At 52.3% G+C, this 141,322-nt stretch overlaps 1 protein-coding gene across 5 annotated transcripts; it reads right to left on the bottom strand.

The window, feature by feature from the left end:
- Window positions 1–37,430: 37,430 nt before the first annotated feature.
- NECTIN1 (nectin cell adhesion molecule 1) lies at window positions 37,431–135,720 on the bottom strand. Of its 5 annotated transcripts, none has more exons than XM_085560223.1 (10): window positions 135,320–135,720; window positions 88,842–89,192; window positions 87,675–87,977; window positions 87,043–87,160; window positions 85,181–85,332; window positions 52,727–52,874; window positions 50,808–50,895; window positions 50,240–50,350; window positions 42,172–42,216; window positions 37,431–37,771 (listed from the first exon to the last, which is right to left on the bottom strand). In XM_085560223.1, the coding sequence occupies exons 1-10, from the start codon at window positions 135,399–135,401 to the stop codon at window positions 37,553–37,555; spliced, it is 1,617 nt and encodes a 538-aa protein (XP_085416349.1). In that variant the 5' UTR covers window positions 135,402–135,720; the 3' UTR covers window positions 37,431–37,552. The 5 variants fall into 5 exon arrangements, with proteins under 5 accessions (XP_085416349.1, XP_085416350.1, XP_085416351.1 ...); XM_085560225.1 differs by lacking the exon at window positions 42,172–42,216 and adding an exon at window positions 44,234–44,418 and having other exon boundaries at window positions 37,638–37,771; XM_085560226.1 differs by lacking the exon at window positions 37,431–37,771 and adding an exon at window positions 44,234–44,418 and having other exon boundaries at window positions 42,202–42,216.
- Window positions 135,721–141,322: the final 5,602 nt, after the last annotated feature.

Genomic DNA, 141,322 nt, shown 5'->3' with positions numbered 1-141,322 from the left:
CATCTACTGTCTTAATAGACCCTTCAGTGTTGGGGTGGGTTTGGATTTCAATTGCTTTTTTCTTTTCTCCTCCTAGTAATAGGATCTGCCTCACATATGACAGGTTTGTCAGTGGAATTTTAACAAATAATATTAAATGAACTTTAAATGCCATTTGTATCATCAGTTTTTAATTTCAAAAGTGTCATCCCATTGTATTTGGGGAATATGTAAATGAACAGTTCACCTACTAGATTTTATGGCAGCCCAACGTGTCTGGAATACTTTCTGCTGATATTTCTGTTTATTTAATCCTTGCAATATAAGGGAGAGATTAGCTCTGTGTATTTTGTATATTTGTTTTATAATGACTTTTTTTTTTTTCTTCATTAATGAAATGATTCACAGTGATGCAAAACAAGGTGCAAATTATATTGGAAGCTGACTATGAAATAAACAACTCTGGGTGGGGGGGGGGGGAACCACCCAGATTAAGGAAAAAGAAGGATATTCCTGTGCCAGTGAATGTGATGAAAATATTTAAATCCCTGTGTTCACCTGGATTTACAATGAGGTAGGATAGAAAAGAGAAATGTTACACCTGAAGTGGAAGAAGGAGCTAATTTGGATACTCAGATTCTGCTCCACTGCAGAGCTTTAAATCCTGGCCAGCCACTGCTCCTCCTTGAGAAAGAGAAATTTTCACATGGTCAATGCTTAACTCCCTTTTTGTATGTGTTGGAGGACATTAAAATGATGTTGTAGAGATTAAAACCACTTTTTGGTGGGAAACTACATATTTTGCTCAGAATTAGGACAAGGGGATGGGAAGGAAAGTCCTTCCAGGTGCCAGGAATGACACAGGGCTTCATGAGGAGGGAGGTGAAGGGAGGATGGAAGACTCTGTGCTGAAACGTGGCTGAAGTCTGATGCTGAGTGCAGGAGCACAGCCCCTTTACAGCCAGACAAAAACTCCCTCTGGATCCTTTTCCTGCACCATTTCACACCCGTGGCCATGCTGGAACAGGAAACAGGAGCGAGGTGCTGATTGCAATCCCCTCGTTAGGCAAAGCCATCAGCAGCTTAATATCCTGTGCCACCCTGTCGGAACTCAAAATGTCCCTCAGACATTTTTGGATGTTCCAGGCCCAGGTCAGAAGCATTTGAGACCCTGGCAGGCAGCTGGAAACAGCTGTGATTTTGGGTTTGAGCCATGGAATGATTTAACAACATTGCAGGAAGAACAAGAAGTCACAAAAGTTTAGATGTTACAGTAGAAGTAGTCACAAAGTAGAGGGAAGAATTTTTTAGTATTGTACATGGGGGTTTTAACACCTGTACAGGGGAGTTTTTACTTTGTACATGGGGTCAGAGGTTTTAAGATGGATTTGGGATTTGGGCCTGCCCTGTCCTCCCTCTTTCTCCTTCCTCACCTCCATGTTCTTGGTGATGTTGGCACTCACAGATTGGTTTAGAGTAGAAAATCACCATTTAATATAGGTAATAGGCATTGGGGAAAAACTGTAACCATGTAACACGTAATGTACCATATAAAAGATAGAAAAGCACCATTTAATATAGGTAATAGGCATTGGGAAAAACTGTAACCATGTAACATGTAATGTACCATATAAAAGATAGAAAATCACCATTTAATATAGGTAATAGGCATTGGGAAAACTGTAACCATGTAACATGTAATGTACCATATAAAAGATAGAAAATCACCATTTAATATAGGTAATAAGCATTGGGGAAAACTGTAACCATGTAACACGTAATGTACCATATCAAAGACAGCAGCAGCCCTGGGTGGGAGAGAAGAAGCAGTCGGGGTCAGAGAGGATGTCAGGGTGTGTGTGTGCCTCTGCCTGAGCTGGGAGCAAACCACAGCAGCCCCAGGAGAAAATCTTTTAGATAACTTGCAATAAACTGCCTTGAGACCCAACAACAGAGACTGCTGAGTTTTCTTTGGAAGCTCGGGCTGGAGGAGAGACTTTTCCAGCACATGGAGCCACCCCTGACCTAGAGGTGGGCTCCAGCACCACCCCATGCCAGGGGAGCCAGGATGGGGCAGAGGGTGCCTGGGCAAGGCTCAGAGTCGTGTTATTGCTGGGGTTGGTGGCTCTGGCTGGGTCAGTGGTCATGATGAAGGAGAACAAAACATTTTCCTGCAAACCGCCCTTTGCTGCTCTTCACCAAATCTCAGTTTCCTCCTCTCCCACTGGTGTGTCCTGAGCCCATAAATTCCTCATCGTTACCCTGAGGCACTGCCCAGTGCCACCTTTGGAAGTTTTCAGGACCAAACTGGACCAAATGTTAAAATCCCAAGATGGTTTGTGTTGGGAGGAACTGTAAATGCCCCCTCTCCCCCTCCCTGCCAGGGGTAGGGGTGCATCCCCCTATTCCATGCTTCTCCAACCCAGCCTTGGACATTCCCAGGGATCCAGGGGCAGCCACAGCTTCTCTGGGCACCCTGTGCCAGGCCCTCACCACCCTCTCAGGGGAGAATTTATTCCAGATATCCATCCTAAACTCCTCCTCCTGGGTGACCTCCTCTGACCTCACAAAGATTTGAGCAGAAGGTTGAGTATAGTAGCCCTGGGGTCCCTTCCCACTTGAACTCCTCTCAACACAGATACTCCCCGTGGCTGGAGATTATTGAAAAGAGTCAAAGCTGCAGCAAAAATACCCATTTTTGGCTGGGTGTTTATTTTCTGTTGTTGTTTATCTCAAAAGAACCGGAGGGTTTATTGGAGTAGAAACACACGGGTGGGATGAATTACACTTGTCTGTGGTGTTTTCCCGCCCCAGCCCTGGTTTCTGATGGGGGTGGCATTCCCAGGAGGATGATTTGACTCCTGTAGGCAGCTTTCGATGTGCTGTGCTGGAAGAAGGAGGAGGAGGAGGAGGAGGATGGAGCCCAAGCAGCCGCCTGTGACTGAGGGAAGCTCAGGCTCTGCTCTGCACTGCTGAGCTCATTCATTCCGGGGCTCTGGGAGTGACACTGATATTAAGTAAGCAAAGTGCTCTGCTTAATCACAGCCTGTGTGTGCTCCTAAGAGAGATGGAGGCAGCAGAATTCCCCCTCACACTCAGCACAGAATATCCACAGCAAGATAACTCCATCAGGATCCTGGGCAGGGCTTGTCTGAAGAGGACAAGGAGAGGACTTGCTCTGAGAACTGCCCTAAAATGGAGGTAAATTTGGAAGAGAATACTTCTTGTTAACACAGAACAGCCTCTCCCAGCCCCTTGTCCCTCAGTGCCTCAGCTGTGGTACCTGCTGTCACCTCTCAACGAGGAATTGCCACTGCAAGAGCACTCTGAGAGAAAATAATACAGATTATTTGGCCAGAGAGATGCCCCCCTTCCACATATGGGGCAGGATGGTGCTCGGATGAGTTCTCTGCGTTCCAGCCAGAAGCTCTGGCCAAAACACTGCCTGTGGCACAGTGTCAAGTGTCACAATTGCTGGGGAAGTGGCAGGGCCAGCTCAGCAAGGCTCAATTTCAGTGCTCTCTTCCTCTCTCAGCTCTCCAAAACTGGTGGCATCCCAGAGAGATGTAGGAGAGTGTTGCCCTGATTTTTAGAAGTGTTAAGTTTTTTTTAATAGTTCTTTTGAAAGTTTTGAAGTTCTTTTAAAAGTTTTCTATGCCTTCTGATGTTTACATATTTCTGGAGTTCTCACACACTGTTCATGTCAATAATGATTGTTTTGCATCCTTCTTTGTGGGAAGAGAGAATTGATGGGCTGTTGGTTTGACCAGTGTGGTTGGAGAGGTGGCAATTTCACCCTCCAATCCACTGTCACTTTTGGAATTCTATATATGGTGAGGTCAGAAATAAAATTGGCTGTTTTTCTCTCTTGAACTCACCAAGCTTCTGTGTACTCATTTCATGTCCAATAGTGACAGAAGAGAGACAATTCCCTCCCTCCCTTGGTCCTCCCCTCCCCTCCCTGCTCATTTCCACCTGCATTTCTTTGTCTCTCCTTCCCTCTGAACCTCCCTCCTGCTTTGTCTTTAAGCCACCGTGGCAGCAGTTGGGTTGTGGGAGCCTTCAATTCCCTATTCAGTTCATCATGGAGCAGTAATTTTCTGCACTTCCATAATTAGGGGAATTTTAAGCAAACTACCCTGTGGATGATTACAAGCCGGATTTAATCTCGGTTGCTTTGATCACCAAGAGGATGAAGACACCTCTGGAATATTTGGTGCTGTGCTCTGCCTGAAGAACCTCGTGCCAGCTGCTTCCTCCCCGCCTTTCCCTCTCCCTCTCACCTCCCCTCCCTGCCAACCCAGGGATTGTCTTTTCAGCTCAAGTGGAAGAAATAAATGCTCCTTCCTGGAAGATGAAGCTCTGTTAAAATCACTTTTCCCAGTGAAGAAGCAGCATGGCCTGATTGTTGGAGCAGGGCCTAAGGAAGGCAGTCAGGGAATTAAATTTCCAAGCCTGTGCCTTGGTTTTCTCATCTATAAAATGAAGGAATAAGGGACAGGGCATTAATTTGCTGTTTTTCTGTAAAAGCCCCTGTAAGCAGCATTCCAAGGGCAAGTGTCTCATTCCTTGGGTCTCTCAGATGGTTTGGGAAGGTCTGTGACAGAATCACAGGATGGTTTGGGTGGGAAGAACCTTAAAGCTCACCCAGTGTCACCCCAGCCATGGCAGGGACACCTTCCACTGTCCCAGGCTGCTCGGAGGCCCTTCCAAACTGGCCTTGGATGGCACGGTGCCTTTGAAGTGATAATTGGTTTTCCCAGCTTTTATCAGCTTTAACACCCAGCACTGAACACAAGAACTTTGGCCGTCACCTTTTTGCTTCCCTGTGCTTTTGGTGATGATCTCCTTTCTGCTCCAGGGCTGGGAATCCATCCAGCAGGGAATGGCCCATTTAATGCTCCTGGTTCCAGAGAGGGGACAGTGACAGAGTGTCTAGGTTTGGGAAGACAGGTGTCTGCTAAGGAAGGCAGGAGCCTCTCCTGAAATGGAAAAATGTAGAGCCCTTCCCTCTGAATTGTTATAAATTTGAAATTAAGGGGGGCTCTCAGGCTAAAATATGGGAGCAGGAATAGCAGTTCTTTATTAGGGAAGGAAATAAGAAGAGAAAATAAACAATGCAGTGAACCAAAACAACACTGACAGAGTCAGAACAAAACCTGACACCCTGTTGGATGGGGGTTTGGTATCAGTCCAGTTGGGAATTGTGGCTGCAGTTCTCCTGGAGTGGCAGGTGTGGTTCTGTTGGAGCAGGGATCCTGAAAAAAGGGGTGCAATCTTCCTGAAGTGGGAGAGGCAGCTGTTCCTCTGGGAAATCAGTGCAGAAAAAGCTGTTCTGCTGTCCCAAAAGCCAGGTTATATCCAGGTAGGAATTCTTGGCTCCTCCCTCTGGGCGGAGCATCTCCCAGTGGGATGTTACAGCTCTTATCAGTCACCAGTGACATTCAGTAGCCCGTTATCAGCAGATGTCTGCCCTGAGGGAGGATTGGGTGTGGAAGAGATAAGGAAAAACTGCCCAGATACAGTCTGAATTTCCTGACACTTAATCCCAGTTTTCCAAGCCCTTTCAAACTTTTCAACAACATTCACACATCCAGGAAGGGGTGAGAGACAGGGAAATGAAGATAAACGGGCATTTAAGTTCACTCAGACAAAATTCCACTGGAAATGGCAACATCTGATGGAAAGGAGGATAATTTGGTGATTATTTTTATTGTAGGGGAGTTTGTGAGCCCCCAGACAAATGTCAGGGCACTAAGCCTGGAAGCAGCCAAGGAAAAGAGTGGAGCAGCTCAACTCAGGAGGCAGGAGGTGTGATAATACCTGGGGACAAGGAAAAAGAGATAAATAAACACAACACAAGACAAGAATTAAATAATGTTAAATAAATTTAACACAAGACAACTGCCATACAGAAATAGAATTCTTCTTGCCTTTCAACCTGGGACACAGAGGAGGGCTGAAGGGACACCCTGAGCCTGCAGGAATGCCTGCTGAGGGCTGGAGGCAGCAGGAGATGAATTTCAGCACTGAGGAAGAACACAGAACAAAGGTTTGGATGATCAGCAGAAGAGCTGGCCCACAGCAGCGTAATTCCAATTTATACACAAAGACTGTGGCAGGAGCTGTTCCAGCTCAGGGAAAGGGCAGGATTTCCCTGCCACAGGAATCTCTGCTCAATGGGAGGTCACGGGAGGAGGTTCCTGCTCCCAAATGTGAGCATGATGGGCTGTCAGCCCCGGTGTATTAATAGGCTATTAATGCTTCCAAGTTTCCTGAGCCACGTGCATGGGTTTTCGATAGGTTAATTAGGCCATATTTCAGGATAATTACAGCTGTATATTTCTGTACTAATTAAGTGGCTTTAAAACATACCCACAATGTGGCTCAGTGAATCATAATTAAACTTTCTCTGCCTCCTGCTATACACTATGGAACTAATACCCATAAAAGACCCGAGCGCTGCTCCTTGCCAGCAGCAAATTGGAGCTTGCAAAAAAAAAAAAAAAATCTTATGGAATGTCTGCCTTTTTTTTTAATAGAATCATGTACAAACTAATTCAAAATGAATATTACATGAGTCATCAAAATGCTGCAGCTTCCCTCTCTTTATTTATATTTATCCTCCCACGTGAGCTGTCACCTAGAGGAGACGGCGGCGCTCCAGGGTGAGGGGAGAGTGATTCATTCTTGCAAAGTCTCTGACAGAGATGAGCTTTGCTTTTCCCTCCCTTCCAGCTGGGCAAGGCTTAAAATCCATGGAGAATGATGTTGGAATCTCCCACTTCTGATAAATTCTGGCTGGTGGGGAAAAGGAGACAATTCCTGGCTGCCTGCCTGTCACTGCCTCCTCCTTGGTCCTGTCTAGGTGGAGGGATGAAATTCCTTTTTCCTCTCCTTTTTCCTCCTCCTTTTCCCTCCTCCTTTTTCCTTCTCTTTTTTCTTCTCCTTTTCCCTCTTCCTTTTTCCTTCTCCTTTTCCCTCCTCCTTTTTCCTTCTCCTTTTCCCTCCGCCTTTTTCCTTCTCCTTTTCCATCCTCCTTTTTCCTCTGCTCTTTTGGCATCTGATGCCCTTTCAGTCTCCCCTCGACAAAAATACCAATGCCTTGTCCTGTAATTTTGTCATTCCCTGGATGATCCCAGTAATCCTTTCCTTGCACAGGTTCCTTGCATCCTCCTCAAGATTATTTATCTCTTTTTCCTTGTCCCCAGGTATTATCACACCTCCTGCCTCCTGAGTTGAGCTGCTCCACTCTTTTCCTTGGCTGCTTCCAGGCTTAGTGCCCTGACATTTGTCTGGGGGCTCACAAACTCCCCTACAATAAAAATAATCACCAAATTATCCTCCTTTCCATCAGATGTTGCCATTTCCAGTGGAATTTTGTCTGAGTGAACTTAAATGCCCGTTTATCTTCATTTCCCTGTCTCTCACCCCTTCCTGGATGTGTGAATGTTGTTGAAAAGTTGAAAAGGGCTTGGAAAACTGGGATTAAGTGTACGGAAATTCAGACTGTATCTGGGTTTTTGCATTTTTCTACTGATTTACTCCAGTTGTATCTCAAAGCTTTTGATGGGAGCTTTCAGCAAGCATTCCAGTGGAGGAATTAATAATTAGATGAGGAAGATTAGATTAAGGAAGAGTGAGTAGTGATGGGTGATGTGGAAATAAAATGATACAGATGGACACAGAGATAAATCAGCCTGACTGAGAGAAGCGAATTTTAAGCAATGTTTTAGCACATTTATGGAAATGCAGTGTGATATTCACCCAGGAAACTCATTCCAGGGTTGAGTTCAGCTGCTTAGGAGACAGCCAGAGCCATGTGAACAGCATAACCAACAGCAAACAGCTCTCATTTCCCTGCTGGAATTGTCCCAGCTAATTCCTGATGCACAGCAAAGCAAATTCTAAACTTCCACTCGGAGCAGGGCTTCACACCCGGGGTCCCTCTGCCATTTTTATGAGTTACCTCACCTAATGAACAGATTCTGGGAGAGACAGAGCTCCCAGATAGGCAGGGAAGCCAAATTTGAGGATTATTGATGAATTATTCAGCCCTCTCTGCCCTAACACTGACATGTGAGCAGGAGCTTAATGCCCTCAGGCACCATTTCATTGTGGGAGGACAGATCCAGGTTTGTAATCAACATATCGCATAAAAGCCCCTTATTTACATGTGGAAAGCAATTTCTTCTGGGTCTCAGGCCTTAATCTCAAGTGTCTCCTGTTTGGGAACAAAAAATTAAGTTCTGGGAGAGGTTCATTTTCTATGGACCATGTCAAAAGCTCTCATGGAGCAAGGGAGGCAGGAAAACTGCTTGGTTCATCACTTATTTATTTCTAATGAGTGGGAGAGGAAAAATGCAGCAAGACAATCCAGGTGAAGTCGAAGGGAAAGGTTTTTAATGAGAGGAGTGAGGAACGAGTTATCCAGGAGAGTCACTGAATCCCCTCCCTCAGAGGCTTGCAGGAGGTGTTGGGTGTCTGGGATTCTGCTCCAGTGAAAGGCAGAGGGATGCAACTGCACAGGTCTAAGACAGAAAGGAAGAGAATTAAATTACAGGTCAGCTGAGACAGTTATGATGAAGACATTTCAGAAGCATCACTGAGCGTGGGAGCCTTGGCAATGTGCAGATTCCCCAGGATGGATAAAACCTGATTTAATTCCAGCCACAGGCACCTTGTCCTGCCCCAGCCATCAGTGCTGAAGGTGACTTTCTGTTGAAAAGCAGCAGGGAGAGAAGAGGAGGGAGTTCAGCACATCTGGGGAGGCTTTTCCCTCTCTCCCATCCTTGGAGTTCAAGTTGCAGGTCCAACGATTTATTTAGGGACTGCTTCCTCTCTCATCCAAATCAAATCTGCCCCAAGCCTTCCCCAGAGCATCCAGGAATTACAGCAGCAATGCCTTAAAGACACAACAAAACAAAACAAAACAAAAACAACCCAAATAATTTAATTGGTGTCACTTTTAGACCTCCAAGTGAGGATTTTAATGCTGTTTGAAGTGCCCTGTTCCAGCTCAGAAGGAAGGGAGTCAACCTTCCACTCTGCTTGCCCTCCCAAGTCCTGGACAAAGCTTGCCACATGCCACTAACCCAGCTCAGGTTGCCCAGGGGAGTCTTTTCCTGTCTCTGGAGGCACCCAGGGGCTGTGTTTTGCCCTGCACCACTTAGACAGGAAGGCTCTGTATAAAACCTTAACCACTGCCATTAATCGCTCTGCTCGGCTGCTGCTGACTTTTATGTGGCAGGAACTGCAGCCTGGAACAAGATGCTGCCACTGGAAAAACATCCCTGCACAGGGAAAATATCCCTGTTGGGGCTGAGCTGGAGGGCAGAGAGGGAGGAAAATCTGCAGCTGAGAGGGATGAAGGGGATGCTCGAAGGGGAGAGGCAAGGCTGGAGGAATCCTTGGGGCTGGGGTGCACCAGGAAGGGCTGGATTTGCTGCAAAAACTCCATCCCTGAGTGCAAACACAGAAGGGTTGGCTCTGAATACTGATGGGCTTCGTGGCTGTGTGGGCAGGCTGAGGAAAACCAGTCCCACCTTCACCTGCAAAAGCCACCCCAGTCCCCAACAAGCAGCACAGGAGGCACTTGTGGTGACATCCAGCTAAATTCTGGGCAGGAGGGTCAAAGCAGCTGTGGGAGACTTGGGTTTGAGGGCTGAAGGAACAGGAAGGGGAGAGCAGGAGAGAGCTCCTGCCCAATATCCCCCTGTTCTAGGGGAGATACGGGACAGAAGCAGGCTGTGGCAGGCACGTTCTTCTCTCTCTCAGTATTTTTCATAAAGGAGCACAGAGAGAAGAAAGAGAAAACAATTTCTATTTCTGCTCCTTGTTTTTTCCTCATGTAGAAAGTGTTTCAAAAATTGTTTACCTGGGGTGATTTCTTGATTGGATTCTGGTGAGGATTGTTTGAGCCTGGTGGCCAACACAATCCACCTGTGGCTGGACTCTCGAGGGAGGGTCACAAGTTGTGAGTTAGTTAAAAAAAGTAAAAATGTAATTTTTAATATCTCCTTTAAATAATATATTAATATATTATAATATAGCTATAACAAAAAAAAAATGCAACCTTCTAAACTAGAGTCAAACATCATCATTTCTTCCCACCAAATTCACTTACATTTTCAATCCAGGGAAGAGGGGCTGGGGGTGAAAAATGAGGTGCAGGAGCCCTTTGGGGTGCCAAAGGCAGAGGGTCCCTGCCAGGCAGGCTGCAACAGAGAGTTTCAGGCAGTCACTACACACTGCCAAAGAGCTCTTCAGGATGCAGGTGAGCTGAACAAATGGAAATTGAGTGTGTCCAAGGGTGAGGAGAGTGTGGCAGCTACAGCTGCTGCTTTTGGGGACAGCCTTTCCTGGGGACAGCTCCTCTGACGTTGGCTTGGCTGCATCCCTGATGAAAAGGGGGCACGATCCCCCCCAAAAGCCACAGCCACTCGTGTTTCTCTTGCCTACAGAGCTGCAAACAGATTAAAGGATTTGTTTGAGGAGGAACGCTCTCACCCCTGGCAGTTTTAATAAACCAATAATCAAATAAAAGAAGTGACTACAATAAATTAACATCTTTTACCAGAAGCCAGGCAAGACTATCCTTTTAAAGCCATTGTCAGAGCTGTAACCGGTGAGACAAGGGAGGGAGGGGAGAAGAAGGAGCAGCAGAGGGGAAAAGCAGGGAAAAAAGGGAAAAAAAAGCGTTTAACCCCGGTTGTTAGACATGCGAATCCCACGTCTAATTTCCAGCGGCCTTACAGCGTGTGTGAGTGCTGATAAGGCCTGTGTGAAATTGCCAGCTCGGGCCGAGGCGTGGATGTGCCATAAACCATTTCTTCATTGAGCAGATAAAGGAGCGAGGCCGGCTGAGCATGACTGAGCCATTAAACTCTGCAGCCGAGCAGGAGGGGTGAAGAAAGGCACCCATTCCTATTAGGAACGCCATTAGTTAATGAGAATTTGTGTGTGTGTGTGTGTGTGTGTGATCAGAGAGGGTTTTCACACACACACCTGGCCGCAGGTTCTGTGTGGGTGGAGAAGGATCAAGAGGGGTGGGGAGGACACTGTGTGACCCCTCAGAGAGGTGTGCAAGGAACTGAGGGTGAGGGGCAGGTAAATAGGGAGAAATCCAGGTGAAAAGCACATTCCAGGTGAGTCTGTGAGGAGCCAGAAGGCTGGGCCATGCAGTGCTGCTGCTGCTGCCTGCTGGAGTGTCCAGCTCAGCTGGGCTGTGTTTTGGTGCTAACATTTTTTTCAGCTTTGCTGGTTGTTTTTCCAGTGCCTGGTGTGCTTCCTGCGTGTTTTATCCCTGCAGTTTTGATCACAGAATTGTAGAATTGTGGCACAAATTGGATTGGAAGGGACCTTAAAGCCCATCTCCTTCCACCCTCTGGGACAGTTCCACTAGGCCAGGCTGCTCCAAGCCCCATCCAACCTGGCCTTGGACACTTCCAGGGACGCAGCAATGCCTGGCCACCTTCACAATAAAGAATTTTCCTCGAATGTCTCATCTAAACCTCCTCTCTCTCAGTTTGCTGCTGCTTTAATGCAGCTCCACCCCCGGCGGCCTGACTGGCGAGCAGCAGGGCGAGGAAAGGAGAGAGATGCGCAGCCCTGGGGCTCTTCCAGCTGTGGATTCCCATCCTTTCCCCAGCAGGGCAGGTCCATCCCGGCTGCTGCCGGTGTCTGAGGTGGCACCGTGTGGCAGGGAGCTCCTGGCCCTGTGTGGCAGGGAACTCCTGACCCTGTCCTCGCTGTGTGTGGCAGGGAGCTCCTGTCCCTGTCCTCACACATGTGGCAGGGAGCTCCTGTTCCTGTCCTCACGAGTGTGGCAGGGAGCTCCTGACCCTGTCCTCATGCGTGTGGCAGGGAGCTCCTGGTCCTGTCCTCGCTGTGTGTGGCATGGAGCTCCTGGTCCTGTCCTCACACATGTGGCAGGGATCTCCTGTCCCTGTCCTCACACATGTGGCAGGGAGCTCCTGGCCCTGTCCTCACTGTGTGTGGCAGGGAGCTCCTGGTCCTGTCCTCACGAGTATGGCAGGGAACTCCTGGTCCTGTCCTCGCTGTGTGTGGCATGGAGCTCCTGTCCCTGTCTTCACACATGTGGCAGGGAGCTCCTGTCCCTGTCCTCACACATGTGGCAGGGAGCTCCTGGTCCTGTCCTCACACATGTGGCAGGGAGCTCCTGGTCCTGTCCTTGCTGTGTGTGGCATGGAGCTCCTGGCCCTGTCCTCACACATGTGGCATGGAGCTCCTGTCCCTGTCCTCACACATGTGGCATGGAGCTCCTGGCCCTGTCCTCACGCGTGTGGCAGCGGGCAGCGAGCGGCCGCAGGGCTGTGGGAGCGCTGGGGCTGCAGCAGAGCCATAAAAGCAGAGCAGACGGCCACAGCAGCCCCCAAAACCAGCAGCCTCTCACTCTCCCTGCTCACCACTGGCCTCCCATCCAGTCTCAGCCTTCCAATTTTCTCAGCAGAGCCTCTGACGGCCGCTCGGGGGGAAATTGCGCAGCCGGGGCGAGGGGAGAGGAGCGGGGCCCTCGCCTCCTTTCCATTACCCACAGCGCCAGCTCCCTTTGTCTTCCGAAGCAATTTCATAGCCCGTGCACAAACACGGAGCCATCAAAGGAGCCTTTCACAGGGTTGGCACGAGAGACAATGGGAAGCAAATACACCTCCATCAACAAAGGGCTGCATTTCCATTTTGATAACAAACACTGCCGGCTCCCTGTCGAACACACCGGCTTGTTTTCCCTCTGTTTTCCCTCTCCTTCCTGCAGCCAGCCCCACGATGGGGTGTACAATAGCATTTCCCTCCCCTCCCCTCGCCACTTGTGGTGCTGACAGATCTGATAGCCCTGCCACGCTCTGCCTTTCCTTCCAAACAGCAGAGACAGAGAGAAGCAGGCCTTGTTTTCCTCCCTTTCAGCGTTATCTCCCTGTTTCATGTCCTCATCACGCAGTGATGGGACAGCAGAGCTTTAGGATCTGCCAGGAGGGTGTTTTCCTTCTCACTGGAGCATTCCCAGGCTTGCAGCAGAGCTCAGCGTGGCTGCCCAGGGCTGTTTTTTAGCAGGATGCAAGGAGAGGAGCAAGGAGAGGGCTGAGCTGACACAGGGCTCCCAACCAGCTGGCACCTGCCAGGGACAGGGATGTTGCTCCTTTAGGATCCCTAAACACGGCCCTAACGGGACAAGCAGCCTGCTGTCATAATTAGAGCACTTCACCCATTTTTAAATGATTCAGCCATTTTACCTCTTCCCTAAACTGATTATCTCAGCCACGCTGAGAAGATGAACAGTGCTGGTTCCCCTTGCTTTGGCAAGACTGAGAGAACCAGGCACTGATTCCCCACCTCGCCCTGTTGCTGCCCCGTGGTTGGGGTGTTCCCACCAAGACCAGCACCTTGTGCCTGTGTTGGATGTTGTGTCAGAGGGGAATCAGCAGGGACAGCCCCCCTGGTTCACTGCGGGCTCCCAGCCCTGCAATATTCGTGTCCCCAGGGCTGGGGACGTGTGAGCACCTTCCCCTGGGAGCAGCAGAGGAATCCCTCAGAGAGGAGCTCAAAACCAGTGGGGACAGGAGGAGAAGTGGAGAAATTCTGCTCTTGGGCTCCAAAGCAGCCTGCCCTGCCGAGGCTGTGAGCAGCCCAGTGGGTCTCAGCCACTGGGGATGCCAGGAGAGGCAGGGAGGAACACAGAGCTCCAGCTCCTTGTCCTTGGGGGTCCTGAGTGACACAGGCCAGCCCAGCTGGGACAGGATCCTGACACAGCTGTGACACAGGTTCCTCCCCTTGCTGTGGCAATCCAGGGAAGGGCTGCAGTGCCAGGAGCTGTCCAGTTCCCTGGGACTCCCTCTTTTGTCTCAGTCTGCTGTTACAAAACCAAGCAGTTTTGTTAAAAACTCCCTCTTGTGATGGTGAACACCACAGGCACTCGCTGCTGGTCCTCAGACGTGGGTGGGCTTTACTCCCCAGAGGTTTTTAGGGTCATTATTTCATCTGCCACCAGCTGACAAAATTTTCAGCCTCAGCAGAGGAGCAGTTTCGTTTTCAGGCTGATCCTGGGAGGATGAACTGGATTTCAGGACCTCCTGGTGCCACTGCACGGAACAGGAGCTGGGAGAGGAGCAGGGGTGAGAGCTGAGGCTGATCTGGAACAAAAAAAGAGAGGAAGGGTGAAAGACAACCCAAGGAAACACAGAGCAGGGTGTGAAGAGGGTGAAGAAACACACAGAAGACCTTTTGAAAGGAATGGGAAACAGAAAAGGAAGCCTCACGTACAGTGGATTGTTCACCCAGATCAAAATGCCAACTAAATTAGGATATTATAGGTCACTGAACAGGGATTGCACAATGGCCGAGCCTCTAACAAAGGTTAAAACACAGAACAAAGACAAATAATGACAGAACACAGAGCCAGTGACCATAAACTCCAAACAAAAAGGAGGGCGGCGTGCACAGGATGCGAAAGCAGAAGAAATCGTTGTTTGCAATCAGTGCTCAGTGGGTCAGACTGAAAATAAAATGGCTTTGCAGAGCCAGCATCCTAGATGGGGACACAGAGGCAGCTTTGACAAGGTCTTTCAATAAAATTAATACACTTCAAACGCCTGGGAGGAATGAGAAGCTGACATCAGCTCACAGACAGACAGGAACATGTTTAAAATGTGCAATATATGAATGTCAGAATGAAGGAAAGAAACCCTGAGCTGTTCTGTACAGCTGTCTGGGAAATTTTCTGTGAAATCTTTGGTTGGAAAATCACTATTTAGCTAAATTGTAGCTATTTGCATTGAAAAGGGCAGTTTTGCTAAACTTGTGGGTTTGAAAACATTCACAGAAAAGCACTGGAATGGTTGGAGCATGCCAGTTCTTGCCTGATTTTCCAAGGAAATGGAAGTATGGGATCACACCACATATGGCATCAGTGAGAAGAGGCTTTTCTGTCTCCTCCTACAACTCCTGAACCCTTGGAGAGATTTTATTCAACTGTGACAAAGGGACAGGGGCTCTCAGTGTCATTAAACTCTACATAAGAGGGACTCATGAAGGAAAAATGTTGGGGAAGCTGCTGGCTTGTGACAGGACAGCACCCAATTTTCAGAGCTGGTTCCTCTCTCCTGTCCCCCACTGTCCTGCCTTGGTCCCTGGGCTCCCACACCCTCCAGCTGGTCTCAGAATCCCAGAAATCCTGACTTCTCCCTGATCTCATACAGAAACCATCCCTGCTCTCCCAGACAGGCAGCCCTCTAGGTGACTTTTGGGGTTGCTATGGCAGCAAAATTGATAACTCTCATCTAAAAAGGCAATTCAGTGTTGCAGAGGATGATCAGCAGCATCCATCACGCCCATACCCCGTAGCTGCCGGGGTAAATGACCACCACAGCTGCTCAGATGTATTTTTCTCAAGTCCTCGTGGCTCTGTGCTGTCACTTGGGCCATCCCAGCGTGTGGAAAGTGAGTGAAAGACACAACATTCTTGCTTTGCCACAGATGTTTTACTTCCCCTCTGCTCAGTCTCGGGTGGCTGCTGCTCTTTGGGGATGCTTTGGGTGCTGTGTGCTCTGATAGCTGCTCCCTCAGCTCCATATCTTGTTCTGCTGTGAAGCTGAGATAGCAAAGCCTTTGCCAGATTTCTTTAGGATCCTCTCTTTAATGCCTCAGATCTGCCTGGCAGCCGGGGAGGGTGCATGAGGCAGAGGGATGTGGGGATGCAGAGGGTGGAAAAGGCAGAGCCTGTGGTCTGTGACATCAAACCAGTGTTATCTGTGCCTCCAGACTGAGGGCAGAGCTGGGAGCAATCCATCCTGCAGCTGCCTGCAGCAGCTGCCTTCAGATCTGAACCTGGCAGCTCCCCCTGCTCCTGCAGGGACACAGAATTTGTCCCCTCCGGCTGCTCCTTTTCCCTGGCCCTTCCCACAGCCCTGATCTGGGGATGAGCACAGGCAAAGCTGAGAGCACAGCCTGGGTGTGAACCAGGAATTCAGGTGACAACAGCGGGGGCAAGACCCCGTTACTGCTCCAGACATTTCTAGGGTCACCACATCCCACCTTTTTCTTTATTTATTTTTAAACACAGTCATGTCCTTGTGAAATAATGTTCCACTGTTCATTTTTGACAATGAAAAAATGCTCCTTTCCCCTCTGAAATCCCAGGCAAAAGAACAGTGATGAGATCCAGCTGCTTGTACTGCAGCACTTAATAAATGCTGCCATTTTTACAGGCAGCACCAAGTGTGTTGTTGGCGTTAATATGATTTACACAGGGGTAACAGGACCCCCAAAATCGTTCCTTTGCCATGCAAATAAAGGCAGATTTGCTGTTGCATCTTATTTTATTATTGATTGTACCTCTCTTTTCCTTTGACCTGGGGAGCCCCTGTCCCCCTCCCTGGCACCAGGGCAATCACAGCAGTCACTGCTCTCCCTCCATTTCCCTCTTGCCTTGCCTTTTTCTTTTTTTTCCTCATTTTATTTATTTTTTTTTTAGGCTGTTTCTCAGAGCTCTCTGAGCCACCCATTTCCTCAGCTTTGATTGTAGTGGCTGAGGTAGCAATAGCAAGTGCAATTTTCGAGCTGTGTTTCATGGATGGTTTAGAATAAAACCCTGCATTAGCCTGAGCAGGCTCCAGGATTCTCTCAAAGCCACTGCTTGTCACACACACCGTGCCCTGCCTTCTGTCCCCTGCTCAGGGGGTGACACCATCAGCAGAGCTGGCCCAGGGCTGCTGCTTCCCAGCCCCATCCTCTTCCTCCAGAGGGAGAAAACAATTGATTTTTTGCTCCAGTGATGGAGATGAAGGCTCCTGCTCTGTGGTCTCCATCCCCTGTGGGTGTCACACCCCAGGTACTACAGAGTCCCTCCAGCAAGGGAATCATCATTTATCCCTCCTGCAGGATTTTCCAGCCTGCACCTCAGCCCCCCTTTCTGATGGAAGGATAAATAACCAGGACAAGCCCCAGGACTCCTCTGCTTCCCTCACAGGACTCACCCATGCAGACCCTGTCCCCTTGCCTGCATCACTGCCATGGCAGCACTGGGGGATCTCTCCCTGCCTCACAGCTGGGATTTGCAGCTCCATAAAAAAATCTCTGAGCACCCTCACGAAGAACAAACAGCGCTCAGTATGGAAATGATCAGCCTGGGCAGGGAGCAGCCCCCAGGCTGCCACTGCTGTCACCTGGCTGAGGGCACCTCATCCCCCTGGTGTCCCTGTCACCCTCACCAGGGGTTGGGATGGAAAGGCTCCACCAAACCCGCAGGGATGAAGGGCTGTGACATGTCCAGGCACATGACAGGGTGCACAGGGAGGGGACAACACAGCCCCCAGTCCCCACCTTCGCTGCCTGCCCACAGCCAGGCACAGCCCTGAGATATTTCTCTGCCAGCCCTGCTGCTCTCCCGCTGTTCCCAACACGTTCCCAGTGACTCACTACCAAGATATCTGGTAAATACACACACACAAAAAAAGCCCTCTTGTGTCCCCGTGTTACCCTGAGCCTGGGGGAAAAGCTCTGGGAGCCAGAGCAGGTTCCAGTCCATTCCTCCCAACCTGTCCTTGCTTCAGCAGCTCAGGTTTCCTCAGCGTTCCGAGTGGGTGAGCAGGGAAGGGTTTAGCCAGGACCTTATCAAAGCTGGAGTCGGGGAAGCAGTGAGCTCTGCACCTCATTAAATGGATTTAGGAGTTGTGATGGTGCTTCTGGACAGCCCTGGTCTGCAGAAGGAAAAGCCTTGGGAGCAGAGAGAGAAGGGCTTTGTGGTGAGGAGTAGTGACAAAAGGCAGATGAAGAACAAGGCTGGCTCTATCCCTGGCCTCTGGAGATCTCTGTGAAATCGAGACAGCTGGGAGAGCTTGGCCACAAAGCCATGGAGCCATCCCAGAGGGCTGCTCCCAGTACCAGGATGGTTCATCCAGGAACTCTGCCCACCTCCAGACCAGGCAGCTGAGCCTGGGATTCACTGGCCCCAGGGCTCCCCAGCACCCCTGGCACCACACCTGCCTGCCTTGGCACCCGAGCCTGTGCTGCTGCCACCAGGGCACACATTTTGGCACCCAGGCTGTGCAAAAGGAGACCCACCAGCTGGAGAGGGGCTTTGGGCCAGATGGTGGCCAGGATTAGGGGTTTTTCAGGATGCATCAGAAACCTCGATGATCTAATATTGCTCCAGATGTAAAATGCCTTAATCCACAGGGAGGAGGTCTTATTTTTTTGGGGGGAAGGGATAGCCCCTGCCAAATCCCTTCCTGGAAAGGAATTTTCTTGCCTGGCAGGGGGTGGTGGTCTGGGAGTGTATTAAGGAATGACAGAACATAGCTGGCTCACCACTCTTATCTGGCAAGCCACACGCAGAACCTCCCTGCACAGCAGCTCCCATACCCCCTCCACGCAGCCATTCGGGCTAAGGGATTTTTTTAAAAATGCCTTTATTACAGGGATTATTATTGTAAGTAGGTTAAACCATCATTGACAATGCCATCTACCCTGAGGAGAAAAAAAATAGTGACTTGGAGGCTGGTGATTTCAAGCAGCTGCCCACCTCCCCTCCCAACCCCACTCTGACTAATTCAGACCTCAGGCAGATGCCTTTTGGCTATGATCTCCAATGCACAAAAAAAGCCTTATAAATAACCACCTTTGTCCCCAGATTGCCATCTCTGCCTCTCCTTTGTCCCCTCTCCCCGAGGCAGAGTCGGAGGCTCCCATTTGTGCTGAGGAGAAGCAGGGCAGGGAGCCCTGAGCTCTCCTCTCTGAGCTTTTCTCCCTGTGCACTTGGGTTTTTCTGCAGCACAAAGCTCCCAGAGTGAAAGGTGGGGGGGGACTCAGATTTGGGGATCTTCACTTCCCTCCTGCGTGAATTGACCCCTTTAATGTTTCCACGTTGATGTCACACCTTTGTTGGGCTCATCTCTGTGTCCCCAGCTGAAGGAGGATTTTACCATTCAGGATTTTACCATTCAGTAAAACACCTGCCTGAGCAGGGTTTGTAAATAAGGACTGAGAGCCCCAGCTCCACTTCGTGTGCCCAGCTGGACTCACAGAGGTTTTCCTTGTGCCCCCCTGTTCCTGACGTGTCCCTGCAGCTCTTGAGACCTTCACATCCCATTTTAGGACAAAACACCAACCCCAAACGATTGATGTTGAGGGAAAAAGAGTGCAAAATTCTGCACTTGAGCAGATGACAGCCCAACCTCTCCCTCCCAGATTATTTGTGAGAGATTAGGCTGCCTGGTACAGAGGATTTCCTCTCTTAGACAATACACCAAACCAATTAATTATCCCAAATTAACTTCATCCCTTCTGGCCTGAGGGGTTTAACACAGATGGAGACCCTGATTCCCTGCTCCACTCTGGACACCAAGGAGGGAGGATGGAGCTGGATTCTCCCCGTGTGAGGGCAGAGCAGCTCCTCCCAGCCTGATGGGGAAACACCAGTGCCAGGGGGTATTTTCCAAGAATAGATAAGGGAAGCAGAGCATTTCCTGGAGCTGGTTTATGGTACTTTTCACACTTACCAGCTGTTTGCACATGAAATTGTTTCACACGATTAGGCAGGTAACAGCACCTCTAAGCCCTGTGTCAAATATTATTACGCAATAAAATAAAACCCTGAGGGAAATCGTCTTGACACACACCCTGATTTACACCCTGCACCGTGAAGATAATTACATTTCAGTGTGATATATAAAAGGCAGCAGAGGAGGCTGGTGGGGAAGGCGCAGCTCTCCGCAGTACCTGCTCAGTCAGAAGTGTCTTGTTAATCATTGTTTTACAGGAATCAAAAAGCCTGCTGGAACGAAGAGGGACTAACAGGGGCTGATCCCCAGGGTGGCTGTGGGGAGGGCTGGAACTGGGGCTGGCTGGGGAAGAGCTCTGGCTGCGCAGGGAACAGGGAGGGGCAGCAGCAGCACCTTTTCCTGCCTCTTCATCTCCTAAACTGTCGGAACTCAAAACGTCCCTCAGACATTTTGGAGGTTCCAGGCCCAGGTCAGAAGCATTTGAGACCCTGGCAGGCAGCTGGAAACAGCTGTGATTTGGGGTTTGAGCCATGGAATGAGTTACCAACTTTGCAGGAAGAATAAGGAGTCACAAAAGTTTAGATGTTATAGTAGAAGTAGTCACAAAGTAGAGGGAAGAATTTTTGAGTGCTGTACAGGGGGGTTTTGGTTTTGTACATGGGGGTCAGAGGTTTTAAGATGGATTTGGGATTTGGGCCTATCCTGTCCTCCCTCTTTCTCCTTCCTTACCTCCATGTTCTTGGTGATGTTGGCACTCACAGATTGGTTTAGAGTAGAGAATCACCATTTAATATAGGTAATAGGCATTGGGGAAAAACTGCAAACATGTAACACGTAATGTCCCATATAAAAGATAGAAAAGCACCATTTAATATAGGTAATAGGCATTGGGGAAAAACTGTAACCATGTAACACGTAATGTACCATATAAATGATAGAAAAGCACCATTTAATATAGGTAATAGGTATTGGGAAAAACTGTAAACATGTAACACGTAATGTCCCATATCAAAGACAGCAGCAGCCCTGGCGGGGAGAGAAGAAGCAGTCGGGGTCAGAGAGGATGTCAGGGTGTGTGTGTGCCTCTGCCTGAGCTCTGAGCAAACCACAGCAGCCCCAGGAGAAAATCTTTTAGATAACTTGCAATAAACTGCCTTGAGACCCAACAACAGAGACTGCTGAGTTTTCTTTGGAAGCTCGGGCTGGAGGAGAGACTTTTCCACCACACGGAGCCCCTGAACCAGGTCTGGGTTCTGACACAAAACAAAGTGTAGAACTCTTCTTATCACAACCTTCTCAGCCTTGTTCCCAGCAAGAATGAAAACACGGCTGAGGGTGAAACTTTAAATACATTTGGAGATGTAAGAAGCTGGTAGAGGGCCTGGAAGGATGGACTTGGAAGGGAGTTTTATAGCTATGTGTGAGCTTGTGGGCCTTAAGTTGGGCAACTCCCTGGGGCAGGGGAGACCCTCCTGGAGCAGTTTTATGTCAGGAATAAGAGATGCATTGAACTTTTTTTGGTCTTCAGCTTCTGTTTATTGTTGTCTTATCAAAACTTCAGCACGCTGTCTGCAGGAAAAACAGCACAAAAATGGCCAACAATCTCGTGTCACAAGGCCTTTTAAGCCTAATCAAAATCTAAGCTACCCAATTAAGAAGTGACACCTGAATTATTTCCCTTTCTAACCTAATAACTGACCCCTAAAGACCCGCAATGTGGATTTTTCTACCCAATTACAAGATACCATCCAAAACCATGAAGAAAGAGGAAGAAGAAGAAGGGAACTCAAGACAACACCCTGTACCCTCCATCTTGAACCCACCTATAACCTACTAAAAAACCTAAAACTTAAATTTCTCATCCATGTGACAGAATACATGACTCTCTATAATCTATACAATCCATTTCACACTTTTGTGGTTTCTGATTTACCTTGAGGCTTTGGAAATTTTCTCCATGAATGAGGGTCAAAGTCAGTGTTTCCCTGGGGGTCAGGACACCCCAGAGCAGACAGAGAAATATTCCCAGTGGAATATTCCCAGTGCCCTGGGTTTCCACAGCTATGAAAAGCGAATGTATCCTTAGTCCCAATTCATAGGATAAGGGCACTGGGCTGTCTGGAATCTTTGCTCTGTGCATGGAAGAAGATTGGTGGTCACCAGACTTTATCTGCAGTCCATCTTCACCATGCCTGAATGCAGACAGATTTTCCTTCTTTCCCAGTTAAAGGGAAGGCACTTCATGGGAAAATCCCAGGAAGGAGTGAGATTTAACCTGTCTCATTGCCAAAGTGATCATGCTGGGAGCTCAAGAATTTTAACTTCCTATTTCCTTCTCTTTCCTGATGGTTGCTGAGACCAATCCCTTCAAGGGACCTGAAAATCTCAGTCCCCACCACCTTTCCTGGTAAGAGAAATTCTGGCCTGAAAGTGCAGCCCTGAAGGTCTGTGGAATTTCCAGGTGAAGCCTGGGATGGGGACAGTGGACAAGTTGAAGGGAGCAGCTGAAAATTGGGATTTACTGGACTTTGCAGCCTTGAATTGAGTTCTGACCCACCCTCACATCTTTGCCTTTCTGCTTGGCTGAGCATAGGTTAAATCAACACACAGTGTTTAGAAAAGAAGAGAAAGAAATTAATTAAATTACTCCTAACAAACTTTTAAGATCATGGGTTCTGCCTTCTGAAAAGTCTCCAAATCCCCCTGAAAAGCCAGGTCTGTGCAGTGCACTTTGCATGCCAGCAGGGTTTAATTCTCTGCCTGATAAAAGCAGAAGGAAAGATAAAAAAGCCGTTGGGCAAATAGGATTAATTGTGTGTCAGAGGTGCCTAATTAGACAGAATGATGGACTGGAAGGCAACACACAGGAGGCACGAGCCAGCCCAAGCTGCTCTCAGTGGCCTCTTCTGTTTCCTGGAGCAGCAGCTCTGGGCAGTGGAAATGCTCCAGCATCAGCAAGTCCCTTTTTCCCCATCCGTGCCCTCCACCAGGGCTCTGGGAAGCCTCTCCCTGGTACCTCTCATGTGCCAGTGTGACCCTGGGATGATTTCATCCATCCACATGTTGATTTACTCCATCTACCTTTCCCCTGAAAAACCAATGTGTTGTTGGAGAGCCCATGTTCCTCCTCCCCTCTCCATTTCAGGGCCTGTCCTTCTGAGCCTTCTCTCCTCTGAGGATTTTGAGCATCTGGAATGTCTGAGGCAAGTGTTTCTCCTCACTTGCAACCTCAGGGAGCATCACAGTCCCTGAGTTGGCTTCGTTAGGATTTCTCTGTGCCCAGAGTTGGAGCCTGGCTTGCCATCCTAAATGGAAATAAATGGCCAGCAGTGCTGCACTGGAATTTTCCACAAAGAAGAGCAGCTGGAGGGGATCTGGTTATTACACGTGATGGGAGGGTGCCAGTCTCCTCTCCTGCTTGGAGGCTCAGAGAGCATGAGTGGGACTAATTTCATTTCACCTAAAGCATTCAGCGAATCCTTTTCACCATGTAAAATCCATTGCAGTTTTCTCATTAATCCTCCAAAGTACAGACACTTACTCCAGGCCTAATCCCACTCTGCTATTGTGTTTCTCTGCTGCAGCCTTCCCTCATCAGCTTAACAAATTCCCTGATTTCAATAGAAGATCCAAAGCTGAACATGCTGGGCATTAAACTGAAAACTTCTCCCAAGGGCTGCTGCACCTTCCTCATTCCCCAGGAGCAGGGATGAATCCTGCAAGAAGGCAGCAGAGGTGGAGGTCATGAGCTGTGACATTTAAAAATTGCTTCTCCCAGCCCATGTCAGGTGAGACAAAAAAATGGAACGTGTCCCAGGCAAATGAGAATTGATCTGAGGTGGCTTTGGGGGCGAGATTCTGCTCTCCCCTTTGTGTCTCTTCTGGGAATGATCCCAATTCATGCTGGGAAATGGATGGAGAGGCCGTGCTGGTGATAAGGTGCTGGATCTAATTAACAGCTTTGTCAAAGGGCTTTGTTTCAGAGGCTCTGCTCCCCTGCCAGCACCCCCATCCATCAGTGCTGAGCAGCCCTGTCTATGCACAGCCAGTGCTGAGCCTTCTGCTGGACCAGCCACCCTCACACAGAGCTGTTCTTCCTCCTAAGACTGGCATTTCTTCTCACTTTTGGCTTTCTCTCCTCTCTCTTCATTTTGCTTTTGTTCCCTCTCTCCACACAGACTCCGTCCCTCCCTTTGCTGTTGGTTCAGGATCAAGCGATTTCTTTCCCTCTGTTCATTACTCTGCCACCTCTAAAATGGGGAATGCTGACCCTTCCATCTGCTTGGGGTTCCTAAAGGAAAGGCTGGAAGATGGTTATAATAATATTTTCGTCTCCAACTGCTCGGCTTTGCTCACCCGTGTCACTTGAACAGCTGTTTCCTTAATTTACACCATGAAATCCTTTTGTTTTCTCCCAGTCCCTCTCCAGTGTGAGTTGTAGCAGGGCAGTGTTGCTTTATCTCCTGGGTAATTCCCTAACTGGGGTGGGGTTACAAAGGATTTCCAGCCAGGACCAGCTCAAAATCTGCCCGCTTTGGGTGTGCCTGTCAAGTTTTAGGCTGCAAAAAGTCTTCTCATGGCTGTTTATCTACAAACAAGTGACTGCAGATAAATGCCTGCCATTCCCACAAACCTGACCTTTCCCAGCTATTCACCCACTCACACCCCTTTGCCCTTCCCTGGGCACCTCAGTGACCTCCACAGCTCCGTTTTCCTCCTCCTCCTGGCCCTGATTTTGCTCTGAGGATGCACCAAGCACCTGAAAAGGTTCCTGAGACACATCTGCCCTTAGACCCCCTTGACACGAATCCAGGCTGATACCATTTGCTCTCTTCCCATTTATAAGGTCTGATTCCCATGTAAATGTTTCATTTGCTTCCGAAATTACTTTGATCTCTTCTGAATTTTTTATCTCTTTTTATTGCATCCTGGGATCGTAATCCTGCTTTATGTCCTGCTATCTTTTGGAGAGGCCAAATGCCTGCGCTGCATTTGTTTTTCAGTCTGGCATTTTCACTGTGCAATTGGCTACATGAGCACACTTCTGAGGGGCAGATTCACAGTGGAAATTAAGCATAAAAGACTAAATGCTCCTGTTGAGCTGTGAGCTGTTGTGCTGCTTTGTTAAATTTTTAAGAGTATTTGGATGGAAATGGTCCTTCTTTCTGGTTTTTTAGTTTTTACAAATCTCCTCTGAGAAACCATAGCAGCCTTCTGGAATATGCAGGGAAGACTTGTCTGTTTTAATAAAAGTGAGAAGGGGAATCAAAATAAACCCAGAAACAGTGATAGATCCTCTAAAATTAGCAGCCTCACAGGCATCCTTGGAAAACTAACTTGGGAACGATGGTGTGACATGCACAGAAATGGGGGAGAGGCTTTTTGATCTCCTCAGCCAAGCTCCAAGCACGATGTTGGGTGGGGAAGCAATGTTCTGGCTCCAGTCAAAGGTGGGGTTTCCTGGGAGCAGGACCTGCAGCATCCCCGGGAAGGAGCTCCTGCAGTCTGGGGGAAATGGGCACTGCTGGCACAGAGCTTTAGCCAGAGAACAAACACAAGGAGCCAGAGGGGTGGGAGGGGGAGTGTGGGTGAAGAGCAGGCTTGGAGGAGATGAGCAGGGTGCAGAAGGGAGGTTTTGTTGTGGGAGAGCAAAGTTCTCCATCTTCACCACATTCTGCTTTGTAAAGTGAGCTCACCCTGCTTCTGAACAAAAAGAAAACGACCAGACCTGTCCACAAAGTCTGAATTTCCCAGCATTAATTGGTTGGTGCCCCACATTCCCATTCAGGGTCTCCTGGGGTTTATTCTGTGCCATTAGTGAGCCCCTTCTGCTGCCTGGGACTCAGGAGGGGGTTGCCCTGCGATGATGCTGATGAGGTGGTGCCAGTTCCATCTGCACACATCCTGCTGTGAGCTGAATTTCCACATCCAGCCTCTGATCAGATGGCCCCGAGGCACTCCTGCAACACAAAGCACAGGCCGGGCCTGGGGAATCCTAAAAGCAAAAGCCTGGCTTGATCAAACCCTGTTCCACATCAATGCTGGCTGCCTGCAGATCTCCCAAAACAAAGTGCAGCCAAGGAGACAATCCTGGCCTGAGACCCGCGAGGCTGTCCCTGAACAAAGGGTTGGATGCTGATGCAACACTTAAAGAGAAATCACTTTTTTCATCAGCCCCAGCTGGATAAAAACCCACTGGGCAGATGGGGCTTGGGCCAACTCCCTTTTTTCCCTTTATCACTGCAGCAAGTGAGGTGTTTTCATGTGAGTCCCAGAGTTATGGCTGTTATTAAGTTGGAATATTTTTATAGACTTCTCCACTTAGAATATAGAGGCGTGTTTACACACACAGCCCTTTTGCTTTAATTTAGTCCTCTCCTTCCCTGCACCCCATCAAGGAACTTCTAATAAATGACTGAATAAATGCATTCAGATAGTGCTGTAATAGAGAAAAATTCAGTGTCTAATGAAGAGATTGTTCCTACCCCAGGACTGTAAAGACGAATGATGGTGACTGTGGTTTGAAAACTCCTTTTAGCTTAAAATATTACTCCTTTGTCAGGCAAAAAAAGAAAGCACAAAGGGGAAAAAAAAAACAAAACAAAACCCACACCAATTCCGTATAGTTTTTACCAGTCAGGATCTGCTTGCACACAAAACAGAAACTGTCGCAGCCAAAATTGCTTCATATATCATAGCCCAGCACCAGGCAGATAATGGCAAAGCCAGTTCTGATCAGGGAGTGATTATTGCTCCATGCTCTGAGCACTGACGTGCAGACAACTGACTGCAGCTTGATTTCCTGCAACTGGATTGATCTCTCCGGGCTGAAATTAAGAATGTGATCACCCTGATGAGGTGTTGACCTGAAGGAAAATTCCTAAAAGGAGCCAGTCCTTCCTCTCTCTCGCACTTAAATTTTCTGTTTGCAATAGGATTGTCTCTTCTCTGTAGCTCTGGGTGCTTAAAGGGAGGAAAAAAAGGCTTTTTGTCTTCCTGACGTGTTACTGACAGACATCAAATTATCTCAAGATCATCTTGGACATGATAGAAATCTGTGGTCAGACCAGTTAGCAGATTGCAGAAATAAGAAGCGGAGCAGAGGGAGTTGTGATGAGATCATTTAGTGTGGTGTCATTTTCCTCTCCCCCAGCTCATCCAGCGTGATTCTGGAGCACCCACACTTGCCCAGGCTGTTTGTGTGTTTGCTGATCCCACGGAATGTCCCTTTCCCCAGCATTTTTTGTCATGATGAGTTGCAGAACAGGGACATTTCCCACTGGTGCCAGCACCAGCCAGACAGAATCTGCAGGGAAAAAACCACAGCACAAACAGTGATAAGAGCAACAAATAAATCCTGTCCGCTACAAGAACTGTGGCCACCTCTCCCCCTTTTTATTTCAGACTCTCAGAAAGGACAGAAAGCTGGGAGAACCCCAGGTTTGCCCACATTTGGCAATTCCCATGTGTCTGTTTTTAACATTTCGCTGCTGCAGAACAAGCCCCAAGCTGGGAAAGGCACCCAGTGGCCAAAGGATCAGAGGAGACAGCAAATAACACGAGGAGAAAAGTCATGCACTGATGAATCCCCTGCTGCTAAGACAACAACAAGTCAAACTCACACCTTTCATGGCTAAAGCAGCACATTAAAATTAATTGAATGAGCCCCAACTTCCATGAAAAGGATGTTCTGTGTCTGTTCATCTGAATCCTCGCTTCCTTCAGAGATGCTTTTTTTTTTTTGTGCCAGGAATCCAAATTCAGGCTGTAAATCCTTCTTGTTGCAAAGCACAGCGAGGCACAGACCTGGGATCCGCCAGAGTTTGTTGTTGAGTTTGTAATGTGCAATTGTGGCAGTGATTATAATATCAGCAACTGGATTTCATCTGTCCCCACACATTGAAACAGGCGAGCTGAAATGAGCAGTGACAGGAAAATGGTCTTGTTTGCACATAAATCCTTTAATAACCAGCAATTTCAGAAAGAGAATAGTCGGAGAAAGAAGAAGTTGAAGGACAAAGAACTCACATATTAAATCCTACATTGAATTTAAATCTTAAAAACCGTATCATTAAGGCCTTCAACGGGCCTTGAAGAGTGGTAAAAGCAACCAAAAAGGGTTAATTCTCCCCTAAATCTCTCATCCACCAACCACTATTTGCATGCCTTTTAAGGCAGCCAGGAAATTACATTAATTTCTCTAATGTGTGCAGTGCCATAAGTTCTTTTTTTAATTACAATGATCAAAATATTGCTTAAAATTAAAGGCAGCTGCATTTGTTTCTGACGGATATCATAATTGCGATTGTAAATTGGGAAATGTAATGTTTCCTGGTGCTGCTGTGAGTAATGGCTCTGAAATCATTATAGATAGGTAGATATAAATAAACCAGGAGATCTGTGAAAATAGAGCAAAAGCAAGCTGAAAGGGTAATTAGCTGAGCGAATGGGAACAGAGGAATCCGGTGCTCAAACAACAAAAAAAATCTAAATATTCAGAGGAGCTCTGTGACTGTATTCATAGCATGCTGGGGAAAAAAAAATCCAAAAAGGAAAAAAAAAAAAAAGAATGAAATTTAACTCTGAAGGTTGTTTTTTTTTTTTATTGCTGTCTTTCTAAATTCCTCCCCATGAGTGAGAATGGCACAGAGGCTGATTCCTGGGGGGTTTTTTTATCCTTGGGCTTGACTCGGAGCGTTGCTGATCCCTGAGGGTCAGCAGGTGGAAAAGAGGATGGTGCTGGGGCTCTGAGGCTGCTGGGGATGAAAAGCCAAGTCACATCTTTAAACCAGCCCAGGGGAGCATCAGCTCCCACTTTTCAGGGAATGTGGAGCCATTTTTGGCCTCCTTGCCCCAGGGTTATCCCAAGAGTAGGAGAAAGAAGTTGAAGGACAAAGAACTAACATAGTAAATCCTACACTGAATTTAAGTCTTAAAAACCGTATCATTAAGGCTTTCAACGTGCCTTCAAGAGTGGTAAAAGCAACCAAAAAGGGTTAATTCTGGTGTTTTTTTGCTGTCTTTATATGTCAGGATGCTGCTGCCCTCCGGAAGAGCTGAAATTACTCAGAAAAAGCCTTGGAGCAGGCAGCAAGGTGCAGCTGAGCCCTTTTTGTGTGCCTAAAAGCCCTTCCAGAACAGGAGGCAATTCGGGATGGGTGTAAATCCAGAGGAATGCCCTATCCATCCCTTTAGGTTTTTTAGGGAAAAGGAAAATGAAGATTTCTGGATCTGAGGCCTGGGCAGCTGGGAAATGGCCAACTCAGCAGCAACATTTATCAGCAGGCCCTGAGATATAAGAAGCAATCACACTCCAGCTGGTTTCCCATCAATAAGGAGGGATGGAATATTAGTAACTATTCCGTGGGATTCGGAAGGAAAACACTGGGGAAAAAAAAAAAGAAATTGAAAAAAAAAAAAGCAAAAAAAAAAAAAGAGCAGTTGCAAACTGCAGAGCTCAGCCTTGGGTTCCCTGCTCTGCTAAACTCCCTTCTCCAACAGCTCCAGGTGGTGCTGCCATGCTGGGAATGGTGGAGTGGACAGATGAGTCAGGGAGGAGAGAAACAGATGGGAAAGGGGAGCAGTCAACAGCTGTACAAACCCCTGGAACATCCCCAGATGGAGCAGCTGACCACGGGGCTGGAATTGTTCCTAGCACAGGCAGGACACAGACATCCAACACTGGCTGGAGGATACTTCCTAGAGATAAAATTGGAGGCACAGGAAACAGAAGAAAAAAAAAATATTAATAATAATAATATTTAAAATGTGGAGCTCTGGTGCTGTGAGACAGCCCAAACTTGGTTTTCAGTGTTGTACCCACAAAATCTGCAAGCACAAGTAGAGCTGAAACCATTGAACATCTGCTGGAGAAATGCGTGTCCTTGCATGTGTGAGAAGGCACTTTGAGCTTAATTGGAGCTAAACCAAGCACCAGAATTTGACTATCCAGGCAAAATCCTGAGAAAAGCCTGTCCATCCCATAAAATTGCCAAGAAACTCCTTCCCTCTGCTCTGGGCGAGAGGAGAAGCCTGGAGACTTTTCAGGCTTCATTAAAGACTTGGGGATCATTATTTTCCTTCTTTCATCTTGTGGAATCTCCCCCTGAAAGGAACTTTTGGCAGCCAGGAATGAACCTAGCAGGGACAGTGACCGATGGGAGGGCCTCTGTGGGTTCTGTAAACATTATTGATTTTCACATTCCCAGAGAAATGAATTAGGTGCCAATTGTGTATGAACCACCAGCAGAACAGAACTGCAAAACACTGGAGGAAAGAAAAGGGTTGGGGAGGGAGGGAATGCAGATGTGGGATTGAAAAATTGTCTCCAGTTTGGTCCCCTGCTATTGTCAGCCAGGAAAAGCCATTTCCCAGCTAATCAGGCTGATGTTAAACCATGAGGAACTGGGTTTGAACTCCGTGATCATACCTAGTTACTGCCTGATCTCAGAATTCCTTCCTAAAGGGGACCAGAAGAGAGAGAAGATGTTGGTAGGGAGTGAAGAAAGTGAAAATGAGCCCCTCTCTGCTCCCCAGCACTTTGCACTTGCACCGATCCAGCTGCGTATTTCTACCCTCATGCTTGACAGATGGCAAAATAGACATGCAGGCATCATCTCTGTGCTACTCTCGAGGAGTTCACCCTTCCAGGGCTTCCAGTCTAGTGCTGCAGACAGTCCTGCACCTCTGGGAGCTGCGGGGACCTGGAGGTGGCAGGCAGTGCCAGGATGCTGTGACCCCCGAGCCGTGACAAATGCCACAGGCTGTGCCACAGAGCTCTGCCTGCTGCTCTCACCCATCATCACCACCATGGGGAAGAGCTCAGAGCCTGCAGGTGGGGGTGGCTTCATCCTCTGCAGGGCTCTAACGACTCTGAACCCCGTGTGGAACATCACTCAGCGTGACTGCTTAATTACAGTAATTAGGGAGTGAGGCAGGAACCTGTGCGGTGTGAGAAGGGGGGACTGCACCCGGGAAATGGATTCCCTGGGGATCCTGCCCATCCCTCCAGCTCCTGGGCTGGGGCTGGGGAGCATCAGCAGGGCACCTGCAGCTTCTCCTTGCTGCTCCGGCCATTCCCAGCTTGGGTTTTACCCTCCAAAATCTTTTGGAGAGTAAGTTTTTTGGAGAGTAAACCTTTTGGAGAGCAGAGATCCGTTTTACTCTCTGGGGTTTTACTCAGGGTAACCTCACTCCAGGCTGCTCTTGAGGAGAGGGGCAGGTGCTGGTTGATTTGAGGTGTCCCTGGAGGGGAGGAGGTGACACCATCACCCTCAGGAGCCACCTGCAGCTCTCAGGGAGTGCAGCTGGGGCCCTTAAGCTGGATAAAACCTCCAGCCTGGCAGAGGCACGTGGGGAGCTGGCACACAGCACTGCTGTCACCCCAAAGGCATGGCCAGCATGGCCTTGGGCACCCTCAAATCTCCCTCCTATTTCAGCCCCCTTAGCTCAGGCAGAAAATCCTCTGTGTCCTGTGCTGGGAGCAACTTCCAGAGGCTCAGGGCAGCTCTGCAGCGGGCGTGGAGCTGGATCTGCTGGTGACAAACCTCATCCCACAGCTGCCAGCACATCCTGCTGCCCCTTGGCTCGCCCTGCCTCCAGTTCCCCCTCGGCTGCTCTGCTCTGCTCCTCACACCTGATCTCCCCCGGGCTGGAAAAACCACATTTCAGCCCAGCAGAGCTGCCCTTCCCAGCCCTGCCGGGTTCAGAGCCACCCCCAGGCTGCTGTGACACCCCAGCGGTGGCACCCACGGCTTTGGTCACACTTTAGCAGGATTAGAAAGCTGCCCCCAGCCAGGACAGAAATAATCCTGACCCCACCACGAGGAAGAACCCTGCCTCCGACTTAATGAACTGTAAATTCCAGCTTAATGAGTTTTATGCTGAGGAGAATAATTAATGTAATTAGTACTGATATGAAAATGATGGCACTTGAGCCTGGATGAGGAAGGGGAGGCGAGGCTGGGGGTGGGAGGAAGCTTGGAGGAAGAGTTCGTTCCCTCTGTGGTGCTGTTCTGCCAGAGGAGCAGGGCTGGATGCATTCTTGGCAGCCTTTAAAACCTCACCTCCCATCTGCCATAAAGGGGAAGAAAATAGAGCATGACAGTAGAGGAAATAAAAAAAAAATTGGGAAAAAAAAAAAAAGAGCTCAGCCTGCCCTGTTAGCAGCAGGGATGTGAAATCTTCAGTGTGAAATCTTCACTGCAGCCCTTTTCCTGTGCTGGCCTTGAATTTGCAGCTTCTCCTTGAATTTGAACATCCTCCACCCTCCATGGGGCCTTTTTTTTTTTTTTAGTTCTAGGAGAAAATATCTTTATAAAGGTAATTAGATGGTAAAACAACAGCTTTTCACCTTACACTACGTAAGTATCAATTTACTTATCCTATGTAAGTGTTTTGATAGGTTTGATATATTTAGTGCAGTCCAAGAGCTGTATTTTAGTTTTATACATATGAATAGATGCATAAATTTCTACACAACCAGAAAATGGCCCAGCAGGAAGTTTTCTGTTCTGACTCTGGCACTGATCAGATATTCAGCACTGGAGAACGGGACCACAAAACTCAGCGCTGACCCTGCCAGGAAATAAAAAAGGAGATGCAATGGATGAGTTTTGCTGTTGGAGTGGGCAGCTGTCACCTTTGCAAGGTGTTTCTGATGCCACGCTGGGTGTTTGTGTGACTTTTCAGCTCCAGATGGGCATTGGTGGCAGTCTGTGGGCAAATGTTTTAAAAACTGCCATGCAGGAGGTAAATCCAGATCCTTTTCCCCTTCCTGGGAAGTAAACACAGTCCTGGGGGGAGATGCCAGGATCCAGAAATGCAGGATAAACCTGCCTGTGTGCAGAATGAGGAGAGCATTGCCAGCACTCTGCTCCCACCATCCTGGGTGATATCCTGGCCCTGAGGAGAATTTTGCCTCTCCTTGATATTTCTGAGAAGCAGCCCAGAGAGACTGTGGAGTTCCCAGCAGAATTGTGTCAGCCCCTCTCCCACAACCCAACAAACCCTTCCCAGTCATGCCCAGCTTTGGCTGCTGCAGCTGCAGGTGCATTCAGACCCTCCATGAACCCATCCCTCCATTTAGCTCCAAATCTGGGGCTAAAGTGTTCCAAAGGGCCTTTCCCCAGAGGCAGAGGCTCCATCCCTGTGCAGTGCAGCTTTGCTGGGAAGAAATATCCTGGGGCTCTTTCGTTCTCAGAGTTAGTGCTAAAAAAAAAAAAAAAGCCACCAATAAAGGGTTTATTGATCAGTTGTGTCTGATAGGGAACCTCCTGAGGGAGTTCTGAGTGTTCAGCTGGGCTGGGCTCACACCCATTCCCTCAGCATGCAGGCTCAGTGCCTCCCTGCACCAGGAACTCAGCGTGGCATGAGAGGTGGGCTGGGGAGGAGGAGGAGGAGGAACCCCCCTTTTGAACCCCCCTTTTCCTTCCCTAAATAGCTGCTGGTCCCAGGGCTGGCTGTTTGTGACTGGATCTGTCCCAGCCACGGGCAGGGGGAGGCTGGGAGGATCCCCAGACAAAGTGAAGGGAGACTGGCACCTCTGGAGGACCCAGGACTGGCATCTCTGGAGCACCTGGGACTGGCATCACTGGAGCACCTGGGACTGGAATCTCTGGAGCACCTGGGACTGGCATCACTGGAGCACCTGGGACTGGCATCACTGGAGCACCTGGGACTGGAATCTCTGGATCACCCCAAGACTGGCACCTCTGGAGCACCCTGAGACTGGAATCTCTGGAGCACCCAGGACTGGCATCTCTGGAGCCTCCCAAGACTGGAATCTCTGGAGCAACCAGGACTGGCATCTCTGGAGCCTCCCAAGACTGGAATCTCTGGAGTACCCAGGACTGGCATCTCTGGAGCCTCCCAAGACTGGAATCTCTGGAGCACCTGAGACTGGAATCTCTGGAGCACCTGGGACTGGCATCTCTGGAGCACCCCAAGACTGGAATCTCTGGAGCCCTCAAGACTGGCATCTCTGGAGCACCTGAGACTGGAATCTCTGGAGCACCTGGGACTGGCATCTCTGGAGCACCCTCATTGCTCTGGGGGCAAAGCCAGGGCAGGGAAGTGCAGCAGGTCACTGAGCTCTGCTTACCTGTGGCTCCTGCGTGCCCTGTGCTGCAGGCAGGGAGGGATGCAGCAGGAAATTTGGGTTATTCCAGTCCTGAGGAGCCTCTGGAGCAGGCAGGAACTCCTGGCAGAAGGCAGGAGTGCCCGTGGGTGCATTTTGGGGGTGCAGAGAAAGGGGTGAGGGATGTGGAGGACACAAGAAGGCAGCCCTGGGAGCAAGGCAGACATCAAACACCCCCTACAGCCCCCACAGGCAGGACAGAAGTTGCTGTAACTCTTCAGCTCACTTTTATTTAAATTCTGTGATCAGTCTTTTCCATCTGCGAGAGCTCTGGTGTCAGTGCCACCAACACATGGAACAGAACCCGTGACATTTCACCCTGGTAACAGGAAGAGCAGCTCCATCTTGGAGGTCTTTCCAACCGAAATGCTTCTCTATCCTACAACACCAGTTCCTCCCAGCCCACTGGATCCCTCTCCACCAGTTTCCAGCTGCACTTGTTCAGTGACCCACGCCCAGCAGCGCTGCTGGATGGCTCAAGCTCCAGAGCAGGGATCTTTCCAAGTCGATTGGCACCGCGTCAGCAGCAGAACACCTCCCCCTGGCCCTGATTCCAGCTCCTGCAAGCTCCCCCCAGCCATGGGCAACCTTTTTGTGGAGCACAGTGAGGTTCAGCCCTGGCAGCAGGTGCAGGGGAATTTGGGAAGAGCCATGGGGCAAACGCTGTGTGACACCAGGGAAAGGGAGCCAGCCCCGAGTCAGAACCGTTTCCAAGCACGCATTTGTAAAACCAAAACAGTGGACTCACTATCTCTTACTTCAGGGCTTTCCTTCAGGGTTTTCCCCCTTTTCCTAGGGCACAGAGGAATTTGGTGGCGTGTGGCAAGTCCCTCTTGCCATTTTTTGAGATCAACGCAGCTCTCCAGGAGAGGCAGAGAGAACCAAGGCATTCCTAGACTAAATACCTGCGCTGGCATAAGTCAAACTACTGCTTTGAGCTGAGGTTTCTCCTGCCTTTACCTTTTCAAGGAGGATTGAAATGCTTTTGCTTTGCTGCAAGCCCAGTGAAACCCTTTGTGGCAGACTTCTGTGAGCAGCTCACATTCAAAGCTGCACAAGGCAAGCAGAGTTTTTCTGTAACGCTGCAGTTTGTATCCCTGCCTTCCCCTTGCTCATCAAAGCATCATCTTTGTCCCAGACATGGGCAGCAGAGAAAACCACCTGCAACGTGTTCTCAGCCTCCTCTGGCAAGCAATCATTTTGTCTGGCTTCTTTCCTCTTGTGTCTGAAGACCTGAACATATTCCACTTCTCATTTAAATTCCTGGATCTGTCTGAAAGCACATCAGGTGAAGGCTCCAAATGAAACCACGGTACAGGCAGTGCTCTGCTATTCCAGGCATGCAGGTAGGGAAGCTTGGGATGGATTTTTCCTTGCTTTTTCCTCATGGTCAGTGGTGCTGGGTTGATTCCAGGACATCAGAGACCCGTGGGGCTTCCAGCACCTCCTCAGCTTTCCAAAGAGAGGGAGCAAAGGCAGATTTGGCAGATTCAGCGTGGGGTGCATGTGGTGGCTGTGCCTTCAGTTCAGAGCACTGCCAGTTTCCAGCTCTGTGGTAACCCAAGGTGTGTTGGGGAGAAAACCAGAGAGGAAAATGCATTTTTTGAATAGATTCATGGAGCACTGGGGTCCTTTAGTGTGAGGCTGAATCCCCTGGAGACTGGCAGAGGAAATGTGACTACAGATGGTTCCAGAAAGGTTTGCATCAGTCAGGACTGGCAGGATGGGATTGGAAAGTTGTGTGGAGCTCTCTAAGGCTGTGTCCTGGTGATCCTCCCCTGATCCTCTGGGAATGAGGCTGTTCCATGCACCAGCACGTGGCAGAGCTGCTGCTGCCCGTTCCAGCTTGGCCAAAAAATGCATCAACAATTCCCCTTCATCCACTCCTCAGCCAGCCAGGCACCCCCAGGCCTCTCAGCTGCTGCACCCACTTGTCACTTAGTGGGAGGCTCCATCCCAGCAGGAAAAACCCCTCCAGGGATAGCAATCCCCCCAAAAAAACCTCGTCCTGCTCGAGCACAGAGTGGCAGCGTGCACTGGGGAAGGGCTGGGGAGAGCTGGGGGTGCTTTTTGCCATTCAGAACCCTCGGGAGACCCATGCAGGTGGTGCCATCCCCCTCAGAGCTGTGCTGCCCGGCTGAGCGGGGTGTAAACCCCTGTGCCACATCCAGATGTGTCTGTCAGGCTGCAGGGAAGCAGAGTGACCCAGATGTGCTGCAGCAGGGGGGAGCAGGGACAGGCAGGACGGGGCTCGAGGGGACACAGCAGGGGCAGGGAACAAGCAGAGCTGCTGAGATCCAGCTGGACAAAAAGAAATGGGTGCAGGTGGCAGGGCAGGAGCTGGGCTGGGACACCTGTGTGGTCACAAGTCCCTGACAGGAGCTGGCAGCTGCTGGGAGTTGCATTTCGAGCAGCACTGACAGGTTTTGGGTGCCTGGGCAGCAGGGGAAGGGTGCAGTGCCCACCTCTCCCTCCCACATCCCTCAGCTCAGGCATCCTCACATTTTTTCCAGAGGGATTTGTTGTCTGCAAAACGCCAATTTCCCTGAGGCAAAGCAAAGGAAATGCCCTCTGGCCACAAAGCTTTATCCCCTTGTTCAGAGCCATCCCAGCCATCGCCTCTTCCATGCCATGGGTGAAGCAGATGGGAGTTATCCCTGAAACCAAGCTCTGAGGCAGGATGCTCATTCCTTGTCCTCCCCTTCCTCTTCTTTGCTTTTATATACATTGAAGTGTATATCGATATTTATTTTTATTTTTCCTCTAATACAAGTGAACACAAATGTGATGTGGAGATAAATTCCCTTCTCTAAAACACTTTGTGGCCACAGGAATGTACACGTTTGGATTTACACACCCACACACATTCCAATATCAAAAAAAAAGGTGTAGTCCCAAAACTAAGATGCTTTTATAAAAGTTAAAAGGCCAAATTCCTGTATTGGCTTTTATCCTTCATTAAGAGCAAGGAGATTACCTGAAATCCTGATTTATTCTTCATATTCTGCCTGAGTTAATTTTAAAATTCCAATCAACAGATGTGAGGAAGAGAGGGGGGAAAAGCTCGTGGGGGGCCATGTTAGGCTTTGGAAGGAAAATTAGAGAGAATGTTTTCCTTTATAATTATTTTCTCCTTTGGGTTTCAGGTTATCAGACCTGGTATTTAAAGGATGCTTTCTCCAAATGTGTTGACTCCAAAATATGTCCTCTTTAAAAGAGTCAATCCAAGAGATTGGGAGTGGGAGCAGGAAGGGAAAAGGACAGGAACAAACCACCTAAACCAAGTCCTGATCTCTATTTTTGGGTTAGTTTTGAGCATCTTTTGTTGTAAGCATCTTATGATTTGGTTCAGCAATCTTGGCTCTTTAGCTCTTCACAAACGAGGATTTGCTATCCTCACTTCTGAGGGGGAAAAGGAGCAGGGGGAAAATAAAAATTAAAAAAAAAAGAAATAAAAAGCCACAGGCTCAGCTTTGAGCACTGGCTGTGCTGTCCAACCTCACTGGGCTGGGAATAATCCACACCCGGCTGCTCCGGTGTGGAGAGCGCAGGAATCGACACAGGGGAAAAGCCACAGACACGGGATGGGTTGGGCACATCCCATCCACCACAGGGCAGCTGTCACCCACAGACACATGCACACACAGAGGCAGGAGGAGAAAAGAAAGATGCAGGTACTGGAGGGGACGTGGGAGGAGGCAGAGCGCTCCCTTGAGCGTTAGCAAGCCAGGCAGACACTGGGACTAATCATGGCACCCGGATTTAAAAACCAATCAATAAAACGAGCAATGGCAAAGGGAGGGGAGGCTGGGAGGCCTTGGTTGGTTGTCGAGCGACAGGAGAGGTGAAAACCATGAGTTTCTTCTTTTTTTTTTGTTGGTTTTTTCTGTTTTGTTTTTGTTTTTTTTTCATTGTTGACACTTTAAACATACTGTTCCTTAGGACAGATGTAAGGAGCCCGGGAGCCGGGAGGTGGGCAGCAGAAGGAGATGTCGGAATGGTGAGGATAAAGATCTTGTGGGAGGTCTGACAAGGGGGCATAGACATGAGGGATCTTCTCCAGATATCGATCTTCATGTGAGTAACAGCGGGTCAGGTAATCACTCGCATTCGATATCTCTGAGTGACACTTTCCAAAGTTCTGCAAGTAGAGACAAAAGTCAGCGGGTGAAAACTCCGGGATCCACGGCCGGAAAACACACACAGCTCTTCAGCTCCTTGCTGAGACACACAGACAGCAAGCAGGATGGAATATTAACTACTTTACCGAGCTGGCTGCTTCAGGAAAATGGAAACCCAAATGATAAATCCTCATGCTGCAAAGTTTTTGTCTCGCTGCCTGAAATAGCCGGATCGTTGATGAATATGTATGGATCGGGCATGGTTTGTCCCTTGTCTGTAAATACTCTGCTCTCTGGCCTAAACAAGCAGCCAGCCAAAGGAAGGACAGTTTATTTCCACGCTTTCTAACTCTTTCCACACCTGAGTTTTGGAAAAGAAGGGCTTGAAGGCATCATTAATCTAAGTCAGGCCTGTGCTCTTCCATTTAAAGGGCACACGTGTCCTAGCGGGGGCTTGGGATGCAGAACAAGCTTACTGTGCCTTTGTTTACCTGGGAGACAGGAGAGCTGGGCTTTGCCTGTGTGAACAGCTCCCCGGGAAGCCTCGGGGCTGGTTTTGTGAGTCAAATCATCTACAGACAACAAAAAACCACTTCCAAACCCGAGGCTGCTCTGTTGGCCCCGTGATTTTCCCTCTGTGCTGGGCTTGAGGGAGAATCTCCATCCCTCATCCCGGGGCTGTGGCTCCCCAGAGGGTGGCAGCAGATGGGAAGGATTCCTCCCTGCTCCCAGACATTTTCCTGCTTTGAGAAATCTGCAGGACAACCCAAGCAGGATGGACATTTGTTTTTAAAACCAACCTGAGCTCAGGGGCGCTCACCAGGAGATAATTTCTTCTCCAAGATAATTTATTTTCCAAACATTTTGATGCCTGTGGTTTGAAGCAAGTAACTTGCCCTTGAGTCCTTCCTTGTTCCCTTCCAAAATCCCAGGAACAGTCAGTTTAGTGGAAAGGACAAGGGTTTGGCCCTCAGGAGAAAACGCCTGAAGGAACAGAACAATCGACTCAGCTCATCTGCTGCCAGCTCCTGGATGAATATTTCACCAGGATGCTTTAAAAAAAAAAAAAATCCTATAGAAAACAAGGTGTTTACAATAATTTATTGATGGCTCAGACCGCTGGGAGAGGCACAAAGGCAATTTTGGGAACAGTCTGGCTGAGCCCAGTGAGGGAAAGTTTGCCTGAGCCTCAGGAAAACAGCAGCAGTGCTGAGGTCAACCTCATTTTCATTTCCCTTCCACTGGCAAAACTGTTTATCCTACAGACTGAGCTTTTAAAAACCAGTGGTGGAGATGCTGTGCTGGGATCCTAAATTTGGGTGGGCCGTTCCCACAGTTTTTGTCCACTTTAGCCTTTTAATTGCCAAGTGAAAATGTGGATAAGTGCAGCATTAGAGCTCTTTAACCAGGGGCCATGAAAAAGCCTCACTAACTCAACCTTAAATAAATGTTTGCTGTTCTTCTGACCAGATGATAAAAGAAGTGAAAAGGGGCTCACAGACTGGAAGAATGGGATGTGTAAATTCCTCTCCCTGTACAATCTGCTCTTAAGAATTGTCACACTCAACAGAATCCCTTTCCACACCTGGAAGGGGGGAAAAAAATGTATTTAGCCATGCTCTCCTCCTGGTTTAATTTTCTGGGTTAAGCTAACCTGAAAGGGAAGTTGCCTTAATTACAGAAATCTAGTAAGACAAAGCAGGCAAGGGGGTTTCTTGCAGTTTGTTATCAATTAAGTAGGAGGGGAGGTTTGTGTGTTTTTTGAGGAAAGCTGAGGATTTGCTAGTGCTGTGGGCAGGTCTGATGGATAGAAAGGTCTCCCAGGAGAGATACTCAGACAACTAAGTGGAAGGTGAGCGGGGTGTGATCAGGTGGCAGCAGAAAGGGCTGCGAGCCACTCTTTTACAGACTCCTGTGACAATAAATGGGGTCAGCAAAGCATTTTTCTTCCTGCTTATCTCCCAGTTAATGTGGCTGTGAGACAGGTGCCCATGAAGCACTGCCAAAGACACCCGGTGCAGTTTTGTCAGCACTGCTGTTTGCACAGGGGAGTGCAAACAAATCCTCCTTTTCTTGCTGGTCCCTCTTTTGTGCTCACTCCTCGTAGTCAGGGCAGGGCAGCTGGAGAACGTCAGGGCCAAAGAAAGAGAATTCCCTGTCTCCTTTTACCTCTCCTCAGCACCTGAGCTGGGAGCTGCTTTGCCCCTGCTTTGTTCCCTGAACTCATTTCCAGAGTGGCAAAAGGGAGGAGAACAAAACCAGCCCGGTGGTTTTTAACACATTTCGCAGCCGGTGCCCTTTGACTTCCTTCCCCAGTCCCACTGAGACTTTTCCCCAATCTAATTTATCTTTAACGAAGTTTGAAATTAAATTAGGGATAACGAACTAATTAAATTGAACTGGCACATGATTCTACCACCTTCCCCCACCTGACTTCTCCCACTTGCCTTTGTCTCCAGCATGACTCCATGCAATTCTTCATTATCTGGGTTACATCCTCCCCTCTCAGTTTTATTTCCAAGAGCTTGATTAAAGGGGATGTCAGCAATCTATCCATTTCAGACAGCCTGGCAGATTACCTTTAAACAGGCTTTATTTGATTGAATTAGGGAGCTTTCATTTCTGCCATGACTTCAACTCAACCCTTCTCCATCCCTCCACACCCAATTCCATCCTTTCTTCTATTTGCAGAACATCTCTTTGGGTAGCAGGAGATGTGAGGGCAGGTGACCATGTCCTGCACTTTTAATCATCTTGGAATAATGAGTTCCTACTGGTCTGAAAGTGAAAAACTCCTTCTCGGTGACCTCAGGATCTGTCTGCTATGTTTTTTGGGAAATGTGAAGATTTTACAGGTGAGAGTTGGATGGGTTATGGCTTTCTCTGCTTGGCCAAGCTCATGGCAAACACATTTTCACTCTTATGGAATGTGTTTGCCTGTGTTTTCCTGGCTGGAAAAAGCCCCTGCTGCTCAAAACTCCTGAATTTTTGGGCTGCTACTACCCTGACCCTCTTCATCTGTCAGTTTGGAATTTTGGGCTGCAGCACAGGCTGATGGCCAGGAAGGAGCAGCTGTGCTGAGTGACAGCATCACAAAGCTGCTGTCACACTGTGGACCAGCAAGGGCAGAGGGTGTTGGGTGTTTGGGGACAGAAAATACACTGGGAACCAAAAAAAGAATTATTTCCCCTGGTTTTGGGAGCCTCACATCCTCTCCTCCCCTGGGTCTGAACTCCCTACTCGGGGTATTCGGGGTATTTTTCCACTTCCAAGTTTGGCCATGATTTTAGGGATCTCTGAGCAGGTTCCTGCTCTGTTTGGTGCTTTAACTGTGAGGGAGTTCTTGGATAATCCCTGTCCTGAGTAAAGAACAAGCATTGAAGTGTCAGGAATGAGCAGGAACCAATGGTCCTGAGCTTGGGCTTCTGTGAGGACAAAGCTGAGGGCAAGTGGGCCAGAGGGACTCACCCCTGGGTTCAGGAAATAATAAGAAAAAAAAGATTGAGCTGAAATTCCCAGAATACAGAGCAAGGAGCTGTGGTGAGGGATGCATTCAGACACATGCAAGTAGTAATGATGCAGAACACTTGCTCAGAATGTTGCATTCCTTCTCACAGCATGCTTTTCTCTTCCCCTGCTGCCTCTGGTACCTACCTGCTCCATGTTCCTACAGCACCCAACCCCATCAATCATCCCAAACTTTTCCCTCCTGGCTGTTTCTCTCCCAAATCCTCCTCTCCACCCTTTTGGAGCCGAGGCAGGGCTGATATCCGTGTTTAAAAATGGGAAACTAATAAGGAGACACCTCTTGGCTTTATTTCCCCTGCAATTTGGAAATGGGAATCTGAACCCTGGTCACTGATTTGTTGTATTCTTGATTCCAAGTCTGACAGTTTCCAGCTATTCCTGCTGCAGCAGGGACAGAAATTCCCAAGAAAAACGGAGAGCTGGAGTGTGGGGAGGTGAAGGGGGAGGAAATAATTAAAAAAGCATAAAAAAATTAAATTGCCCTGATCTGTGGTGTGTCTTAGCAGGGAGATTACACCTTCAAAGCACCATATGACTGGCTTTATTTTTACTTCAGAGAGCCTGGGAGGATTTCCAAATTTGGATTTGGAGGATTACTGTCCTTTTGCTGACAATAAAATTCCCCACCCTGGGGAGGACGAGGCAAAGACCTCCCAAGATGGATTTGGGAGCTCTTGCCTTGTTTGGAGCAGTGGGAGCAGCCCAAGAATCTTTTGGGAGCGGGAGGTGAAGACACGAGGGAGAGCGGCTGGTTTCAACCACCCCTTCCTCAGGGCTGGAATTCTCATCCCAGAGAGGAGGCAGGAGGCTGGAAGTGCCCGGGAGCTCGGTGACAAACAGATCCCCACAGGGAAACAGGGAAAAGGGAAAACCAAACCCATCCAGAACTTACTGTCCACTCTCGCTCGTTACGTCTACGAAGACCTTGATCCTCATTCTGGGAGCAGGAGTGGGTGAGACACCGCAAGAGAGAGAGGTTACGGATCTGCTCCGGCCCGGGCTGCTGCACACACTCACCCACCAGGGCTTTTGCTACACCAGGGGAGCTACAGGGCTGCTTCCAGCACGGGAAAACCAGGGAGCAGGGGGGAGAGCAAACTGCAGCAGCCCCTGCCCACCTGGCACCCAGGGGTGTGTGCTGCACCCTCACCCACGGAGTTCCTCATCTCAGGGAGACACTAAACAGGATTGTCCGGGGGGGTTTCATCAAAAGGTCATTTTCCTGCTGCTCATCCTCCTTTCCTTTCCTTTCCTTTCCTTTCCTTTCCTTTCCTTTCCTTTCCTTTCCTTTCCTTTCCTTTTCCTTTCCTTTCCTTTCCTTTCCTTTCCTTTCCTTTCCTTTCCTTTCCTTTCCTTTCCTTTCCTTTCCCTTCCTTTCCCTTCCTTTCCTTTCCTTTCCTTTCCCTTCCTTTCCTTTCCTTTCCTTTCCTTTCCTTTCCTTTCCTTTCCTTTCCTTTCCTTTCCTTTCCTTTCCTTTCCTTTCCTTTCCTTTCCTTTCCTTTCCTTTCCTTTCCTTTCCTTTCCTTTCCTTTCCTTTCCTTTCCTTTCCTTTCCTTTCCTTTCCTTTCCTTTCCTTTCCTTTCCTTTCCTTTCCTTTCCTTTCCTTTCCTTTCCTTTCTTTCCCCTTTCCTTTCCTTTCCCCTTTCCCCTTTCCTCTTTCCTCTTTCCTCTTTCCTCTTTCCTCTCTGTCCCCACCTCCTCTGATCTACCTGGAGTGACCAGGAGCGATTTAAGGACCTGCAAAGCACCTCTCCATTTGCTGTCTTCCTTTTCTCCTCTCCCTTCCTTTAAACCCCAGGTCCTTCCTGCTGCTGGAAATGCAGCAAAACAAAGGGGAAGGAACAAGGCAGAACCTGGAGTCACCACAACCTCAGGAATACACAGGAGCGAGGGAGAGCTGGAGCCAAGGAGAGGGGCACCAGTGGCATTTCCTTGGCCAAAAACTCTTGGAATCATCCAGAAGAGGTAGGAAAGGAGAGATTTCTCCCTTTCAGGGTCCTGGTGGCTTTAACAGCTGAGAAAAAGCTGTGATTATGAGGCAAAGGTACATAGGAAGAGCTGAAGTCACCCCAGTTTTAGTGGTTTTTCCACTAAAAAAAATCCACATTCAGAGGTTTACTGGAGATGGTCCAGAACAACCAAGTCCAAATCACTCCCTGCCATGGGACCTGAGCTTGAATGAGTTTGGTGACACTTGAAAAAGTCAGGAGAGCAGAGCTCAGTCTATGCCTGGTTTTGAGAAGGAGAACACCAAGGAAAATAATCTCTCCCTCTCTCCCAAGCATCCGAACTTGCCACCTGCACCAACCTGATGCCACGCCAGCCCTGTCACTGTCACATGCAGAGTCCCTCCCTGCCTGTGTCTTATCCACGGAGTCTTTCAGCTGTGGGAACCTTTAGGTGCTCCCATATTCTGTCACATCCTCTCCCACCTTGTTCTTTCACACATGCACATATGCTCCATCTTCTCTAGAGTTACTTCCACATGCACACAAACCTTTCTTTTTTAAATTTTCCTTTCAATCACTCCCTTTTCCTTTTCCCTCCCCTCTTCGTCCTGACCTGGAAAAGCCGTCTTAGCATCTCTGATTCCTCACAGGTGCTGCAGAAATTCCCTGAACCTGAGCAGGAACTTCAAACCCACCTGGAGCAGGGAGCAAACCCCTGCTCTGCCACCACGCCGTGAACCCTCTCCCCCTTGCCCCACATGCCTGGCTGCAGGAAGCAAAGGGAAAAAACAGCAAAAAGAGCATGCAGAGAGGCAAGGCAAGGGCAGCACCCCCCAAAAAAAAAACCAAAACCAACAAAACAGGGCAGCAGAGAGACAGAGAGAGAGCAGGCAGGGAGGGAGAGACGGGACGCAGAGGCAGCGCTCCAGAGGGAGGGAGGAAGGCAGGGATGGGGGAGCAGTGGCTTTGAGGGGTGCAGTGAGGAAGGCACAGTGCCGTGAGTACCTTGAGGCCAGAATCTGAGGGGAAAGGGCCTAGAGTGGCATGCGCTAGCGTAAGTTGGGCTGGATGGTTGCATACTCGACTAGGTCTCCGCCAGCAGGGATGGAGCTCCGAGGGCTGGGTGACGCGGCCAGAGCCGACGTGTCCAGCTCTGCATACTGGACATCACCGTCCTTGTTGCCAGGGTTCTGGAGAGAAGAGAGCAGCAAGGCGGTGGGGGGACACGAGGGAGGAGTGGGGGCGAGGTGGGGGGTGAGGACAGAGGGTCCGTGCAGATGGTGAGGGGTGAGACAGGACACGAAGGGGGAAGAAAGAAGAAAAGGGTGAAGAAAACAGGGGAGGAGTAAGAAAAAAACAGTTAAAAAGAAGGAGGTAGGGAGGTAGTGAATAATCAGTAAGGTAAAATCCCAAATCAAAGCAAAAGTCCCCCGAAAGCAGAGCTGAGTGAGCCAGCACTCCCAGCCACCGCCCCTTTCACTGGGGCTGCTCCCAGCAGCATCTCACTGCTCTGCTCTCCCACTGAACCCCTCTGGGATCAGCATTTTCCTTAGCTGGGGCTGGATCAGTGACTTCAAACCTTTCCCTGCACCTGAGCTGTCAGTTCTAACCCAGGAGTTTGGGATTCCTTGCAAACTCAGGTTTGGGGAACGTGAGTGAAAATCCTTGGTTTGAAATTTGGGGTTTTGGGAAGGAGATACTGGGAAGGAACAGCTTTAAAGCCAAAACTCCAAAGGCATGGCCAGAGGGGAATGTCAGTGTTGTTCTGCCCCAATGTGGGGACGCTGTGGAGTGCTGAAGAGCCTCGTTTAGCACAAGGCTTGGCTGCACAGCTTGGCACTGCAGTTTGCCTCTGCAGCACGGTTTTGTCATTATAACGGGGTCTGAGAGATGCTAAAAGCATCCTCCTTTGGCATGGAAATATTTATGGGTATTCCTTCACTAAGCAGGCTTATCAGCAAGGACTGCATGAATGGAATATTATCCAATTTGTCTGGTCGTTCCTACCCAAACATCTTTCATGCAGATAACAATGGGAGAAGCCTGGAAGGCAGGAGAGCCCGGAGCTGGTGGCTCAGGGGGGAGTGAGGATCACCAGGAGGAGCCTTGGTGCCAGCAGCCACGGTGTGAGGGGGATCCTGGCTTCTTTAATCCTCGCTTTTGGGGCTTCTTTCAGTGCCAGCATTAGCCAGGCATCTGCTGAGCCTCTCTGAGAGGAGAGAGGTGTCTCTTGCAAACAAAACAGCTTTCCAGTCTCTCTCTCCCCTTTCCAGAATGGCTGCACCGCATGGCAGCGGTGCAAAAGGTGTTTAATTTGAAAGTGTTCCTCTCCTCTGTGTTTGGAAGTGTCCTCAGCCGCCTAGCAGCTGTGGCTGAGCCGTTTTTAGAAGTTTATAGCCCTGTAATGAGCTGGTTGAGTGCCTGTTGCTGGAAGGGGCTGTTCACTCAGTGATTATCTCTGCCTGCTGCGCTGGCCCGTGCCAGGGCTTGGCTCCCTGATCTGCCCCTCAGCCACAGGATGAGGGGAATGGAGGGGAACGGGGCTGCAGCAGCATTCCCAGAGCTCAGCAAAGCTGGGGGCTGGGGGAGCAGAGGGCTGGAGGTCACCTCTGTCCTGCCCTTGGTGGCCAGATGGCAGTGGCAAGTTGCTGGCATGCAAGCAGCACATCCTACGGAGCCTCTGCTTCGTGTCTGGACCTGGAATTTGGACATTTAGGAAAATTAGCAATGCCAACTCCAGCTTCAGACCTAAATCCAGGCCTTGCAGAGCTCTCTCCTCCTGAATTTTGTGTCTCAGCACCTTCCTGGAGGAAGCCAGACTAAGTTTTATCTCCTCATTTCTCCTGCCTACTTTGCCTCACCCCTCTCCTGCTTCCTTCCCACAGGAGGTGTTTTCTCCATGGATTTCCCTTGCTTTCTCCCACTCCTGGGCTCGCTCCTGCTCCTTGCTGCCTGTTTGGAGCAGAATTTATTACAATATCAATAATGTGCCTTGTATACAAGGCCCAGCACTGCCTCACGCAAGCGCTCGGTGTAAATCATCACCACTGGCACCCCGGTAATTGCCCTGCAAACCCAGAGAAATTATTTTGTTGTCTGCAGCAATGAAACTTCCCCCTCTACCTGTGCAAATGGGCCCTGCTGACACGGACACTAATCACAGCTGTGTTTGTGCCTCCTCCTCTCTCTGGCTCCTGCTGCCTCTCGCACACACAAAAGCACTGGCAGAGCACACCTGCCTTCACCCCACACACCTGGAGCACGCTCTCCTGCTTTGATATCCTCACTGTTACCCCAAAACTGCCCAAAAAAAACCCCTGCAGGCAGCTCCTGCCCCCCTACACCACCCCTGCAGCCTGTCCGTGCCACTGTCCTTGGGGCTGTCAGATCTGCGTTGGCTTTGCAACACCTAAAAACACAGATTCCTTCATGGCTCTGCTCCCTCCTGCATCCATCCTGACCCTGCAGACGTGCCCCAGCCTCTCCCTTTGTCCTGGTCCCCTGCCAGCACACGTCCACACGCACGTCCCTGCACACCCTCCTGGAGGTTCCTCCTCCACCTGCCTCTTTGATTTCCTCCTGGAATTTCTCCCATTCCCCCCTCCCTCACTCTTTGCCATCTCTAATCACTCCCTGACTCCCATCCCAGTGCTGTTAAACCGTCGTGGCTTTCATGTCGCCTCGTGATCAATCTGCTTTATCCCAAATTACGAGGTTTTGCACGATTCGTTCAAAGCTGAACGCGCCCGCCCCGTTTTCCTGCAGAATCTGCTCCCTTCCACTCTCATCTCCTTCACTCCCCTCCCAAAGCCAAATCTGCAGACGAGGCACAGGCAGAACAAGAATATCCTGCCTTTCTGCCGTGCCTTTCCCTCTCGGGGATCCCAGAACCACGGATACCCCGGAGCAGCCGCCTGCATCTGCATTGTGAGCAGCTGGGAGCAGGGCTGTGCCAAAGTGGGGCTGGCAGGGAGCAGGGATGCGCTTCCCTCCTCATCCTCCAGCTGGCCCAGCCCTCAGCTGAAGGACTGGGCAGGTCTTGCTCCATCCCATGGTGGTTTTGCTAACCACTGCTGTTCCCTGGGGCTTCCCACTGTGACATCAAACGGCAGCTTCTGCAGCGCTTTAAGGGTGAAAAAAAGTGATGCAAGCCACTTTTTTTTTTCCCTGCAGGGAGGAAGGCAAAGCTTGTTCCTTTGCAAAGCGTGGCCGGACAGCCCAGCCCAGCTCTGGCCTGGCTGAGGCAGCACGTCCTGCCTGTTGACCTGGGAAGAATGCAGCAAAATCAGCACAAGGACCAGCCCTGTGTCCCTTGGCAGCCCCAAAGTGCACCAGGCAGCTGCCTGCCCGAAGGATGCAGCGATTCAGCGAGGAATGGGAGCAGGCTGCATCCTGCTGCTGGGGCAGGGAGCCAGGGCACGGCGCAGGTCCGTGCCAGGCCAGGGACAGGACTCTGCCACAGCTGTGCCAGGCCCCTGCCAGGAGCTGCAGCCCCCCAGACACCCCGTCCTTGCTGCAGAGCCAGTTCTTGGTGGGCCTGATAGTAAAAGGGGTTTAAAATCATGGGGGTTTAGGATTAACAGGAAAATAAGCTTAGTAGGCCCTGGAAAAATAAATACATTAAGCACGTGAAGAACTAGTACTTGCTAGAACTGCAGCTGTGTAGCTAGTACATGATAAATGATATAATTGTTAGACGTGATGGTTGTTTAGTAATTAAATATAATTACTGTTTAATCATGAGAAACTGTGGTCAGGGATCTAAGAAAAATCGTGAGAAACTCATGTCAATGTATACAATAGAACAATATAAGTTTAATAATTAATATGTAAGTTATATAAGGATAGAATATAAAATACGTTCAGCTCGAAAGCCGTGTCGGAGTCAGATTTGGGTCTGTACCCCTGATTCCCAGAGCTCTCAATAAAACACCTGTAGATAATCATATCCTGTGATTATTTGTGTTTCTGAATGCTGACAGGTCAAGTGAAAGGAGATCTCCACAGTCCATCACCCTCTGGCTGAATCCACGGGTGAGGAGCGGCCGGTGCCAGGCCTGGGACACGGAAATGCCAGGCCTGGGACATGGAAATGCCAGGCCTGGAACATGGAAATGCCAGGCCTGGGACACGGAAATGCCAGGCCTGGGACACGGAAATGCCAGGCCTGGGACACGGAAATGCCAGGCCTAGGACACGGAAATGCCAGGCCTGGGACACGGAAATGCCAGGCCTAGGACACGGAAATGCCAGGCCTAGGACATGGAAATGCCAGGCCTAGGACATGGAAATGCCAGGCCTAGGACACGGAAATGCCAGGCCTAGGACACGGAAATGCCAGGCCTGGGACACGGAAATGCCAGGCCTGGAACACGGAAATGCCAGGCCTGGGACACGGAAATGCCAGGCCTGGGACACGGAAATGCCAGGCCTGGAACATGGAAATTCCAGACCTGGGACATGGAAATGCCAGGCCTAGGACACGGAAATGCCAGGCCTGGGACATGGAAATGCCAGGCCTAGGACACGGAAATGCCAGGCCTAGGACATGGAAATGCCAGGCCTGGGACACGGAAATGCCAGGCCTAGGACATGGAAATGCCAGGCCTGGGACACGGAAATGCCAGGCCTAGGACACGGAAATGCCAGGCCTAGGACATGGAAATGCCAGGCCTAGGACATGGAAATGCCAGGCCTAGGACATGGAAATTCCAGACCTGGGACATGGAAATGCTTCTCCGGCCAGGATGGAGAGCAGCAAACTCTGTTGCCATGGTTACGGAGCAGCAACCCATCAGGCCCCATCTCGCATCGCTAACTCAGCCACTTAATTAACTGACTGCTCGTTATTTCCCAAAATGAGCTCCTCCGTCCTCCCGCTTGCCTGAAATGCAGCTTTCAGATGCTTTTCAAGCAGTGGTCTCGCTCCAACATCCTGTGCTTCATTTAAAACTCAGCAAGGAGCAGAAAGAGCTGGGGAGCAGCCCCAGGGCTGAGGGAGGGCTCCAAGGGGAAGTTTTCCTTTAGGGATGAAGTCAGTAGGATCACATCCACCCGGCTCAGCACAGAACTGTGCCTTTTGATTTCCAGCACCCCCGGCTTCAGACTTGTGCCAGCCAAAGGTCACTGGGCCCTGTCCTTCCATTATCTGTACAGGAGCACACGTGGCAGGGTCACTCTGGGATGGACGGGGCTATAATTAGTGATGTTCATAAAAAGCTACTCCAGTCTGGGCTGATGTTTCTGCACCTTTCTCCAGGCTGGGAGTTGACTCTGCTGAAGCACCAGGCTGCGTGTGCAGTGCTCTGAACTCCTGCTGAGGAGGAGTTTGGGAGAGACCTGAAGGATTTACAATGGGATATCTTGTCTGCTGTGGCAAAAAATCCAGAGTATCCCCATGCCATGGGGTGAGGGAGGGAAAGGATGCTGTCCAAGGCCTGGCAGGGGGATGGTTTTCTGTTTTCTCATCAAAAACTCACTCTAATCTCACCTGTTTTCTGTTCCCTATGCCTTCACATCTAACATGCCCTCACTCCTTGCAAACCAGCCTTTCCCATGTGACTGCCAGAATCTCCTCCTGACCCTTAATCTCTCCCCGCTGCTGCTGCCTCACATTAACATCTCCCATCTGAGGCTGAACAAATCCACACACCAGAAAAAAAAAAAAAAAAAAGAGGTTTAAATAACTTGTTGTTGTCAAGTGAGAGTCAAACGCTGGCACGCTCTGCCCTGCAGATAATTGCTTTGTGAAGCTCTCCCTGCTGCTTCCCTCAGCTGCAAACCCCAACAGGGGCTCCTTGCAGGAGCTGAGCGTGGGGTAGGTGGGTTGCAGGTAGAGAATTCGGGGTGGGCAGGGCATTTCACCCATCAAGGCACAGCTGTGGGACCTCTGGAATCAGGGTGAGCTGGGATCAGAGTGTGGCGGCTGCTGTCCTGCAGGATGGGAGAGCCGTGGGTGCTGCGTGCCAGGTGGGGTGCCAGGCAGTGCCACTGTCACCCTGAGCTCCTTACCAGTGTGTCGCTGTAGGGAGAGGGCTCGGGGGCTGCCGTGTCGTAGTAGGGAGTCTGCAGAGGGAACTTCTGGATCTCCTCCTCGTGTTTCATGTTGTCCAAGTGAACAACCTGGAGCAGGGGGGACAGGAGAAGGATGAGAAGAGCAAGGGTTATCCTCTGGCACAGCTTGGGGCAAGCTCTGCTTCAGGTGACACCACAACCCAACACCAACCCCTTCAGACTCCACTGTCCACCAGAGGGGCAGAGCAGAATCCAAATTATAGCTTTTAATTAATGCTAGACTTGGAATTCTGGGGGGACGAGTCACAGACTCACAGAATCACAGAGTCATAGAACAGTTTGGGTTGGAAGGCACCTTAAAGATAATTCAGTTCAAACCTCCCACTGGACCAAGTTTCTCAGAGTCCCATGCAACCTGGCTGTGAAAAATCCTCATTTTCTGCCCCTCAAACTCAATTCAGGAACTTCTTTGCTCTTGCAAGCCCCATTTCCCAAAATCCAGGCACTGTGGACGCTGCTTGGGATCAGTTTTCCATGCCAGAGGCAGGAATTTGCAGGTTTTTACCTGGATGTCTTCTGGAGTCAGGTGGCTTTTCGTGTCCTGTTTCCTCCTTGGTGGAGGGGCAGGTTTGTGGGATGGAGGGAGGTCAATCCTGCAGGGACAGGAGAGGCTGCTGAGTGAGAAGCAGGAGAAAAGGTTCTGCTGCTTTGATGTGCCCAAGGATTTGATTGTGTTTGTCACCAAACTGCCAATACAATCACACAGATTATCCTCAGGAACTCCCCCGTGCCCTTTGTCTCACCCCAATTAGAACTGTTCATGGAAATAAACTCCCTCCAAGCGTTCTGTCCCTATTCCAGGCAAATCCCCGTGTCCGAGGGCAGATCCCGAGGCTGCAGCTGGGATAACTGCAAACCATCCCTTGGGAGGTGTTTGTGCCACGGCTCTGAGGTACCAGAAAGCGATAAGGAGGTGATGCCAGCCCCAGCCTGGCATTTCTCTGCCATGCCAGCCCTGCCACGGCTTCCCGGGAGGAGTTTGAATCCTCCTCACGGCCACGCTCTGCCAGGCAGGGACATTTATCCCCGACCCTCGCCAAGGATCAGCTCTTACCCCAGAGCATTGGGATTGGCAGCCACGGTAATCCCAGCCTGGAGACTGTCTCTGCACATTCTGTTCACATGCACAGATGTGTCTAATCCTTTTACAAAACTTATTAAAACTCTGATCCACTAATTAGCTGGCTGCCCCCCTCCCTTCTCCCCGTGCAGGCTCCACGGATCTGATGGAGATGGGCGCCTTCCCTTGGATTCCAGCGTGGGACTGGAATGTTCTGGTGGCAGGGAGGGCAGCACAGGTCCCCGGGGCTCTGTAAAACATTGACTTCGTGGCTCTGCAGAAAAGAAATGCTATTACCTTCGGGATCAGCCTCCACAATAGAGGCAGCACCTCGGCAGAGCCGGGCACGGTTGTGTTTCTATTCTCAGCTAAAGTGGCTCTTCCCTGAGCCTGGTGGAGGGCCATTGTGGGAAGTGGATTGTCAGAATGCATCTCCATCACAGGCCCGCTGCTGTTGATGCAATTTCACCTTGTGGTGCTGGTTTTTGTTGTTTGTGTGCCTTTCTGCCTCTCCTGCCGCTTCCCCCGCTCCTCTCCCGCTATCCTCCAGTGCCCTCTCTCAAATGGGATTAAATGGAGCACAAAATGTGCCCAAGGTGTGACAACAATGAGGTGGGGGGTGGGGGAACATAAAAGCAACCTCTGGGTGCTGGGCTTTGCCTCCCCTGCGAGGCGGGGAGGGAGGAGGTGAAGAGCTGGTGACAAGATGGAGCTGTTCAGCAGAGCCCTGAATGCTCCTGGAGAGGTTCCTGCTGCACAAAGGGACCTCCACACCACCCAGTTCCCTGCCTGGGATCTCGGCTGCCCTGTGCTGAGCAGAGCAAAGCCCAGCTCCAAAGAGGAGCCCCTGTGCTGGCCTCTGTCCCTGCTGTTGACAGAGTTTATGTCACCCATAGTTGCAAAACGGCAATGCTGGTGGATGTGAAGCCTTTCCAGACACTTTGGGATGCATTCAGGGGTGCTCAGGATCTAGCAGAAGCCCCTCTCTGGTGGCAGGATGGGATTCAGTCTCATTCAGGAGCCTAAAGTCACTGGGAAAGGAGGAAGAGGATCCTCCTCTACCCACGGAGGGGCACAGTGGCACCGAGCCCCTGCCCCAAGGATGTGCCACAGCAAATCCAGCACCTGGTGGAGCATCCCTGTGCTCCAACTCCCACTTTGGGCTGTGCTAAGAGCTCAGAAACAGCAGCCAGCAGGATGGGAAGCACCGGGAAGCCCCAAGGAGGGGAAGCTGATAGAGGAACGAGACAGAAGCAGCAGGAAAACATTTTGCCAGCAAGTTGTGCAGGTGGAGGAAGGGCCAGAGGTGCTGTCCCCCATCCCCAGGGACCTGCAGTGGGGTGGGCAGTGCTTGTGCCACTCACAGGTCGTGGTCCGTGCTGGAGCGGCTCTTCTGCTGCCGCCTGTAGACGATGATGACGGTGACGGCCACGCCGATGATGAAGGCGGCGGCGATGACGCCTCCCACGATCCCGATGATGCCTCCCGGGGCACTCTGAGGTAGTGGCTTGTCTGCAACACACAGGGAAGCACGGGGGAAAGGGTTAGGACACCAAAAACGCAGTTGGGGTGGTGCGGGCACCGCCAGGGATTCCAGGAGCAAAGGTGAGGATGAATCCCGGAGCTTGCCCCAGTGTCCCTGTGACGTTCCCACCTCACACAGCCCCCTGAATATCAGCTAGCCCAGAGATCCAAGGCTGTGAGGGGAGGAATATCAGGAGATGGCAAAGATTCCCAAAAGAGGCTCTTACCCCGAAATACATTGATTCAGCTCTCTTTATTCTGTGATGTCCATGTGGAGAGAGGGGCAAAAGAGAACAGGAATTGTCAGGGGTCTGTACAGACTTTGGACAGGGTGGGCTTCCCTGGCTCTCCTGTTGGGGCAGGAAGGAGGGTCCAGGGTTATCTGATCAGAGCCACAGGGTCCCGGGGAAGGGGGCACAGGGTGCCCAGGAGCGCACTGTGACATCCCTGCCCAGCAGCTCCATGGAGGGAGGCAGATCCTATTGAAATGCACTGCTCAGAGCTCAAGAGGAAGAGAAATCGTGGCTACAATTGTGTCTCCAAGAGTTAAACACTTCCTCACTCCGCTCTGCAATTTCATCCTCAGGTGTTTATTCCTGGATCCGCTTTCCTGCCTTTGTTCAGGCCTCAAAGGAAGAAGGGTTTAGGGAATAAAGGTGCTTCCAAGCATTCATGTGGGCCTGCTGCTTGATACTGTTGAAGTATTTTGAAAGCCTTCTGCTGGGCTTTGTCCCAGCGCCCTCACTGAATTCCTGGTGCTGCTGGAATGTTCTTGAAACGAGCTGAGGAGCAAAAGGAGCAATGCTCAATTGGTTGAGGCGCAGCAGAGGTTTGTGCACCCCAAATCCTTCCCAAAAAGAGACGTTCTGAGTGCAGGATTTAGGGGCAGGAGGGAGACAGACCCAGTCTTGCATTTCGTCCCCTGCTCGGTGACCTGGGCCAGCTCCTTGGTGACAAACATGGGCCTCATCCAAAGGAAACCCATCCCGATGGGAAAAGCGCTTTGAAACCTGCGATAAAAGGATTTAATTTGCTCTACCTTCCAACCTAATTAAACTTGAAAACCAGCTAATTGGTACTTTGTACTTACAACTCAGGCAGTGATGAAAGGAGGAGATAATTGGGATGGAGGAAGAAGGAGGAGGAGGAGGAGGAAAAGATATTCAGGGGAGGGGAGCAAGACAGGGATGAGGGAACAAGGGGCTTTGTAGAACTTGTCTGTCACATCTAATTTTTGTACTTTTCTTAATGCCCTGGCTACTGGGTGCTCTTAGAGACCAGACTGGGATAATTGATCTTATTCTGCAACAATTTTGGCTTTGGGTACCAGAATCTTCCCTAAACTACCCATCCCCAAGGCCTCTGAATTAGGCCTGCTTTCCACGTGCAAAGTAGTAAAACGAAATGCATGTGGCTATAAAACATCTGCACACATTCCCAAACCACACAGGATGACGAATCCAGGATTTTTCAGGGTGAAAAACCTGCCTTTAACTCCCACTTCACCTCCAGGGATGCAGCACTTGCTTATCCATAAACCCCCCCGTGCCAGCTGCAGTCTCAAAAGGGCTGTGCTGGATCATTTCCAAGTGAGTATTCCCAGATCTCCCCTCCCAGCCAGCCTTCCCCAGCTCTCAGATTTGCTGCTGCCAGCCAGGAGTGAACTCAGGTGTGCAAACATCTCCCTGGGAACCCCCCCTGCTCCGCTCCACCCCACATTGCACAGAGCACCGGAGCTCCCAGCCCCACGCTGGGAATTGCTCTGACACCAATGTCCCATTCTTCCCTTTCCCACAAAATCCTGCTTTTCTCCTGCCAAACTTTGCCACCCCAGCCTCCCCCTGCCTTCCCTGCTCCTCATGAAGAGCTCCGAGCTCTGTTTTTGGTGGCAGGACGCTGGAGCCATCAGAACCCGCGGTGGCAGCCACTTCTCTTCCCTCCTCCGTAAGCCACAACACCTTGTGAATAATATTTGTGCCTCCAGACATCTCTCTCACAGCTGACATCTCACTGCAGAGCCCTCCCAGGCCAGAATTTGGGATTGTGGCTGTAAAGAATGTCCCAGTCACTTTTTGGCTGGGGCGTTTCTGTGATGGATTGGCCCCTGATGGCTCTCGGGATGGCAGGGAGCGAGCAGAGAACATCAGCCTCCCGCTGCTGCTGTAAATCAGCAGTGTAGGGGAGGGGAAAGGGTGGAAGGAGAAAGAGGGAAAAGAAATAAATACATAAAACGGATCTCCAAGAAGTCAGGTGAGGCTGGGTGGCAGCAGGAAGGAGCTGAGAAAATTTCGAGGTGGGGGAAATACGGCAGAAGAGGGAGAGATGAATACAGAGCAGTGAGGGGAGGATAGGGGTGAGAGAATGAAGGAACACAAGGAGAATTGCAGATATTTGGGTATTTGTGGGCATCCCTCTCCCTCCCAGGCTCTGTGTATGAGCACAAGGAGAATTGCAGATATTTGGGTGTTTGTGGGCATCCCTCTCCTGCCAGGCTCGTGTATGAACACAAGGAGAATTGCAGATATTTGGGTGTTTGTGGGCATCCCTCTCCCTCGCAGGCTCTCTGTAGGAACACAAGGAGAATTGCAGATATTTGGGTATTTGTGGGCATCCCTCTCCCTCCCAGGCTCTGTGTATGAACACAAGGAGAATTGCAGATATTTGGGTGTTTGTGGGAATCCTCTCCCTCCCAGGCTCGTGTATGAACACAAGGAGAATTGCAGATATTTGGGTGTTTGTGGGCATCCCTCTCCCTGCCAGGCTCTCTGTAGGAACATCCCGGTGTCAGAGCCCATCCCAGGGCTGTGTGGCCTTTAGGGACAAGCACCAGGGCATGGCACAGCCCTGTGACAACAAATCCTGCCCCTACCCCTGCAGCTCGTCTTGCTGGGGACAGTCACAGCCACTCTGAAGTGCTGCTGATGGCTCTGCAGGGTTCCAGGCAGGGAGGTGGCAGAGGTGACAGTGAAACCCCAGGAGGTGAGGAAGATAAATGAGGGAAGAAGGTCCTGAGAGAGCAGGAAAGTGCCCAGGATAGAGAAAAACGAGAATTAGAGAGAAACTTCACTTTAAGCTTGCTCTTCCCTCTTACTTTTTTTATTTTTTTTCCTTTCAAACCTATTTTTTAATCTCTATCCACTATTTATTTCCCCCTGGGGAAGGGTTGTGGTCGGTACAGTTTGGAGGGCACCACCAGGGCTTTTCTGTAGGGGAGGGTGGCTGCAAAAAAGGACATTTCAAGTCAAAGAGAAGACCAGAAGAGCCTCAGGAGATGCCCAGAAGTGCCAGATGAGGATTCACAGCTTTTGGGCAGCCTTGGGAAGATGTCTGCAAGGCTTGTGAATCAGGATCGGAATAAATTGGCAGGACAGCTCAGGGGCCTCCAAACGGGAGTGGGAAAAGGCTTTGCCAATTAAGAATGCAAACCCCCGTGCTCTGTCATGCTTGAGCAATCTAAAATTCTCTCAAAAAAAAAAATTAAAAAAGAAAATAAAAAAAAAAGAAGGAAAAAAAGTTGGTGTGAAGCAGTTGGCAGTGAGGCAGGTAGCAGAGAACCCAGAGGGGCTCAACAAACAGCTCAGCCTTATCTGGATGTCTGAGGGCTGCTGGGAAACTCCTCGTTCCTGCTGGAAGCTGAATTAATTCACAGGATTACAATTAAGGAGAAAAGAAGGGCGTCCCACCCCCAGTCTCTGGCAGAGCTGTTTTGTTCATTGCTCTCTTCTCCCACGGCTCTGGTGGGGATGGAGGCAGAGGCAGGAAGGGAGGGAATGGCTGTCCCTCCATGAAGTGTCATTCCCGGTGACCTGGTGGCTTTGGAGAGGAGGAGCCTTGCACCAGCCAGGCCAGGGACCCCCTCGGAGGGGCTGATGGCCAATTCCCCATCCCCAGAGCCCAGGGGACCACGCTGCAACAGGCCAGCCATTCCCAGAGGGACACCACTAGCCATGGAGGTGTGTCTGCTAGCCATGGCTGTGTGTCCTGCTAGCCATGGCTGTGTGTCCCTCTAGCCATGGCTGTGTGTCCTGCTAGCCATGGCTGTGTGTCCTGCTAGCCATGGCTGTGTGTCCTGCTAGCCATGGAGGTGTGTCTGCTAGCCATGGCTGTGTGTCCTGCTAGCCATGGCTGTGTGTCCCTCTAGCCATGGCTGTGTGTCCTGCTAGCCATGGAGGTGTGTCTGTTAGCCATGGCTGTGTGTCCTGCTAGCCATGGGTGTTTATCCTGCTAGCCATGGCTGTGTGTCCTGCTAGCCATGGCTGTATGTCCCTCTAGCCATGGCTGTGTGTCCTGCTAGCCATGGCTGTGTGTCTGTTAGCCATGGCTGTGTGTCCTGCTAGCCATGGGTGTTTATCCTGCTAGCCATGGCTGTGTGTCCCTCTAGCCATGGCTGTGTGTCCTGCTAGCCATGGCTGTGTGTCTGTTAGCCATGGCTGTGTGTCCCTCTAGCCATGGCTGTGTGTCCTGCTAGCCATGGGTGTTTATCCTGCTAGCCATGGCTGTGTGTCCTGCTAGCCATGGCTGTGTGTCCTGCTAGCCATGGGTTTTTTTCCTGCTAGCCATGGCTGTGTGTCCTGCTAGCCATGGCTGTGTGTCCCTCTAGCCTGACCTGGTGGACGGAGACATTTGCCGGACTCTTTCTCCCTGCTGGTCCTTTGAGCAAGACAATGATCTCAGCTGATGCATATTTATAATGCACCCCACCTGACACATTCCAGGGAGCCTGAGACAAGTTCACTGAGCTAAATTAAACCGAGTTGAAAAGCTTGGCAGAACAAATACTTCCCCAGCTTGGTTCTGAAGGCAGGAGCAGGATTGCCTAATTTGAGACACGCTCCGGTAGAGCACACACCCCCAGGCACAAGCTGGTTCCCAGCCTTGTTGTGATGCCTTTTGTTAGCAAAGGGTTAATAGGAAGCTGTTCCCAGGAGCTGACAGGGCAAAGGGGGGGATAAAAAGTGGGACTTGCAAGGCACTGGGGGTTTTAAAGGGATCTGAAGTCTGAGAGAGAAAAGTGGGGAGGGTTTCTGTGTTAATTCAGTGAAAACCTTCCAGGGATGTGGGAACCCAGGGCTTCTCTCTGGCTGCCCTGGGACCCTGGCAGGGGTCAGGAACCCCCCTGGACAGAGCCCCCAGAGACACTGGCTGTGATCTCTGCCCATGGAAAAGAGTTTTCAATCTTACAGGATCAATTACCAGCTCTGAGTGTTTGATATCAGTAATAATTAAGTGTGGCACGGGTGCAAAAGTAAAATTTTAGGATTCTAGATGAGGGGTCCAAAGGGGACAAGATGGAGGAAATTGGGTGTGCCTTGTCCTTTTTCTCCTTCTTCATGCCCTCCATGTCTCACTGTGGTGTTGGCATTTTTCTGTTGGTTCAGGCTGGGGACACACTGTCCAACGTAGGTGACAGATATTGGCACGTTCTTGTAAATGCAGCCCAGGGAGTTTCTGGTATTGAATGTTTGTCACATCCCACTGAGGGCAGAGCCCCACACGCTGCCCTGCAGGACAGAGCTGGGCAGGGCAGCAGAACATGTGAGAGATAAACAGAATAAACAACCTGGAAACCAGCACAGACCAATTCTGGCTTCTGCTTTGGCAGGGGGTGACAGGCAGAGACTTTCCACAATCTCAGAATTCCTTATATCAAACACTCAGAGCTTGTAATTCATCCTGTAAGGTTGAAAACTCTTTTCCATGGCCAGAGATCACAGCCAGTGTCTCTGGGGGCTCTGTCCAGGGGGTTCCTGACCCCTGCCAGGGCAGCCAGAGGGAAGCCCTGGGTTCCCACAGTTCCACATCAATTTGTGGCTTGCAGCACCACTTAACCCCTGGCAGGATCCACACCCAGCTCTGTCACCAAGGGCTGCTCCTCCAGGGAGGGGAACAGGGGCAGCTGGAGCTCAGCTCGGGGAGCAGGAGTGGTTCAGTGGCTTTTCTGAGCAGGAAGAGTGTCTGGGCTTCACTTGGAGACAAAAGCATCATGTTAGTAATTCCCATGGGCAGTTATGTAAACCCAGCAAACTTCTACACATGCTCAGGGGAAGAGTTTTCTCCTGGGCAGGGCCTTTGTGATGTGATTTTCAGTATTATGATGAAGATAATTCAGCTACAGGATGCATGGGCCTTGCATGTTTTGCCACACAGACATCCATCAGCATCTTGATTTAACACATCCTTAAGGTTTATTGGTTCCAGAAGGTCCTGGAGCAAGAGATGCTATCTGCTGTCTGTTCCACTGATAGACAACATCTTCATTTACCCCATCCTTAAAACTTGTTACATCCAGGATGTCTTTGGCTGAGGAATGCTTCCTGTCCCCCTGGTTCGTTTTCCTTTCCTCCTGATGAGGTTTGAAAGCCTACAAAGATCTGGCAGCAGGGAACATCCTGATTCGAGATAACCTTGACCTGTTCCACATTTTGCAGCACAGCCAGCTAAAGGTTAAACACCAAAATGAAGGCAGAGCTGCTCTTCTGCCTCCGTGCCCTGATATAAGTCAGATGGAATTTTCAGAGCCCTCACAGCCTCTCCCATCGGGGTGTTTGTTGATGTAACTCTCACTTACACAATCAGCCACCGCACAGGTGAGTGCCAAGGCATGGCTGCGATCCTGACAATGCCTCATTTCCCTGGAAATCCCCCTCTGCACAGGCTGGGCCCCCAAAATGTGCTGCTCACCTCCCACAGGGCACTGCTGGCCCCTGCAGAGGGGTGCTGGGACTGCCCGGCTTTTATCGTGAGTGTGATGGGGGCACAACCAGTGTCCCCCAGCGTGGTTAAACACACAAATTCCCCGACCCCTCTGCATTGTCCTTTCTCTCCCTCCCACGAGTGGGAATCCCTCTGTCCCTCTCTAATTTCCCTCCACTGAGGCCCAGAAATCCGGGTGTCCTCTGGGTGCTCAGCTCGCTCCCAGCACGGCCATCCCCCTGTCTGGGTACTGATCACAGCATCCCTTGAAGATCCCTGACCACTTTTCCTTCCCTCTGTCATTTCTGCCATCCCAACTGGCACTTTGAGGCTTCTCAAGCCTCTCTGAGGAGGTTTTGGGAGAGCCTGGAAGTGCAATGTGTGGATCCAGCCCTCCCTGGGGTGCCTGCTTTGAAGTGGACACTGGGACGTGCTTGGCTTTTAGTGGGGATTTCACACACATTCCAGCTGGGGAATGGCTTTGCCATGCTGGGATCTCTCCAGTAAGGACCAGTTTGTCCCTCTCCTCCCCTCCCCTGCAGGCAGCACCATCCTTGGTTAAATCACATCTGGTTAAAGAGCTGCTGGCCGCAAAAACATGTCTGGAATGTGGCCCTAGCCCTTGGTGACCTCCCTTTTTATGCTGCCAGTGGCCACTAACAAGGCTGGGGTTTGGATGCAGCAGTGGGAGCAGGGTGTTTTCCCCACGGGATCCAGCAGGGATGAGGATTCTGCAGAACTCTGGTGGGAGCTCCACCACAGATTCCTCTTCCTGGGCTGGTTTTGATTCTCTGTGCCACTCCAGCAAAGAGGGGGCAAACATGACCTTGCTGCCACTAATCCACCCCAAACTCACCTGCCCTCTCCTCACCTTGCTTGGCCAACCCCACAGACCCCCCTGCCTCCCACAGCCCAGGACTTGCAGGATGGGGAGCAGCCCAGCCTGTTTGGGGAGGAAGATGAGCCCTGGAGAAGAAGGGAAATGTTCTCTGGCATTTCCTCTGCCTCGCAGCCCTTAATTTTAGTTCTGCTTCATTTCCTTGCAGCTTGGCAGAGTAATGAACAATCAAATCCCTTTAGTAATTTATTTCTTCTGCCGCTCAGTTTCGAGGAGGTGATGACACTTGAAATTGCCTCTCCTGGAGGGATGGAGGGGCCAGATCCTGCAGCCCATTACACCAGAATGTTCCTGTCCTGCTCTCAGCAGCCTGCCCGGAGCACAGCGTGCTCCCAAACCCACGTTCAGCCAGAGATACAGCCCTGCTCCCTTGATGAGTCCATTAAGGTCACGCTATTACAAGCAGCCACCAGATGAATTCTGTCAGATAGAAGGCACAGGAACTGCAGCTCAGGCTCTCATCAGTTGTGTTAATAGAGTTAATTTGCTCAGCGATCCCCAGCAGCACTCCTGGGAACGTCTGGCTGTGCCTGGCTGTGTGCCCCGGGCCCTGTTTGTCTCCTGTTGCCGTGGGGGTGTTCACAGCAGCGGGCAGCTGTGTCCTGGATGTCTCCAGAGGATGAACTCACCTCCCCTCCTGTTTGCATCCAGGGACCCAGGGGATGCCCGGCAGGGTGAGGAGGAGCTGCTCTGCTTCCCTGTCGTGCGTGGGCAGGGAAAGGAGGACAGTGATGTTCCTCCCTCACACAGCCCCCTGAATATCAGCCAGCCCAGAGATCCAAGGCTGTGAGGGGAGGAATGTCAGGAGATGGCAAAGATTCCCAAAAGAGGCTCTTACCCTGAAATACGTTGGTTCAGCTCTCTTTATTCTGTGGTGTCCATGTGGAGAGAGGGGCAAAAGAGAACAGGAATTGTCAGGGGTCTGTACAGACTTTGGACAGGGTGGGCTTCCCTGGCTCTCCCTTGGGGCAGGAAGGAGGGTCCAGGGTTATCTGAGCAGAGCCACAGGGTCTCAGGAAGGGGAAATAGAGTGCCATGAGCTCACTGTAACAGGAACAGGACAGCCCTGTGCTGTCCCCAGGCAGCTGCAGCAGCAGGGAGGGCTCCAGGCTGCTCCTCGCACCCCCTTCCATCTCTCCTCCCCCAAAAACCCCTGAGAGCTGCAGCAACCCAGGCCAAAAAGTGACTCTCCAGCCTCCTGGAGCAGGGAGGGAGCTGCCAGATGTGTGAGGATGGAGTTGCTGGATGCTCCTGTGGCTCTGGTGCTGCTGCCTCCCCTCCTGCCCCGCACACACCTTCCAGGACTGTCACCAGCCCTGTCCTGGTGTCCCCAGCTGGTCCCCAGGAGAGGGACCTGCTGTGGAAAACAACTCAGACTTCCCCTTCCTGCCCCTTTTCCTGATTTCTCCCTCCTGTTAATGGCACTGAGAGGTTTCTCACACACCTTCCCACCTCACCTAAGTTCTGAAATGATAAAAGCACCAATAATTCACCGTGCAGCCTCACTCAGCTGGGAGTTTCTCAGCTGGGACACGGAGCTTCCCCTTTCTCCAGCATGGAGCAAATGGAAAAGCAGGAAAGGGAGGAATGAGAGAAGCCACAACAGGACTAAACAACATCCCTGCACTGCTCCACGGGCACCGCAGCAGGTGGATGTGGTCAAGAGGGCTGAAATGATGCAGAGAAGGCACAAGGTTTGAAAAGCTGCTCATGATCTGTCTCTGGGGACTGTCACGTTTTTGTTTGTGGCTTCTGAGATGACAAAACAATTTCCCTGTGTTTGAGGGTGGCAGGGCTGAGGAGCTTGCTGGATATCATCTCCTTAGATACTCCACTTATTATAAGCAAACAGAGGGGTTGAAAGGCTCAGCTGAGGAGATTCCAAACTCACTGCTGTTGGTTTTTTGCTATTTGTTAAAATGGTTAAGTTTGAAAAGGTTAAATTCCAGCAGAGTGGAGGAGGGCACAGAGAATGACTTGAATCCTACAGGGTGGTTCCCTGGCACCATGGAAAAAGCAAACACAGGCTCCAGGTAATAAAGAATTAAAAGGCAGGAATATAATCAATGCCAGTCTGTGAGGTTCGTGGGAAATGGGCCTTGTCAGTCAGACACAATGTCACTTTTTGCCTACTAAACCAGTCCTGTCATCAAAGCAAGCGTAGAGATGGGATAAAAAACAGCTTTGGAGTGGCTGACAGGATTTGGGATCTGAACACAGAGGGTGCCAGAGCTGGTCAGTCACAAGGTCACCCCCTAACCCAGGACAAGCCCTCCCCACCTCCCAACCTCCTCCCACCCCAATCCCCTGCTGGGTGTCAGCCTCTGGATGCCAGGAGAGGGGAGGTGACCCCTGTGGCACAGGGCCTTGAGGAAAGGACATTCTAGGGAGGACACAGGGCTCTCAGAGCCCCTGTGCAGGCTGCAGAGCTGTCTGTGCACATCCCTCCTTTCGGGGACATCCTCCTCTTCGCCTCCCCCCACTCTGTTGCTCAGGTAACACTTCCAAGGCAGGTCCTCCAAGCAAATTTTTAGGTCAGTTATAATTGGAGAAGCTCACACGGAGCTATAAAGCATCAGTTAATATGCTGGAACTATCTAGTTAAATGCCAATTATAAAACCCCATAAGCTCCTCAACTCAAATATATTAATAACATAATTAAACATTTATTGCTTATGCAAATTAAAAGTTCAGTTAATCGGACGTCAACCAAACCCCAGGAAGTGACCATTTATGTAACTAATTTCTATTTAATTACGATTCCTCCCCTTGCAAAGCCCCCCCATGCCATTATTGCTGGGCAGTGTTTACTCCAATTTGGCATTCCCACCCCATTCCCATTCCATTCATAGCCCCAGGCAGCTGCAGCATTCAGAGCACAGCTGGCAGCAGCTGGGCTGGGCACACTGGGGGAATTATGGAGCATTTCGGGGTGGGGGCAGCGCCCTGGGTGGACAGATCTGGGTGCCAGCAGAAAGCCACTGTGCGTTGTTCTGGTGGCAGGGTCACTGCAAGGACTGGGAGCTGCAGCAGAGGCTGGAAATGAAGATTTATTCCTCGGGGAATGGAGGGATTTCCCCTGGTGAGCAGAGCCAGAGGGATGGACTCCCTCCTTCCCTCCTTCCCTCCCTCCACGGGCAATCAGTGGAACCTGACAGGTGTGAAGTTGGGAAGTTGGCAAATTTCTTTCCCAAACCGTGAGGAAAGCAGGCTGGCAGGAGTTTGGGGGGTTCAGGGAGATGAGGGAGAGAGGGAAACATTCCCACACCCTCCCTCCCTGCACCTCAGGGCATCCCAGGAATGCACCTGGGACTCGGGGGTGAGGCTGGAAAAGGGCTTGAAAACCAAGAAAATCAGAAGCCCCCTCCTCTCACAGCTCCCTTTGATCCCTCAGGATTGGATCCCTAATCACCTCCTGGGGTTTAGCCAGTGCTGAGCTCCCCAGCAAACCACAGCACCGAGGCACTAAAAGACCATTTACTGTTCACATTCAACCCTTTTTCCTCCCCAAATCCTCACCCATTCAGACAAAACCCCCTGCCTGCTTCCTGCCAGGACCTGGGTTTGGTCCAGGGGTTGTGAAATCTGTGGAGGAGGGAGCATCCCTTGCTCACCTGGAGCCTGGCTTAGCCAGATGAGGCCACGTTCAGCTCAGGTGAAGGGAGCAGCTCGGCTGGCAGGTGTCCATAAATCACTGCCTTTCAATCATTCAGCCCCTGGAGGGTGACACAACGTTTTTACCCTACATTTCAGGTGAAAATATCAGCCTGGCTCTCTGATTTCTGCTCGCTAGGAAGTGAAATTCCAGCAGTGCATCACGCATCCATTTTTTATTCTTTTTTTTTTTTTCTCTTTTTACAGGCTGAGCCTTGTTCTGCAAATGCTCTCTAAATCCAGGCTGCATCTCAACACGTCTGGGAAGGCTGTGAAATGCCTTGTTTGGCAGGAGGAGGAGAGAACCAGCCCTCCTTGCCTTCTGCCAGGCACCACCGAGGGCATCTGAGGCTCAACAGCACTTCTGGTGTCACAGGTCCCTCAGCTGGAATCCATTTGCATAAAGCAATTTCCTCCAACAAATATGTTCATACAAATCAAACTGGAGATTGCAAATAATTTGAAAGTGGAAAAAAAAAAACAAACAACAAACCCAAAAAAACAAAAAAAAACCAAACGCAACCTTAATCAAACATATTTGTTGCTACAAGTAATTCAGGCTGCACCGTGAGTTTCTCTTGGTTCCATTTATCCAGCAGTAGCTGGAGGAGATTTAATGGGCTCTGTGTAACCTTGAGTGCTCTGAGCTGAGCTGAGCATGGATTGCCTCTCACCTCACAAGGAATTTGGGATTGAAGGTCACTCGTTTCAGCGACCTGACCCGTTTCCAGTGCCCCTGACTGGTTTGACATCTCCCAGTCCCTGCCTTCTCCTCTGCCTGCTGGAGCCCTTTGCCTCCTGCACTTCCAGCTCTGATTCTGTGCATCCCTGGGAGATCCCCCAGGTTTTGGGTGTTGTGCAGGGTGTTCATCCTAGGTGCTGTCCCAGGGATATGGGGCAGGTTCCCCGGAAATTCCCTGATTACCCTGAGCTGTGTCTCACCACAAATCCTACTCCAACCCCTTTATTTGGGCACAAATAAACCCCCGTGGTAGCCAGGAATGGTGAGGGGATGCACAGGATGGGGTCATGGTTTGATACAGGCACAATGCCAGTGCCCCCATGAAAATGCAATTTCTTAATTGAATGCTGTGAAATGCGATTGAGAGCAGGTATTTTAAAATAGTTTCAGTTCCAGTGTTTCTACTCTTTAACTTACTTTAATCAAGGTACAAGCCTTCCCTCCCCCACCCAGCCACAACCAAGCAGAAAAAAAGCTATACTATGCATGAACTAAAACCAAAAAAAAGCAAATTCTCCTAAAAATTCTACTTTTAACCCCTCTACAGTCTCAAAAACATATCTACCTTTAATTAGTTAATATTTAAATTAACCTCTTCCTTCTAAAAAAAATTCTTTTTCCATATCAAACCACAACAGATGGGAACCTGGCTCTGCACCTCCACCAGGGACGTTCCATCCCCAAATTCCGCGTGCACCTCCCAGTGCAGGGTGGTGAATCCCACCACGCTCAGAGCCACAAATCTCCTCCTGCCTCAGCCTGTGCTGCTCCCGGGGGTCCTGCAGCCCCTTTTTGGGGCCAGCAGGGCTCTCCTGCAGGGCTGTGCCTTGGAGAAGGGATCCAAGCCACTTTATGTTTTATACCATGGGCTGCAGGCACTGCTGGCATTCCCACCCCCAGCGTGTTTCTGCTTGGTTCCAAAGAAACCCAATCCTTGGGGGCACTGCATGGGGGGCTGCTCCTGCTGCTCCAGCCCTCTGCAACCCGAGCTGCTGAGGAGAGGCCCCAGGCCCTGGGGTTTATCCATCATCGCTGAACTCTTGAGGTCAGCATTTCCCAGGGGCTCATCCCAGCCAGGACAGCCCCTCCTGTCCTTCTTCCCGTCTCAGCCCCAGCTCTGCAGGGCTCCTTTTGTTCCCCTCCATCCCCAGAGGTGCCTGAGGCAGCTGCTGGGAGCTGTGGTCACTCCTGGAGGAAAGCTGCACCTCCAGCAGGTGCCGTGGCTAACGGGGCAAGATGAGAGGGGAAACGTGGGGAGAGCAGACACAGCCCTGAGAGTGGCCACAGGTCCCCTTGAAGCCTGGTTTTTCCTCCTCTTCCACAAGGAAAGCATTCCCAGGGCTCTCTAATCCCTCCCAAAGCAGGAGGACAGATCCTGTGAGCAGTGCAGGAGTTTGGAGGATTCCCTGTTGGAATCTGAGCTATTGATGATTCTGAGATTGTAGAAAATCTCTGTCTGTCAGCCCCCTGCCAAAGCAGAAGCCATAATTGGTCTGTGCTGGTTTCCAGGTTGTTTATTCTGTTTATCTCTCACATGTTCTGCTGCCCTGCCCAGCTCTGTCCTGCAGGGCAGCGTGTGGGGCTCTGCCCTCAGTGGGATGTGACAAACATTCAATACCAGAAACTCCCTGGGCTGCATTTACAAGAACGTGCCAATATCTGTCACCTACGTTGGACAGTGTGTCCCCAGCCTGAACCAACAGAAAAATGCCAACACCACAGTGAGACATGGAGGGCATGAAGAAGGAGAAAAAGGACAAGGCACACCCAATTTCCTCCAGCTTGTCCCCTTTGGACCCCTCATCTAGAATCCTAAAATTTTACTTTTGCACATGTGCCACACTTAATTATTACTGATATCAAACACTCAGAGCTGGTAATCGATCCTGTAAGATTGGAAACTCTTTTCCATGGCCAGAGATCACAGCCAGTGTCTCTGGGGGCTCTGTCCAGGGGGTTCCTGACCCCTGCCAGGGTCCCAGGGCAGCCAGAGGAAAGCTCTGGATTCCCACAGTTCTCCTGCCAGGCTGCACCCAGGGCACCAGCGTGGTGCCAGCCTCCTGCTGCCCTGGCACAAGCCCCAAACCTCTCCTTCCCAGCCTCATCCTGAGCATCACCCTCTCCCTCCAGCTCCAATCCGAGTTGGGGTCAGCATCCCTCTCCCCCTGCTGAGCTCTGGGGTCTGGCTCAGATTGAGCAGCCACGTGCTGAGGCTGGGTGCAAAAACCCCTTCCCAGGGAGTATCCCACTTTCCCAGAGAATGGCAGAGCAAGGACAGCAGAAATGTTTCCTCTGATCCTTGCCTGCCCTGTCTGTCCTTCCCTGGCCAAAGCCTGGCCTCGGTCTCTGGGAACCAGGCTTCCTTTGCAGCCTCCTTCCACACCAAGTGTCCTTCCCAAGGGCAGTGACATGGGGATACTGATGCCTCAGGTTTAGATTTTCTATTTTTCAGGATCTGAGCTGCTTCAGTGTGTGGGTCTGGGCTTCACATGAGGGGATGCTGAGCTCTGTGCACAGAGCAGGGACACAAAACAATTCCTGCTCCAGCTGGGCACCAAGGACAAATGATCCAAACCTCAGCCCAGGAGCACAAACACCGTGGGCTGGAGAGAGAAAAACCAGCAGGATGGGACTGATGGGCTGAAGCTGGAATGGGACAATGAACTCCAAGGTGCCAATGGAGCAGAACTGATCCCAGGGAGAGCCCCGGGAGCGCTCGTGCATTTTGGGACCATTTTGGGACCACTTTGGTTCGTTTTGTGGCCATTTGGGTTCATCTTGGGTTCATTTTGGGACCATTTTGGTTCATCCTGGATTCATTTTGGGACCATTTGGGTTCATCTTGGGTTCGTGTCCATTTGGATTCATCTTGGGTGCAGCCCTGGCTGGGCTCTGGTTCTGCCCAAGGTGCATCCATGGAGGAGATCCTTTGAATAAATCCCCACTTTATTCTTTATCTCCATCTAGTCTTCATTCCAGGTCAGCCTTCAGAAGACATCAGTGTGCCCTGAGCTCACCCTGAGCTCACCCTGAGCTCACCCTGAGCTCACCCTGAGCCTGCAGAGGGTTTTGAAGCCCCATTGCCACGGCAGGCACGTGTGGCACTATAAAACATCCTCCGGTGTCCCTGCATCCTGGCCCTGCCACCAGCTAATTCCACATTTCTAGGGAAATATTGACATTTTTCCAATAGCCTGTCCCATCTGCTGAGCCAGCAGCGAGAACTTCCTCAGCCACACACACTTGTCCTGACTTTTCACAGATTTTCCGATGGATTTTTCTGCCCTGTGTTTTTCCAGCCAGTTTATTTTTAAGCTCAGGTTAACTTTGGGCCTCAGCCAAGGAATTTCACTGTTTACAGCAACAAAGGGAAGCTCTCCCAGCCTCCTTCAGCCTGTGCTGGATCTGCTGTCCAGGAATTCCACACAAAACCACCATGCCGGGGGCAAACCCACTCATTCCCAGTCACCTCCAGCCCATTCCTGGAGATCTCTCAACCTTCAGCCTTCAGCTGCAAGCAAGTCCCCTTCCAAAATACAAACACAAATAATTGGAATTTCCAACAAACACTGCATATCCTGGGAGATTTCCAACCCAGCCCATTGGAAAAAGGTTCCCCTCACAGCAGTCACTGAGTGCACGGCGACGCAGCCACGGATGCCCCAAAAAAGAGAAGAAGGTATCTTTCTTTTAAAATTCTTTATTTATAAAAAAGTACATATTTTTTTTTTCCACAGCTCAGCCACTATTGGTTTTTTATACAAGTAAAAGGAAGGGTGATGCAACACCCCGCCCACACAAATTATAACCATGAAAATTTCCCCCCCCCCAACCCAGGACTCAAAATGAACAAATCACAAAGGATGGAAAACAAAACAAAACAAAAACCAAAAAATAAGAACCCAAAAAATAATAATTAAAAAAAAAAAACCACAGAAAAAAAAACAAAAATCATAAAGGTCCATTACATAATTATTATTATTTTTAGTTTTTATTTTTTACAAAAGCACTTACAACACAGATTACAAAATAAAAAAGAAAATAAAAAAGAAATCAAAGCAAAAAAAAACCCAATATAAAGTGGGGTTGGGGTTGTTTGTTTGTCTGTCTGCAGTTTTAATTCCACAATGACCATTACAGCCAGAGGACGAAGAAAAAGAGAGATAAAATCCCTGGAGCTGAGGAATCATGTTTAAAAAAAAATGAGAAAGGCCAAAGAAAAGGAAATCCAGATCCTCAGTGAGAGTCCCTCCACCAAGAGCAGAGGATCTGACTCCGTGTGCTCCTTACCCCAGACCCATTTGGGGTCTCCCTGACCATTTTGGGGTCTCCATGTCCAATTTGGGGTTTTTCCCTGACCCTTTTGGGGTCCCCCTATCTCATTTGGGTTTTTTCCTTGACCATTTGGGGTCTCCCTGACCCTTTTGGAGTCTCCCTGTCCCTTTTGGGGTCCCCCTATCCCATTTGGGGTTTTTCCCTGACCCTTTTGAGGTCTCCCTATCTCATTTGTGGTCTCTCTGTCCCTTTTGGAGTCTCCCTGTCCCATTTGGGTTTTTTCCCTGACCCTTTTGAGGTCTCCCTATCTCATTTGTGGTCTCCCTGTCCCTTTTGGGGTGTCCAAATCCCAGCCCACCCTTGAGGCTTGGCTTTCCTCCCCGTGCTGAGAGGCTGAGCCCCCCCTGCTCCCCCCCAGCTCTGCCCCTGCTCCCCACTGCGGGTGAGTTTGGGGGTGATGGGAAGGACCCAAAAACCTTCCCAGCCTCCCTGTGCCAAGGGATTCCCTGCTCATGCCAGGGGGAAATTCCAAGTGGAAGTGGATTTCCTTGGGGTGCAGGGTGCCTCTTCTTCAGCAAAGAACAGGCAGCAGCCACACCATGCTGGCAGTGTCCAAAAAAGAGACCCCAAAATTTCAGTGATACGACAGCAGAGCTTGAGGGGAAACTGAAAATTGGAATTTAACAACCTGGGGTCCCCCCATTTCCACACGGGGAAGCTCAGAGCCTGCAGGGATGACACAGCTGACCCCCACAAGGACAATGGGGTTTTCCCCTCCATCTGATCTGCTCCCCAAACCCCAAAATCTCTCTCTGTGTGTGTGTGTGTGTGTGTGCTCGTGCAGGGCAAAGAGCCCAGCAGAGCAGCAGCCCCCGCTCCAATCACACTCCCTTCTCTAATTGCCTCGAGATCAACCTTTGGAGTCTCTCTCTCCCTAACCCGCCGTGATTTTTGCTCAATTGTTGTGTTTCTTTTTGACTCAACATCAGGAAAATGGCTCCCTTTGTCCCTCATGTCTTTGCAATTTGGTGCAACCATCTCAGTTTGTTGATTTATTTCATAAAGGAAATCTTCGGGTTGATTTTTTAATTTTCTTTCTTTTTTTTTTTTTCGCCTTGCTTGAATGAAAATGATTTAACAGGGGGGGAAAAAAACCAACAAACCTGGTAATTAAATAAGGGAAAATAACACCACTAGGGTGAATTGCAATGAATAATCCTAGAGAAAAGTCCCAGCAGGGAAACAGCTGGGGTGTCTCTGTACATAAAGCACAGGCTCGTTGTGGGCTGTGAGACAGATCTGTTTGCTTGTACGGCTCCCTGAATTCACACCGGGAAGGAAATGGGGGATTGGCCCAAATTCACCTGAATTTTGGGTCACTGACCCTTCTCTCACTGCCTGCTCAGCGTCCCCACCCACCCTGAGGTACCACAGGCTTTGTCATCCAGGATGACGCAGGAAAAAGGGAAAAGCAGCGGGATGATGTGTCTGCCCCTGCCAGGGATCCATCCAGGATGAGGTTTGGAAAAGGGAAAAGCAGAGGGATGATGTGTCTGCATGGAAAAAGGAAAAGCAGCGGGATGATGTGTCTGCTCCTGCCAGGGATCCATCCAGGATGAGGTTTGGAAAAGGGAAAAGCAGAGGGATGATGTGTCTGCATGGAAAAGGGAAAAGCAGCGGGATGATGTGTCTGCATGGAAAAGGGAAAAGCAGCGGGATGATGTGTCTGCCCCTGCCAGGGATCCATCCAGGAGGAAGCAAGGAAAAGGGAAAAGCAGCGGGATGATGTCTCTGCCCCTCTCAGGGGATGTGTCCTCCTGGCCAGGGGAGTGATGAGTCTCTGACACCAGCAGGTTCCCCAGGCACAAACCCAACCCAGGCACAGCCAGGGGGGGCACACCAGTTGGGCACTGGTGAGAACTGGGACATTTCCTGCAGAGCAGCAGCTCCCTAGCACCGGGCTGCAGAGCAGGAGGTTCATGGACAGCTTCCCTCTCCCAGCTGGGAGCTCCCACTCACTCTCTGCCAGGTCCCACAGGGGCATTTCCACCTCCTGAGCACCTCTGATGCAAGGGGGGTGGGAGAAGAAGGGGATTTTTCACTTGAGGGTCCCAGAGAGGCGGCCCAGCTCATGTGTGGCACCCCAGCCTGGCAGAATCTGCCCTCTGAGGGAAATCAGGGCACAAAGGGATGGGTGACACCATCACCAGAGCAAAAACTGGCCCTGCTGCTGAGCCCTGCACAGTCCCAGCTCATTCCCTCCCTGCTGGAGCCCCCAGGAGCAGGATGAACGTGGTTCTTCACTTTGGCCTCTCTCCTGAGCTCATCCCTGCACTCAGGTGGGAACAGGGATCGCTTCCTGCTTGGTGATGCTGGAAAAACTCATCTAAATAAATCCCTTCAAGGGCCCCCTCAGAGCAGTTTAACCCAGAGAAGGCAGTGATGCTATTACTGGACCAAAACAGCTCTCAGATGAAGCATCAATCTGATTTTCTTCCCCCACACTTCTTTTTTTCTTCCACCTTGCTATGGATTAATGGCTAATCGCTCGGCTAATTACCACCCCAAGAGTCTCTTGGCCATCTAGCTGACCTTGCAAGGGACAGCAAGAAGCAAATGACAGCACAGAGGTGGCATTTCTCCATGGCTGTGGCGAAAATTGCACCAGGGGAGCAATGCTGAGGAGCTCAAGGATGAGAGAAATGCAGCACAGAGCCTTGAACTCGCAGGGTGCCTCGCTGCTGGGCCAGGCAACGCTGGCTAAGGATCTTCCACTCCAGGTTCTGGATGAAAAATGATGATTTGACCCCTTTTCTGAACCACTCTGAGCAGGTAAGTGGCTGAGCTAAGCCCTAAATTTTGGCTGGTGCAAAAAGGGCAGGAAAAAGTGCTGCAGCAGGGGGGGAATTGTGTGCAGGCTCTAGCTTGGAAATTCCACATTGCTCCACTCTCTCATTTCATTTCCCTGGGTGCCACTGGGTTTTTGAGGCCTCACTCAGTGGACAGTGTGTGAATGGGCAATAAATAAACCAAGGAGGCTACAGCTCCAAAAATGACCCCCTCAAAGGCAAGCTGACAACTCCCAAAGCAATTTCCTAGGGTTCCTTTGGTCATCCCTGAACTTGGGAGCAGCCTTGGAGCCCTGACCTCTCCCAGGCCCTTCAGCCCCACTTTGCACTTTTGTTCTTTAGGACACAGAGCTGTGGGGTCAGTGTGGTGGGAACTGGCCAGACCCAAGCAGTGGCCTCAACGTGCAGAATCACTGCTGGACCCTGCAGGGTTGATAAAAGATTGTTTTCTTCCACAGCCACCCCCTGACAGGGAGATCTGCAGGGCAGGGTCTGTGCCACTGCTCTCTCTCAGTGCCCGCTGATGCCTGCCCAGGGCTTGGTGCTGGAGGCACTGTCACCATCCTGCTCCGAGCCCGGCTCCGGGGCTCAGATCTGCAGGATTATTCACTCCAGAGATGGACTTTGCTGGGAATTCTCCCTGCACCACACACTGAGCCAGATTACAGGCTCTCCCTCTGGGGGAATCAAAGCCCTGCGTGTGCTGCTCTCGCGAGGCACTGGAGGGAAGTCATTCCCACCCCTAATCATCACTAATCAGAGAATTGGAGAGCTGCTAAGAGGTTTTATTTCCTTTATTGGGGGCTTTCCTGCTAGCAGGGTGCTCCTGGTGGCAGTGGAGGGCTCAGGCTGAGGGATCCCCAGGGAATCTCTGCCTGCCCTGGCTCTGAGAGGACACAGAGCTGCCTGTGTGCTTCCTGTGCCATGCCAGGAGCCAGGAAGCCCGAGGGGCTGGCAGGAACAGCAGAGACATTACAGGCCAACAATTGGATTTGCCCGTTTTCCTACCCCACTAATGCAATCACAGCACACGGGGATGGCTGGGGCTGTGCCCTGCACCGAGCAGCCCGTGGCAAAGGAAAGCTTTGGAGCTGCCTGGATCAGAGATCTGCCCTTGACTCATCTGTGTGGCTCTGCCTCTCCAGCCTCCTCCCTTTTTGCAGCAGGATAACCGCTGTGGAACAAAACCCAGCGGGTAAGGCAGGAGGAGAATTAGTCCTGCTATTTTTAGATGTGCATGATAATACAGCTCAGAAAACTGGGGATTTCTTTTCAAACAAAAGATTTATTTATACATCAAATTAAAAAAAAAAAAAATTAATATAACCCACAAGAAGAAAAATAAGCCCCAACCCAGTGAATCTAATTTGGAGATGGTCGGTGTGAGACAGAGGGCCCTGAAGTCTGGAATCCCATTTATTCACAGAGCAGAGATAGCAGCAATCCAAACCTCCCCAGCACAACGCCGTGGCTCAAGGCAAGGAGGGAAAGATCAATACCCCAGGCTCAATCCCTCCTACCCTGTCTGCCAAGCCTGTGCTCAGGAGAGGGATGTGATATTGGAAAAGTGGCAATCAATGCCACCTACGTGGTGCAGCCACGGGCTGGGGTTGTTGCTAGGAGAGAGAGAGAGAGAGAGAAAGAGAGAGAAGCACCCCCGTGCTCTGACCAAAATAAAAAATAAAGTGTAAACACATGACGATTAAGTCTTAGTGGTATAATAAAATAAAACTCAGGGGCTGGTCCTGCCCTGCCTGGGTGTGCAGGGCAGAGCTGAAGGCAGTGGATGTGTGGAAGCAAAGTGTCCTCAGTTGGTCCCTTCCCCAGTGGATGTGCCCCAGTGAACTGCTCTGTGGCTGGTACCAGCGACAACAACAGCGACAAGAACAAAAGGAGCCAGCCTTTCTCTGAGCCATCACGGGGGGAAAAGTGTCAGCAATAAATACTCCTTTTCTTTCATTTAAAAGAACACTCAAACAAAGACAGAAAAATGGAAAGCCAGGAGATAATAAATTGTAGGAGGAAAATGGCAGTTTTGTTTCCCTGCTCTGCTATCGGCCCCTGCACCTGGGGTTTGGTCCAGGGCTTCTTTCCTCCCTCTTTTCTCCTCATTTTCCTTTTATTGAGTCATTAAAAACTGCATGTGGTTCTCTCCAGGTGTGCAGCAGGCAATGGGAATGTCACCCAGACCCCATTGATAAAAAAAAAAAAAAGTAATTAGGGGGAAAAAAACCCCAAAAATCCATTCACCTGAAAATGGCACCTATGTTTCCATTGCCATAAAACTCTCCTGGCCTCTGTCCTACGGACAGCCCACCTGCCCCCCCTCCCAAGGTTAAAAAACAAACAAAGAAGACAACATACAAACAAATTTCCAGTGTTTCAGGGGGGTGGGAGTGGGAGGAGGAAGGCTCGGGGAGGGAAGGGCACTCTGAGACATGAAGACACAAACAGAGTGTAATATACAGGCTGGGCAACAGTCGTTAAAGCAAAGAGTAACACCTAAGCCACCGACCAATACAAACACCACAGAAGGGGACGAAAGTCGTCGAAGAGAGGGAAATTAAAAAGCCAAACCAAAACCGAGAGAGAAAATAATTACCCGACCTCCCGCCCTCCCGCACGAGCCCCACCCCCTCCCCTCCCCAAAAAATGATCCGTAAGCAAAGCCGCCCTCCCTCCCCGCTTTGCTGGCCCCCAGCATCCAAAAAGTCTGTGCGGGGCCGGGGCGTGCGTGGGTGTGCTCGGAGGGATGCAGGGGAGGGAGGGCATCGCTCGTGAGCGCGGTTGTGAGCGTGTGTGAGTGCGAGTGTGAGTGTGAGTGTAGCAGGGGGGGCGTGGAGCTACACGTACCACTCCTTTTTGGAAATAAAAGACCCGTCGTTCTGCGACACCATGTTGTCGGCCAGGTCGAGCTGCTCGGGGTCGTACTGGAAGCCGAGTGTCCTCTCGTCATAAGGTGCGGGGCAGGCCTCGCCCTCGTCGACGGTGAAGTAAGGCCTCTTGGCATCCTCCTCGTAGGCTTTGGGGCCGCCCAGCTTGCGCTCGCCTCCTGCATCCTCATCCTCGTCCTCGTAGGTGCTGCCGCCCAAGGGGCCCGGCTTCTTCTCGTCGTCCGAGTCGTCGGGGTACTGCAGGTTCTGGGCCATGGGGGGGTGGTGCTGTGGGATGCCAGCCTTGCTGTAGCCGTTGCCGTACACGTGCTTCTTTGTGCTGTAGTCACCCTTGAAGGTGTGACGCCGGCGCCGGAGTACCACAAAGAGCACCACGGCCACCAGCAGGACCAGCGAGACGCCTCCCACTATGCCCCCAATCACCGGTGTGGGGATGTTCGGCTGCACCATGGATTTGTGATCATCGATTGGAGACGGGGTGTAGGGAAATTCTGGGTAGGAAAAGACAGATGGAAGGGGGAACAGTGTCAAACCATGCGGAAACGCGCCCTCCCTCCGTGCTCTCATTGCCAGTTTGGGGCGGGGGGTGAGGGGGTGGGAAGATGAGGGTAAGGAACAGGGAAGGGAAAAACTGGGGAAAGGGGAAGAGGAGCGTCCTCACAGGGGTCAGCTCTGCCTCAGCCAGGGGAAGGTGCCGTGCCAAGCTGGCCAAGCCTCATGCAGGAGCCCAGCAGGCTGGAAGCAGTGGTTTGCCCTCCCCAGCCCTCCTGGTGTCTCCAGGCGCGCTCCGATCCCACCAGCCCCAGGTCTTGAGTCCGGACGCGCTCCGTTGGACCGGGTGACAGAATTCCAGCTCCAGTGTCCCTCAGAGTGCTCCTGACAGGGAGCGAGACCCCAGGCCCCACCCAAGGGTGGGCACCGAGTGGCTCAGAGGTGCCAGGCTGGACCCACCAGCTCTGCATCCCTCCCCTCACATCCCAGTTGGGTCAGAAGGCAGCAGCACCTTGTGATCCCCCACCCACAGGTGCCCTGAGGCTGCACAGAGCTGCTCAGAGCCCTGCTGGCTCCTGACCCCTCGTGCTGACCCTGCAGCATGAGGACACAGCCCTCCCACTGCTTCTTCCCCTTCCCTGGCCAGCACAGTGCCACTCCTCCTGCTAATCTTGCTCCTACAGCTACCCTGACCTATTTAAAAAGAAGAATAAATAACTCAAAAAGAGGCAGAGGAAAGAGATGAGAAAGCAGCTCTCTTCTCTTTCATGCAGTTCAACACCTACACTTTGGCACAGATAAAGTTTGAGCCAGGACTTCAATCAGCCTTGCTGGGCACAGGTACAGCCCCTGGCCGAGCTCGGAGCCTGTTGAACACCCGTGTGCAGCAGGCATTAAACACCACGTGCTTGTCTCAGCCCTTCACCTGCCTCCCAATTCAGGCAGCAGGTGCCCTGTTAATGCCCTGTGGCAGCCTGGCTCTCACACGAGACTTTTCCCAGTGCTCTCCCCACCCCTAATCCCCTCTGCCCACCCTGGAGCCTCCTGGCCTTCGCTTCTTCCCCCAGCAGCCAGGGAGAGGTGCAGACCCAGCAGCAAACTCTGAGCACAGCCAGGCTGGGGTGATGGGCAAAGAGGGGCTCCGAGGCAGCAGATTCCAGAGGGATGAGAGGCAGTGACTGCTGCCTACCCCCCTCCATGGCCCTGCTGGCACAGCTCAGCCCAGCCACTGCGGGCCAGGGGACAAAAGAGTGAAGGCACAGCAACAGCTGCAGGTTTTGGACAAGGGCACTGAATTCGAGCAATTGCTGGCCTGAGACATAAATGTTTTAGTTTTTTTTTTTTTTTTTTTTTTTTTGTGCCTGGGAGATGATTAATTCCTGCCTTTCCTGCAACATCAACCCGACAACAGCGTCTTGGTTTCTGCAGTGCTGACTTGCCTGGAGCAGAGCCTCCTGAGGCTGAACCCACACAGAGAGCAGCCCACTGGGCAGAGTGGGCTGGGGGACAGATGGAGGGGCCCTGCTGCAGCCAGAATCAGGAGCAAGATGCTGTGCAGGCAGGAGCCAGCATTTTTTTCCCAGAGACTGCCTTAGAGAAGCAGCAAGGGCATGGTTTGCAGCACGGGGAGCGGGGCTGGGCTGTGGAAAGCCAAAGCCACATGTTGCATCAACAGAAGGCCTGTCCCAGCCAGCTGGTGAATGCAGAACCTCTCTGCAGGGACACCAGGGACAGTCACGTCCATCCCCTCGTGGTCCTGCCTGCTGAGGGCTCAGCTTCAGCCACACAACATCCACACTGGTCCCTCTGCCCCTGCCCAAGCCACCTCCCCTGCTGTGGCAGGCACATTCTTCTCTCTCTCAGGACTTTTTCATAGAGGAAGCACAGAGAAAAGAAAAATAAAATTTCTTATTTCTGCTCCTTGTTTTTCCCAAGTGGAATGTGTGTGGAGAATTGTTTACCTGGGGTGAGTGCTTGGTTGGATTCTGGTGAGGATTGTTTGAGCCTGGTGGCCAATCCAACCCACCTGGGGCTGGACTCTCAGAGAGGGGCACGAGTTGGGAATGAGTTGGATATGGGAATTAGAAAAAGTAGGTTTGTAGTTTTAGTATCTCCTTTAAATAGTTTATTAATGTATTATAGTATAGTTATAATAAATCATTCAGCCTTCTGGAGTCAGACATCAGCATTTCTTCCCACCAGCTTCACCTGCACTTACCACACCTGGGGCTGCTCCTCGCTGTCCCAGCCCCTGTGGTGCCCAACTCCCAAATCTGTGCACAAAGCTGGGGAGACCTGGAGGCTGAGTGGGAACAGGGGAAGCCCAGCATGTCCCCAGGGCTCAACCTTTCATTTTGCCACAGCTCTGAAGCCTCCTCACCCTGCAGCAAGGGTGACTCTGTGCGTGGCCCCAGAGTCCCCAAAGGCACCCTGAAAAGCCCCAGCCGTGGTGTGCAGATCCCCCAAAGCACCCTGACCCCTCTGCCCCACAGCCCGGGAGAGGGGAAGGCTGTGCCTCGTTTCTAAAGGAGCTTGGCCCACTTTCCTGTTAAAAGCCTCATTAACAGTCCAGGTTGGATGCGTGGAAAGACAAGGCGGGATGTTTTCCTACCTTTCTCATGAGATATTTATTTTTTCCCTGCCCTTTGTGCTGCCCACCCCCGATGTAGCACTCGCCACCCCCGTGCCACCCCCGTGGCACTGCCAGCGCCGCGGACACGAGCAGGGACACATCCATCCCTCCATCCCTCCATCCTTCCCTCCATCCCTGGTGGATTTCACACCTCCCCTCATCCCATCCCCACCCTCCGTTCCCATGCCAGAGAAAACAAACCCAGACTGTGGGAAGGGAGAAGAAAGAAGGAAGGCAGGGGGAAGATCACTTGCCAGCAGCCCCAAATTGCCCACAGAGCTTCCTCCCTCCTCATCCTCCCTCCAGCACCGGGGGGCTCTGGGGGTTCGGGGGTGACCCTGGGGTGGGTCAGTGTCTGGGGAGGAGGGGGTCTGGACACTCCAGAGCCAGCAGTGCCACTGGATGGGGGCACAGACCGGTGCTGGCTCCGGAGCAGGGTGGGCACTGGCTCCGGAGCAGGGTGGGCGCTGCCTCTGGAGCAGGGTGGGCGCTGGCTCCGGAGCAGGGTGGGCACTGCCTCTGGAGCAGGGTGAGCACTGCCTCTGGAGCAGGGTGGGAACTGGCTCTAGAGCAGGGTGGGCATTGCCTCTGGAGCAGGGTAGGCACTGGCTCCAGAGCAGGGTGGGCACTGCCTCTGGAGCAGGGTGGGTGCTGCCTCTGGAGCAGGGTGGGAACTGGCTCTAGAGCAGGGTGGGCATTGCCTCTGGAGCAGGGTAGGCACTGGCTCCAGAGCAGGGTGGGCACTGCCTCTGGAGCAGGGTGGGTGCTGCCTCTGGAGCAGGGTGGGTGCTGCCTCTGGAGCAGGGTGAGCACTGCCTCTGGAGCAGGGTGGGAACTGGCTCTAGAGCAGGGTGGGCACTGCCTCTGGAGCAGGGTGGGCACTGCCTCTGGAGCAGGGTGGGCGCTGCCTCTGGAGCAGGGTGGGTGCTGCCTCTGGAGCAGGGTGGGTGCTGCCTCCGGAGCAGGGTGGGCACTGCCTCTGGAGCAGGGTGGGAACTGGCTCTAGAGCAGGGTGGGCACTGCCTCTGGAGCAGGGTGGGCGCTGCCTCTAGAGCAGGGTGGGCACTGGATCCGGAGCAGGGTGAGCACTGCCTCCGGAGCAGGGTGGGTGCTGCCTCCGGAGCAGGGTGGGCGCTGCCTCTGGAGCAGGGTGGGAACTGGCTCTAGAGCAGGGTGGGTGCTGCCTCTGGAGCAGGGTGGGTGCTGCCTCCGGAGCAGGGTGGGCGCTGCCTCTGGAGCAGGGTGGGCACTGCCTCTGGAGCAGGGTGGGTGCTGCCTCTGGAGCAGGGTGGGCGCTGCCTCTGGAGCAGGGTGGGCACTGCCTCTGGAGCAGGGTGGGCGCTGGCTCTGGAGCAGGGTGGGTGCTGCCTCTGGAGCAGGGTGGGCACTGCCTCTGGAGCAGGGTGGGCGCTGCCTCTGGAGCAGGGTGGGCGCTGCCATTCCCGGGAAGGAAGGAAGGGCTGTGCCCTGTCACAGGGTGCCTCGGCACTGGCAGGTGGCGAGCGGGGACCAGCGTGTCACCTGTCCCCACATCCAGCTCCATTAATCCCACAGATTGGGATCCACCCCTCTGCCCACCCCGTTCCAAGCAGAACAGCACCAAGGGGAGAGGGGGAAGTGTGGGAAAAGGATCCCCTTTTTTTGTGTCCAAGCCGGGGGGGAGGGCGTGAAATTTCTGGAAACCGGTGCGATGCCTGAGCGTGCTCGGGGGCCCCACGTGAAAAATCCATTAGGAAGAGTCTGGAGAGAATTAAAGCCCCTGTGAAAAGCAGCCTGGAGAAACAGGAGACAGCGGAGCCGAGGGAGGGGGAACAAGCCAGGCTTTAATGCCAGCATGAAAAGCCTCCCCCCGCCTGCCATCCCCCAGCCCTTATAAAAAGAGGGAGTGCTGTATGAATAGGAATTAAAGCAGCAACACGATCTGCCCGTGCCCGGCTCTGCCAGCTGTTGCATTCAGCCCAGCTTCCTGTCCCTGTGCCAGCAGCCAGACCTCTGGGACAGCAGCTGGGAGAGGGACAGGAGGTCACCCCGGGCTCAGCCTGGCACCTGGCCCAGCCCACAGGTTCCCTTTGATCCCTCTGCAAGGCTCCAGGCATCTCCTGCCCACTTCCTGCAGCACAGCGAGGCCACAAACTTCCCCCAGCCTTCCCCAGCACAAGAATGGCTCCAAAAGTCCAGGCTTTAAAGAATCCCATCTTTCTCTTAATGGCAGTTTTTCAATAAAAATGAGGCGTATGCAAATCTTCCCACCTGTCCGTCAATCCTTTATCTGCTGCTTTTTTGAACCTGCTGGCCAATTTTAGTGCTATGTGACAGAATGAGCTGAAATTATCCCTCCCAGCAAGCTCCTGGAGACGGCTGGAGTGGGATCCTCGGTAGAGGTGGGAGCCAAACCTCATTAGACATCAGAGAACCCAGAGGGACAGGAGGCAGCTCCCAGGAGCAGGAAGGGCCCAGATCAGAAAAAAGGTATTTTTAGACACCTGGTAATTCTTCTGTGATATGCAGATCCACTGGAAATCAGCTTTCAAAAGCTCTTCTGCACATCTGCTGGGATATTTTAAAAGACTGCTTCCTGTGGACATGTTTTTCCTTTAAGTCCCATTACCATCCTTTTCTCCTCAATCCTAAGGACAAGGGAAAAGCCAGCCCAAACTCTCCCTGTAGCCACGGGCACTGAAGAAAATGTCAAACTCCATGAGGAATTAGCTGTTGGCCATGTGTCAGCCCGAGCTCTTCCAGAGGAAGACTCTGGATTTCCTTCTAGCTTGGAAAACCAAACATCCACACAACGTGAACGGCGCTCCACAGAGGAACAGGAACCTGAATTCCAACGTCTTCACGGGCCTTCCCAGTTCCCAGATGGCCTCAGCAAACACAGAAATGACCCCGTAGGGTTCGTTTAGGAGCCAGATTGCTGATGGCAAACGTTCCCTGCCGGAACAGCCCACGCCAAATTATCCCAGGACTTTGCTCGTGTGTTAAGTCATGTGCACGAGGGAAGATAAGGAGAAACAAAGCTGCAATGTGAGAAGCCCAGAGCACTGCTGACCTTCTCCCTCCCCTCTGCGCCTCTGCATGTCCCTCTGCAGCTTTCCAAGCTTTCCTCTCCCTCCCAGGGGTTCCTGCAGGGCGGGTGGGGATGGAAAAACCACTGGCAACTAATCCAGCAGTTCAGCAGCTGCCGCTGGCGTGTCAGAGTGTGACGGCTTTCGGGCCAGATGCCAAACGTGTCTCAGGCTTTAATCTCTCTCTCAGGTCACCTATCCCCTGTCCATCAAGCCCTGCTGCCTGGCACAGATGCCACCAGACAGGATGCACAGCCACTCTGGAAGATTAGCATCAGCCAGACCCTCCCTCGGGGCTCGCTCCTCTTTAGCCCCCCCGGCCCTACATCCTCCCACCTCAATCTGCCTGCCTTTGGAAACACCTGCTGCAGGAATTGGCATTTAGGGTTTCTCAGAAAGGGCTGCGTGGCTCCAGCGAGCCCCACGGGCTGTTTGCAGCGACCTTGCTGGGACGAGAGTGCTGCTGGTGTGTAAATAACTCCCTGCTGGAAGCCAAGCGAGCAGGGGGGGTCAGCAACCCCTGCCAGCTTTTCCTCCCCCCCTGCCTGTAGCACATCCAAGGCCAGGGCTGCAAAGCTGCTGGCACAGGCTCTCCCTGCTCCCCCAGCTCTCTGAGTCTCCTTCAAAGGTCCATTTGCCCTTTTTTTTTCCCTTTCTCCTTGTGCTTCCTCTGGCTGGAGCCAGTGCACAAGGGGGTGAGTGTCTCCTGCACAGGGCCAGGGTGTGTCCATGCTCTGCTGCACCCAGAGGAGCCCATGTTCATGAATCCATGGATATTCCCACTTGTAAATGCTTTATTCGTGTCCTGTGCAGCAGGGCATCCCTGTGCATGCAGGTTTGGGAAAATCATCTCCATGGGCAGGACAAAAATGGGATCATTCACAGGTGTGAATGTCCAATGGGATCACACAGGTGTGCAAGTCCATGGGCAGGACAAAAATGGGATCAAAGGTGTGTAAGTCCATGGGCAGAATAAAAATGGGATCACAGAGGTGTGTAAGTCCATGGGCAGGATAAAAATGGGATCACAGAGGTGTGTAAGTCCATGGGCAGGACAAAAATGGGATCAAAGGTGTGTAAGTCCATGGGTAGGACAAAAATGGGATCAAAGGTGTGTAAATCCAATGGGCAGGATAAAAATGGGATCACACAGGTGTGTAAATCCATGGGTAGGACAAAAACGGGATCACAGAGGTGTGTAAGTCCATTGGAGTCAACACATGTGAATGTCCATGGGCAGGATAAAATGGTATTACACACATGAATATCCATGGCCAGAACACAAATGGGATTCCACAGGTGTGAATATCCTTGGCCAGAACACAAATGGGATCCCACAGGTGTGAATACCCATGTGCACAACCACCACACATGTGCAGTCCACAAGCACAGCCTTTTATTCTGTCACCCACTGCCTGTAATCAATAGTTACATGTCACACTACATGGCTTGCCTGCGACTGACAAAGGTCCTGCAAGGCAGGAGAAGCTATTAGGGGAACAGATTGCTGGAATAAAATATTAAATTTCCACTTATCAATCTCTTTAATGCGCCATAACTCTCATAGAAGCATTCAGCCTTCTCCCTCTGAACAAATTGCCCTCCCCATCAGGGGGCTGAACCAGCCCTGCACTTTTCTTCTCTGGGGCCTGGAGGGAAGATTTTGGGCAGCAAAAAGGGGGAGAACAGGGAGACAGAAAGGGGAAAAGCTGCTGCAGGGTTTTCTCTGCATCAGTCTTCTGTGTTTTTTTTGTTTTTTTTTTCTCCCAAGGCTGGCTGCTCACTAGATTGAACTCCATTTATTGCATGCAGCTCTTGAAAGAGGTTTCGTGGTCCACTGACAATCCCTAAATTGCCTGCAAGACCCAAACAAATGTACCTGTAATAGCTGAGCGAGGAGGGCTGAGCCCTCCCCAGCACCGACCTAATCGCTCCTCAGGGAGAGCTGGATAAACATATTCAGATCCCATGAATTATTAAAGGATTTTTTTTTTCTTTTTTAATGTGGCGTAGGCCTGGCCTGTGTGGTTGGCTGTTAATCCCTCCTCGCAGGGCAGCTGAGGGTGTGCCCTTCATTCCCTCTCCTTTAACCTCAACCCCACAGCCAGGACCTTTGGGAACCAGCTGAGATTCCACCAACACAACCCCAAAAATCCTGCCAGCCCTGTGCTGATGGAGCCTGAAAAAGCACCAGGAAAAGAGACAATTCCAAATCCCAGAGGGAGAACCCACAGCCCATCACTCTGGAGGAGCCTGTGCAGCTGAGCTGGTGCTGCAGCCACCTTCAGTACCACTGAGGTGCTGAGACACATCAAAAATGGGCAGAAAATGTGAAGAGAGGGCAGTGCCTGGTGTCCTGACACCCCAAATGATGTGGGGTGGCTGGGCAGGCAGAAGGACAGCAAAAAATGGACACAGAGGCTATGGAGGAATGGGAAGTGAGAGCCTGTTGCTCTCAAAGTCTTCTCCAGTCCTGCTTCACCTCCTTCTCTGTGTCTGAGGGCTGAGCTTGGAGGTTTTTGAGCTTGGAGGTTTTTGGGATGGATTTCTGCTGCCAAAGGGAGTCACAGCTTGTACCAGGCGCTGCCCCAGGAACCCTGAGGTGACAGCTCCCCTGGAATGGCCAGCAGCTGATTTTGGCCATGACCTTGCCCTGGTTTTGGGTGGTTGGGCAGGGCTGGGCACAAAGGGCTTTGTTTTTTCCCTGGCAAAAGAAACAGCCCCCAGAGAAGTGCTGTACCAGGAGCAACACAGCAGGCAGGGATCCAGGCCAGGAGGTGTGAATGAAAGGCCTGCTACAGGGATAAGGATCATAAATAAATAGCGGGTAATTAGCATCTAATTAGCACATCCCATCCATTGACCTCCAAGCACTTGGAGGAAGCACAAGAGGAAGATTAGCCTGGTTTGTCCACCTGACAGAGAGGGGAGCCGAGGTGCCAAACACGGAGTTATTGCTAATTTTGGCTGCCCCAGGCTGGGCTCTGTGCTTGCTCAGCATTTACCACCAGAGAAAGCTGGTGGAGGGGGCTGGAGTTCCATCACCCTCAGGTCAGACAATTCCCAGGGGTGGCAGGAGAGGCTCTGACTGCCTTGGGCTGGACACAGGGAGAGGTAACAGCCCCAGGAGCCTGCTCTGGGTTCAGAGGCACCCCAGTGCACCTCATTCACCCCACTGCCCATCCTTTGCAGCCCACAGCTCGCTGCACTGTGGCTGTGCTCCACCTCACTGCTCCAAGAGGCACTTCCAGCCCTCCTGAGACCCACCAGTCACTGCCTGATAACCTAAATCACTCCTTTTACCCCAAAGGAATGGGATAAATGTCCCTTTTCTGCTCTCAAAGCACCCACAGCCACTTTTCCCCCTTGGTGATGTCTCACAACGTCATTCTGACTTTCAGGAATCAGGTTATTGCCATATGTTATTTCTTCCCGTGGAGCTATTTCTTGACATGACTTTCTCTCCCTGACACTACCTAAGCTTGCCCACATGTCTTTCCCTCCCTCCGTGGCCACCCTGCTTTGCAGGCCGTCAGATTCCTTCTGTCTCCTGTGGCATCACAGCCTCACTTCCCACTGCCTGCATCCTGGGATGGAGTTCCTCCCTGGAGCCCAGACAAAGCTCCTCCAGCACTCACAGGAATCGTGGCAGGCAGGTGAGAGAGTTCACAGAGCACTGCAAGGAGCTCAAGAGAGGAATCAGGAGAATTGCCCAACACCAGAAACACCAAGCGCCATCCTGAACAAGTGATTCATCCATCTCCTGCCTTCCTGGCAGTGCACATCCTCATCCTGCCCCTTGCTCTGATCAATATCGTGACGTGTCTCTGCTGTTCACATGTACCACAGTCTCTGAATCCAAAGCAGAGAGGCTGGGCGGGACAGGTTGAATTGGTGCAAGAACGAAAAACACCGCGAGAGGAAAGGAGGAACCAAAAATCCAAAGCAAACCAGTGCAACACCGGTACAAAGCCAAGAACTCCACCGGCCCGTTTGCCTCGGGACATCCCCACACTGAAAGGAGACACCGGTGGCCGAGGAGATGCCAACTCCTCGCAGCTTGGTGTCCCTCCCCACCTTGTTTCCCATGTCCTACCTGTGACATTGACCTCCACCAAGCCCGAGCGGGTCCCGATGGCGTTGGTGGCCTCGCAGACGTAGGTGCCAGCCACGCTGTAGGACACGGGCCCTTTGAAGTAGATGGTGTTGTTCTGGATTTCCACGCTCCCTGGCAGGGTCCCGTTGGGCCTGGGGGGGACAGAGACCATGGTTGAGCCCACAGGTGGCACCCAGAGGTGACACCAACCTTCTGGGTCTGTGCTTGCCCTTGGGCAGGCGTGGAAGCTGGAGGTGCTGCTGGAAAATCCCCATTCAGGTAGGCAGGAAAGGGACACAACCTGACCCTGTTTTAGCTGAATTTCCTGCCCATTTAACTCTCCTGATCATCCAGTGTTAGTTTAAACTCAAACTCAAGGGCAGCAGTGTTGATTTACAGCCTTGCTCATGTCAGAACAGTCAGGTAAGTGTGAAACTGCAATAATGCAAAACTAAACCCGGAGATACAGAAAATAAATTTACAAAGGCAGATGAAAAAAATTATTTTAAAAGCCCCTGTGTGTTAGGAAAAGACACACATGGCCTGGTTATTCTTAATTACTGAAGCAAAGTAAAGTAATTACTCCTCTTAGGCAATTAAAAATTACTCAAGTAATTCCTTCCCCTCCTCCCAACCCAAATGTGCACATATTGTCAGCAATTTATAAGAAACAAAAGGGAATAACGGGGCTATAATTAGGACTGTGAAAAAGTGCCTAAATGCATGTATTTTGCATGTCTACGTATACACATATGTACAGAAAACAGATTTTCCAGCTGCATCAAGCCAACCATCCCCAAGCTGATGGAAAAACACCTTAACCATGGTCCTGTAGAGCCCTGAACCTACAAAAACAAGAGCCCAGCTCATGAGGGTGGTGTGGGATGCTCCAGGAGGCTGCTGCCTCCTCTGACAGCTCCCCTGACTGCTGCTCATCACCATCCAAGCACTGCTGGGTTTTACATGCCAGGCACTGAAATAGCCTCAAGGGGCATCTCTCCTGCCTCGGGTGCATTTTTGCCTCCGAGGCTTTCCTGAGAATGTTGTGAGGAACCCAGAGAGCCTGGCAGAACCAACAGATGGAGAGAGCTGGGGATGGAGAAGTAGGGAAAAAAAGGCAGGAAAAACAATCCTTTTCAGACTTTCACTTTGAACAGTTTGATCTGGGAAGTGGAATGAGAGAGAATGTGCTCCTTGCAAAGCCATGTTGAGAGCCTCCCTCCTGATGACAAATGCCAGCTGAAAAGAAGAAAGGATCCATTTGATCTTCCCCTTTTAAAGCTACATGAGTGCTTACAGAGAAGAAAGAGCAGCAGAGAGAACCACATCAGGTTGTGTCAATTCCCACCTGACTGCCCAGACACCCCTCACTCACTTTTCAAGTCCCTTTAGTGTGTTCAGCCAAAAGCTGGGCACCTGAGGACAAGGAATTGTTGCTGTTTAATGCCAGTCACGTGAAGAGCTGATTCCAGGGGAAGGTTGTTCACACACAGCCCAATTTTGTGTTATTTGTGCCCTTTCAAAGCAGGGAAATCCAGGGTTCTTCCCCAGCTCTGCTGCCGAGGCACTTCGTGGTGCTGGGCACGTGGATCACCATGTCACATCTCAGCTGCCTCACGTCACCAGGGCAGAATATCATCTCAGTGAGGTGAGAAGGGGAAGTTTTCCCTGGATTTTGAGGCTGCACTGGGCTGGCAGCCACCTCCACCACAGGCACAGGCTGTCACCTTGGGGTGACACTGCTGACACTAATGGGACTGGGCCCTAAGTGACCAGAGGGTGAGCGAGGTGTCTGCAGGGACTCCTTGTCCCTGCTGGGAGGTGACATTTGCTGCTGGCAGCAGGGCTCTGGGGACACTTACAGCTTCCACTCGTAGGTGTGAGCTGGGGGGTTGGCATCAGATTTGCAGATCAGCTTCACATCCTTGCGGTTCAGGAACCAGTTGCCATCAAAGCCCTCGATGGTGACTTCTGGCTCGTCTGCAGGGGTGGGGAAAGGGAGGAGAGCAGAAGGGGAAAAGGAGAGAGGAGAGGGTTGTGGGAAAGGAAAGGGGAGGAAATGAGATGGGAAGAGATGAGGGGCATGGGTGGGAAAAGGAGAGAGATTAAAAGGAGAGGAAAGGATTGTGGAAAATGGAATAGGAAGAGATGAGGGGGCAGGAGTGGGAGAGGGAGGGAGATTGCGAGGAGGGAAAGGTGATGGGACAAGGAATGTGGGAAAGGAAAGGGGAGAAAATGAAATAGGAAGAGATGAGGAGGCAGGAGTGGAGAACGGGAGAGAACACGAGGAGGGAAAGATGATGGGACAAAGAATGTGAGTGAGTGCAAAAGAGAGAGAAGGGGAGCAGAGAGGACACGACAGAGGCAGAGAAAGAAGAAAAACAGAAACCCCACAATTATTCCAAGGGATCCTTTCAGTTTTCACCCTCAGAACCAAGACCACGAGCCCTCCACCAGCCCAGCCCTGAGCAGGGAGCGTGCCCAGGCCCCTTACACTGCACGTTGAGGGTGATGCTGTCGGTGAACCTCTCCAGCTGGTAGTTGACCACGCACACGAGCTGCTGGCGGTGCGCCTCGCGGCTCGGCACCAGCCGGTACCGGCTGATCACCGTGACGGTGCCGTTGCTGTTCCGGATCTCCTGGAACTCCGCTTCCCCCTTCAGCTTCGTGTCCCAGCTGACGGTGCTCGGGGGTTTCCCGTTGGAGGAGGTGCAGGTGGCTACCAAGATCTTTTCTGTCCTGCCAGACTTGGCAATTAGTGGCCTCTTGGTGCCCTCCATCCAGTTCCTGGGCTTGGCTGCAGGGGAGTGCAGAAAGGAGGAGGAGAAGGAAAAGGTGCAAAGGGATGGTTAGAAAGGCAATGCTACTCTGTTTGCTACACCCCAAGAGCCATCTAACACCACCAAGGCTGGCTGTGCAAATTGCCAGCAATAATTCCCATGTAATAATTGCTTTATGGCAGTGCCTATGTACCTTGCACCATCTACCTGCATCATTTATGGGGAAACAATGGTGGAGGTACCATAAATGTGGAATAAATAACAAATAAATAAATAAATAAATAAAGTCCTTTCCTCCCAGAGGTTTTCATCCCTGTGCTAGAAAGGAACTGAAATTGGAGAGAAAACTACTCATGTAGACCTTGGGTGGGGTCTGTTCACTCACAGCCCTGAGGGACAAGCTCTGCTTGAGTTTAGGATCAATCTGTTGTTTGACAACCCCAGCTCATTAAAATCACCACTCCCACAGGGACTTGGTCACTGTTACTGCACCTACATTACAGAATCACAGAATAATGAGGTTGGAAGAGACCTCTAAGATCATCAAGTCCAACCTATGCTCTAACACCACAACTTAGACTATAGCACCGAGTGCCAAATCCAGTCTTTTTTTAAACATAAAAAAAAAAATAAAATTAGGAGTGTAGGTGGAGGGCAAAGGGGAGCTGAGGCCTGGAAGGAAGAAGTGTGACAGCTCAGCTGCCTCAGAACCACCTGCTTTGTGCTCCCTGCTCTTCACCTCTTCCCAGCCAACTTAAAAATCCATCCCCAGGTACAATTTACACCCCCATGTTTGCCCTGAGCTCCCAGGGTGAGAACCTCAGGTTCCTCCAGCTCTGTTGGACTGGAGTTCACCCTGCAGCTCCTGCCCAGAGCCTTACCCAGCACGGTGAGGTTCAGCTGCCCTTCCCGGTTGCCGGTTGGGAAAGTGGCAAACTCACAGATGTAAACCCCCTCATCCTCCAGCTCCAGCCGGGACAGCTGGATGGTGCCATCCTTGAAGGAAGGGTTGCGGAAGGTCACCCGCTCCTTGTAGGGGGACAGGATGGACACGCCCATGGCGGGGTTGTAGATGGCCACATTCTGCTTGGTGCCGTTGGTGACCTTCTGCCACGTCACCTGGGTGATCTTCACGCTGGGCAGCGGGTTGGTGAAGCTGCAGTGCAGCACCACGTCCGTGCCGATGAACCCCGAGACGGAGTCATTGACCAGGACAGCCTGAGCGTGCAGCCCTGCAAGGGAACGGCAACACGTGAGCGTCGGGCGCTTCCCAGAAGCAGTGTGGTTACTGGGCATCAGGCTCAGGAACCCCTCTGTTCATTCCACTTGTTTCACAGAACTCACAGAATCACCAGGCTGGAAGAGACCTTCAGGATCATTGAGTCCAACCCAGCCCCAGCACCTCAACTCAACCCTGGCACCCAGTGCCACATCCAGGCTTTGTTAAACATACCCAGGGATGGTGACTCCACCACGTCCCTGAGCAGCCATTCCAGAACTTTATCACCCTTTCTGTGATAAACTTATTCCTGATATCCAACCTAAATTTCCCTTGGTGCAGCTCAAGGCTGTGTGCTCTGGTTCTGTCAGTTCCTGGAGAAAGAGCCCAACCCCACCTGAGCACAGCCACCTTTCAGGAGCTGTAGAGAGTGACAAGGTCACCCCTGAGTCTCCTTTTCTCCAGACTGAGCGCTCCCAGTTCCCTCAGTTGTTCCTCACAGGGTTTGTGTTTCTTACTGACATGGCTGATACAAGAGCAATTTGTAGCTACAGGCACCTCCTGCATCCACCTGCAGCTTCATTCTTGGTCATAAACATCTTCCTCCCACTGTGACCAGCCCAGGGCTCATCATCATCATCAGCCAAAGGCACAAGGCTGGATCAATAACACCTTCCTTCCACTATGACCAGCCTAGCCCAGGGCTCACCATCATCATCATCACCCAAAGGCACAAGGCTGGATCAATAACACCTTCCTCCCACTGTGACCAGCCCAGCCCAGGGCTCATCATCATCATCATCACCCAAAGGCACAAGGCTGGATCAATAACACCTTCCTCCCACTGTGACCAGCCCAGCCCAGGGCTCATCATCATCATCATCACCCAAAGGCACAAGGCTGGATCAATAACACCTTCCTCCCACTGTGACCAGCCCAGCCCAGGGCTCATCATCATCATCATCACCCAAAGGCACAAGGCTGGATCAATAACACCTTCCTCCCTTTTGTCTTCAGCTCGGGGTGACACTGAATCAGTTGTGGTAAATATGCAGGGCATGTGTGTCTGCAGGCATGTGAAAGCCCTGATGTTTATCAGCTCAGCACAGCCCAACATATGCTAACACACACTCAGACATCCATTTAATCCCATTGGAGCTGCAGCAGTAATTAAAGGAGCTGCAAAGACTCAGCCCTCATTTCAGGGCAGCAATAATTCCCATACAAGAATGGCTTTAAGGCACTGCCTCTACACCTTGCATGATCTCCCTGTATCATCCAGGTCATTTTTGTGCCCTTTTAACCCCAGAAGTGGCTGAATTTAGGAACCTTCCACCTTGATTCTGTGGAAGGTGCTCATGAAAAGTGGGAGCTGCAGTCCATGGTGACTCTTCTGTCTCAGTCCATTCCTCCCCTGACAGATGGAGAAAAGTATCTCCCACCAGACTGACCCTGGAATTCATCTTTGCTGCCACTGTGTCTTTTCCTAATCTGTGTGTTTAGAGATAATGCTCTGGTAATTATACAGGCAGTATTTGTATGATAAATACAACAGAGAGGCAAGGTGGGAAGAACGAGAAAAGCGGGTTTTGCTCCCAGCTTCTGGGAGAATCTGCAATTGGATGGATTCTGGGAGCTGGGGAGGAAAGGAAAGAAAGGGATAATAAAAAAAAGAAAGATAGAAAACTCTTTCATGTTCTGCACAGAGAGTGAGGAACATGAAAGAGTAATAGAACAGAGAGAGGGGCTGGGGAAAGAAAAATGCAGAGCAAGAGAAAACAAGACAGCACCTCCTAACAGAAATGTCACCCTACTCTGTTCTTCCAGGGATGAATGGCTCCCTGTCCAAGGGTAAAATAAACTCCTCAGTGTTGGTCCCCGTGGCAGATGTGCCCTGGGACTTCTCCAAGAGTCTCCTTCCCGCAGTTTCTCACACACACACACACACACACACACACACACACACACACACACACACACGAGTGCAGGCAGACAAAACTCTTCTCCACCCACCCACACTCCACGTTGCCCCCTCACTCCCTACCTGCTGTTCCCAGCCTTATCCTCATCCCCACATCTCATCCACGCCTCTTCTCTCTCCCTTCTCCTTCCTGTGACCCTGAGGACAAGCCCCAACAGCCCAGCCTGGCCACCAGACGCCACCAGCTGACCACAGCCATCAGCAGTTCCGACCGAAACTCGGCCTCCAGAGCTTTGTGTGGGCTTGCCCCTTGCTCCCCGAGCCAAGCCCCACACCCCAGCACTGCAGCTTGGTGCTCAGGAATGTTTTCCAGAGCTTCTTGCAGCCACAGCAAAGTGCTGGTGCCCTCAAGTGCCTGCACGCACGAAGCCACCGAGTCCTCTGGGGCTGGCAGGGTGCACCCTTCCCCTCCCAGCACAGCCAGGACCATTTCCCCCACAGTTTTCCCTGCACAAAGCAGAGGGTTGGGATGTCCCCACCCTGAGAAAGTCACATCTGGAGCACGTTTCCCCTCTGGAGAAGGATGTCCCAGCAGCAGAACGCAGTGCAGGACTTTTCTGCCACCAGTGCCCACAACATCCTCCCTGATGAAACGAGGGCACAGGCTGGGTTTAGGTGAGGCCGAGCTGGGATCTGAGGGAAGAACGGGTGGACAGGGGAGGGGGAGATGTCTCCAGCACGCATATGCTGCTCCTTCCACCCCGTAGGTGAGCGAGCCTCTCGCAGCGTTGCCCACGCCCGCCGAGGTGAGGAGCAGCTTTGCCAAGCAGTCTGGCTCGGAAGGCTCCAGAGCCTCCCAGAGCGTGTGGGAGCTTGCTGGGGAGCACTTCAATCACGTAGCCAGGGCCTGGGAGCAGCCCAGCCCGGGCGGGTGTGCTCAGCACTCCCTCAGCTCCCAGGGAGCGCGGAGTCATCAGCGCTTCTTCCACTGAGAGCTGGTGCCCACAGCGGGGCCCGCCTGGGGCTGGGGTGCTGGCACAGCTGGCTCTGCTCCCCACGAGAGCTGGCTCTGCTCCCCACGAGCTCCCTGACCCCCCACGGGCCCTCTGAACCGGCATTTCCACGCCCCAACAAAGCGGTCCCGGGAAGTCGCGGCTCCTCGCGGCGCCCGCGAGCAGCAGAGGAACCAACCTGCAGGCAGGGGAGGGTGGAAGGCCACCAGCTTCTCCTCAGAGTCACCCTGCAGGGCTGGCAGTCCCCGGTGGCATGAGCCACCAGTGATGGGCAACCAGGATGTGCCTCTGGAATGAAGATAAAGTCAACCGGGCTGCAGCCATTCCAGCAGGGAATGTGATGGATAGCACAGGGGAGGTCAGTCCAGTCCCTCGCTCCATCCATCATCACCGTGCCCTTCCTTTGCGTTGTGATTTCCCTGCAAATTAATGAACTGACCCTTTTACAAGTCAAGTTATTTATCTTGACCTTGAGCAGCAGCAACAATTCCCAGTTCTACCCTCCCCCTGCCATGCATCAAAACAGGCTGGGCTTGGACATAAACTGGAGAAAAAGTGGATTTTGGAGATGATAAACTTGATCCTGAACCTACAGGATTCCTGCAGAACTCGCCTGTGTCCAGGTGTGAAGAGCCAGACTTTTGGCCAGGGAAAAAGCTGGTGCCAGTTGAGTGAGGACAGCTTGCCAAGAGCCAAATGCTGCCAAAGCTGGGATTCAGGCCCTTACACGCAGCAGCCCTGACAAAAACACATTCCAAACTTTCTCGAGGCTCCAGGGGAAAAGGGAAAACAAAAAAATAACACCCGGCAGAAGAAAAAACAAACAAAAAAACACCCTGAAAAACCCCAAACACAGCACGGAAATCGTGTTTCCTTTCCAGGCGACTGAACAACTCTTTTGCAAGACAGGAAAAACTCTCTCTGTTCCAGTCATCCAAGCCTTAAATCAGGAAAACAACGCACCCATTCTGCTCCAGGAGCACCCACAGCTCAATGCAGCGATGAGGAAGGGGGACAGATGGAGGAAAGGAGTTTGGGAAGTTGCTGGATCTGCTTCCCACCCTAAATCAGAAGCCAGAGGGCAAACCTGGCTGCTGCCATGCTCTGGAGAGCGCTTGTTTGCAAGGTGACTGAGCTGGGCTGGCGGGCCTTCCCTCGCCCCGTTACACACTCAATAATTCATCAGGGCAAATGCATAGATAATTGATAGCAATGAGCACGCACGGCCGGCAGAGGAGGAGAAAATAAAATCACTAATCAGCCTCTGGAGAGCTTTGAACATATTCAGCTGGATGTGTGTGTGTGAAGTGCTGAGATTGGCCACGTTTCTCCTTTGCTGAACGATCCGTGTGGTTGGAAGGGCAGGCAGGAAGCTTGGGATGAATCCTGCCATTTTCACACCCCAGATCTCCCAGTGCCCACCAATCCATGCTGACACCTCCCAGGGGCAGCCAGCAAGGATTAGCTGGATAGGTTGCAGCTTGCCCACTTGCATTTTATTCATTTGTTTTGTGGTGTTATTTTTTGTCACGGACCAGAAAGGGCCCAGCCGTGTGCCAAAGACATGTTGGTGCCAAGACCTCATTAGTGCAGACCTCGGAGATCCTACTCCTCCACCTTGGCCTCTGAAGTGGTTTGTGTTGATGCCTTTCCCCACGATCCCAACCCCAGATATTCACCAAGGCCTCGGGGGCACCGTGCACGGCTCGGGGTGCCCTGAGGCACACGGGCTGGGAAGGAAGGTCTGCACTCCCTGGGTGTGGGACACAGCAGAAGTGGCAGGTGGTGGCTCCTGGAGCTGGAAACCCTTTCTCCTAAAAGCCCAGGAGGTGCTGTTCCAGCGAGGCTCCCACACTTGCAGATCAGGTTCTTGCTCCCCCGTACAGAAAGCTCTGGAAATGATCTCCAGGCTCTGGGTGAGCTCTGTCACAACCTCACTCAATGCTTCTTTGTTAAGAGCCATGTGAACCCCACTCTGCTTTGCACAACCTTGCCTCTGCTGAGCCTCTCACCAATTTCTCTCCCTCCTGTTCCCTGATACTCATCTCCCCCCAGGGGCACTGAAACAGCCCTTGGCAGAGTGGGATGAGCCACCCTTTGGTGTGGCAATATCATGACTGATGAAGATGTCACAGGCATCGCTCCTGATTCTTAGTCACAGCAGCTGGGACCTTACAGAAGGACAAATCAATGCATCTCACTTCAACCTGCCCAAAAGTCCCACAGAAGCAGCTGATTTTGGGCAGTGATGTCCCACCCGTGGTCCTGTATCTCTCACAGACACCGCAAATTTTCCATGAAGGAAAAGTGGGATGGAACAGGAGCCCAAAATTTTCCTCTCAGTGGTGCTGGTGTTTCTGAACTCATCTTTCCAAAGGAAAACAAGGTGTGAAACGCAACTCTGGTGGGGCAGAGCCTCCAGAACAGCCCAGGTGTGTCAGGCAGGGTGGGAAACATGAGAAAGAAGATCCTAAATCCCAGCAGGGGAATTTCAGGTGACAAGAAGCAAAGGTGTGAGGTGGCGCTTGGCCAAGAGGTTGGGGTTAGTACCTCTGCTCCTGCCAGGGAGGCTTTGCATTGATTGCCAGGCATTTAAATCAGGATTCTGCTGCTCTTCCAAGAGCACAGAGCCTGTCTCACCCTGCTGGGAGCCTGTTGCAATGAAGGAGTGGGCTCCAGTGAGTCAGTGGGCTCGAGTGCGTCACCCCAGGCCCTTCCTGTGGCAGCAGACCTTCACTGGAGGTCTCTCTGTCATCCACTGATTCACTCCTGCAGAGCCTGAGCACCACGGGGGTTGTAAAACTTGAGTTTTACACAAGGGGAGGGGGGAGCCTCAGAAGGAAGATGAGAGAGATGTGGCAAGATTATAGCTCCAGGTGACATGGCTGCACATGAAAGGCCTGAGATAACACTGGGATGGGGTGGGGGCACCCCAAGAGAGAAACTGCACGCCCAGACATCCCTGCCCCCTTCCCAGTGGGAGCTGGGAGAGATTTATGGGAGCTGTCGGGAAATGGGAGCGTTGTACAATGGCCCGCCTGGCCCTCAGCCACATAAATCCCTCTCAAACAAGAAAGGACTGGGCTGGGCTTTGGCTTGCAAATGGGAAACACGGGGTCCTCTCCTCGAGGTCACTGGTTCAGACCCAGATCCAGCCCATGGTGGCAGAGCAGAGATGATTTTATCCTAGGAGCAGTCAATGGCTTGTATCGAGCGAGGTCTCCATCACTGGCTGCCTTTGGGATAAAGCCTTCTCCTGCCTATGCAGGATTTCCAATCTGGATAAATGGAGCACAAAGCAGCCTCAGGAGCCCCCTGGAATGAAAGCTCTTCCCCAAAGGGCCTCATCCATCGATGCTCCACTTATTCCCTGTTACACTTTGGGAAATCTGGTCACTGAGCACTGCTGGGATTCACACAGAGGCCCCAAACAAGAGCAACACCAAGCGTGTCCCAGTGCTCCTCGTTGAAAGAGATGAAAGAAAAGCAGAGGCCAGGTCGGGATGGGCCAAGATTGAAGAGACAGGGATGACCCCCAGACCAGACCATGAGTTTTTCAACTCTGCATACATCCCCAGCTGCATCCAGCCTGGAAAAGGGCTGGAAAGCAGGGCAGTGGGATGGGAACAGCAGCCTGCTTCTGCTCCCAGCTCTCCCTGCCGTTCCTTCCCTGGCTTTCTCACAGCTGCTTTGCTTCACCCCCCAAGTCACGGGGAGGGGAACATGCCCCATGGCAAAAGCAGGGAGGCTGGCAGAGCAGAAAGAGCTGACACAGCACTGGGAAAGGCCTTCCTGCAATAAAGCTCCCAAAGCCCATGCTCAGCAACAAAGCACAAAGGCTCCGTCCCCGCCGGCCCGCCCCAGCGCGCTGGGCTGATCCAGCATCCCGCTGCCAGCTCCCACACACCTGGGCACACACAGCTGCCCTCTGCCCCAGCCTGGCCTGCCCAGCGTGGGCACTTGGCTCATTTCCCCTCTCCTTTTGGGCTGGATGTGACTCCAGCTCCTTCCTCAGCTCTTTTCCTGCTGCGTGCTTCTCCCACCCGTCCAGGTAGCCCCAGGGAGGAGCTGGGCTGTGCTACAGCACTTAGGGGAATTTGATGATAAATGTCCCTCAGGAGTGCTGAGTGACACCAGGGCTGAGTGCCTCAGTGCCCAAAGGTGTCACTTCAAACACAAACTTCAACACTTCTGGGAGCCTCTCTTGGGATGTTTCACTTTTATCCTGAGCAGGAAGTTTGGGATCCCCACAGCTCTGGCAGGCCTCGATCCCCATGGCAGGCTGGAATCACACATTTGCCCTAAAACTGTTCCCCAATCCTGATTCACGAGGACCAAAAAGCAATCAGCTCCCCATGCAGCTTGGTTTCACAACTCCAATCTCCTTTCTCCTGCAATTTCCACGTCACATCTCCTTCCCTCCCCACTGCCTGTCTCCAGGGTTGCCCCTCCAGCCGGTCAATGCTTGTGCCTTTGATTTGTCCTCCTTCCACTGCAGCCTTAAACATCTTCCCACCCCTCCTGCGTCTCCACCACCACACCCCAGCCCACCCGCTCGCCTCTGCTCATCCACAGCCACTATTCCAGCACTGGATATGTCCAGGATGACATGCTGCACTAGGAAAAGCAGGCAGCTGGCCAGGCAAAGACAAAGAACCAAAAATCCAAGACTGTCCTCTGTGGAACCGTCTCGCTGCCTGCCAGCAAGGAAAAAAAAACAAGGTCTTTTTGCTTACCAATTCTAACCTGTAAGCAAAAGAAAGAGGACCACAAGCAGAGCCGATGCTTATTTGGTGGTTGGGTGGGGAAGAAAAGCTGGAAAATCAAGTGTGGAGGAAGGGAATGAAGCTGGAGCTTTGAGAAGAGGGAAGCTAATTAAGCTGAGACTGTCCTGAGACCTTATCTTGATGGGCTGAGTCCCCAAATGCACACCAGTGTTTGCTCTGCTCTGCCTCCTTCTTGGACTTCCTCTTGCCTTGGATGTCGTTCAAGGAGTTCTGGTCCAGTGCTAAATCTCCTCGCTCTTAGAGCTCTCCAGGTGCTAAGGAGGAGAGATTTAATGAGGAGCTGTGAAGAGGGGATGAAGATAGCAACCCATGGAGAGCCTCATTTCCGAAAGGAGGGGAACTCGAGACTGGAGAGATTCAATAAAAACAAAAATAAACTTGGATGGCACAGAAAAATGAGAGAACATCAGCTCCTTCCTTCCCTCGCTGCTCTGTGGGGAAATGGGGGAGCTCTCAGGGCTGGAGCAGGGAATGACTCACTCGCCTCCACAATGGGAACGGGACAAAGCCGAAACTCTGCTGACTCAGGCGCCACTTCAGCGCCAGGGTTAATAACTGGCAGCCTCCTCTGGCTGGCCCCACCAGCCAATTCCCTCTGTCCCCACTCAAACCAAGCCTCTTTCATCAGGATAGATGCCCGGGCACAGGAAATTATCAAAGATCCAAACGCTGGTCTTGTGTCCAAAACGTGGTGAGAAATGCGTCCCTGCCAAACCCCGCTGGTGCTGGCCAGCCCTGTAATTTTCATGGGGAAGATCAAAACTCTGACTTCCCTATAGCTGAAATGTATGTTTAACAGTCACAACTTTCTGCCTGTGGTTTTGCTTTCCTCCCATTATCTCTCAGGATATAACATATTGCTGATATCTCACTATCTCCCGAAGTTAAAAAGAAATGTTTCCTCCTCTCGCAAGCAGGAATGCTACGCTCCGTTCTTCTGCAATTTGTTTCGAAAGACAGAAACAAGCAAGTTTTTTTTGTAACCAGGAGAATGTGATATATGTTCTGGTGGCTGACAAGTAGGGGAAAGCTTTGCAAACAAGACAAATGCAAACATGGCACCAACAGATGCAATGGACAGACACCCTTCGCTGGCTCCCCGCCTGTGATTTCTTTTTTAATGTGTTTTTATCTTGCCCTAGAGATATCTCTGCAGGGAAGTGGGAAAGGCTTAGACCTCCCAGCTTTCTGTGGGTTGTTTAAAGATTCCTGCCCGTGAACAGCAGCCCAGAAAGAACAGTGAGCACAAATAACCCCAAATTCAGTGCTCTGCTTGATGTCCAGCCTGCTGCTGCTCAGCTTTCTTATCACCAAGCCCTTGTGTAAGGAATTTCTACAAATTTCACTTCTTCCCGGGTTTATGATCTGCACAGAGCAGAGGCAGGCACAGCTCCAGCCCTACCTGGGCCCCATCTGCAGGAATCGCTCTGCATATTTATGGGAAAACCTTTGCATCTTCAAAAGGCTTTTCAAACAGCAACTAATTAATCCTCCAACACCCTGAGAGGCAGGAAAGCCTTATTACCCCTGCTTGCAGGGGTGGGGAAATCAGAGGTGCTGAATGACAAAGAGATGTGCCCAAGGCCACCCAGGCAAGCAGCAGCAATCTCACCCGGTTAGAGGTGGGGATGTGCAGAGGACGGTGGCAATTCTCCCCTGAGGAAGCAGGGATGGAGGATTTGTGGGGAGGCCCCACAGCCCCAACCACCCTTCATGCAAATGGCCAAGTCACCCTCATTTCCATGGCTGAGGAAACCCAGGGAGATGAAGTGGAAAATCCATTTAATAGGCAGAGTGTGGAAACCTAAACATTGCCCAGTCAGGAGCTCCACTAAAGGTTCCCAAAATGTGGCTCACGATTTTACCAACCATGAGCAAACTGCTTGCAACCAAATCTCTGAGATTTTGTGCTAAGGACATGCCAGAAATTAGGAGCAAACTGCTGGCAACCAAATCTCTGAGATTTTGTGCTAAGGACATGCCAGAAATTAGGAGAGACTTTGAAGCTGGGGGTGAGTGTGCCATTCACCCTCTGAGCAAAGCCAGCCCCACATTTCTGAAATATCCAACATGCTGAAAAGGAGTGGGGTTAGATTAGATTTTAGGAAGAAATTCTCCACTGTGGGAGACTGGCACAGGTTTTCTAGAGAAGCTGTGGCTGCCCCATCCCTGGAAATGTCCAGGGCTGGGTTGGATGGAGCTCTGAACAACCTGGGGTAGTGAGAAGTGTCCCTGCCCATGGCAGGGGGTGAAATGGGATGAACTTTGAGGTCCTTTTAACCCAAACTGTTCTGTGACCCCGTGCTGGGTGGAGATGCAGCTCTGCCATCCTTTGAGGTCCCAGCCTCCATCCAGGAATGATTGCTGGGCTTAGAGGGGCCTGCAAGAGCCAGGGCTGTGAACAAGTGACAAGACCACCCATTAAAGGCAGGCTGAGCAGGGGGAGCGGGGAGGAAAGCAGGGAGGGAGGGTCAGAGCCCAGCAGGAGACCTCCCACCACGGGTCAAGCTCCCTGCCCCATCCTCTGGAGCGCCTGGGCTTTGCTTTCCTGGGATATCAACACAGGTACAGCCCCTCTTCCCTGCCCAGAAAGGTCAGGGCTGTCAGCAAGGGCTCAGAGAGACCAGAGCAGAGGGTGAGGCAGGAGGAGCAGGGAATTCTGCAGAAAAAAAAAGATGATTTGTCCTGCAGAGAGGGTTCACAAACTACCATTTCCCTCTGGACACCTCTCAGTGGGAGCATTACTCCTCCTGCTGAGGTAACTGGGGACTTAGACTCAAAAGTTGTATCTCCTCAGTGATTATAAATGCAAAGAGGGACACAGGTGAACTTCCAGGAAGAGAAATTCAAAATTTCCCCATGCCTGATTATCCCATTCTCCAACAAGGTGGCTTTGTGCTTCCAGGTAGCCCCAGGGAGGAGCTGGGCTGTGCTACAGCACTTAGGGGAATTTGATGATAAATGTCCCTCAGGAGTGCTGAGTGACACCAGGGCTGAGTCCCTCAGTGCCCAAAGGTGTCACTTCAAACACAACCTTCAACACTTCTGGGAGCCTCTCTCAGGATGTTTCACTTTTATTCTAAGCAGGAAGGTTGGGATCCCCACAGCTCTGGCAGGCCTCAATCCCCGTGGCAGGCTGGAATCACACATTTGCCCTAAAACTGCTCCCCAAATCCTGATTCCTGAGAGACAAGGCAGGACCAAAAGCAATCAGCTCCCCATGGAAATCCACGCAGGATGAGCAAGCCAAGAGCCAACACCCCATTGCCAGCCTCGTGCTGGAGAAACCAGGCCTGGATTCTCAGGGTTAAACAGCTCAGCTGGCCTTAATTGACAGATTTTATTGACTTCCATGGTGATTTCACTGACTTTTCTTCAACTACATCAGCACCAGGCTCCCTGTTTCCTTCTCAGGGAGCAACAAGCCACGTGCAGAAGGATGTGGATGCCAGATGGATTTTCCTGTGCCACTGGGGAGAGCTCCAGGGAATCATCCTGCTCTTCCAAAGACCAGGAGGTCAACTGCTCTCAGGGGACTCCTGTGTGTTTTGTCTCAGCTCAAACTGGAGGCTGCCACAAAAATGGAAAGCATGCTATGAAAAAAATAACCAGAGCTGGTGGAAAATTTTCCAGCACAGCATATTTTTCTGATGGAAAGTGTCACTTAGTCCAAGCCAAAACCATCTAGTGGAACGTGCTGATTTTGGCAAAATTCTATTTTAAAGAAAAAAAAAAAAAGCCCTTTTGATAAGTTTGAAATGGTTTTCCCTTGTGGACTCTGATTTCTTTGAAATGGCATGATGGTAAAACAATAGCCAGGAGTGCAGCCAGGATGGGACGCTTCAGTTACCATGCAATGGGGGCATTTTAGATGAAGCCAGGCCGAAGTTCTCTTTTGAAATTTCCTTTCTGTGGAAATTTTCAAATGGCAGCCACAAAGCAGAAGGAGAGCTCCTTCTGAAACGCCCAAAATCCCCACTCTGCCAGCCCATGCTGTGTTAGTCATGCTGACCTTTCCAGCAGCTCTCACCCCCAAACACAAATCACCTCCCTGTGCTGTCCACAGCCCCCTCCAGGCTCTGCTCCAGCTGGATCCATCCTCTCCTGGGTCTCACCCCACCCTGTCCCTGGGGCAGGAGTTTTCTGGGGGCTTGGGCCAGCCCTGCAAGCAGTGTGGGACCCCCAGCCCTGCTGCAGCCCCTCTCCCCCTGCATTCCCTGTCTGCTCCTCCCTCCTGCCAGCCGGATTTGCTCCCACCCTGCACCTGCCTGCTGTGCCCACCTCCTCCTCCTCCGTCTGCTGCTTGTGCCTTTCCACTCTCTCACAGTGAAAGGCAAACTTTAAGGGATTTAGAGATTTTAGAGGAGATTTAAGTTAGAAATAAGCCTTACTAGAGTTAATTAAAATAATAATAATAAATGAGTAGGCCTTGATGAAGTTAGGAGCTAGTAGTTAACTAATAACTGATTGCTCGTCAGCACAATGTTGAGTTAGCTGGGTTTATAATGAAGAATACACAAACTGACAAAGAGCTTTTAGGAACATGAGACAATTGTGGCCTCCTCTGTTCTGAAACCAACTGAAGACAAGGAATGGGAGTTCTACCAAGAGTTCATTTGTCATATTGGCATTGAAAAGGTGGAAAGGTCAGAAGGAGGAAGACTTCATTGACTTCCTCATTTTGGGACCCCTCCCCATGGAAGGGACACCGACCCATTCCAAGGAACAAACCACGAATGCTGAATGGCTTTTGAAATGAGGAATGGGATGTACCAAAATGATGAATATGTATTTGTATTTTAAATATTCAATACTTGTAAGGATAAAAGGCTCTGTAATCACCTGGAAGCTGCGGTGTGGATTTGGGAGCGATCCCACACACAATAAACACTCACTTTCTAACTTTAAACTGTTAGAGAGTTTCTGTCCATCACAGCTGGATATCGGTACTAGATCAATATCCAGATTTTTTTAATAAATCAGCAGCTCCAGGGGAGGCTGCTTGAGAGAACGCCTGTTCCTTTCAGATTTGGGGGCAAAAAAGAGGAAGACAGAGAGAGAACACCAGCCAGGCTATTACATTTTTCAGCAGACATGACCACGTGGACACAGTTCCTCCAGAACATTGTGCATATTTTAAGACAAACTTTACCCCAGAAATGTCAGCCAGCTCTCCTGGTGGGAGGAATAATGAAAGAATGAAAGGGTCCTCCAGGTTTCCAGCAGAACTTTTATCATGGAAAAAGATGGAAACCCCTGAGCACCTTCCCCAGCACAGCATTCTGCTGCCTCCAAGGGCTGGAGCGAGGATGGGTGCTCCAAAATACCACATTTCCCACAGGAGCAGCTCTGTCCTCCATCAGGGGAGTGCCCAGGGTGGGGGAAATGGCTCTGGAGAGAAAAGAGTGGAGGCAGAAACAGGGAGGCCTGGAGGGGAGATGGGCTGGGCTTGAGATGTGGACTGTCCATCCCTGGAAATATCCAGTGTGAGGTTGGATGGGATTTAGGGCAAGCTGTCCCTGCTGGTGGCAGGGTGTGGAATTAAATGGGTTTTTAAGGTCCTTTCCAACCCAAAGCATGCTGTGACTCCATTCCTTGACCTCCCATGCCAGGACCAAAGCCCAGGCAAGGAGGAACCGTGCAGAAAGAATCCCTGGGAGACAAGAACTCCTCCACAGAGGATGGAACCAGCCTGGCTGTGGCTCCAGCACCTCGGGACGTGGCAGCTGAGCTGGGGTTCTCCCAGGCTGCAGTGTCACTTGTTTGTCACCCCTGCTGGAGCTAAGAGCTGCTCAGAACCACCTTTACTTGTTGCTTAGGGACCAGAGTGGCAGAGAGAACACAGCTGGATGCTTGGCTACCTAAAGAGATGGATGGGAGGATATAAATAGCTAATGGCAAGAGGAAAGAGGACAAAAAGTCCCATTTCCAATTTGGTAAAAAACTGACCAGAATAGTAGTGGAGAAAGACTTCCAGAAATAAGCATGTGGGTATTAAATGAGTGGAAAATGAATTAAAAGAGAAGACAGGGGAGAGAGACTAAAAGGAGATTCTGAATCTGTTTGAACAGTAATGGTCCCATCTTGGAAAGAGTTTTTGTCACCTGGGTGGCACAAGCTGTTACTGGAGGTACTTCAGAGTGACAAGAGACAGTGGAGAAGGAAGATAAGTGTGTAGATAAATGTCATTAACCCCTGTTAGTGCAGGGCTTAGAGAGTTCAGAAGCTCAATCTGCAGTGAAGGGAGGTCTCAGAAATTGTCTGGCTTGTCTGTAAAAACTCTGAGAGGAGGCAGCTGAATAAACCAAAAGTTTCTTCCAGGCTTGGGAGCCTCCTGTTTGTGATGCTGTCACATCACCAGGGCTGTGACAGCCACAGGGATCTCAGCAGATCAGGAAGGGGGAGAGGAGATCAGCCCCAGTGTGCCAAGGTGTGTTCTGCCCCTGAGGTCATCATGTGCCCTGACCCACAGGGATGGAGCAAACACAGCACAGAGGATGAGGAGGATGTGTCCCAAAGGGAAAGGGAGAGCCTTCCCTGAGGGGAGGGACACACCTTCCTCGGAGAGATGCCATCAGAGAGAAACAACAGCCCTGAAAAGGAAAATAACCCTCAGAGAGAAACAACAGCCCTGAAAAGGAAAATAACCCTCAGCTCTTCTCAGGGCCAGCTGAGGGAGCCCAGTGAGATCCCCACGGCTGCTCCCAGCCCTGTGGGTGACCCAGCCTCAGCAAACACCCAGACAAGGACTGGGACATTGCTGTGGGTGTCCCCAAGCAAGGACTCAGACAGGGAATCAGAATCACAGAATAATGAGGTTGGAAGAGCCTCTAAGATCATCAAGTCCAACCTATGCCCTAACACCTCAACTAGACTATAGCACCAAGTGCCAAGTCCAGTCTTTTTGTAAACACATCCAGAAATGGTGATTCCACCACCTCCCTGGGAAGACAATTCCAGTATTTTATTATTTTTTTCAGTGAAAAATTTTTTCCTAATATCCAACCTAAACCTTCCCTGACGTAGCTGAGACTGTGTCCTCTTGTTCTGTCAGTGCTGCCCGGGGGCAGAGACCGACCCCACCTGTCTGAACCTCCCTTCAGGAGCTGTGGAGAGCAACGAGGGCACCTCTGAGCCTCCTCTTCTCCAGGCTGAACAACCCCAACTCCCTTAAATGTTCCTCGTAGGGTTTGTGTTCCAAGCCCCTCTCCAGCCTCATTGCCTCCTCTGGATGCACTCAAGCATCTCAATGTCCAACACAGAGGCTGAGAGGAAGAGGAAGTTTGCAGCTGTCCTCAGAAAAGTCAGCGTGGCCTTTCCTCCCGGAGCTTCCACATCCCCTGGGAAAGCACAACAACTTATCTGCAAGTCTGCACAGAGCCCTGTGGGAGCTGCAACCTCGGGCCTGACAACCCAGTGGCAAAGTGTGAATCCAAAGTAATTGCACTGTTTGCTCTGGGAATACTCCAGGCACACTTGGCATCACTCAGAATTCTCTCCTTGTAGGATCTACAAACCCTCTCTTTCTGCACATGCCTAGGATTTTCTCTTCTCCCTTCTTTCTTTCCATTGCAGTGATTTTAGAAAAAATGATTTAGAAAAAGGATTTTTCTGCCTTCACTCTCTGCCTGTGCAATGAAATGGTTTTAGCCTTGCAGAGAGGGGGTTCTCTGGAGCAGACACGGAGGGCAGGGTCCCTTGGGCATAGAGACAAAGCAGGCAGCAGCTGGGGCTGCAGGGTTAAGCCATTTTAATTACCTGCAAGCAGAGCACCAGCCAAGGGATGGCCAATGTGCAAAGCAAGGCTGCTGGGATGTCTCACCAAGCTCCTGCTGATCCTCTGTTAGATTTAACTCTTGGCTGAGAGCTTCCCTACGGTTTTATGGCTGTGGGGATGACTCCCCTGCACCCCAGTTTGGGCTGGGGCGCTGCCTGTGACCCCAGAGCTGTGCAACTGCAAACCTCCCACCCCGGTGCCACCACTGCCGAGCCCAAGGAGCTTCAGCAGCCTTTGAAACTTTTTTTTCCCATTCCAAAGAGGCAGATCCTTCATCTCTACCTGCCCCCATCCCACCAAGCCCTCCCCAGCTCCCAGCAGCTCCCCGTGGTCCCCTCACATCCCTTCATCTTCCTCGGCTGCCCACAGCAAAGCCAGGGGAAGGAAGATGGTGTTTGGGTGTGTGTCTGTGTGGGGAAGGGAGGGCACAGATCTTTCCCAGGGGGCTCAGATGGGAGCCAGGGCTCAGCAGCTCTCTCCCCACGCAGGGACAGCCACGTGGGGCACCCTGGCTTTGTGTGAAAGCATCTGAGGCTATGGCAGGGCTCCTTCCCAGCAGGAACGTGGCAAACTGTGCTGTCCAAACCTCCTGCATGTGCCTAACTCCCCTGTGCCTCCTTCCCAAGCACTCCACAGGGCAGCTCAAGCTGGGAATGCTGTCCCCTCCCAGCTGGCAGTGGCTCTGCTGCACAGACCTTCTTTGGCTTCCCTGCCTCCATCCCTTCTCCCCCACGCCTGCAGGACCCACAGCTGGGTCCCATGGGACTCAGAGTCCCCATTCCTTCCATTTCCCTTGCCCTGGTGCATGGGAAACCACACCCTGACCTCTTCCAGCTCCGACTTGCTTGCCCCAAATTGGGCCGGTTTTGGGCAGGATGTGCCTGGACCTGCCACCTCCTCCCCAAGCCTTTGAAGGCAGCCACGTAGGCAGCTGCACCCCGCAGACTTTGGGGTGGAAAAGCCACAAATCCCTGAGTCACCTGGCTCCAGCCTGTGAAGCTTCCTGTTCCCTCTCTCGGTGGGACAGACGGGCCAGGACAACAGGACTCCCTTCCCAAAAACTCCTGGGAAGGCAGGCTGCTGCGCCAGGCTTGGGAGCAGGATTTTGGACCTCACAGTGGGAGAAGGGGACACCTTTGTGCAGGATTTTGGGCTCAGGATGGGAGAAGGGAAGGACTTTGTGCAGGATTTTGGGCTCAGGATGGGAGAAGGGGAAACCTTTGTGCAGGATTTTGGACCTCACAGTGGGAGAAAGGGAAACCTTTCTGCAGGATTTTGGGCTCAGGATTGGAGAATGGGACATGTTTATTCAGGGTTTTTGGCTCAGGATGGGAGAAGGGGACAAGGGACAGGGATTCCTGGTGCCACAGCAGATAAGCAGAGCAGATATCTCCCTGCAGGGTGAACCCCACGTTCTGTTGGCTGTTCTTCAGCCTCAGCAAAGGAACCTGCCTGCCTGGGGGATTCTCTGTGCTCAGCACTGACCTGTTTCCCCTTTCCAGAGAGCCCCTCTCCCCTCAAACCCATTTCCATCCCATTCCCCCGCTCTCCACGGAGGGCTGAGGCTGAGCTGGGTGTGGGAAGGAGCCACCTGGCAGGCAGGGCACAGAGCAGGGTGTGAGCTCAGGGAACATTTCAGGGGAGAGGAAACACGTGCTGTATTCCAAGTACACAGGGCTCGGAACAAAACCCTCCTGGATTTCCGCAGCCCCAGCTCCGAATCCCCCACCAAGGCCATTTCCTCAGCCAATGCAGACCTGACATAAACAATCCCACAGGATCAGCACATGGACACCAACATAAACAATCCCATAGGATCACCACATGGATACCCAGCCTGCCCCCACTGCTGCCTCGCCTCCCCCTCAGCCCAGCTGAGGCCAGCAAGACACAATGTGTAATTAGGTTAATGAGCTAAGCACGGATTTTAATTGGGATTCCCCAATTTGCTGGTCTATCTCCTCCTTTTGTTTTACTGCTGGTGCAGGTTCCTAAAAGCTGCCCTTGCTAAAGGCCCTGATATTAGAAAGGTCTTACGGATCTTTAATTGTATTTAATCATGGAGGTAATTAATGATCCTTGAGCAAAATGGAGATTGCATCTAGAGTAGTTCCAGTCTTGCCCTTTAACATCTGTTGTGTCTGGGCACAGGAATTCTGCAGGCAGGCAGGAGAGGGGCTCACACAGAGCCAGACAAAAGGATGGAAGAGAGAGGAGAGCGTGGGGAGAGAAGGAACTGGGGGGGAAAAAAGCACATTTGAAATGGAGAAGGAGCTGAGTAGAAGAGAGGGAAGCAGGGAAAGGGAAACAGTGCCATTCCTGCTCCTCACAGACAGCAGCCATCCAATTCCAGAGCCTGGATGTTGGCCCAGGGGGGATGGCTGCTTGTTCCGTGTCCCCACACTGGGCAGCCTTGGCTCAGACAACACCCACGAGACAGCCACCCACTCCTGCTGCTCCCCTCCTCCGTTCCCTGCTCCCCTCTGGCACCGTTTCACACCCTTTTTTTCTCAGGGAGACGTTCCCAAAGTTCAAAACCTTGAGCTGGAACAGCGGCGAGGGGGAGTGATGGGCAGCAGGTCCCAGCACGTCCCCTCTCTCCCAGGCCACAAACCCTGCACCTCCCATCCCTGCTCCCAACCCCTCCGCTTCTCCCAGAGCACAAACAAAGCCTGTCCAACCAGAAACGGGGCTGCCTGCTCCAACCTGCCCCAGAAAGGCAGATTTAGTGAGAAATGTCACAGGCAAAGCAGCAGCGGGGATGCAGAACCCCTGGGATGTAGCAGAGCTGTCCTGAGCACAGGGATGTGTGAGCAGCGAGCTGGAGGGGCTGTGCTGGCTTGTTGAGGAATGTCCCCTGGCTCCCAGCCCCGGGGACAAGGGACAGTTCAGCCCAGGGAATGCTCTGCTGTCCCCTCCTCCAGCTCCAGCCAGGCTGAGGGCAGGAGACTTGCACAAATTGCACAAGATGCAGTGCAGCCTGGTAGTGAGGTGAGATATTTGGGGCTGCACGAGTGCTCCCCAAAGGAAAAATCCAGCTGCAACAGCAGATCCCCCTTCTCACTGCCATTGTGGAGGGCTCTGTGCTGGAGTGAAAGGTCCTGGAATGAGCCTGCTTTTATTCTGTCGCTGTAAATGAGCCCCAGATAAGCTCTGTGAGTTGGGGCTTGCACAGAGGAGCTGCTGGGCTGGGCTGGCATTTCCCAAAAAGTGCCCAAAAACTGAGCTTGGGGCAGCCTGCACTCAGGGCTAAGGGCTGGGGGCAGAGCTCCCCTCCAGATACTGAAAGCCCAGTTCTTCCTGCAAACCTGGGGCTCTGTTGCCATGGGAAAGGCACTGCACAGAGCCAGTCCTGACTGGGAATCTGCCCCTTCCCACTCTGGAACAAGCTGCCTTCCCAGGCAGGTTTCAGCTTGCTCGGGCCGTCAGCTTGGCGGATCTCATTTCTGGTGTTTTCTTCTCCTTTATTGCCTCCTGATCTGCCCCAGGGCTTGAGAGAGGGCTGCCTCCTCCTTCAGAGCATTAGCAACCTTGCCAGTTTTCCCCACTTGGAATATTTCATGCACAGGACTTTCTTTCTCCCACGCTCCCTCCCCATCCACCTTCTCCATCCCACGTCCAGCTGTGGCTCCTGTGGAGCCTCCAGGAGCTGGCACGGTGCAGGTGGTGCCCCTCTTCCCTGGGCATCACTCCTCTGTGGGCATCCAGAACTTCCCTCTGGCTGCCCTGGGACCCTGGCAGGGTCAGGAACCCCCTGGACAGAGCCCCCAGAGACACTGGCTGTGATCTCTGGCCATGGAAAAGAGTTTTCAATCTTACAGGATCAATTACCAGCTCTGAGTGTTTGATATGAGTAATAATTAAGTGTGGCACGGGTGCAAAAGTAAAATTTTAGGATTCTAGATGAGGGGTCCAAAGGGGACAAGCTGGAGGAAATTGGGTGTGCCTTGTCCTTTTTCTCCTTCTTCATGCCCTCCATGTCTCACTGTGGTGTTGGCATTTTTCTGTTGGTTCAGGCTGGGGACACACTGTCCAACGTAGGTGACAGATATTGGCACGTTCTTGTAAATGCAGCCCAGGGAGTTTCTGGTATTGAATGTTTGTCACATCCCACTGAGGGCAGAGCCCCACACGCTGCCCTGCAGGACAGAGCTGGGCAGGGCAGCAGAACATGTGAGAGATAAACAGAATAAACAACTTGGAAACCAGCACAGACCAATTATGGCTTCTGCTTTGGCAGGGGCTGACAGACAGAGACTTTCTACAATCTCAGAATCATCAATACCTCAGATTCTGACACCCCTCCAGGCACAGCACAACGGGAAATATGGGAACATGAGATGGGAGACACTGGGAGGGGCAGAGCAGGGAGTGACACCAAAAACGGGGGGCACGGAGCGAGCCAGCACAGGGGGGACAGGAGGGGAGGAAGTCACAGACCTGTCCACAGGGATGGGCCTTGAAAAGAGGCACTGCAGTGGGGAAAAAAGGGAAAAAGGGCTGGGAGATTGGGAAATCCTGGCTACAGATGCTGGGAAGAGAAGAAGCTGGAGATGCTGGAATTGGAAATGCAGGAACTTTGAAATGGGAAATTCTCAGAACTTCAGGCCTGCAAGCCAAAGCTTAGAATTAAACACAAGATTTGATCTGACATCTTGGAAAAGGCATCCAAACTGAGGTGATACCTTTGGTCCTGCTCCCACAAAACCCTCACAGGATCCAGCCTCCCTGCCAAGGCTGATCTCCACAGCCCCTGGTGCTGGGAATGGCTGAGCTGATCGAGCCTCTCCTCCCTCCCAGCACACCCGATCAGGCCCCTGATTGTGTCATTTATTGCCCCATAAACAAAGCAGCCAAAGGAGAAACCCAGCCCAGAAATGAGAGCCCTTCCTGGAGGCACAGCTGGGCCAGGCAGCAGGAGCAGAGCAGGGCTGAGGCTCCCTGGCCTGGCCTCGCTTGGGCTGGAGGCACAGCAGCATCTGGCAAATCCCCCTGCTGGGTCCATCCTGCCCCACAGCACCCTCAGAAAAGCAGCTGGAGGAGAACACGGCCAACCCTCGAGGGCAGGAGCTGATCCTGGCTTGCCCCAGCAGGGAGGAGCTGCCCCTTCCAGGCACGTTCCCTGCTGTCCCTTCTCCCAAGAGCTTTCCCCGGCAGGTCTGAGCTCCCAACCCAAAATCTGCAGCAGTGGGGCTCAGATCCTGCTGCCTGCCCACAGGGGTTGTGTTTTACCCCATCAGGAGAGGCTCCAACAGCTCACACCCTCCTGTGGGGATGCAGGACTCAGCCGTGCATCCCTCCCAGCTCTGATATTCTGTGAGCCCAGCACTGCTGAGCAGCCTGGCTTGGGGAGCAGCCCCAGCTGGGGTCCCACGGAGCCACTGCACCCCTGCTCCTGTTAATGTGTCATTTAACACAAGTGTGGGCAGGATCCTGCAGTCCTGAGAGGTGCCAAAACATCGCTGCTGATTCCCCTGGCTCCAGCTCCTGGCATTATCAATTAAAAAGCCATTTGTCCTCAGTGTGTGCACGGAAAAGCTCTCGGCTCATTTTATTCTTCACCACCCTCAGTGGAGGAAGGCCTGGGACTCCATTTAAAATCTATTTGAGCAGTGGTCCTGAGGTTTCTCAGTGACTTGGCGAGGTTTCATAGGCTGTGTGTTCTGTCCCTCTGTCCCACTGTCCCTCTGTCCCACTGTCACCAGGCCATCGTGGCCTGCACTGGAGCAGATCCTGGGCAATTCCAGCATCCCCAGAGCTGGAGCACCCCGAGGAGCAGGGCAGCAGCAGGGGCTGGGCCCCTCCTCGATAACCTCAGCCCAGCTCAGTGCACCAGAGCCCCTCCAGCTGTTTTGGGGAGCTCCCCCTCAGCCAGGGCTGCCCAGGTGGGGCTGGAGCTGTCCCTGGAGCTGCTCGGGGCTGATTTCCCTCTCTGTGCGTGCCAAGGGCTGTGCGTCAGCCCTGCCCTGCCAGGAGGAAGGGGAAGAGGGATTGTGGCAGGCTCAGAGATGGCACACAGGCACCTGACTCACACTTCCCATGCGTTTTCCCTCGCTCCCAGCCTCCACAGCACCTCTGGCTCTGCCTTTCTGGCACCCCTGCACACAACAGCAGCGCTCTGCCCTGCCAGGAGGAGCAGCCTGACGAATTCCCAGCAGGGAAATTCGGCGCACAGGGAGCCAGGGCTGTGGGAAGGGGAGGGCAGGGGGGCTCACTTGGCCCTGTCCCACTGCAGAAACACTTCCCTGTCGCCCCTGCAGAGCTCGAGAGCTCTGCACTGGACAAACATGAAGGCATCCAGCAAGTGGGAGCACCACTACAGGAGTTTTTAGCCACAAAGCAGCAAAAAGGATCACTGTCCTTGCTTGGTGCTGCCAGACGAGGAAGGATGAGGCCAAAGCATGCACAGAGATTGTCTGAAAACTCCTCTTGGTCCAGTGCCTTTTTTCACAGAGGTGGAAAAAGAGCAAAGGATGCTGAGGGAGGCAGAGAAGTCACTGGCTGAATGCACAGCCTGTGAAACCTCGCCAAGTCACTGAGGAACCTCGGGACCACTGCTCAAATAGATTTTAAATGGAGTCCCAGGCCTTCCTCCACTGAGGGTGGTGAAGAATAAAATGAGCCGAGAGCTTTTCCGTGCACACACTGAGGACAAATGGCTTTTTAATTGATAATGCCAGGAGCTGGAGCCAGGGGAATCAGCAGCGATGTTTTGGCACCTCTCAGGACTGCAGGATCCTGCCCACACTTGTGTTAAATGACACATTAACAGGAGCAGGGGTGCAAGAAGAGTGCAAGGACTCAGAGCAGTTCAAAGAACTCTGCCAGAATTCATCTCTCAGAGTGCACCTGTGGAGAGCAGCTCCTGCAGTGCAGCTCCCGTGGCTGGGATTGTCCCCTGCCACACCACAGTGTCCCAGGGCACAGGGATTACTGCAGTGAGCACTGAGATGATGCTTCAGCTTCAGCTTCACCCTGCCCTGTCTCATCCCCAGCTCTGGGAGGATGCCCTTGTGCCTGCCCTTGTGCCCTGTGTCCACCCTGGCTGTGTGTTCTGCTCTCCATTCCCCTCAGGAAGCTCTTCCCAGCCTTGCTGTCACATTGACGTGGCCCCTGGGACCGTGTGGGAGCCCGGGCAAGGAGATGAATCTTGGAGAGGCAGTAATTACTTCTGCCAGGTTAATAAATTAATAAATCTCCCATTTATTCTCCAGATTTCATTTCCAATCCTGGCATTTTCTCTTCCTGCCATGCAAACACACCACGGAAAAATATGGGAAGGCACAAGAGAAGCAGGAAAGGGAGAAGGAGGCTCCAAGAAAGGGCCACCTTCCCCACTGTGAAGCTGTTAGGCATCTCCAAGCCACTGAAAGGGCTCCTAAAGTTGCAGAAAGGTGAGAGGAGGAGGAGAAACCCTGCCTGCACAACGAGCAGCCCCCCTTGATGGAAAAACCCAGCTCACCGTGCAGACACCTTCATCTTGGCTCTCTGTCTGCACAAAGTCAGCGAGGAGAAATTCGTAATTCAGGCACTCTGCACAAGAAATCTACCTTGGGCTGGATAAATCTGGAAGTGGCTATTTTTTCCCTTGGACACCAGGGAGTCTGGATGATTTGCTCCATTTTTTTTCCTTTTTGTTTCAAAGCAGGGTCTTGCAGGGAACTCAGTGAAATGGAGCCTTTCTCACTGACCTGGACACGAGGGATGAGATCTGCTCATCCAGAGACTTCCCCAATCACTGCTAAAATCTCTTGTGGAGGAGACCTCAGCCTCTGCTGTCTCAAGGAGCTGCTGAGCTGGAGAAGCCATCTCAGGAGAGCCTTTTCTCTTCAGAAATGACTTCTGAAGTGCTGCTCTCCTCAGTGGGGCTCACCCGGGACAGCCACAAGGGGAACCTCAGCTGAGCCTGTCTCCTCCTCCTTGGCACCACTGCTTCTTGCCCAAATTCCTGAGCAGAACTTGTCTTTGCAAATCCCCCCTCTGAGAACAGCGGCACTGGCTCGTGGGTCAGATTTCAGACTCATCACTTAAAGATGATGCCCAGTTTTGAGCCAGCCTTGGTAAAATGATGCTCGGTGCCACCCCTGCTGCCCTCCTGGCCCAGCCTGAGGCACAGGCAGTGCAAACCCAGCTGGGTTTCTTGCAGGGGAGGAGGAGGCACTGCAAGGACCTGCCTCCGTTTCCCAGCTCAGCAGAGCTCAAGTGGAGCATCCATGTAGAAATAATAGGAAGGGGAGGAAAATTAGGATCCTACTGTGGGCCATCAGGTCTTTTCCCTTCCTTTCCCACTCATCCATCCCTGGATGACCCTGGATTCCCTGCCTTTGCTGGCAATTTCTTGCTGGCGAGCACACGGGCAGGAGAATGAGAGGCTTGGTGCCAAAAAAAAAAAAAATAAATAGGTGGTCAGAGCAGGAATAGGAGCAGGGACATTAGAGAAGCCAACAGAATCAGCCTCTCCTGAGCATCCCAGACAGCAGCACGCTCACCTGTGCAGGGGCAGGGCTAAACCACCGCTTTTCCTTGTTATTTTGAGGCGGCAGGAAGCAAATCCCCCAAGGATCGCCGCAACCCGTGGCCACAGAAGGTGAACAAAAAAATAAAGAAAATGCAGAACAAAAGGCAGCAGCGGCTCCCTGCCCCCTCCCTGCAGATGTCCGCTGCCTAATCCGGCGGCCAGGCAGCAGTGCCACCCCGGGGGGACAGCGCTGTCCCCTCCCCGTGCCCTGCACACAGGGGGGCTCATCGCCGCTGCCCCGGAGCAGGAACAAAGCGGGGCCGGGAATTCAGCGCAGCCCAGCGGCATTTCCATGCTAATGAGCGCTCCCCGCTCCATCCCGCCGCCCGTGGCAAATCGGAGCGAAAATCCAGGCTGGAGAGGATGCAACTTTTATGTCCGATGAGCGTCGCTGGGCTCCGGCACCAATCCTCTCCCTCGGTTTATTTTTAATTGACTCCTACTAAGCCGGAGTGCGTTTTCATGCGTTCCAAATGGAGCAGCTGTTGAAACTAAAAATCAGCAGCAGAAAGTGCGGACGTTTCTATTTTGCCGTGCTCACTCCTCGGCGCTCCATTTCCAAACCTCAGCAGCCTGCCCAGAACAAAGGATGCCTTGGTGCAGAGCATTAACCCCATCCTGAAACCTCCGAGTCCCCATCCTCGCAGCGCTCACATTCCACTCCGAAAGCCTCACATTCCATCCCGAAACCTCTGCATTCTCACCTTCCCGTGTCCCCATCCTGCCCTCCCGACATCCTCATCCTGTAGCCCTTGGTACCCGCATCCTGCACTTCTCACATCCCCAAACTGCAAGCCCTGCATCCCAATCCTGCATCCCCAACCTCCCCATCCTGCATTCCTCATGTGCCCATCCTGTACCACTCACATCCCCACCCTACACTCTCTTATACCCCCATCCTGCAGCCCTAACACCCCATCCTGCATCTCTCAAATCCCCATTTTGGAAAATCTGTATCCCCATCTTGCATTCCTCACATCCCCATCTTGCATTCCTCACATCCCCATCCTTCATTCCTCAAATCCTCATCCTTAATTCCTCACATCCCCATCCTTCTTTCCTCAAATCCTCATCCTGCACCCCTCAAATCCTCATCCTTCATTCCTCACATCCCCATCCTTCTTTCCTCACATCCTCATCCTGCACCACTCACATCCCCATCCTGCATTCCTCACATCCTCATCCCGCACCCCTCAAATCCCCACCCTTCAACCCCTGCACCCCCATCTCGCCTCCCTTCCATCCTCATCCTTCAAAATCTGCATCCCCAGCCTGGATCCTTCACATCTGCATCCTGCAGTGCCAGGTCTCTGGATTATTCTCCCTCCCTGGATCCTGCCCCGGGTGTCACCAGCACGGTGATAATGTGCAGTGCAAGGTGAGCCTGGAAAAACTCTGTCCCCCATGCAGGGAAAGCTTCAATCAGCAGGGTCAGAGCAGTTATCCTGTGCACAACTGGCCAGCACACAAACCCCAGCACCTCAGAAAAGCCCTGCAAGGCTCTGGCCCCTGGAGTGGCCAGCTGGGCGCCAGGAGCTCATCCCAAGGCTGGGATTTAGCAGGCAGGATGTTGGGATCAGGCACCAGAGCTGACGGGCTCACAAATAAGCTGTGCCCTCCTCCACGAGGCAAACACCAGCTGGCCAAGTCGTGGCCATCCCACTGCTCAGTCCCAAGGGATAATAATCCACAGAGCTGGCACCACAGAATCCACTGCAGAGCCCTGGGGATTGCCAAATCCCTGCACCAAGCCAGAGCCAGCGTGGAAATGCTGCAAAAGGGAGCAGGGACAGGATCCCTCAAGCAGGGCTTGAGCTGTGGGGTCTGGCTGGCTCTGAGGATACCCAGAATTCACTCTCTGCAAAGAGGGGACAGCCACTTCCTAGGGGTGTTCTTGCAGGTAGCCAGGCTGTGGGAATCCAGGGCTTCCCTCTGGCTGCCCTGGGACCCTGGCAGGGGTCAGAACCCCCCTGGACAGAGCCCCAGAGACACTGGCTGTGATCTCTGCCCATGGAAAAGAGTTTCCAATCTTACAGGATGAATTACCAGCTCTCAGTGTTTGATATAAGTAATAATTAAGTGTGGTACGGGTGCAAAAGTAAAATTTTAGGATTCTAGATGAGGGGTCCAAAGGGGACAGGATGGAGGAAATTGGGTGTGCCTTGTCCTTTTTCTCCTTCTTCATGCCCTCCATGTCTCACTGTGGTGTTGGCATTTTTCTGTTGGTTCAGGCTGGGGACACACTGTCCAACGTAGGTGACAGATATTGGCACGTTCTTGTAAATGCAGCCCAGGGAGTTTCTGGTATTTAATGTTTGTCACATCCCACTGAGGGCAGAGCCCCACACGCTGCCCTGCAGGACAGAGCTGGGCAGGGCAGCAGAACATGTGAGAGATAAACAGAATAAACAACCTGGAAACCAGCACAGACCAATTCTGGCTTCTGCTTTGGCAGGGGGCTGACAGACAGAGACTTTCTACAATCTTGGAATCATCAATACCTCAGATTCTGACACCTGGCCATGGAGTCCAGCTGCTGGAAAGGTTTCTGTACACAACAGAAGTTGCTAAAGGGGGAATAAAAACTCAACTTCCTTCCCTCAGTAGTTTACAACAGGGTTTCTACAGGAGCAGTTCAGGGCCTGGATCCCCAGTCCCAACAAAGCCAGCGGGAAGCTGGATCCTGGTGTAGGAAGGACATCTTCTCTCCTTGTCTTCCTTGGAGAGCAGAATCCAAGCCCCAAGAAGGAGCAGGAGGAGGGGGTGGATCCAGGTAACACTTTGCTGGCACATGTCAGCAGGGCTGCCTCTGTAAATAACATTTCACACCAGGGGCATGCTGAGTGCCAGTCAGTTCAGGTGCTTTGGCTCCTATTAGGTTTGCTGGGAGCTGAGGTGTTCAGAAAATCTGTCACTGACCAGTGTTCTCCAGTCTTAAAATAATTGATTAATTAAAAGTTGACCCTGAGCATTTTTTTTTTTTTGAAGGTCTGTCCCTAGCTCTAAACCCCGAAAAAGCCATTTTTGTCTTTTGCCAACGAAACAAATCCAGCTTCAGACCTCTGATTAAATATTAACAACTTAGCACAGACCACAAGCAAGCTCCACAGCTATTTATTGCTCCAAAGGCAGCTGCAGCAAGAAACACAGAACAAAACAAACAAAAACCAGCCAGGAACGAGCCGTGTCATCCACATCAACAAGTTCCCCTTGTGTGCTTGAGTCAGCTCAGAGCCAGGGGGCATTTCAAGCACGTTTCACTGGGCTCAGAGCTTGGGGACCTGGTGCTGCTGGAGCTCCCCCAGCTTCCCTTTCTGGAGTGCTCCTCACTTTGGATCTCACTGCGAAACCCCTGTGATGCCTGAAGAGATGGGTGAGGGTGAACTGGTGACTGCCTGGATTTATCAGCCTTTCATCCCCATTTCCAAGCCCAGTTTGGGGCTGGCAGAGGCCTGGCAGTGACATTTAGGGACAGAGATGAGATGGGGGCGTGCAGGAGGCACTGAGCCCTCCAGGGTCAGTGTTTGTCCCTGTGAAGTCACAGCCAGGGCCAGGTGTGGGACACTGTGGGAATGCAGAGCTTCCCTCTGGCTGCCCTGGGACCCTGGCAGGGGTCAGGAACCCCCCTGGACAGAGCCCCCAGAGACACTGTCTGTGATCTCTGCCCATGGAAAAGAGTTTTCAATCTTACAGGATCAATTACCAGCTCTGAGTGTTTGATATCAGTAATAATTAAGTGTGGCACGGGTGCAAAAGTAAAATTTTAGGGTTCTAGATGAGGGGTCCAAAGGGGACAAGCTGGAGGAAATTGGGTGTGCCTTGTCCTTTTTCTCCTTCTTCATGCCCTCCATGTCTCACTGTGGTGTTGGCATTTTTCTGTTGGCTCAGGCTGGGGACACACTGTCCAACGCAGGTGACAGATATTGGCACGTTCTTGTAAATGCAGCCCAGGGAGTTTCTGGTATTGAATGTTTGTCACATCCCACTGAGGGCAGAGCCCCACACGCTGCCCTGCAGGACAGAGCTGGGCAGGGCAGCAGAACATGTGAGAGATAAACAGAATAAACAACCTGGAAACAGCACAGACCAATTCTGGCTTCTGCTTTGGCAGGGGGCTGACAGACAGAGACTTTCTACAATCTCAGAATCATCAATACCTCAGATTGTGACAGGACACCACTGGAACCAAAGTCAAAACCCCCTTTGTGCCCCCCACACATCCACCAAGGCTTTTCCCCAGTGTCGCTCCATCCCCTGGAGCCACAGCACAAGAAAGTTCCTTCCCCTCTGCACTCCTGCTCATTCCTGGAGATCACAAAGCAGCCGTGCCTGTGTTTGGGCGCTGAGCCAGCCTGGGATCCCCCTCCCCACCTGATTTCCCAGGCACAGGCTCAGGTTTCTGAGGCTCAGGATCAAATAACCCATCACTCAGGGCAAGATATTATCCCCTATTACCAATTCCACGCAAACAGCTCTGCTCTTCCCAGGATTAAAAGCCAATTTAAGAGCCTTGCTTTTCAAGGGGAGAGGAAGATGAGAGGAGGGGTTTTTGTTGGTGTCTGGCTGGTAGGAAATATCCCCCATAAGGGCTATCGATGAGTTCTTTTCAGATCACATTGATTTTGCTCAGAACCATTTGGGACTCGTGTCTCCAGAGGAAAAAGAGAAACACAAAGAGGACAACAACAAAATCCCCACAAGCCGTGTCCTAAAAAGGAAAAAGAAAGAACTTTTATTTGCAGGAGGATCAATGGTGTTTGCTGAAGTCAGCAATTGGTGTTTTGGGTTTCAAAGCTTTCTCAGGGCGAGGGAGCCTTACTCTCAAGGTGAAGAGCAAGCTCATAAATCTGGGAGAAGCTTCAAGCCCAGAATCTGCTGATTCCCCACTGCAGGGAGGGCAGAGCCAACAGGAAAAGGGCATTTGCTCTGCAAACAGGGAGCAGGATGAGCGCTTGTAAATCGCTGCTCACAAGGGGACAGGTGACATTCAGCCCTGCTGCACTCAGATCTGGGATAAAGGGGAGCACAAAGGTGACTTTAAGCCAGCTCTGCACTCAGCAGGGCCGTGTGAGCACCTGCTTCCTCATCCCAGCTCCCAGCACAAGCCTCAGGTCTGATGCTGGGAAAACAAAGTCTTCAGCTCCTGACCCTGGCCCCAAAGCCTAAAATCATGAAAGGGGTTGGAAGAGAACTTAAAGATCAGCTTCCCACTCCCCTGCCATGGACAGGGACATTTTCCAGGTTGCTCCAAGCCCTATCCAAGCTGAAATGCCTCCCATTGCCTCCTGCCCTGAGAGCAGATGTGCCCAGGGCAGGGGAAAAGCCAGAGAGGGACAAATCTGCAGCTGGGACTGCAGCCAGCCCAGCCAGACTCCACCACAAAATGCACAGGGAGAACTCACCCCATCGATCCCCCTTCCCCGGGCTGAGGAGGAACAAACAACAAACCTCATCATCAAACCCCCAGCCTGCCTCTGCAGCAAGTGTCCTCCCCAAAAGGAGCCCTGGGTTTAGGATCACAGGATCCTTAGGGTTGGAAAAGCCCTTCAAGACCATCGAGGGCAATCTTTGCCCAAACTCCCCCAGCACTAAACCACAGAGTTTCCCCCAGGCTGCTCCTGCTGCCCCCCAGCCCCAGTGCCTCCAGTTTGGAGCCAGCTCTGGTGCTGGGGCTGTGTGTTTGGCACTCCCACCCGCCTCAGCAGGCAGGTAGGTGACCCCTCAAGGTCCCCTGCAAGCCTGAATCATCTTCTGTTCCCATCAGGATGCTAAACTAGCACAAAAACATGTCTGTCTTTCTGTCAATCTGTCACTTCACGTTCGCTTCACTTTCGTCTGTCAAACGTTAGCCCAGATCTCACTGTCAACAAGCAGATATTTATTTGTTGTTTCCTCTTTTGTTTGCTTTTCTTTCCAGGCCATTTCCACTTGAGATACACCCAGGCAGGCAGAGCCATACGCACACAAATAGCAGGGCACCATTTTCACTCCATTCCAGGCTTTTTTTACTGGAAAGACTGGGAGTAACTCGCTCTGACAAATGACTTTTTGCATTAAAACCGAGCTGCCAGGCTCCTCCTGGCCACACGCCTGGGCAAGGTGAGGGGATCTGGGCTGGGCAGAGATGATCTTGAAGGTCCTTCCAACCCAAACCAGTCTGGGATTCCATGGGAATGTCTCCAGGGCCCTCCTGTCAGAGCATCCTCACTGCTTGTGGCTGTGCCAGCGGGGCAGGAGAGCTCCCAGACCTCACCTGGAGAGATCCAGACCTCACCTGCACATCCCCAGACCTCGCCTGGAGAGATCCAGACCTCGCCTGGAGAGATCCAGACCTCACCTGCACAGTCCCAACTCACACCTGGAGAGATCCAGACCTCACCTGGAGAGATCCAGACCTCACCTGCACATCCCCAGACCTCACCTGGAGAGATCCAGACCTCACCTGCACATCCCCAGACCTCACCTGGAGAGATCCAGACCTCACCTGCACATCCCCAGACCTCACCTGGAGATATCCAGACCTCACCTGCACATCCCCAGACCTTGCCTGGAGAGATCCAGACCTCACGTGCACAGTCCCAACTCACACCTGGAGAGATCCAGACCTCACCTGGAGATATCCAGACCTCACCTGTACAGTTCTAACCCTCACCTGTACATCCCCAACCCTCACCTGGAGAGATCCAGACCTCACCACCTCACCTGGGGACAGCACAGCCCTAATGGAGGGTCACAGGGAGGAGCCAGAAGGGTCCCCTCCCTCTCCCCTTCATTTCCGCCCAGGATCCATAAAAATAAGGAATATTTTTCCTGCCTGGATTCCTTTTCCCGGCCCATCTGAAGCCACCCCGTCGCCATGGCAACGGGCCGAAGGAACAGATGGGCCTGGCAGGCAAATCCCCCTTCCAGGAGAACGCTCAGGCCCACAGGGGACAGGGAGCTCAGCACCCCTGGCAGCCCTGGCCAGACCTTGGTGGCACCTCGGGGTGGCTTTGCTGGACTGAGGGACAGGGATTCTCCCCTCCCAAGGGGCCTGAAGCGTCTGAGATCCACCTGGCTGTGGGAAAATCCACATTTTCTCAGACATCTGGAGCATCTCCCTGGCCTCCTCCAGCAAGCCTAGCCCCTAAACCAGGGATGGGCACAGGGGACAGAGTTCCTGTCCCTGAGGGAGCGGGCACAGGGCTCAGCTGGCCCAGCCTCTTCCAGATGGATTCATCCGACCAGACCTGGGTGGGTGAAGATAAAACTCAGCCACTAATCTCCCTGTGGATTAACCATCCACCTGGGGCCGTGGTGTGGGGCTTTGGAGCAGGCAAACAACAGCTGAGCCCTCCTGGAGACCCCAGAGCTCCTCTGGAATATCTGGGAGGAGCAGCCAGGCCTGTCCTGGGCACCCAGAGAGAAGAGGATGTTCTTCCACCTCATTTTCCACCTCATCTTTCACCTCATCCCTCACCTCATCCCCCACCTCATCCTCAATCTCATCCCCCACCTCATCTTTCACCTCATCCCCCACCTCATCCTTCACCTCCTCTTTCCTCACCCTGCTTGCAGAGCTGCAAACCTGATTCATCTTGTTGTGCTCAGCCCCAGAACTTTCTTTTTTTTGGGGGGGGGCAAACAGCAAGTGTGAAGCTACACTTCTCAAAGCCTCCAAAGCTGTCTGGGCCTGCACAGGTGAAGGACTCTGTGTGGGGAAACATGGGCTGAAGGCATCCAGAAACTGCTGCAAGAAAAGGAAAAATAAAAAAGAAATGGCTGTTCTTTAGGAGCTTTAGCACAGGCTGCTCAAGCCTGTTTTCTCCTGAAAAACCCAAAGCAACACTCGCTCTGGAGCCACTTTTGGAGCTGTTACCACCATCATCCCAACCTCTCTCTGGAGGCAGTTTTGGAGCTGTTGCCACCATGATCCCAACCTCAATTTGGAGCCACTTTTGGAGCTGTTATCACCATCCCAACCTTGCTGTGGAGCCAGTTTTGGAGCTGTTACCACAATCATCCCAACCTTGATTTAGAGCCAATTTTGGAGCAGTTACCACTATCATCCCAACCTTGATTTAGAGTCACTTTTGGAGCTGCTACCATCACCATCCCAACCTCAATCTGGAGCCACTTTTGGAGCTGTTATCACCATCATCCCAACCTCTCTCTGGAGCCAGTTTTGGATCTATTACCACCATCATCCCAACCTCAATCTGGAGCCAGTTTTGGAGCAGTTACCACTATCATCCCAACCTTGATTTAGAGCAAATTTTGGAGCAGTTACCACCACCATCCCAACCTCTCTCTGGAGCCACTTTTGGAACTGTTACCACCATCATCCCAACCTCTCTCTGGAGCCAGTTTTGGAGCTGTTATCACCATCATCCCAACCTTACTGTGCATCCAGTTTTGGAGCTGTTACCACAATCATCTCAACCTTGATTTAGAGCCAATTTTGGAGCAGTTACTACCATCATCCCAACCTTGATTTAGAGTCACTTTTGGAGCTGCTAACATCACCATCCCAACTTCAATCTGGAGTCACTTTTGGAGCTGTTACCACCACCACCATCCCAAACTCTCTCTGGAGCCACTTTTGGAGCAGTTACCACCATCCCAACCTCCCTGGCTGACACAAACCCCTGTGGGTGGTGGGGGAGCTCTGCAGGAATCCATCCCCATTCCACAGGGTCACACATGGGCTTTCCTTGCCCATGGAGCCCTGGCAGACTCTGGGGTTGGGAAGCAGCGTTCCTGAGGGTCCAGAGGGGCTGAGGAGGGGCAGCAGGGTGGGAGAGGATGGCGCTGGGAGGCTGAACCCCTCCAGCCTTCCCTTCCCTGCCCTTCCCTGCCGGGCTGCTCCCTCCCCGCGGCCCTGGCACGCTCCCAGGGGTGCTGGGTGCTGGCCTGGGGGCCCAGCCCGGCCCAACCGGCTCCAGCCCACACCCGTGGGAAGCTCAGGAGCCCGTCCTGCCTCTCAGGCGTGGCCCTTGGCCCGCGGGCTCCCGCTCGGCTGCCAGCCTGGGAAAGGAGAGAGGGAAGGGCAGCAAAGCCTCCCGGGGTGCGTGGCAGCACCAGCGCCCCTTTTTGGGGCTTCTTCTCCTTCCCAAGGGGGTTCCCTGATATTTATTTTTCTGCTGGTGCCTGGAACGCTTGCAAAGTTCTGATAATCCCTCATGTCCTTTATGGCTTTATCCAAATTTCAGTGTAATTTGTGTGTCCAAAGCTGCAGTATCAGGGGAAGACCCTCCTCTTAAATCCATGCAGAAATTTGTTGGCTTCCTGGTACCATCAGCCTCTGTTACTGCTCCTTGTCTCTGCACAGCCCAGCCTGCCCCACGAGCCCACCTCTTCCCTTCCCTCTGCTCCCTTTCCCGGATCAAAGCTCCCCTCCCTGTATTGCAAACATTATTCAGCCCTGAGATAAGAAGCTCTCCAGCAGCACTTTATTAATCCCACAGGAGGCAGAAAGAAGCAGAGTGAAAGGGTTTAGCGTGGCCAGGACAGACTAATGTTCCACAAAACACCTTTGCAGAAGAGAGCCACGTCTTTTTCCCAGAAAGTCTCCTGGGAAGCTTGGGTAATAATTAACAATTATCGAACTTTAAGCCCTCCATCTCTCTGTGTGTCCTGACCAGGGTTTTGTAATAACTCCCCCAGTCTGGAACACTCCCAGCCCGGGGTGCTGGGGTGCACTGGGGCTGCAGGGTGAGGAGGAGGAGGATGCAGACAGACTCCGTGGGCAGGCAGGAGGCAGCTGCTGACTCTGCTGCTTCCCTGCTTCTCCAGCGAGCTTGGAAGTGAACCTCCCTTCCTTCCTCCAGCGAATCCTGCAGCTCCTTTGGCCACAGAATGAAGTGGCTCTTTGTGGCTCTTCCCAGGGAAGTTTCTCCCAGCCTTGGAATGCCAAAGACTCTTGCATATGGCTGAAATCATCATCACCCAGGAGAGAGACTGAGAGCTTTTCTAGCACAGAGACACTTGTTTAAACCCATCTGCTGTCTGAGGCAGCCACACTCGGTGCCATGTGAGGCTCACACTGGGTGGCTCAGCGGGTTTGGGTTCCATCCCTACCTGGGGGAAGGACCGCGGAGTTTTGGAAGCGCTTTTTCATTCAGCAAAGGGTGTTTCTGTTGTCTGCAGCCTGCCACGGGGCAACTCAAGTGCCAGGAATCCTGCTCACAGCCCTGTGGGGAGCTTCTGGGAAAAGCAAAACTGGCTGCAGGTGCCTGGAGACTCCCACTGCTGTGTGGAGTCATGGTAGGACACCACGAATGTCACCCTCTGCCATGGCAGGACACCATGAGTGTCATTTACTGCCATGGCAGGACACCACGAATGTCACCCTCTGCCATGGCAGGACACCATGAGTGTCACCTTCTGCCATGGCAGGACACCACGAATGTCACCCTCTGCCATGGCAGGACACCACGACTGTCACCTTCTGCCATGGCAGGACACCATGAATGTCACCTCCTGCCATGGCAGGACACCATGACTGTCACCTTATGCCATGGCAGGACACCACGAGTGTCACCTTCTGCCATGGCAGGACACCACAAATGTCACCCTCTGCCATGGCAGGACACCACGAGTGTCATCTACTGCCAGTGCAGGACACCATAAGTGTCACCTCCTGCCATGGGAGGACACTTTCCTGCCTCAGCACCCACGGCAGACCCAAGGACAGGAACACCTGGCAGTCACTCCCGGTGCACTGCCCAGCAAGCAGCCAGGCTGTGGGTGGGAAGGAGCAGGGAATTGCTGAGATGTCCAGCCCATACCTCTCAGCCTCCTGCACCCCTCTCCTGGAAACCAGAGATGACCCAAACACAAAACCAGCAGAGCAAGAAATCCAGAGAGCTTTGGATTCAAACAGGCAGGGGAGCCAGCGGGCCACGTCCACCCAATTCCATGATGTCAGCCCCACATCCCACGCCCAGAGCAGCCAGAAACGGAGCCCAGTGTTTGCACTGACAGAATATTTGTACATGGATCCATGCAAAAGCATTTCCTGCCTTCCAAACTCCCTGGGCGAGGAGCCGCCTGCTTCTGGCTGCTGTGAAAAAATGACCAAATAAAGGGGAGTCACCTTTCCCTGTGCTCTGCAAATGTCTCCTGCCTGGATCGGGGGGATCAGGTGTGCAAGGCACCCTGCAGACACGGAGCAGTGTGAGCAGAGCACAGAGGGACAGCTCCCAGCAGCTGCTGACAGGGAAAGGCACACAGAGGTGAAGTGAGCCGGCCAAGGATATTCCAGGGAGCTCGTGGCAAAGCCAGGAAACGCTGCCAGCCCTTCTGAGCTCAGCCTGCCTTTGCCATCACCTCCAGGCCATTCTTTCCCTGTGAGTAAAAGCTGATTCACGCCTGGTAGGAGTCGGTGTGAGGCAGCAGATATTCCCTTTTCCAGCGAGGTACCGTAAGGTACTCCACGGGCACGGCAGCATTTGAAATGTCAAGAATACAAAAGAATGTATGTACTTAAGGAGAGTGATTTGAGCCTTTTATTTCCAAAGTGAGTTCAGAGGCAGTGAAAGGTCTCAGATCAATACCTGCAAAACTGCAAATTGGAGTCCTCCCCTTTGGCACACAGAGGGCACAGCCGAGACAGCATCTGCACAAGCAGCCTGCCCACAGCCCTGCCAGCCTGCCTCAGCTCTGACCTTCAGGAATTCCTTCAAGTGGGAGAGGGAGCCCCCCATTCCCTGGCAGCCCAGGGCTTTTGTGCCCCGGGTGCTGATTTATTTCACTTGGGTACATTCTGTCCAGGGAAGGACCAGAGTCTTGCTGAACTCACTCCACGTGCACACCGAGGAGAAGCCTGCTTCATCCTGCAGGTACAGACAAACCCCAAGGGGGGTTTGCAGCACAGATTTTGAGGTAAATCCAGAAGAGAGCTGAAGTACCAGGCTGGCTGTGGCATTTTGGAGGGTGAAATGCAGTCACCTGCTCAAGTGCCCTATTACAAACAGGCTTTTCTTCCCTTCCCTGCCCCATGGTTGTCCCTGTGCTCAGCCCCAGGGACCCCTGGAATGGTTTTCCCATCCAAAACTGGGATCAATACAGCTGCCAGGCTCTGTCCATGCCACCCCTGCTAATTGGAATTACAACAGGCAGGCTGCAGCTTTCACTCCATCTCTCTGTCTCTTGTCATAATGTAATCAAAATCTCTCTCTCTCTTTATCACCGAGCGTGACAGGAGCAGAGGCAGCCACGAGACTACAGATTCCTTCAGATCTCACTGGGGCTGGGAAAAGAGCCCCTCACTGCCAAAACTCCAGCTTTTGGACGAGCAGGATAATGGCCTGATCCCCCCAAGGGAGGAAGGATGGGGATGAGGGCAGGGGGTGCAGCCCCAGGTTGGTTGTGGAGGTGGCAGAGCCCATGGAGGAGCCTCCCTCCTCTTCCTCGCTGCCTCCTGCCATCCCAGGCTCCTGCACAGGTTCCCAGTGTTTGCCAGAGCCAGAAGTGGGCAGGGATCAGAGGCAGGCTGGCAGGGGCACAGGGCACTAGGCAGGACTCAGAGCAGAAGCTCTGTGCTCACCCAGCAGCTCTGTGCTCACCCAGGGGCTCTGTGCTCACCCAGGGGCTCTGTGCTCACCCAGCAGCTCTGTGCTCACCCAGGGGCTCTGTGCTCACCCAGGGGCTCTGTGCTCACCCAGGGGCTCTGTGCTCACCCAGGGGCTCTGTGCTCACCCAGCAGCTCTGTGCTGACCCAGGGGCTCTGTGCTCACCCAGGGGCTCTGTGCTCACCCAGGGGCTCTGTGCTCACCCAGGGGCTCTGTGCTCACCCAGGGGCTCTGTGATCACCCAGCAGCTCTGTGCTCACCCAGGGGCTCTGTGCTCACCCAGCAGCTCTGTGATCACCCAGCAGCTCTGTGCTCACCCAGGGGCTCTGTGCTCACCCAGCAGCTCTGTGCTCACCCAGCAGCTCTGTGCTCACCCAGGGGCTCTGTGCTCACCCAGGGGCTCTGTGCTCACCCAGCAGCTCTGTGCTCACCCAGCGGCTCTGTGCTCACCCAGCAGCTCTGTGCTCACCCAGGGGCTCTGTGCTCACCCAGGGGCTCTGTGCTCACCCAGCAGCTCTGTGCTCACCCAGCAGCTCTGTGCTCACCCAGCGGCTCTGTGCTCACCCAGCAGCTCTGTGCTCACCCAGGGGCTCTGTGATCACCCAGGGGCTCTGTGATCACCCAGGAGCTCTGTGCTCACCCAGGGGCTCTGTGCTCACCCAGGGGCTCTGTGCTCACCCAGCAGCTCTGTGCTCACCCAGGGGCTCTGTGCTCACCCAGCAGCTCTGTGCTCACCCAGGGGCACTGTGCACATCTTGCTCCCCCCAGCTCTGAGGGCTTGGCCAATTTACAGCCCCGGGGTGATCCATCCTGAGCAAATGGTGCAGCATCCCTGATTTGTGGGCCATTATCAAAGAGCAGTAATGCAGGGCTGAATTACCCAGAGGAGGGAGGGATCAGCGGCCTGGACGCAGCCAGCTCCCCTGAGAGTGGCCATAAACAAAACTTAAATAATTAGAGTGCTCGGGTGGAGATGCAGCCTCTAAGTATTCTTAGCTTTGTGCAAATATAGGAAATAAATTCTTGGAAGGTGCCAGGCTGGATGGGGCAGAGGGAGGCTCATTTTCCAGATCACTTGAGAGCAGCCGTTATAAATCTCAGTGAAAGATGCACCTCCCCAGGCTGGTGATATTTTTAAACTCCAAGAGAGACAGAGGATGGGGGGGGGAGAGAAAAAACACATTTTAGTATTTACACCACAGGCGAAATGGGTATTTAAAAATCAGGGTACATTTTCCAAAGTCTGTTCCTGCCACGCCAACAAATAAAGAATTTTCTTTCTATAGTGTGCTAGCTGGCAATATTAGCCCCAGAGAATTCACTGCTACCACCATCATTCTGTTGTGAGCTGAGAAATCAAAATCCCAGAAGGACTGGGGGAGTCAGGGGATAAAGGTTCTTTCACTGGCAAATTGCTACTCCAGCTCCAAAGTGAATCAGCAGCAAATGCAAATCCTTGCAACTCTGAGGGGTGACTCCTGCCCTGTCCCTCCTGCTTGGTGGCTGGGATGATGTCCAGGGGAGTGTCCCAGCCCTGGTGAGACCCCTGAGCTCTGGAGCTGGGGATCCATGGATCAACAGGGGCAGCATCAGGATCGCCAGGGCAGTTTTCCTCCCTGACCCTTCGTCGTGCTCAGTGCTGGAGTGGGCACACGTGAGCTGGGTTTTGGGTGGGCATCCAGGGAATCCTGTCAAGAGTAACTGATCACAGGTTGAATGAGGCTGCAGGTGACAGGATGTGAGAGTTTCCAGCCTGGCTCTCCTGGAGAACCCCAGATAAGAGCTGCCATGGCATTGCCTTTCCCTGCAACCACTGCAGCCTTCCTTTCCCTCAGTCCTGCTCCTCATTCCCTCCTCGGGCACAAAGAACATCCCCCCTTTTACCAGCTCTGCTCAAGCCTTTCTCCCTCCCCAGGACTGCTCCCATCCTCCAAAATGATCCCATCAGCTCCCATCAAAGGGATACACCAGCACACCCATCAGGCATCCCAGCATCCAGCAAATCCCCAGAGAAGCCTCCTGGAAAGATCAGAGCACTGCAATCACTCCCTGGGAGAGGAGATCCCCACAAGGCCTCCCCCACTTCCCCTGGCTTCTCACTGAATCTCAGCTCGAGGTAAATTTGGCAAAGCTCAGCCCCATCCCTGGGAAAAGTCTGCATAAAAGTCACACACAGAGAGCTCCTGGCCTCTCAGACAGCACCCAGGTTTTGGGGGGCTGAACTGGAGTAAAGAGATCCACGCCTGCCCTTTCCCCTCAGCACCTTGCACACGAAAATAAAGTCACCATTCCCAAGTAAAATACCCAGCACTCCACCGAGCCCAGCAGAGCCAAGAGGGGTCCTGTATCCAATGGAAACTGGCAGCTGATGTGAGTTACAGCATGGCAGGGATGCTGCTACGCAGCACATCCCTGATCCTCAGCATCCAGAAACGGGCACAGCCCCGGCTCTGCCCCGTGCCAGAGATGTCCCTTCCTCCAGCACGGCCCCCAGACACTCTGCTGGTGCAGCTGAGCAGGGAAAGGCCCAGAGAGGCCCAGGAATGAGCAGCTTGTGCAGTGCTGCACCACCAAATCTGCTGCTGTTCCAGCCCTTACAACAACACTGCCTTGGCTAAGTGAGGAGACAGGCAAGAAAAAGGAAATACAACCCCTCCAGAACGGAGATTTTCTTCTTGTGTGTTCCTAAACTGATCTGGATTATCCATCCTTTACATTTCCTCTAGTTTTGGCACTCCCACATTAGGAAGGCCATCAGCACTGGTGGGAACAAGACTCTGGGCTTGCCTCCAAGGGGTCTCTGCTGATTGTGTAGCCCAAGAAAAGTCAGGGTAAAGCCCCTTGGATGCCTCTTCCTAAGAAAAATGTAGCCAGAGCTTGGTGCAGGTAATTCTCCAGTGCAAAGTGTCCTCCTGGCTGCAGGCTTTGGAGGGTTATTTCTAGGAGAGGTTTCAAGGCAAGGGGAACCTCCACCAGGGCCATGGGTTTGGGTGAGGGCTGAGTTATGACTCCACAGGACTGATAACTCGGAGCTGCTCACTCAGAACTGATAACTGGCACCAGGCTCACGCTGGGCTGCTCAAGGGCAGGGCAGGGCTCATCCCTCCCTTGCTGCTCCCTCCTGCCCTGAGTGCCACAGCAAAACCACCCCGTGCCAAGCTGCTGTGCACAGAAACCAGGGGCAGAGAGTGACAGAAACTCTGAGCTCTCTCCTCCCCTGCTTCTCCTATTAAACTCTCCCCTGGGTCTGTGACTTCTGCCCATCAGGGATCATTTGTAACCCTTGGCTCTGCCAGGGCACTCAGCACAAGAACCTCTAATTACAGCCCTCTGCTCTTGAGTCACACCAGCCTCTGGTACCCATCAGCATCAGACCCTGAGCCCACAGCCAGAACTCTGCCCCCAAACTGTGCCCTTGGGCTGGGAAAATGCTCAGTGGAAAGCTGCTCCAGCAGCATTTCCCTTGGTCTGGAGGGTGTCCTGCCAGGGAATAAGAAATGAAATTCCCCTTGGTCCAGAGTGTGACCTGCCAGGGAATAATAAATGAAATTCCCCTTGGTCCAGAGGGTGGTGTCCTGCCAGGGAATAAGAAATGCAACCTGGTTTTGCCACATGCGAGAACCTCAGAGCAGACAGCAGACACTGTTAGGACAATTCTTAGGTGAAATCCCTGCACCCACATGGCACACAGCAGCCTCACTGCCTGGAGCCACACACGGAGCACAAGGATGTTTCTGCTCTCAGGTGGCCACGCAGCACTCCAGCCCAGCCCCTGGTCCCTCACAGACAGCCCTCCGTGCTGGAATGGCTCTGGGAAGGCTGGAAAGGCTCCCAGGACCCTCTGCCACTCCTGGCCGTGCCTCCTGATGCCCCTCTGAGGGAGGGATGGATCTTCCACAAGAGAAGCAAACCAGCCTGAAAACCAGCCTGATTGCAGGTGGGGAGAGAACTGCAGGGAAGAGAGGTGGAGGCTGAGTCCTCTTGCCTGAGCAGGCTTGGGAGAGCCTGCTGTCTGTCAGCCAGGTGGTCCATCTGGTGCCTGCCTCTGCTCCCAGGCAGGGATGTGATTTGCAGGTCCTGGACCACATCTGGAGCATCCCTGCATGGTTGGGAGCAGATGGAAGCACTTTTGCTGTTTCCTGCAGCTAGAAAGGCAAATAGGCTGGGATGGAGGACAGCAAAGCCCTTCACTGTGCTTTAATTCCCAGGGAGGAGGATCACACTGATCCTGGGCTCTTCTCCCTGCACACCTGGAGGCTGAAGTGCTGTCCACCAGTCCCCAGCTGGTCTGGCTGGGGGCCAGGGAGGGCAGCAGAGCGAGGCACAGAGAGGAGACTTGGGTGGACAGTGCTGAGAAACGCTCCCATCTTGCATCACACCCAGCATTGTCAAGGCAGGATTATAAACCTCCTGCAGGGACTGCTTTGTGGTGGGGGAATGGAGAAGAGATGGTTCATCAGGTTGGGGCAGTTCCTCCCACCCATCCCCAGCACCCCACAGAGCTGCTGACATGGCAGGAGACCTCTGGCCAGCCCTGTGTGCCTCCCTGAGCTGGGGACAGCGAGGGACAGGAGCTGTCCCCCCTTCCCACGGCCAGGAGCTGCTCTTGGGGTGCCCTGGGACTGCAGCAGAGCTCTGGTGCTGCCAGGCTGTGGGAAGGGCTGCAGTCAGTGCCCAGACAGGGCAAACACTCGGTGGGCAGCAGGAGTTGGGCTCCACACATTGCCCCAAGGAGGCTGGGACACAGCACAGGGCACAAAAAGTGACACATGCTGCAAAGAACAGCAGATTTCACTTCCCATTTCTCCCTGTGACACAGAAGGGACATTAAACCCAGCGAGGAGACAGCGGGGAAATTCTCTCTCTCCCACTTCAGCTTTTGAGCAATTTTCTTCTGCTTCACAGCCCAGGGGTTCCCCTTGAAAACCCCGGGTGTGTGCTGGGATGTGCCAAAATCCAGCCTGGACCAATCCTGCCCTGGGAGAAGCCAGGCAAAGCGTGCATCTGGGAGAAATGTCCAGCGTCATGAGACCTCTGATTGCTCAGTTACACAAACCTTCACCTGAAACGCCGCTGTGGGTTCAGGGCTGGGAAATCTCCCTAATTAACACAAAGAGGTGTCTCCAATGCAAATTGGGTCCCTGCTCCAGTGGCTGGCGGCACCAGCTCACCCTTCAGCAGAGCTGCCCTGATTTAATCTGACGTTATTTGAAAGAGCAGCATCTCCGGGGGGCTGGAGACTGGAGTACCTTTCTTTGTCCCTCCCTCATTTGTTTCTGCTTTTTTGCACTGATAAGCCTGTGAAAGGGACTGAGCAAGAGCCACCAGCACCTCGGGCAAGGATGTTGCAAGATTCAAACCCTTTCTGGGCAGCCCCGAGGACTGTGGCCATCCTCCTGAGCACTGGCCAGCTCACCCCTGCCGCTCTCACACAGAGCCCAGCTCCAGCTCTTCCCAAAATTGTTGGCTTGGAGCAAACCAGCCTGGTGGAAAGTGTCCCTGCCCAAGGCAGGGGATTGGAGGGAGATGAACTTTAAGGTGCCTTTCAATCCAAATCATTGTGGATTCTGTGATTTTTCCTGCAGTGCTTGCCCCATCCCTGTCTGCTGGCAGTGCTGTGTAGCTCCCCGGGGCGCTGGAGGTGGGAAGAGGCCACTTGCTGCTGTCCCCCCAGGCTGTCCCCAGCCTGAGTGGCACTAGCAGAGGGCACGAGGTGCCAGTGGCAGCCAGGCCTGGGAAGCAGGTCATGGACAACCGGCTCTTCTGGTTCCTTCCATGATTCAGCCGAGGTGTGAGCCCTGCTCAAAGGAGCCCTGTGGTGCCTCCCTTTGAGCTTGGCTTTTGTGGCTGCTCCAGCTGCGGGGGTGATGCCAGGAGAGATGTGCCAGGCTCTGCCAGCACCTCCTCGGCCACCAGCTCACCCCAAGCACTGGATGTGGTGCTGGAGGTGCCCCTGGAATCTCCCTGCGGATGGGACGGGGCTGCAGCTCCTGCCTGATGGCTGCTGCTGGTTCAGGGAGCAAACAGCATCTCTGCCATGGGGCAGGCACCCCCTGCTCGTGGGCTGAGCTGCCTCTGCCCCAGCCTGGCGCCTCGCCCACGCTGACACACGCAGCAGCTCCTCCGTTCACGCCGGGCTAAAACCCGACCGGTCGGTTTAAGTGAAGTTTAAAGAGAGAAAAATCAGTCAAAGACACGCTTTTCTTCCTGAAATAGCCTGATGCTGCTGTTTGTGAGTTTTGGGAGGAGGCAGGTGGCGGGGGAAGCAAAAAATAACAAGCAAGAACTCAAGCCAAAGGCTGAAGGAGACTCTGGCAACTTTTTTTTTTGCATTTTGGAAGCGACTTTGGGATATTAAAGCAGCTCTAGAAAGTACAAGATGGAGCAGATCCTGCAGTGACACGCTTTGGCTCTTCCCAGCGCTCCACAGCGCTGTTGCACCTCCCCAAAATGAACCCTCCCTCCAGCTGCAGCCAAGTTTGACCTCAGCCCTGCAGGTCAGCACGGCTCACTCAATGCTCCTTTCAAGCGCCGTGATGGGAAAAGCCCGTGTCAAAGCAGCCCCAGCCACCTCTGCTGCTCTCCCCTGTGGAGCATCTCAAAGCACTTTGCCAAGTGTTCCCAGGCCCCTCCTGGAGCCCAGCAATAGCAGAGAGGAATTTGTCTGCAGCACAGGCCCAGATGTGCAGGGGCAGGACCAGCACAGATGATGCCTCTGCTCTGTGTGGCTGCATCTCAAGCTGCAGGAGCTCCACGGTGGGGATAAACAGATTGTTAAGGCTTGCGAAGCATAAATTTAACTGCAAATGTTCATAACCTCTGCAGATCAGCTGCCTGGGATATCTCCTCCCCTTTCCCCACGGCTTTCTGCAACCCCTGTTGATATCAATATTTGAATGGAGCGTGAGTTGATACCTGGTTCCAAATGGATGGGCATGGAAGGCTGCAGGAGCCACGAATTGAATCCGTTCTGGACGATTGAACTGCTCGCATTAAAGATAATTTGTAAAGCAGATTTTTATACGAGACTCCTTACAGCTTTTACAGGAGCGGAACTTTTATTCCCTTATCAGAGCAAAGAAAAAAAGCTAACATCTTCTGAAGGGGGAGGTGGGTGGGAACAGAATGAAATGGCATTGATCAGCTGGACATGAAAGGTTTCCCAGGGAGCAGGCACTGCTCTGATTCTTCTCAACTGTTGGGTATGAAACCACATTTTCCAACAAGTCCACAGCTTGTAGTAGAGGATCCTGAGTTTCCTCTCGTTGTTAAGCGAGCTGGTCTGTATTCAAAGCTTCAATACAGCTTTATATATGTTTATATATATGATTTTGGCACAATGCATGGTGAACTCGAGGAACTACGTGCCTCAGGAAGGCATCCAGACTTGGGGTCTGGTAAAGACTCTGCTCTGTGCAGCGCTGTGCTGGTCCTTCCCTGCAGCTCTGGGTCCATCCACAGCACCCAAACGAACGATAGAAACGGATGAATGAATATTTAATATCCAGGATCAGACACTCCTGCAGCTGTGGTGCACCCACCACTAAACTGGTCGGGCCGAGAGTCTCGCCCACGCAGGCTGCAGGGCAGTGGTGCTCAGGGCCAGGGTTTGGGGAGGATTTTCCTCCTGGAACACTGCGGAGCTGGCTGTACCCCGGCCTTGGCAAGGCACCACGAGATGCACCACTGGCTCATCCTGGCAGAGCTGCCAGCGGGACAGTGCAAGACAAACTGCCACGCTACTGCAGTGGCAGGAGACGAGCCCGCCTGACTGCTGGCAGCACAGCCCCGAGAACGGCCAAAAAGAGGAGAAATGCAGGGGAAAAAGTCTCTCTTGGCAGGACAAGGTGAGATGCCAGGCTGTGTCAGGGTCACTGCGTGTCTCCTTGGTGAAAGCAGTTCCCAGGGGAGCACAAAGTCCTTGTGGTTTAGCCAGCACAGTCCCCACAGCCTTGCTGCCCCTGCAGTGCCCCTGCCCGGGCTGTGGGGAGGGGTTCCTGCCGGCTGGGAGGATGAGGAGGGAAGGTTGGGTGAAGAACGGCATGGAAAGTTCTGAGACTCCTTGTGAGGAGCCGGAGCTCAGCCAGGCACCTGCCTGCAAGCACAGAGGAGTGCAGAGAGCCCGAGGCTGTCCCTTCCTCACCTATTTTTGCAATGCACAGCAGATCCCTTTGTCCTGGGAATAGCGAGGTGCACCCAGCCCTGCTTTCTCATCGCCCTGTTAACCTCTTCCCTCTCACAGCCTCCCTGGTTTCTGGATCACCACCTCCTCCCATTCCATCTCCGTCCTCATCCATTTCACCCAGCCCATCCAGTCGCTGTGATCTGTTGATCTCCCGTGCCCTGGTGTTATCACATCCCCGTTTTTTGCCGGGACCGGGCAACTCTGGGCCCTGGCATTTGCTCTGGTGGCCCAGACCTCGCTCGCTGCGGCCACATGGCAGCGTCCCAGCCCAGCCAGCCTCCTCCGGGACGCTGCCCCAGCGCCAATATCGGAGGAGAGGACGCAATTCCACCCTGCCTTCCCCGCCACTTCTCTCCAGCTGCAATCCCAGCGCTGCTGCAGGCACAGGCTGGATCCGCTGCCGTGCCCGCTGCCAGCGCTCCAGCCCCAAGCTACCAGCAGCCGAGCCCCAAAAAGGCAAAACACCGGCTCTGTTTGCATCTCTCAGCTCATTCACAAGCTGTAAACGCAGACTGCCGATCCCCTTTCCATGGCTCCGACTCCCGGAAAGCCCTCCAGGATGGCATTAACCCGTTCTGCACTGGAGCAGAATAAATGAATCCCCGCAGGGCACTCGCCAAAGTGGGTCACTCGCCCGCTTCCCAGCGCTGTGCTGAGCCCGGGGCAAGTCCTAGCCCAGGGAAGGGACACACGGACTGCTCTGCCACCGCCCGGGTGGCTCCAGCCAGCTCGGGAGCAGTCGAACGCGCATCTTTGCCCATCTCCTCCGTTCCAGAGATGGATCAGAACCCAAGCGATGGATCGGAACCAAAGCGATGAACGAGATGCCATCAGGCAGCCAAGCTCAAAGGCAGCGAAAGGAAGCGCTGGAAGCTGGGAGCGGTCCAGCCCCTCCGCAAAAGAGCCCGTGGGAAGTGCGTGCGGAGGGGAGCGGGGATTTTGGGGATGCTGGAGAGCCGAAACCCTCCATCCCTCCTCCCGAAACATCTGCGCTCCGTGCCCAGCCTCGTGGCTGCCTTTCCGGGGAAGCCTGGCTGCTGCGCCTCGCTAGACGCTGCTCGATCCAAAAAGCAAACAAACGGCCTCGGCTCGCAGGGCTCCGGAGCCCGCTGCCTGCAGCTGCTTCCAAAACAAACGAGCGTGTTGTTCCGAGCCGAGCCGGCGCTGAAACCGGCCCCGGCTCTCTCCCAGCCTCGCACAGATGCTCCCACACCTGCTCCAGACCCGGGCGCGCACCCCAAAACGCCGATCCCACCCTTCCCCGCCGCTCCGCAGCACTCCCCGCACCCCCTTTCCCCCGCGGGCACCCCGCAAAGCCCCGCCGGGGCTGCCGCCAGCCCCGCAGCGCCCCGGCGGAGCCCAGCGCCCTCCGGGGACCGGCTCACCTGGTAGGAGCGCGGCTGCCAGGATGCAAACTCCGATAGTCCACCACGATGCACGGCAACTTGTCTGCAGCCGTGAAGCCATGAGAGTTCCTTAAGAGCGATGGGCAGGGGTCGGTCTGGCAGCGCCGCGGGGCCCCCCCCCACCCTCCCAGCCCCCGGTGATGCTCAAGTCTGCTTGAAAAAAATATATATTCAAAAAAAATAAAAATAAAAATAAGATCGTGGCTGGGTGAGGACAAAGAGGCGGCGGGAGGGCGGGAGGGCTCCGGGGGGAGCTCCGCACATCCGCGGGGCCCCTCTGGGCGGGCGCGGGGCGCTCCGGCCGCGGGGCAGCGCGGGCGCTTCCTTCCGCAGAGCCCGGGCGAGTGACGAGGGAAAGGAGGGGTGGAAAAATGCGATTTAAAAAAAAAAAAAAAAAAAAAAAAAAGAGAGTGTTTAAAAAAAAAAAAAATAAATCACCCAAAAGAAACCCCAGACAAAAAAGAACGAGGGGAGGCAAAACAAATAAAGAGCAGCGAGGCAGAGCCCTCCGCGGGCTGCGGCCGTGCCGTGGCTCCGGCGGCGGGGCTCGGCAGCCCCCGCCCGCTGCCCGCCCTGCGCTGGGGCCCCGGCGGCGCTCAGGCGGTGCCGGTGCGGGGCCGGGCGCGGCGCTCCATGGCCGGGCGGGGGGCGCGGGGCCGGCCGCGGGGCGGGGGTGCCCGGGTGCGGTGCCCGGGTGCGGTGCCCGGTGCGGGGCTCGGCGGCCGCGCTCGCACTCACGCACACACTGGCGGGCGGGGCCTGCCCCGTGATGTCAGCGCTCGGCGGAGGGAGGGAGCAGCGTTAACCCTTCGCCCGGCGGCTCCCGGGGATGCGCGGCGAGGGCGGGACAGGTGGCCGGGCTCGCCGCCCGCCCCTCCGGATGTTGGCAGCTGGCGGCAGCTGGGCTTTGTTCCGCCGTGGCCGGCCGCGCCGCGCAGCCCGGGGCGCCTCGCCGTGGCTTGGCGGAGGTGCTCCTGCCTCGCCGCACGGCGCTCGTGGACTTGAGGCTGTCCCCGAATTCCCTTCGGACGCCGGAGCGCCCGGGCCGCGGTTCTGGCAGTGCCCGACACCCACCTCCCGGGCCGAGCGCATTTTTCACCCTGCACGATGCGAGGGAAATACGTGGAGGCTAAGCCGGCAATCCGAAACGCTTGGGATGCGGATACCACCGGGTTTTCCTGGGGGCTGCTGAAAGAAGGAGCTCGTTGTGGCCACCCTCTGCGCGCTGAGGGGATGCAGAACTGGCACAGGAGCTGATGCGCGGGAGGAGGGGGCAGCGGTTTCGCCGAGCTTTGTAGCAGCCTTTATTATGTGGACACAGACGCAGCCTTTGTGGATCTCTCGCTAAGGAGGTGTTTAGCCTGCTAATGCCGGCTCCTGAGCTGCCCCGGCCTCTGCGAGGATGCTGAACCCCAAACAAAGATGTGAACAACAATGACAACAACCAACAACAAAGTCATGTTGATTTCAAGCTCCATTAGAAGGACACAGGAACAAATCAATGCCTGGCAGGCAGAAAAGGATGGAATCAGTGGGGAAGGATACCACACATAGTGGGAAAGGGAAAGGCGGGGGGCAGCCAGCAGCTATAAAAAGATACCCCTAAGGACCCCTTCAGCAGTCTCCTCCTCCTTTTAATTCCTTTAGAAGTTAATTCCTGTTCGAGGCAAGGATGGGCAGCTCTGTAACAAAGCGGATTAGGCAGATACAAGGTTTGTTCCGAAATAACAAAAGTTATTACGTAGTAATGAGGTTTAGTTAATAGATTCACAGACTGTAAGGCCGCTGGGATTCCTTTGGACATCCTGCCTGGGAAGCTGAGGCTGCTGGATTGATGATTTCTGCCTCCTGCCTCTTCTCTAAAGCTGCATCTTAGGGGTGCAACCCCCCACCCTTGTGGACAGGCAGGCGATGGGGGGTTCCCAGCATCCTTGTTGGTTGGTTTTCCTGCCCGTGGAGTGTTTATCTGTCTAATTTCAGTTTTAATCCATAAAATCTCATTATTTCCTTTCCCAACTCCATTAAAGAGATACCTCCTATGAGACATTGTTCCCCTGGGCAGCTCTCTCTGAGTTACCATGGAGTTCCCCACATTAACAATGTTCCAGCTTACATTATTCCCAGTGTTACATTCTCCTTTCTCTTTCCCTTTCTTATTCTGTTGTCACTGCACCTGAACTGACATCCCTGAGATCTGTGGGGCAGCCACACCTCAACGCTCCTCCTTTAAGCTTCCCACATTTCAGGTAGGGTTTCAACCCAGGGGAAAATTCACATTTCCCTTCAAGAATCTGGGGAGATTTGATAGAGCCTTGGTGCCTTGGCCTCCCAAATCACAGACCTCAACCATGTGAGACAAAAATGTAAATCCATTTAGCAGCAGCAGCAGCAGCAGCAGCAGCAGTGGACCATTAGACCTGGTGCATGAGGCCTGACTTACTGAGCCAGAATGTATTATTTTCATGATCCTGCACAAAGCAAAACCCATCACATTTGGCACAGTTCTGGCTGTTAACTTCTAAGATTTATTACACAGTGCCATGGGGGCCCCTGTTCCGCAGCATTTTGTGAGTCCAAAATTTCCGTGAAGCCCGAGGGAACTTGTGCATGAGCAGGAGAGGCAGGAGCAGAATGCTTTGGTTTGACAATTTTTTGTTATTTCTAGGGGAGGAAGATCATAATATGTAACATATTTAATTGCATCATACTTTATATTGTTTTTATTTTGGGGACGTCTCTGTGTGCATGGCCTCTGAGGGGCTGGGGGAGTTGCCTCCTGCTTTGCTCGATCAGCTGGTTTAAGCCCATTTTTTACTTCCTTATTCTACCCCTCACAAAAGTGGGCTCCTAAAACTGATCCCAGCCAGAGATGTGGAAAAGGAGCCCTGGCTGTGGTGCCTGCAATAAGACAGGGAATTTCAAGGTTCCTACTGCAGGAACACAGGAACCATTGTGAGACTCAGAAATCCCTTCCAGAAATCTCTAAATGTGTTCCACTAGAAACAAAGAGAGAAAAAAACCAACCCACCTGGTGCCTCAGATAGAACTGGGCTGTGAGGAATCCCACCTTCTCCAAGGACAATTATTTCTAAAACTGCAATATTTACCCTCTCTTGGGTTTTAGGGGTGGTAAAAGTCTCAGTTTAGGTGGCAAATAGCCACCAAAACAGGGATCCACAGCCTTTCCTGTGCACCCCTGTGAAATCTGGTTTAGGCACAGACCCTGGATGTGGTGTAGGAGCTTGGCCCACACTTAGAGAAGTTGTCACGCCAATATTGCTCTTGAAAATCGCCATTAGAGCATGAAACAACATTTGGCCCGGGGGGAAAAAAAAAAAAAAAAGAAAAAATTAAAAAAAAAAAACAACAGGCTTGCAGTGTTTTGTCCTCCCAGCACTTTGGCTGTTCCACCGGCACCGGGGTTTTCTGCTGATGCTGCCGTGTGAGGTAACGTCTCCTCAGCAACCTCCTGGAATGAGACCTCCCCAAACCCTTCCCACTGGAAAACGTGGCCTGTGGGCCGCAGGCAGGGGTTGGGGTGGGGTTGGATGGGGTTCGGATGGGGTTGGATGGGGTTAGGATGGGGCTGGCACTGGCACGACTCCTTTGGATGAGGGGTTGGTGAGAGTTCTGCACTGGCACAGCTCCTCTGGATGGGATCTTCCCTGGCGAGCTGATGCACATCCTTCCCCAGGGTGGAACGGTTCCTGGAGTCAGACTTGTCCAAATCTTTCTGAAGCAGCTCCTGGCTGCTGTGGAACGAGCACAGACCCAGGGCTGGGCTGATGGATGGCCCTCAGGGGAGCCAGGAATTCCCCCAGTGCCTTCCCAAGCAGTGGCCTCTTCCCTGCCACTTGAAAGGCTCGGTGGGAACGGACACCTTCTCCGAGATTTTTACAGTTCTGACTACCAGAAAGTCTTGGAAGGAGGGGAGGAGGAGGGGGGAAGGGGTTGCTCTTGAAAGCATTCCTCGGTGGGGTTTTTCAGCTGCTTTTGTTTGCTGCAGAGCCCACAGCAGAGAGCTGTCACTCCGGGCTGGGAGCGCGTTTGACACTCCTGTCTCCGCCTCGTACCTGGTGTGTATTTGCTGCAGTGCTGATTACATTAACTCCCGTGTTTATAAACATTTGGAATCAGTGCAGAAGGCTGCGCTCGGTGGAATTTTAAAGCCGGCATCAGTTTTATTTTTGCTTTTTCATCTGTAAACACACATAATGCGTCTGTGGCACAGCCAGCAATGGGAGACCAGAGGTGCAGAGGGCTTCCCGAGCTGATTCCGTGCTTGGCTTCGCTTCTGAGCTCTCCTGATGCAGCCTCCTGCATGAACCCACATCTATACACCACACATGCCCTGCACAGGCAGCTCACACTCCCTCAGACCTCCGTGCACCATCCTATTTTAAAAGGCAATTCAGCACTGATAGTCCTTGCTGCCCTGCTGTTCTCTGGATAGGGCCAGCGGTTAGAGGAGGAATTAAGTCTGAACTGGGGAGAAAATTGCCTCCCAGTTAATAGGAGCTGATGCGTGCTTCGAGCAGGCTGCAAACAGCAATGGGGTTTTTTTTCCTGAGCCCCTCTGCTGAAGGGTTTGTAAGAGCCTTTCGGTGCTGTCTCAGTGCCTTAACCGTGGCAATCCCCACAGCACCCCCTTGTGAGGCAGGAATTAAACCGTAATCCTCATTATACACGGAGAAAACAAACCCGGGGAGATTAGCAATCCCAGCCTTGCAGGAAGCAGGATGAGTTCTGCTACGGATTTTCACTGGAAAGCAGCTGGAATTGCAAGGCTGGTGGGCTTGGGGGATGACCCACAGGCTGGAAATCCCTACAAGGGCTGGAGCGAGTGGCTTTCAATGCAGGGGAGCAATTTGGGCTGGAATTTGGGGTGTTGCACGGGTAAGAGTGATGCATGGTAAGAGCGATGCCTGCTCAGAGCACCGGCCCGAGGTTTGGCCAGCGGTGCCTTGTGTGGGCTCTGTGTCAGCCTGTTCCCATCAGCAGAGAATAATTCCTTCATCAAAGCCATGGAATGCCTCCGAGAAGGAGCTGCTGAGTTCCCAGAAGGAGCTGATGTGGAAGAAGGGATTGAAAGGTGCCTCTTACATGCACACAAAGCTCTGGGGAGGGTGTGTGCGTGTCCACGAGGGCCAGAGGCAGGCAGGAGATGAGGCACAGCATCCACAGGGAGCCCGTGGCACGGGGAAAGGGAAAGCAGAGGAGCAGCAGAGAATGAAAGCAGCAGGAACACTTCAAAGGGCATTGCTGATGAGGTCGGGCAAGGGGAATTCTCTCTCAGCTCCAAGATCTGAACCCAGGCACGGACACAGCTCGTTCACTTCTCCAAATAAACCCCACCAACCCTGGGGGTGAGACTCTGGAATTAAATGAGAAACTTCAGGAGTGGCTCTAGGAGCAGCTGGATTAATACAAATTTTAGGGTTTCTCCCTCTCTTCTTGTTGTTGGGTTTTTTTGGTTGGTTTTGTTGTCACTAATCCAAACAGCCAGCAGTTACTGTATGAGAAAATAGCATTTATTATTGAACAGCTCTGAGCCCTGCTGTTCCCAGGGCCTTGGCAGTGCCCATGCAAGGAAGGCAGGACACAGAGTCCCAAACCAAGTGTGGGAGCAGCCTCCTGACGAGGGGTGTTAGGAGCTGCTGTGCAGCCATCCATGAGGGAGAGGATTTCTCCTGCCCTGGAAATTCACTGACACGCTCTGCTTCGGATTTGAATCGGGATCAGGGCTTGCTGCAAATTTACAAGTGGAAATAAGCCTTTTGCTTTGAGTGGTTGGACAAATAGGCTTCTCTTCCTGCATAAGCTCTTCTGGGGCCTGATCTCTGGGTGGCAGGGAGGCTTTGTGGGCCTGTCTCATTTGCAGGCTCTCATGGCAGTGGCACCAGAGGGTGAATTTGATGCTGTGGCAGCAGAGCTGCTGTGGTCGGGGAGCTGTGCTCCTGCAGCCATCCCAAATGTGAGGGG

This window comes from Lonchura striata, chromosome 24 (genome assembly GCF_050655825.1).
Source record: "Lonchura striata isolate lonStrDom1 chromosome 24, ASM5065582v1, whole genome shotgun sequence".
NCBI lineage: Eukaryota > Metazoa > Chordata > Aves > Passeriformes > Estrildidae > Lonchura > Lonchura striata.
Note: the sequence above shows the minus strand (reverse complement) of the source record. Positions and strands in the feature narration are given on the sequence as shown.

Bases quoted from the DNA above. Each gene is read 5' to 3' on its own strand.
- NECTIN1 (XM_085560223.1), bottom strand. From the start codon at position 135,401: ATGGCTTCACGGCTGCAGACAAGTTGCCGTGCATCGTGGTGGACTATC. The intron at 87,978-88,841 runs GTAAGGCTCTGG...ACTCCCCTGCAG, and splicing joins GCTGAACCTCACCGTGCTGG to CCAAGCCCAGGAACTGGATG. The intron at 50,351-50,807 runs GTAAAAACCTGC...CCCCTGCTCCAG, and splicing joins TGACTCCAGAAGACATCCAG to GTTGTTCACTTGGACAACAT.